At 33.5% G+C, this 122,674-nt stretch overlaps 1 protein-coding gene across 2 annotated transcripts; it reads right to left on the reverse strand.

Moving 5' to 3' along the window:
* Positions 1-2,142: 2,142 nt before the first annotated feature.
* On the reverse strand, positions 2,143-80,477 carry sav (scaffold protein salvador). 2 transcript variants are annotated; one of them, XM_035352179.2, is made up of 9 exons: positions 80,310-80,477; positions 79,692-79,784; positions 55,654-56,017; positions 55,331-55,509; positions 45,810-46,073; positions 43,137-43,593; positions 26,860-27,032; positions 21,911-21,972; positions 2,143-5,635 (listed from the first exon to the last, which is right to left on the reverse strand). In XM_035352179.2, the coding sequence occupies exons 2-9, from the start codon at positions 79,780-79,782 to the stop codon at positions 5,471-5,473; spliced, it is 1,755 nt and encodes a 584-aa protein (XP_035208070.1). In that variant the 5' UTR covers positions 79,783-79,784; positions 80,310-80,477; the 3' UTR covers positions 2,143-5,470. The 2 variants fall into 2 exon arrangements, with proteins under 2 accessions (XP_035208070.1, XP_035208069.1); XM_035352178.2 differs by having other exon boundaries at positions 80,249-80,477.
* Between the last annotated feature and the right edge of the window lie 42,197 nt (positions 80,478-122,674).

Raw genomic sequence — 122,674 nt, forward strand, 5'->3', positions numbered from 1 at the left:
CATTCTTACAATTCTTTGTTGACAATATTCAGTCTGATATAAACAATTGAGGCAAATAAATTATCAAAGAAAATACAAATTTAAAATCTGTCATTTTAATTTATTCTTCATGTTTACTTGTTAATTAAAACTATTGCAATCCATAATTCCGTATAGCACATCATAAATTTATCTAAATTATATCATAGATGTCAAATTTCTTCATTTTACTTTATAGCCTCAAAAAGAATTGCCTGAAGTTTCTTTCTTCCCTTTTTTTTGAGGGGGGGACCTCTTTGTTGACCTTTGGTGCATCACTTATTGCTCAGTTCTGAGTATGGGCACAGAATAAAAGAGTTATAGGATTTCCATTTTAATACAAATTTCGAGATTCATTTCTGCCCTCTTACATGATCTTTCCATTATCATATTCTTCACCCATTTTTAAAATGTTAAATTTCTTCTGAATTTTTACGCACCACTTAAAATAAATAAAAATCTCTAGAGTTGTCAGTTTGAAAAAACTCAAAAAAATTTCAATGATTTATTTATTCAATTTAAGGTTTCAAGATCAAAGACACTTAAAAGTTGCATGCATTAAATGAATCATTTAAGTTTTTTTCTTTGGATAGTGTTCAGTTGCTTATAAATATTTAAAATGATAAATAAATGAATAAGTAATTGAACTAAATAAATGGAAAAATACATGGAATGGCAATAACATTCATGACATTGTTGAATATGAAAACACTCAAAATATCCTGTTGTAGTATTATATGTACTGGAAAATTAAAATATTCATAAAAAAAGCATAAATATATTCTGCATTAAAAAATTTTATAAATTACATTGCACCTTTACTCGTATTACCAGCTTTCTTTTGATTTATGTCACATATATTTGCTCAGACCATAAGATTATACAAATTAGCTTATGTGCAAGAATGTTCAAAAGCTAAAAAAGATTAATTGCAATCAGGGCCTCTGCCTGGATTGGAAGGAATGCTGAAGTTGCCCATGATGTATGTGCATGTACACTGACACTATAATCATTTGCATATTCCATCGCAGTATACATAAGATGTAAGTTTCATGCTGTTTGAATGCTTCTTTCATGGTGTCGTATTTTAGATGGCCAGTAGTTTATATATTAAAAAAAAAATTGCCTAAAAATTTTAAAGAGATGTCATGCAAAAGATGAAATTAAACTGTTGATTTGTAACATATTTATTTTATAATTTTTTTTTAACATACAATTCTATACTATTGAATGTTAAAAATAAAAGCATACAAATTACTTGAATGTCATAGAACTGAATTTCTAATCTTATATTAAAAAAAGAAAAAAAAACCTTGCTGTAATTAATATTATAGTTATAATAATAAGCTTAACAGAACCATCATATTATTTTCATTTGCTTGTTGCTACTGTAAAGACATAATCAAATTAAAACACACATGGAATAATGCAGAACATATACTATGAGGAATTTCTCCAAAGTGCTAGGAATTTATTCATAATTATTTTAAAATTTCACAATGTTTCCTCAATATTAGAATGAAGTTCTTCAACATAATTCCCATTTAACTGAATATTATCACAACAAAAACTAATTTTTTATGCCATCCTCAAAGAACTTTTCTAGTGCCTCCTTAGTCCTTCTATGTATAGCATGGTTAAACTCTTAAATTGAACATCCCATCAAGCTTTTTCCAAATTTGGAAGCAGAATATTCCTCTCAGAAGTTGAACAAATTCTCAAGTTTTCACATTCTTTTTCCACAAAAAGATGATGATTGCTCTTTATATGTTCTATGGATGGAGAAACAGTGCTATAAAAATGCATCTGTATTAGTTAAACTACTGAAATGGACTAAATACTGCACAGGATAGCTGCATAAACATGTTAAGAATTGTCTCTGGCTGATAGCAAGGTATATAAATTCTAGGAAATGAACTAGAGCTCAATTTCCATAACTTTGGAACTTTGGAAACATTATACAAATTTTATAAAATGTATCCAAATACTTAAAATTTTAAATATATATAAATGTCTAACCTAACTAAATCTTTATGGATATTTAAAGTAACTTATTTGGCATGCTAATATAATGTCTGGTACAGAAATATGGTATATTAATGTCTGGCAAAGAAAACTACACACTGCCATTTTGATTATTTTATTTTTTCAATCATTCTGAAATTGTGTTTTAATAAATTACAGCTCAGAAATGAATTCTTACAAATATTTATAAAAATAATGACACAAAAATATTCAAACATTTGTTTTTCATTATCACTCATCCTTTACAAATTACCTCAGTCTTAATATGAAATATATACAAAGCAAAACTTCCATAATATAAAATAACAAACACTTCCACTGCAAGTTTTGACTGCTATAAGCAAAGTAATTACACATAAATGATACAATGAACTCACAATGGTACATATCAAAAAGAAGTTTTCCTTGCAGTAATCATATTGATTCATACATACACACACACATACGCACAAAAAAAAAAAAAAAAAAAAAAAAAAAAACTTTATGCATTTATATTAGATGAAATTCAATCTCCATACAACTAAATATTCCATTCCACATGAAATAAGACTGCAGTTACATTTGATAAAATCAATATCAAATATACTAACTCTCACGATACAAGATTAAGTTTTAGATTGAATACAAATATGTTTGAATTTACTTAAAATATTTTGCTGTCAAAATAAATTTACTAAATGGAAATGTTTAAAATGGAAATTACATAACTATAGAGAAGAAAATCTTATTCCAGCCAATGATACTTATCACATCTTTACATGTAACTGAAATTACTTTATATTTGTAATGTCTAAATAAATTTGCTAAATGGAAATATTTAAAATGGAAATTGAACAAATATAGAAAAGAAAATCTTATTCCAGACAATGAATCTTACAATATCATTACATGTAATTTCAATTACATGTTCCCAACTATGACTGTAGAATTATCTATTGAGCAAATTTACTTCTTTACATCTTTGGAAAAAGCTTGAAACTTCGAACAGAAGTTACTGTCACAAAACTTAATCACAGAAAAAAATGTAAGTAAATAAATGTCTCTTGCAGCACCAATATATTGAGTTAATTTTTTTTTTTATAAACTGTCAACAATTACATAAAGTTTTTTAAGAGAAGGAACAGAATACTTTCCACTAGGATTCTCCTCTAGATATTGAATTAAAATTTTTTCTTTAAATAGATATTAGCTATTTTTAAACAGCTTAAAAAGGATTAAGACTTTTGTGCATAAAAAAATAATAATCCATTTTAATAAATTCTGAAAAGAGTTTATTATCTACGTACAGATGATGGTTCTTATAACAATATGAGTTTTAAGCTCTAAATCAGTGGCTTTTTAGACTATGGGTATGCATACACCCAGAGGTATGTAAGTCTTCAAAAGATAATTAACAAAATTTAAAGACATCAAAAGCGGTAGAAATTTCTCTTTTGGTTGACTATAATATTTACACTTTTATAATTTTAGGTTATGAATATGCACTGTCTTTTTTTAATGATTTCAAAAATTCAGACAGTCTCAGCTTCAGGGTGAGGGTGAAAAGTTTTGTTAATTATGAAGATTTCTTTCTACATTTTTAAATAAATCTTTTAAACAAAACTTGAACTGTATTTCATACTCAGGTAAATAAATAAATTTTTTGCATACTTTGTTTATGTTAAACTAAATATAACACTTCTCAGTTAAAAATATTGCAAGTGTTTTAAAAATGGAATTCTTCAAATAATTTTCTTAAATAACTGATTCTATGGACATGATAGTCTTTAATTTTTTTTTAATAAATAACGAGAAATTTTAAACATATATCCTAGGCATAACAACTATGAAAGTATCCATATATTCTTGGGAATATACATGCACAATATGTTTATATATCCAGAAGTGTATGTATATTTCAAGAAGCAAATTACCTGGGATCAATGAAAAGGTCCTTTGAATTGCCTTTCAAATGTTTTTAGCACATGCAAAACTTCTATTTGTTTGGAAATCATAGCATATTTCACAAACGATCCAAGTTATTTCAATTACACAAAATTTTAATAGTTTAAAAATGGAGATTTTGTTTCTTAGCTGAAACAAAATCTCCATTGCAGCATTTGACTAAACTGTACTCTTAAAGCGAACTCTCCACTCATCAAGAATAATAATTTAAAGTAAGACTATGGCCTTGCTCACATCAAAAAAGGAAGTGAAGGCTGTGACTGTGGTCTAAATGTAGCCTGAAGAAAAATTAAAAGCTGCCATTGTTTAACTTGAAAACTATGTGATGAGGCTAGAATGATGACAGTTTTATATAAAGTTTCTTGTTGATGGAACATTTTCACCTTTGTTATTGAAATCATGTAACTTAATAAAGTTTATACATATTAAAAAAAAATTAAATAATTGGTAACAAAAACCACTCAATAAAATCAAATTTAGAAGTTCTCTAAAGATATTGGACTGAAAAGAACAAAATAATTTTAATAATTCTTCTACAAGTAAAAAAAAAAAAAAAAAAAAAAAAAAAAAAAAAATTCTAGTTTTTGAATTAAAATTAGAAACTAAATTCTCTTAGAAATATAATTAAATTTTGAAAATAATGTAAAGAATGTGTTCTCAAATTTAGCTTCAAACTTACATACTGCTGTTATTAGTAGAATGAGTTTGCAATTTTATAATAGCTAAGCGACTGTATTCATGTACTGCATATAAAGATTATATACATCTTTCTTTCATTTACCAGCTCTAAATGGTCACCTTATCATTTTACAAACCACTCAAATATTTAAAATTTTTAGTTATAGTTTACTTTAAAACCTCTACATGTTTCAATTTATTCCTCAAAAAGGACATTAAAATTCTGTCAACACATTTGTAAAACGTTTTATAGAGAATTTTAAAAGTAATTAAAAAATTAAAAAATCGTAAGCAATAAAAAAAGAGTATTTCTAAATGAAAAGACAATGGTACAAAACAAAAATAAGAATAATTGTCTTTCTGGAGGAAAGACATTTTAAACAAGGAAACTATCAAATTCAATTAGTTTAAGTTATTGTAAAAATGTTCCCTATAATTAAAAATTTTTTAAACCTTTGATAAAGAAATTTAATCAATTATGTATAAAATGCATAGTATTTAAAATATTTCAATTTTAGATGTATCACTGTTTGGAAATATAATTTCTACCTACCCATAATTCATACACTCACACATTGTTGCTCTAAAAATATTTTATAATTATTTATTACAAATTTATAAAACATTTTACTTCGCATACATCTTTACAAACTAAGCTCAAATCTTAAAAAAAAAAAAAAAAAAAAAAAAAAAAAAAAAGAGAGAGAGAGAGAGAGCTTTGCAGTTTTATCACAACCACATATCACTAAAGTTTCCTAGAAAAATATTCAACAAATTTGAATCTCTCACATAGCTTAAAAATACGTTAAGATTTTCTGCTCTCTTTCTCATGTAGGCATCTTTCCATTTCTTTGAGCAAAGCTAATCGATAAGCTTCATAACCCATGACAATACTTTCAAGTTCTTGCCTATATAATCGATTTAACATGGCTTGAAAACAGTCCAGTTCTGGTAGTCTGAAGAGTTCCCACTACAAGAAGAGAAAGTATTAAAATAAACGGTAATATGGAATTAGCTGTCAAATTCAGAAAGAAAATAAATAAAATAAAAAATACTGAATATCACATGAAAACTTTAAACTATAAAATGAGTTCTAACTATCTAAAATTTTATTTCAATATTGTAATTCACATATTTTGAACTCCACATAAAATAGCATATTTAAATTATATTGACATTTATATATATATATAAAGTAGACAGAACAAACGATAAAAGACATATATGGTCGAAAACTTTGCGCATTGTGCTGCAAAATTAAGAAAATTAAAAGATCTAATTGAAAAATCCTAGTTTGAAAGCTAAAAAGCCGCTGAAATACTGTGGTTCCATGAAAACTTTAACATAAGCAAAATAAGTAGCAATGAAATGTGTTACAAGAGAAAAATACAACATTTCACTATTTACAAGTAAAAATCAATCCTAATAGTAAGCAACATATTAATCTAATTTAGGTACATTTAAAACATTAGTAAAAGTATTAACTAGTTATTCGAGCTTAAAACATAAAAACTAAGAAGCAGTAAATGGCAGATTAGCCCAATTCGAAATTCATTAAGGCACATCACGGGAAATTTTTAATGAATTTCAAACTAAGCTAACTCCATAACGCGTTTCGCCAAAACAGACAATTGATACTGTACATACCACATTTTTCAATTAATTAAATAAACTTTGTCAGAATCTTGAGTCTCAGTTCTCTGTTCCAGTTTCCCAACGTGTCGGCTTGAAGAAACACATTAAGGTGTAATAAGGATAATAAATAATGGAATGGAAATGCCAATGTACAAAATAAAATAAATAGCAATATGCTATTAGTCAAGATATACAGGATCTTATGGGTGGACCTGCTAGCTTAAAGAGTTTACTACTTCCAATCGTCTATCCCAGATAGCATATTAGGCATCAGAAATCACAAATGATGCACAAATTGCTGTTTGCCCAGGAATCAAATATTGACCAAAATTCAGAGTTAAGTTCAGCACTTAGCTTAATGATCAAATGAATAGAGAATTCCACTAAGCAAATTGAACAATTGTCTCGAAAACAGGACAGTAAAAATCCAAGATGCCACGTTAACCACAATTGTTCAAAAAGTAGACAACGTAATTTACACACAAATCATGCCAACACTGGTTATTGTTATTATCACCAAAAGTTTAAACAGCTGATGCTCATAAATGTACTTCTCCATACTCATCTCTGGTGGAAAACTAAATTCCACTGCTATTCCAAAACAAGTCACGAATACCTGATTAGCAGCGAACACTTCCAATAGATTACACATGCATGACAAACATATAAACATGAGTTGACACATGTGGTGACATTTCTTGCCTTCTAGTGACAAAAGGAAAGCATTTCACTGCTACTACTCTACAGAAATTTGCTGCAAATAATATAAAAATTAAAACATATGGCATTAAGCAACTAAATTTAACTTTCAAGCTTAGGCAAAATTTTAAATGGGATTTCATAATAGCTGATGTTTCAATTCCCATAACGTGTGCCAATTTCCTCACCCATTTTGGATTACTAGTTAATTTACCTTCTCCCCAAAAAAATAATCGTTGATAAATTAACAACTCTTGCTAGTAGCAGCCGATTAGAGCACAATACTCAAATGAATGTTATGACTGTTTTAGAATGCTCTCAACATCACCAACTTCTTAGACAACTTCCAGAATTGATTAATCCTTTTATCCATAGCAAAGCAATCAAACATGGCACAGTTCATTATATTGAAATTAAAGGACTATTAGTCCACTCCAAAGCAAGACGGCTCCAACCCGAAGTTTATCAAGAAGCAAAAAAGGAATTTGAATTTATGATAGAACAAGGAATTTGTCAACCCTCCAAGAGTAACTGGTCTTTGCCTCTACACGTAGTACATAAAAAGTCTTACTGGCATTAGACCAGTTGGAGATTACAGAGCACTTAATTCAATTCCAATTTTTGATTCATATCATATTCCACATATACAAGATTTCCCCTATTTAAATTCCCTTATTTAAATTATGGACATAAAAATGTTGCTCAAATATTCCAGCATTTCATGCTGAAGTGTTACGAGGACTATATTTTTGTTACGCATACCTAGATGACATCCTAGTATTCTCAGAAAACGAAACACTTCATAAACAATTCCACAGTTTTACACAAACTAAACAAATATGGACTTAAGTACTTCAAATTCGGGATTCCTGAAATATTGAATTTGTAATTATTTATTCCTGAAATTCTTAGGCCATTAATAACCAAAGATAAACCTTTACCTGAATGGGTAGATGCAACTCTGAACTTAAAAAAACCATAACATATTAAAGACAAGGAAGTTTTTAGGTTTACTCAATTTTTATGCAGGTATTTGCCATGTACAGTACATAATCAAACACTACTCAGCAAATACTTAAAAGAATGATTAAGTGTAAAATTCCTAGGTCTGTTCAAACAAGTGAAGCTTTTGAAAATGCTAAACAACAGTTAGCAAATGCTACATTATTAGCACATTCTGCACCAAATGCATGTCTAATTCTTGAAGTCAATGCATCTCTAATTCTTGAAGTCAATGCATCTGACTATTCGCCAATATTTCCTATTGGCGAATCTCTAAATCAAGTTACTAAACAAGGACTCGAACCCCAAGCATTTTCTTATAGAAAGCTCAAAACCACCGATGCAAAATACAATACCTATGATAGAGAATTATTAGCAATATACAATCCATTCGCAAATTTATATAAATGCTAGAGAAACACAAATTTACAATATTTACTGACCACAAAGCATTAATATTTACTTTCAAACAAAAACTTGAAAAATGCTCCCCACATCAAACTCGTCAACTACATTTTATTTCCCAATTCACAACTGATATTCAGTACAATAAAGGAGACCCAGTAATTTATATTAAAATAAATATAAATATTTGGGTGTGATGTTTGACCGCAAATTAGCATGGAAGCCACATGTAGAGGACTTGTCCAACCATGCTACGAAGAGACTCAGTGTCCTTAAATACCTTGCTGGGCCAAGGTGGGGTTGCACTAGACGATCCCTGCTCCAAACTTATCATTCGTTTATCCTCCCCTTTCTGACTTACTTCTGTGAACCACTTGTTGTGGCCATGGAAAATGTACTCTAGAAAAAATCCAAAATCTGTGCTTATGTACTGTTTCTGGAGCAGAGAAGACCACCCTGATTGATGCCATGTTTATGTTATGTTAACTGGTGATAAACCCTTAAGTACCATAATTCATGAGAAGGCCTTAATTCTCTGAAAGAAGATCATTAGAGTTCCTGGATGTCTTTCACTCTGGAAAGAAGTCAATCAAGATTTGACTAGAAATCTAAAGACTCAGATGGTCTTTTTACAGAGAGTTTTTCAGTTAAAAAAATCCACTTGGTTTTATGAATGTACCAGAATTATTTGTTCCACTACAAAATCCAATAAATTTGAAATCTTTTTGGATTAATCTTGATCTGGGTCAAAAAGTAACCAAAAGTAATACAGATCCTTCCATATTAAGAGTCCTCACTTTCAAAGTATTAAACATTTTTTACTCTGAGCCAGAGTGGCTTCGGATCTTTACTGATGGATCCCTCCTGTTTGATGGCCCTAATGCAGGTGCCAGAATTTTCTCTTTCTACATCCCTGTCTGCGTTGGAAGGAGGTTTTGCATTTGACGGTGAAATTGCTGCGATTCGCACAGCTCTGTACCAGCTACCATGCGACTTGGAAAAATTCACAAGAGCTGTTATACTCAGTGATTCCCGAGCTGCTCTGTTGGCTATCGTTTCAGATAAAAAACCCATATCACAGGACATATTGGATTGTTGATATTATCTACAAAACCTGGCTTCACTTGAGAAAACTATAGTCCTCCAGTGGGTTCACCCACTGGGGGATTCCAGGTAACGAGAAAGCCAACTTCTTAGCAAAAAAGGTTGCTTTAATCATTCAGAATATTTGGTTGGACAGGTCCTCTACATGTGGCTTCCATGCTTATTCTTGTCCATACTGTTAGAGATCTTATTAAAAGATCTTTCAAAGTACATGCTCAGGAAGATCTCTATCATCATGTTTCTCACAAGTCTTGAAAGAATGCTATCTCAAATTTGTGTAATGGCCCAAGGTGCAGAGCAATTGCTGAATTCTGCCTTGCCACCGAACATGACTGCCTACAATATCATCTTCATAGATTGAAAATAATTCCTTTTCCAATATGCACTCTGTGCAGCTCTGGACAGGTGATGGATGCTGCACATCTACCCCACTGTCCAGCTCTGCGCAAGACTTTTCTCGCCCAGCATTACTGGGAGATAAGAGATATGTTAGATTAATGAACTCTGTTACAGCTGGTTTTTTTTTTTTTTTTTTTTTTTTTTTTCATTGTGTTGCTGTATTCTATTTTTTTGTTTTATGCTGTAACTGTTCCTAATCTGTCACTAGAAATTAAAATAAATAAATAAATAAATAAAATAAATAAATAAAAAAAATAAAGGAGCTGATAATATTATCGCTGACACATTATCTCTCATTCACAAAAATAAAATTATTGCTCTTATTGATTATGAAGAAATTGCTCAAGCACAATCAAGAGATGATGAGTTAAAAGAAATACTGAACACTAACAATTCTTTACAAATGAAAAAAGTTAAGCTCCCAAATTTAGAAATAGAATTATATTGTGATATATATCTACAGGCACGGCAAGACCTTATATTCCCAAGGCATTTCAAAAATTGTGTTTTAATTATGTACATAATTTAGCTTATCCAACCATTCGAACGACATCAAAATTAGTTTGTAGTCAATATGTGTGGCCAAATACCAACAAAGACGTTGCGAATTGGGCAAGACAGTATATTTCGTGCCAAAAATCTAAAATACACAAACACATTTCAGCCTACGACATTCTTAAAATGGATGGAAGTTTTACCAACTGTGCTACTTGGTTTGAGAACGGATCTCAAAGTAACCATCGGTTGCACTTCTGCTGAATTTGTGCACAGAACTACCATTAAACTCCAGGGTGTTTTTTTTTTTTTTTTTTTTTTTACATAGCGAATGTTGCCACTGATTACGTTGAGCACATTGAAGAACTTTGAAGTTGCATGCAGCAGCTTAAACTAAAACCAACTGGATCACATACAGCAAAAGCAGTGTTTATTCACAAAGATTTAAAAACATGGTCACATGTGTTTGTGAGACGTAATACGGTACGACGGCCACTACAACCACTGAAGGACTGCCCTTTTAAAGTTCTCGAATGTGGTGATAAAAAGTTCAAATTATCCATTCATGGAAAAATAGTTTCAGCTCAATTGACCAGGTGAAACCAGCATTTCTGTTGAATACCGACATGAATACTTGCTCTCCTGATACTTTGAAACCCAAATCTGCCCATCACGCCAAACCAAATATTCGTCAAACTCGTTCAGGCAGACATGTGCATTTTCCCGATTTTTACATATCACGATGATACTGGAGGAGGAATATGCGGCATACCACACAGAGATGAGAAAATCATGTGTGCAGTCTCTAAGTCACTGGGTTCTGACATCGTTTCAGTAACAGTAAAAGAGACATAACTTCACGACCAGTGAAAATAGAGTTTAGCATTCTGCACTGTGTCTATCATCAAAGGAGGGAATCAATCCTCCTGAAATCAATGACGAACCAATGATCTTGTTTTTTCTCTTGACTTGTGTTGAATGGAAAATCGTTCCAGATATAACAAATCAGAGGATGTAAAATACTACTGAAAAATTAAGGTGTGGCTAATTCAGTTTGAAGATTTTTTTCCACTGGAACAACAAGTCAGAATGCTCTTGATCTCTCAGTTAGAGAGACCCTTGTAGTAGGTTCTTCACGTCACGAGGACTATACTTCATTTCACTAACCGTTCTAGGCTATCCATGAATTATACATATTTGTGAACAAATTCTCGTAATTCTAATAAATATGTTCTGAGTTTAAAATGCAGAAAGTATTACACAACTTCACAAACGTACCAATCATTATATGGACCAGATGCGCTACCTACCACCAGTCTCCACAAACCCTTCGACTATGGGATCAATTAAAAGCATGTTCACCATTTATCCTAAATAGATATGTAGGTAATGTTTTTACCACACTAACAGAAAATGCAATTTTAATCAGTTTTGAAAGAAAAAAAAAAGGGGGGGGGGAATTTTATACTCATTGTCAGAGAACTAAACAATGCACAAATATGACATTACTTTCTGGTATCCCTTGTATATATTAGTGAAGGGTTGTCTAATAAATTCAAGGAACATACGAACTGTTCAGTATTTTCAGAAACTTTTCAAGGCGAAAGATAATTGTTTCTTGAATAACTTAGATAACTGTTATAGATTTCTATATCAAATTTAAATTTCTTTACTTGATTTTTCTAAAATTTTGTGATTTTTATCATTTGATAATAAAATGAATAACTTCATCTGTTTTATGCAACTTATCCTTTCCCTTGGCAGCAGCATGTGAGAAATGATATTATTCCTAAACACATAAGGCATTTTAGTAGTAGTTTTCAAATAGAATGAAATTGCTTCAGCATTGTAACAATGTATTAAAATGTTTTAGATTTCATATGCTTAAAGGATAAGAAAATCTGCTAGTTCCAAGTAACAAAGTTTTTAATAAATATATATAAAAATATTCTAAGATATGCACATATATATAATTATTTTAAAGGTAATAAAATAAGAACTAAAAGCATTAAACTATCAATAATTAGTTTGCATATTTTCATACGCGTTTTAAAATATTTCCAGGATAATTCTTAACCTTCTCGGATTCTTGAACTTTCCAGAATAGTATAAAGCTTATTGAGGTTGATCTTTACAATATGGTAACTGGTAGTTTGGCGACATTTTGGAGGCGATAAAGGTTACTACCTGGGACTTTGGTAATAATGTGAGCAGTACTTAGTTCTGATTACGCATTATTTTGTGTGAGGGAAATGAGAGATCATGGGATATGTCATGTGATATTAATGGACGAATTACGGTTCTTTAATCGGAAAAGGGGGGAAATCGGGAAAAAATCTGGAAATTTTGTATTTGGCTTTATCCTGTGTTGTGTGAAACAGCGTTCGTGAATTTTTGGATCCCATGGCCGTAACTAAAATGAATTCGAAATGGGTATTTAGTGGTATTGAAAAGGGTAGTAATAAATGTTTCTTTAAGGTTGTGTGAGATAGAAATAAGGATGTTTTATTAAGTTATTTATTTTACCTGGTACCTTGCTGTGAAATATAAGTATGATTTTAAATATCCTGAAACAGAAAGAAGAAAAGTTTATCGGACACGTAATCAAGATTCTGAAGAAGATTAGGTAAGTTAGTATTTTTAATTATTTGAGGATATTATTTTTATGCATTGTTCTAAATGTAAGGTGGAAGTAAAGGAATTTGGTATTATTGGGAAAATTGTTATTAGCAATGATTTAGTTTAAAGTAATTAGGATTGTAAGGTAATTTTTATTAATTTAATGTATGTGCTCATTTATATTTTAAGTAGTGTTTTTGAATTTAATTATATTTTAATTAAATGATAGTTATTTTGTGAATTTTATGTTTGTAGGAATTTGGTATACGTTTTAGTTGAAGTAAACGTGCATGGAAATAATTTAAATATCTGACACTAGGTATTTGTAATGGTTGCGGTATGAATTCGTTGGTGACGTTTATAATATAATAGATGATTTAGAGGTAAAAGTTTTTGGATATTTTATTTATTTTATATGTGGAAATGTTCATATTTGGAAAGGGTAAATACTTTTTCGCGATCAGGTAATTTCATATATGTTCTTTTTACCGGGTTTAAAGATTGAGAAAATTGTCATGTATTTTCGTGAAATTTTTCTACTTTATGAGAAAAAAGCAGTGTACATGGATATAGTGAAGAGTGTGCGCAATGCCATTTTTGTGCAATTCTGGGATGTTTTTTTAAGTAAAAATAAGTCGGCGTGTACATGGTTTATGTGTATGTGTTATTTTGAAAAACGCGTAAGGAGTATGGTATTGTGCACTTTTTCCCAATTTTGCAATGAATATTTGTCATGATTAAGCAGTTTTGTTAGATAAAATTTCTTGCATAAGTGTAATTCGGCTAGTAGATTGTTGGAAGAAGTGTTCAGTAGATAAAAAGAAAAGAAGCATGTCTTTACTTCGTGAAGACAAAATGGCGGCGGGGGAAAAAAATAGAAGGTTGCTGTAGGAGAGTTGGTCGCCAAATTTTCGCCAAAAAAACGCCAAGTTACCATAATGTAAAGATCAACCAAAGTTTTTAATAAATATATATAAAAATATTCTTAAGATATGCACATATATATAATTATTTTAAAGGTAATAAAATAAGAACTAAAAGCATTAAACTATCAGTAATTAGTTTGCAGATTTTCACACGCGTTTTAAAATATTTCCAGGATAATTCTTAACCTTCTCGGATTCTTGAACTTTCCAGAATAGTATAAAGCTTAGGTAAAAAATTATGTTTATATATACTGTAATATTTTATTATTTAACAAATAACTATATTTATTATTGAAGTGGCAATGCCATATTTGTATGATGTAACCGTTGCTCAGCAACATAAGAAATTGTTTAAAATTAGAATTCTGAAAATTTTACCAGCTAGTAGTTGCACGAAAAATTTTTAACTAAAAGACTGTATTCATATTATCCCTATAAACTAAAAATAAAATTTATGTTTCACTAAGAAGATCATCTGTTATTTTGTTAAATACTGCAAAATACGTTACAGTCTTATAAATTTGTAGGTTCCACTAAGATACTGGAAATTAGGAGTGCAATAATCAATTTTGATGGTGCTGGTCTCCTAATCCCAGAAAGTTGTCGAATTTTTTAGAACAAGTTTGCTAATACTAATTGCCGAGTTTGTTTATTTCAAAGAGAAATGTATGTCAGAAGTCTGCTGTTTTAAAGCCAGATTTTGAAGCGGTTCATTCAAAGGTTATCTTTTGTGCTTCTATAACTTGCGTTCGAGCAAAGAATTGTCAAAACAGGATACTGCTGATCTTCGAAGATAAGATTAACTTTTGGTTTCATAAAAAAGTGTTTATTGAAATTTAGTATTTCATTTCAGAATTATATTTAAATAGTAAAAGTTTCTGTGTAAAATAACTGATACTAAAAATATTAGGAGTACTTTATAATTGATATTTGTGGTAAAGAAGCATTTTAAAATAATTATTTAGGCTCTATTATTATTATTTGTTTTGAATTCTTTTCTTGATAATTGAAACAGGTATGTGTAAGCCATCCTGGCATTTATATATATATATATATAAAAAAAAAAAAAAGAACTGCTGAGTTTTTGAATTTGTTGCCAAGCAGGTACGTGGAAAATAAGTAGTAATGTCAAACTGACGTAATGTCAATGCCAGTGATTTGAATCTACTGCAGAATTGGCAAAAGTCTTTTCTTAGTTCTTGCCATCCAGGCGTGTGGTAGATAGTAACATCATCCCGATGTATTACAGATTGTATATTGCAAAAATTGTTTTTACTATCGCCAACCACACGTGGAGATAGATAGTAAAATTGTCAAACTGACATGTGTAAAATTCCATTGTATTGCCTAACTGTCAAAGGTGTTTATACAGTTATAGCTAACGAGAGTTGTGAATAGTGAGTTAAAATGTCAACCCAGCACAGTGTTATTTTATTTTGTGCCAAAATGGCAAAGTTGTTTAAATAATTCTCTCCAATTGGTTAGTGTGAATTTTGACAAATTAAGTCTCACAAAAAATTATACATTTTTAATACAAGTACGATCTTTTAGATTCAATTTTAAAAGAAAGCCTATTAAAAATTTGTTCAACATTTCATTCTCAGCTAGGAGTAAAAAACAGGATTTAAAAGTACTGGCAGAAGAGTTAGATTAAACTGAGAGACCTGAATCTAAGATTGCTCAGTTGCATAAACTGATTACTGAAAGTCCTGGTTATGATGAGGAGTTTACTCAAGAACTACTGGCTGCAATTAGAGAAGAAAGGGAAAGAAAAGAAGAACGTGAAAGAGAAGAAAGAGAAAAAGGAATGCGAAAGAGAAAGAAAAGAAGAGTGTGAAAGAGAAGAGCAAATTAGAACCTTTGAGTTACAGAAACCTCAGTTGGAAGCAATGGCTGCAACAGCAGAGGCGGGAGAAACTACACAGTTACCTCAGCAGCCTTTAAAAATCAGAATTCATGATGTCATGCCATGTTTCAACCCTAAAGAAGATGAAATAAGTTTATTTCTGGTGTTATTTGAGCATCAAACTAAAATGATGAATATACCTGTTGAAAATCAAGTGACTCAACTTATTTCCTTGCTGCCTCCTGATAATGTTCAGCTTATTGCTTGAGAACCAGAAGAGGACACAAAAATGTATGAATATGCAAAAACTTTACTGTTACCACGATTGAAAAATTGAGAGCAGAAAAATTTTAACAACTATTTAATAAACATCATACTGAAAGTACTTGGTATGATTTCTACTATGAATTAAAGAACTATTTAGAAGGATGGCTTAACGGATTAAACATTAAAACTTTTGAACAGCTAAAAGATCTCATGCTGGTTGATCAAATTAAAAAGCGTACTTCTCCTGATTTCAAAGAACATTTTATGGATGAATGGACTACCATAATTTCACCCACTGAGATGGTTAAGAAAACTGAAGATTTTGAAGATGTGAGAAAAACAATAAAACCGAAATTTTCTGCGAATCAGACTGAGAAAATTAACAAAGGATCATTTAAACCTCATTATGATAATTTTGTGAAAAAAAGAGAGCATCCACCTCATTATAAGCATTCTGATAAATGGAACGATTCAAAATACCAGAAAGATCACTGACAAAGAAGTCAATTTCAAAACAAGAGCCAAGAAAATTTATATGACAAAAGATATCGACCACATTGTTTCAAGTGTGGGTCATACAAACATTTTAAGTCTTAATGCCCTCACTTAAAACCAAATGAAAAGGTAAATTGTGTATTTTCGAATGATGATTTGTTAGAGACATATACAATTAACGGTTTTAGTTAATGGGTATGAAATGCCTATTCTTCGAGACACAGGAGCCACTGTTGATATTATTTCTCGAAAATAACGCAAAAATGACTAGAGAACACGTCTGGGTACAATATCTTTTAAATGACCATTTAGTGTGTATACTGTTAGTGGAAGTTGAAATTAATTGCGGACTTGGTCACATAAAGACAAAGGCAGCTGTTGTTACAAATGATCATGGCAGATATGTATTGGGTAACAAAACTGCCCAATTGTTAAAAAATAAATCATTCTTAAATTTAGAAAAAATAAATGCAGTTTTGACATGATCTCAAGTAAAATGATATCATGAAGAAGATCGAAGTAGAGAAACCGAAATGGAGAAACTAGAACTACTGACGTTTATTGAGACTGACGAAGATATTTTACCGCAAGCTGATGAGGAAGACAAGGAAATTAAGAAAGTGATTAATGTTAATTCTAAAGAATTAATTGAATCTCAGCATTAAAGCAGAGATCTAACCTCATTGCTTAGCGAAGCTAAAAATGAAAATTCCACCAAGATTTCAAAGTAAAGGAGAACGAGTTGTCGTGAAAAAGAAATAAGATAAAAATGGAAATGAAAGGAAATTAATTGTTATCCCTAAAAAATATAGAGATCAAATAAAGTCATTATGTCATGATAGCACATCTGGACATTTAGACGTCATCAAAACTAAAGATAGATTAACAAGACACTTTTACTGGCTTAATTGCTATAAAGAAATAGAAGAGTATGTTAAAACTTGAGATCCATGTCAAAGAGTGGGAAAAACTAATGATAAAGCCAAAGCACCTTTGACTTTAGTACCAATTATAGCAGAAGTATTTTCAAAAATTAACTTTGACGCATGCGGCCCTTTACCAATAACACTGAATGACAACAGATATTTAATTACAGCTATTTGTTTAGCTTCAAAATGTCCGGATGCTGTACCTGTCTCTAATATTGGCACAACATCAATAATTGAAGCCATGTTACAAATATTTAGTAGAATGGGTTTCTCGAAAGAAATACGAACTGATCAAAGTACCTCCTTTATGAGCAATGTAGCCATTGAATTTGTAAAACATTTGGAATAAAAATAACTAGAAGCTCAGTACATCATCTGCAGAGCAACCCTGTTGAAAGATTTCACCGAACAATCAAACAAATTTTAAAAGTCTTATAGATCGAAGCAGCCCCTGAGTGAGAGAAACAAGTTCCTGCAGCTCTATTTGCTTTAAGAACAATAATGCACGAGAGTACAGGATTTAAACCTGCAGAATTAGTATATAACCGAAATCTTAGATCACTTGTAACATTATTATATGAACAATGGATGAATCCTGAAGATGAAGGAAATAATGTTGTTGAATACGTTTTTCAATTCATAAATCGGTTAAAAAGATGCTACAGATAAAATTCTGGAAATGCAAACCAAAAGAAAAGTGTAGTACCATCGCAAAGCTATTAAAAGAGAATTCTCTGAAGGAGATTTAGTATTAGTTGTATCAACAAATAAACCAGACTAGCAGTTGAATGGAAAGGTACTGGGAAGGTTGAGAAGAAATTATCTGAAACTAACTATGTTGCGAGTTTCAAAGAAAAAAAAAGACTTTAATCAAGTCTATCATGTTAACCTTATCATAGGCGAGCAGAATCGGTTAATCTTATGATTACAGAAGATCAATCTGAAATTGATGATATGGAGAAAAATTTTCGAACAACTGACTCTGAATCAACATTGTTTGATTTTGAGTATATTAAAGAAAACAGTTCCTTAAGTGATAAGCTAAATAAAAAATAGATTCAAGAATTGCATGATATACTGCTGAAGTTTTCAAAAATCTTTTCTAAGAAACCTGGAAAATCTCATTTAATAACGCATGATATTCAATTGACAGGAAACACCCCAATCCACCGTAAACCATACAGAATGTCTCCTAGACAAACAGATATATTAAAAACAGAAACTGATAAAATGCTTAAGCATAATATAATTGAAATAGGAGATTCAGATTACAGTCAAAAGTCGTTAATTCGGACACCCATAATCCGGAATGATCTATAATCCGGACCTCAAAGCTAAAATCTTTCTGCACATGCGCCACATTGACGCATGCGCATAGGCGTTTTACTCGTGCGCCCAAGACATTTACGACTGCGCATATGTGTCTGCGCAAGTGCAGAATACGTTGTCGTGTGCGCGTTTAATGTATAACGGACGGTATAAGCTAAAATTATCTAATTATCTATTTCAGTTAATGTTGATGATTGCGTTGTTCCTTAATCTTCGAATTGGATCCGGCTTATTATTTTTTGCAAACTGTAAGAGCAATTTTCTAAAAGTAAGTTTGAACTTTTGATTATGTCAAATAGAATTTCCGATGCTGGAGCTCCCAAAGGATCTAGAAAACGAAAGTATGTTTCGATGTCCATCAAACAAAAAACGAATTGCTACAAAAAATGGATAAAGGCATATTCTTTGTTTATCTAACCATTCGGAAATCTGTTTATCAATTTCACCCTGCTCTGCGCGGGGGGGGGGGGAAGATGTCCAGGTGCGCAATGAACTGGAAGTTGATTTGTCAACACTATCATTATCTTCAGAGCAGATGTTTTTATTTTATTCGGCTTATAATTCCTTACTAAATGTAGTATTTAATTTCGATGTACTCCGTGTTTGATATGATTTAAATCAAATTCCTCGTCATTATAAATACCACAAATACAAATCAAATAGTTTTCTGGTTGCAATTTTCTAATTTCGGCTATGCGTAAGGTATGCTTTACGCATCCGCGTGTTGAAAGAAATGTTTAATAAAGTAAACAAATAAATATTAGGCTTCTTTTTTAGTAAATTTTGATACCCTTTAGATCATAATTGCTCATTATTTTATAAATTACGGTTTCATATTTTTAATTTTATAATTTCTGCATGCCATCTTACCAGATTTAAACTGATGATCTATAATCCGGAATCGCCGAAGTCCCACTTTTGACTGTATACTTCTATGATTTTAGTGGAAGTAGCAGGGTGGGATCCAAGACTTTGTATCAACTATAGAAAATTGAATAAGTTGACAAAAACACAATTCTTTCCCTTGCCTAACATCGAACAAAGAGTAGAAAGAGTAGCAGGCATAAAATATATAACTCTTTTGGATTTAACAAAGGAATACTGGCAAATACCTTTAACACCTCAGGCTCAAAGATTAGCCACTTTTGTTACAAGTTTTGGCACATTTAGACCTGTATGGATACCTTTCGGACTTAAAAATGCACCATTTTCATTTAGTAAAATGATGGCTGAAATCCTTCACGGTTGTGAAAAACTTTGCTGTTCCATATTTAGATGACGTGGCAATCTTTTCAAACACATGGGAAGAACATCTAAGTCACCTGAAAGCCGTTTTAACCAAAATAAAGGATGCTGGTTTAACTATTAAACCTATAAAATGTAAATTTGCTCAAGATAGAGTAAAATATCTAGGAGATATTGTAGGTCGTGGTATAAGAATGCCAAGTGAAGTGAAAGTAAAAGCTATTCTTGATTTTTCAGTGCCATCCACAAAAAGTCAAGTCAGAGCATTTTTAGGATTAGCGGTATATTATAATCATTACATTCCCATGTTCTCATCTATAGCAGCAACTTTAATCAAAACTTTGAAAAGAAACTTAAAGAAAGGGAAAATACATTGGACAGAAGAGTGCACAAAAGCATTTGAAGAGCTAAAGGAGAAACTGTCTCAAAGGCCACATGCACCTGATTTCAATAAGGAGTTTATTTTGCAAACTGATGCTTCAAACTCTGGTATGAGTGTCATTTTAACTAAAAAAGATGAACGAGACAATAAACATCCAATATTATACCTTAGTAAGAAGTTTACAGAAACTGAAAAAAGTACTCTACCACAGAAAAGGAATGTGCTGCCATAATGTTTGCTGTAAAGAAATGTCAATGTTATTTACACAGGCATACTAAATTCCTCATCATGACCGATCATAATCTCCTAGTTTGGCTCAAAAATAATGTGAGTCTAAATCCACGCCTTACGAGATGGGCACTAGTACTACAACCCTACAATTACACGGTCGTTCATCAAAGTGGTAAAAACCATAAAAATGTAGACGCATTAAGTCGTACTCCCTGGCCTGATTAAATAATTTATTTCCCCTATATAGATTATTATTATTATTATTTTTTTTTTTTTTTGTTTTTTCCTCTCTTCCTTACTACATATTATTATATTATATACTAGGTGTACCCGCCCGGCATTGCCCGTGCATTTAGAAAATGCAGATAAGTGAATAGCGCAGGAATAGTAGTGTAGGACATGTAGACTGTCTCTCTCTCTTCCCCCCCCACAAGCTACAAAAAAGAAATGAATTGTAATTAATCGATTTAATGTATCGTCAAAACAGCAAACTAACGCTAGAATAAAGAAATCAATTGTTACAATCGAACGTTATTTGAAAACAAATAATAATATCAGTGAGTCAAAAAAACCGTGATTAATTAATTATAAATAATTTTTTTTAAATTTTTCTAATTCAAAAATCGAAAATCGGGCTTCGAGGTCTGGTGGCCAGCCCCTTTGTGCTTCCGTATACAAAATTCCAGGTCCCTGCGTGCGATAGATTTGGCTGGAGAGCTCAGTCAGACAGACAGACAGACACATTACACTTGCTTTTATTATTATAGATAATATTTCTATTATGTATTGTGTTGATATTCTGTTGTTACGAAAAAAATTTGTAAATTTTAATTTATAAAAATAGAAATTAAAGTTTATCTGGAGGGGGGAGAGGTAGTAATATTTTGTTATTTAACAAATAACTATATTGAAGTGGTAACACCATATTTGTATATGTAACTGCTGCTCAGCAATGTAAGAAATTTTTTTAAATTAGAATTCTGAAAGTGAAGATCATTTGTTATTTTGTTAAATACTGCAAAATACGTTACAATACATATATTTGTATATTTTTTTAGGTTGTTTTTGTTATATTGGAGCAACAGCACTTTTAGTAAGAATTAAAATATTATTTAAATAGCAGCTAATATAGTTCATGTATAATAAAGCTACATAATTTTGACTATTATCTTTATATTACAAAACATCAGGTGACATAAATACTGAGACACTAGTTAAATGTGAAAGAAAAATTTACCTTTAATTTATGATCCAGTTCAGGAGGAGCTTTAGAATACACATAAAGCCAATGAGGAATTTCTGGAATATTAATCAAATAATTAAATAATTACCAAATTTTGAGTAAAATGAATATTTTAACATTAATACAGCAAATGACATACATAGACAATCAACATAAAATACATCTAATTATTCAAATTATTAGGATAACATTCAAATATTCTTTTTGGATTAATTTTAAAATGGAAAGTAATTCCACCACCGATATTTCCTAGATAATATTATAATAGTCTTCTTACTGAATATGATGAATTATTTTTTGTTTCTGCAACTTAAGAGATCATTAGCATTTGTAATAAAATATATATTTATTATCATAATAACAGATAACAAAAACAAAGAATATAATGAATTTAAATAAAAAACAATTATAAAAAATGATATAAATATAAATAATTATAAAAATTTATTGAAGTACAATTTAATTTTACTTACCTTCTGCCGTAAATACGGTAATATGTAAAATAATTTGAAAAAAGATTACCTCTAACATAAATGAAACAAAGTGGAAGGTATTCTTACTGTACTATTATCATAATTTCCTTCCACTTAACGAGTCACTGGTAGCTATTTTGAGCAAAGTACTGCAAACAATTTGTTCATTTTTGTAGCATGAAGATCTAATATCCTCAGGATCAGACAGACAATTTATATCCAGATTATTTCTAGAAAGAATACCCACAATCTTGAGATTGCTAGTAAGACACTTAGTTTCATTAACTACCTGTTAAATGAAGGGAACCTTGCCAAAGAAGGTGAGCGATTATATAGTATTGGAATTATTTTTACAAAGTTTCTGGATTTAATATCAGGCAGTTTCATGAAGAAAAAGAAAATCAGATTGAATACCCAGATGAAAAAAATCTTGCAGGCAATACTGACTCCAATCCTACTAGTGATAAAATTCCTGGTAATATGAAGATTGGGAAAAACCAAGAAAAGTCGAAAGTTGATGGAAAGTGAAATTCAAAATCTTCATGTGATTCTGAATACTAATTTTATGCTGTTCAAGGAAGGAGAAGCTAATAATGCAATTTATGTATGTCAACCACGAGACAGAAGAGAAGAACGTCTACTGTTGATTTATGATCCAGGCCAAATATAATCTGAAAAGACATAAAGAACCTTTTCACTCAACATCAGATTATGGAATTCTAAATCTTTAGAAATTCAAAAGAAGTGTTCAGATTATGGAATTCTACATCTTTAGAAATTCAAAAGAAGTGTTTATTATAGTAAGAATGCCACGACTATCCTGGAAACTGATATCAAAACTAACTGTTGAACCTGAACATTCTTGTGATTAAGGTGACACAACTTGTAAAGAAAAATGAAAGAACTGCTGAGAAACTTCTGATCTTTTTTGTAAAAACAACTCACAATGAAGAATTTCGATGTACAAATGATTCTTCCTTGCAAATGAGCTTTAGGTCTTACAAATGAAAACAGTCAGTTTGGATGTTTTAACCACCCATTTTGTTCAAATGTCTAAAATCAAACAACAAAAATCAGCGTTATATTCGCAAATTTTCCGGGACTAGTTTCGATGGCAGACTAATAAAATTTCAGGACTAGTTTTGTGTACAAGATACTTAATGTACACTTGCTGACTAATGAAAGAGCAGAAAATTTAAATAGACTGAAGAAGAAGGACCCTTTCTATACTCAGACACCTTCCAAATACTTCTCAAGTAATCTCAATCTAACTCTGATTGCAAGAACTATATACCAATTATGAAAAGTCACTGCTCGCAATTCCTGGTTCTTTCCTCTGTCCTTAATATATCAAACTCTGCTTAGAAAAATCACTGAACTTGTAGCAAGCAGCAAGAAAACCAAGAGTCCAATACAGAAGTCGAAATTAGGGAAGCCATTAAATTACTTAAAAAATAGATTTCAGCATTATCCTTATTTTTTCTCTTGCAGGTTATTTATGATGAAATCCAAGCAATTTATTTTTTGCACAGATGACACTCCTGACTGGACCACCCCTTTTAATAATCTATCCATCAAACTGATGATACTCAGTTACATGATTTTTCCAGTCAGCTCAACTTTCGGCATCTAGTGCAGTTGGTGCTTTTCTGGGGCAAGTGTCTCTCTTTTTGCATTACTAATGCTCTTCTCCCTAATAAAACAGAACCTAAATATATATGACATCTTGCATGATATTCCTCTTTTTACAGGATTAATTTAACTACTTAAAACAGAAAACTTGGAAATAACTAGCCTGCACCAAGATATCCAGTATACCATTTTATAGTTGCAATGGTTTTGAGTTTCTAATTGTTAAATTATGACACACAATTTTCTTATATTTAGTCAAACCTTTTACTGATTTCTTACCAGATTTAAACTGATGATCTATAATCCGGAATCGCCAAAGTCCCAACGAGTCTGGATTAAAGACTTTTGACTGTATACATTTTTAATACTGGTGCTCTACTGAGGGTACCTTGCCAATAGATAGCAGCACTAGGCTTCTCCTTCTCTACTCTGTGAGGTAACAGCATTTCTTTACATTGTAATAGTTTATGATATAATAATTTATTTATGATTACCTTACAAGTTGTTTAGATTTCAGTATTATGTTCATGAAGGGATGGGCAGTTTAGTGACCCTGCACTAAGACTGAATACAAGTATATTTGTTTCTTTTTATTCTTTTTTTTACTCCGCTTGAGTTTCATTCTTCTCTATTTAGCTAAAATTTTAACTTCAGCACTTCACCCTTTCCCAAGAGAAAGACTCATTGAATTCAAAATTTAAAATTCTGGGGTCAAAATTTTACACAATTGTAGGGGTTAAATGTTGCATGTTAGCCCTCAAAAGACACCCATTGCTTCGTGTTTTCCAAAATCCTAGAATTCAACGAAAATGAAAGGAGGTGATTGGCAACTGATTTGTCATTTGGGAGTCACGCCTTCTTCCCTTTGTGTGGTGTGATAAGATCACACAAAGAGAAAGCTTACTTAAAAATTAGGGAAATAGAAGTGCACTTAAGTGCACCATCTCTTAGTGTAATCACAAAAACTGTTGATTTCAAAGCATGCTTTTATTCTTATCATCTTTGTTAATTTTAGATGAAAGACGGGAACGCAAGAGAAATTTAGGGTTAGGCTAAAAATAGGTTGTTTCTGAAATAAATTTCACAGTTGGTGAAATGATGGAAAATATTTCTAAGGCCCGTTTTAGATGCAAACTAGAATTTATCCAAAAGTTTAAAAGGAGCCCCTAGGAGGCCAAAGGGGTTGAAAATCGAAATAAAAGCTTTGAGGTGTATAAAATAATAAAGTTGTTTAACGGCATTTCTTCCTGAACAAAAAGATACACTACAACTTATATTTACAAAAAATAAAAAAGTGGCCCTTATGGTCCTCGATATTCGAAAGTGTGTGTGCGTGGGGGGGATTCTTGGTATCATAGCATGAACCAAGGTTTTTTTACATATTATCTAAGGTGTAAAATATGACTTCAAAAATGCAACATACTTTCTCATCTGAGTCGCAGTGTTTCATTTTTCAATTTTTTTATTTTTCGGCTGTTATATCTCCTTGTAATATTATACTAGTTCAGTTATAGCAAAATACAATTTACGCATGCAGTGTCATATTTGCTAATTTTTTAAAAATAATAATATTGAATTTAAATCAAGTTCAAAAGCTTTTTACCCTTATTTTACATAAATAAGTTCAGCTGGCTTGCATTATCAAAGTGCATAAAAACAAAAATTTTTTTATTTTTCTATTGAAATTTTAAAAGTTCTTGTCTTCAGACTTACATAGCTATATTCAAGCACCCATCTCTACAGATGCACATTAAAAGTATGCAAAATTAATTTAAAAAACAAAACAAAAAATTAACAATTGGCAGCAACCTGGAAAAAATGTCTTAGAGGGGTGCCGGTATAAAATATATACCGGTTCTCAAAATTTAGGATTTCGCTCTAGATTTTTTTTAAGTCTCAATTTTGTGTCCTTAGGGTTCATAAGTTCATGCACAATTTTACCACAATTTAAATTATTTTATATACCGCCCTCAAAGGGTTAAAAAGGAAGTAACAGTAAATATTATTAGTTCATGCAAAATTTTACCACAATTTAAATTATTTTATATACCGCTCCTCAAAGGGTTAAAAAGGAAGTAACAGCAAATATTATAAAATCCTAACGGTAACAAAATAATTAGTCAAAAAGTGCAATAAAACAGAAGATTTATTTACCTTCAGTTTTTACGTAAAATTATAATAATGACAATTATTAAATTATAAATATAATACATGTCGCCCAGATGGTATAATAGTTAGGGAGCCTGCTATGGTACCGAAAGGCCCGTTTTTGAATCCCGAGAAGACATGGATATTTTTAAATGTGTAGCGTCGGTGCAGCAAGGCAGCATTCTAAATATGCAGCAAGCCGAAAGTCCTCTTGTGTGGATTGGTGGAAGATCCCCGGATTGTCCAACCTCTCTTTGGAGTTTGCTCTGGCAAGCATTGTCCCATGTAATACGGACACGACGACGACAACAACAACAACACATATAATGCACAATTCAGTTAAATATATAGTATACAAACTTGAACTCATTCACCATGCATTTATTACTCAAAGAAGATTTTGAACCTATTAATAGCTTTAATGTAATAAATTCAGTATAGAATATGCTGCATAATAATCACTAGCAGAGGGAAAAAATGCAAATTCTTTTAACATTGACCCATACTTTAACTGCTGCTTTTTAATCATTACTTCATAAACTTATTTCCTTATATTAGCACCTTTTAGCATATTAAGAGCATCAATACATGGTTTAATTTAGAAAATTCTTATTTGATGTTTAGCCCTATACCATTACTACCAAATTTTAACTTTAGAGACTAGAAATTTTAAATGATATAAAATCTCACCTTCAGTAAGATAAGGATTTGCAGGAACTAGAACATTATGCTGGTGAAAGTTTGTGTGCCTTGGAGGAGGCTGGCGATTTTGGCTAAGAAGAGATGCTTGATACATCACAGCACTTGTCTGACCATACTGAGGAGCACAAGGGTGTTCATACTGAGCTAGTTTTGTAATATGACTAAGGGAAAAATATTTAAATATATACATATACACATACATATGTACATAATACATATACACACATACACATTCTAAAGTCACTGATTATATATACAGTACAAAGTCCGAGATCCGGATGTCCAATATCCGGAATGATCTAAAATCCGGACCTTAAAGCCATCAACAAAATTTTCTTAGGAATTTTTTTTAATGCTTTACGCATGCGCATTTGATTTTTTGCCCCATAAAAAAGCATGTGGAAAATCCCGATTCTTTATTTCACTTCGGTACTGAATAAAATATCTCGTTATTGAAGAAATAATCATTTTAGCATAAATTTGTGTGATCAGTAATTTGGCTCTGTAGCTGAGTATATGCTTTTCCAATTAATGGATTTTGTAAAGAAATGTGGAGAAGCAGTAATAAATAAAGGTATAACAGAAGTTTTTCATTGCAATGGCACGTTGCAATCATCAATCAATTAACGGATGGCGAAATCTGTAGTATGGTTCTAGATCCAGAAAATACCGCTACGGATAGTGAAGAAAGTGATGACAGGTTATTGAAAACAAAAAAATTTTGATTGACAAATTAGTCAGAATTCTCGATGCAACAACCGCAGGACTTGAACAGTGGAACTTTGTAACTGAACAAGAAATTATGTCTGTTTATAGAATTAAAGAGAAAAAATAAGCACAAAAAACGAAGCAACTTAAACAACTTACATTCAGAGAAATGTTTAATAAACAGATAACTATTAAGCTTGATTTTTTGTAAATTTTGATACCCTTTAGATCATAGATGCTTCATTATTTCCTAAATCATGATTTCATGTTTTTAATTTTATAATTTCTGCATGCCATCTCACTAGATTTAAACTGATGATCTAATATCCGGAAAAATCCCAAATCCGGAATCACCGAAATCTGGACGAGTCCGGATCTTGGACTTTGTTCTGTATATATAAAAGAGAAGAAATAAATGAAAATTATCTCCTATGAAATATGAAGTAAAATTTAGATCTAAATGTGTACTCTTGGGAAAATTACTAATTGGAAAATCTAAATAATTAAACTGAAATTGCTCATTAAAATGCATTAAATTAATAAAGAGAATTGTTGCTGATTCTCTCTCTCTCTCTATATATACATACTTGTATATCTATACAATATAGGTATGTATGTATACATGAAGGTACACACATATATAAAACAAATAAACCAAAATACTACCTTTAATTCGTAACACACCCTTAGCTCTCTATTTTAAATCTTTCTGAATGGTTGTCCCATTTACGAATTCCCTATGAACATTTCTTACAGCTGGGTGCCCACCCATGCATCACTGGAGAGTAAATTCAGGGAACGGGAGGTGCATAACAGCATTTTAAGGCGGAATGTTTTTTAAAGACCACTACATGGCCTCTTATGTCCATTACTTTTGAACTGAACAATGGTTTAGCATCCTGCCTTCAGTTTGTATACATTCTGTGTGACTTTAGTATTTAACTCATCAGCTGTTGGGGAGATTGAAAGCGTATTGTAAACACAGCTCCGCTCTTTAACTCACATGATATAAACATTTGCATTTCTGATATACCTCCGAATCTTTTTTTAATTTTTTTTTTTTTTCTCTACTGTGTAGGGTCTTTAAGGGTCACTATTTGAGGTTCTGTTACACTTTGCATTGCTTTCACATACAGTTTGGATAATTTACTTTTTCATTTTGGAAAGTCTTTACTCCAGTTTATTATTTTATTATTCCAGTTATGAGAGGAAGAATATACTCATGGTAAATGAGCCAATTACTAACATAGATGAGAGTGTTGATTCATTTTCTAAAGAGTTGAAAAGTGAGATTTCTAGTGATTTTGATACGGACATTTTATCACGAGAAATTGCATCCCCATACAGTAATTGGAACACCAAGAATAAAATCTATAATAAATGCTGAAAAGAAATTTACTTCTTTAATATTTTCATTGATGATGATCTACTAAATTTGATTATTGAAGAAACAAACAGTTCTGCTCAAAATGCTCAAAGAAGCACTTAGTCAACAAGTCAGCCAGATTTTCAAAGGTAACTGAGAATATAAAAGTGTTTTCTGCAATGATAACACTGATAAGCATTATCAAAAAGCCTAATTTGAAAATGTTTTTCACTACAAATGAAATATTTGCTACATTGTTTTTCAATAGAGTTATGCCTAGAGATATGTTCTTTAACATTTTAAAATATTTGCATTTCACCTCAGACAAGAGTGCTAAAAAGTTGGGAAAATTAGAACTAATTGTAGAAAACCTAAAAAGTAAATTAAAAAAAAAATACATAGAGGAAAATATTTGCATGGATGAATAACTTTTTGCTTGAACTGTGTTATGGGATACAAATATATACAGTACAAAGTCTTTAATCCGGACTGGTCAGGACTTTGGCAATTCCGGATTAAGTGTTTTTCCGGATTATAGATCATCAATTTAAATTTTGTAAAATGGCATGCAGAAATTATAAAATTAAAAATATGAAACCATAACTTATGAAATAAAGAGCAATTATGATCTAAAGAGTATCAAAATTTACAAAAAAAAAAAAAAAAAAAAAAAAAAAAAGCTTAATATTTGTTTACTTTATTAAACATTTCTTTCAATGTAAGTTGTTTAAGTTGCTTTGTTTTTTGTGCTAATACTTTCTCTTTAATTCTATAAACAGACATAATTTCTTGTTCAATTTCACTGTTCAAGTCCTGTAATTGCTGCGTCGAGAATACCAACTAACTTGTCAATCAAAATTTTTTTGTTTTCAATAACCTTTCTGTCACATTCTTCACTATCGGAAGCGGTTCATCAAAACATGCTTTTGCTTTGTAGATCCTTTGGCAGCTCCAGAATCGGAAACTCTTTTTGACATCATCAAAAGTTCAAGCTTGAAGCTGATTGAACAAAATTTTGAGAACTATGGAAATTATCGAAAAGAAAAGCAGTTTACTGTCAGATCTGTACTAGCATCTATCCGATTACCTGATTTTCCTACCCTCTGTATGAACAACAACAACAAAAAAAAAAAAAAAAAAAAAAAAAAAAAAAAAGACGGAGCACAGTTTGTCTACAAACCATATTAAAACACTCTGTGCTATGAGATTTACCACAGTCTTCATTTTAAATTTTGTTACTTCTTCTTGTAAATAGTCTATTGTATTTTTCATTAATTTTAAAGTTTATTAATGAATTTTGTAAATTAAAACTTTGGAAAAGTTTGCATAGTGCTTCCGAAATTTATTTTCCGAGGTAAGCAATTTTTTTAAATATATTTCTCGTGTAAAGGAAAAGATTATTAAATGATAATTTATTGTATATGACAGTTTAATAATAATGATAAAAAATTATGACGTTAGAACTCCGACTCCCCTCCACCTTGAGGGAAAGTCTAAAACAAAAGTGTGCTGTCTCGAAAGGGTTAATTTGGTTATTTTCCCTTTCTGTCTTAAAAAACAGTAACTGTCTGTAATAAATCCCTCTAAACTGCTTCTTTTCAAAATTAATCCATGCCGTATTATTTTCTTAACAATAATGAAGAAGGTACTTACATAACTGTTCAGCAAATAAGATTTCAAATTTGTAAGCCAAAACTTATTATTAACCAAGTAGGATTAAACAGGAACTGAAATCAATTAATTTAGAAGACAACCTCCATTTCTGATACAGTTCTGCTCTTATTTACTGTACTAACATGTTGTCACTTACCTCTCTTTCACCAATCATATTGTTATAATGATCTAAAAAGGGTATAAATGTGATCAAAAGCATGCAAACAGATTGTACACATCACACTTCGTAATTCAACTAAATGCATTTCTAAAGAAAAAAAAAAAATTTTTAGCTGGCCTCAACAACTGCTATTGCAACTACGCATCATGCTATTTTATGTTCTTGCTTATCATTAACATGTACATCATCACACAGAAATAATTCTTTTCTGAGATGAATTTTAAAATATTCCATTAAATGTCAAGCATCATGTATATGCAGAGCAGCAATTGCTAAAATGCTATATTTTGTTACCTACGACACAAAACATGAATGTTTGAAAATTTCAGTTTCTTATGTTTAAAATGAATATATGAATGTGAGATATATTAGGAAATATACTTCAAAATTCCATTTCTTAATCATAAACAATATTTTGGCTCTGAACAGGGAAAAATATACAATAAATAAAAATTGAATGTATTTGTTTTAACAGATACATTCTGAAATTCACCGAGTGAAAATACAAAAAGACGGTAAAACATATTTGAGTGAGTGAGTGAGAGATTATGGTGCAAAACCAAAGATGATTATAGTGCGCCAAACACGAGATGGAGTGAGTACGATTGATGAAATTAAAATACAATAAATAAAAACAAGTAGACAAATGTATCAAATCCAGAGGATGAAGTCATATAAGAACAAGTTAAAACCACACATTTAAAATTTAAGATACAATCTTTAAAACAAATTACATTAGGTGATAAAAGCCAGTTTCTTTCAAATAATAAAATAAATTACAATTGACCTCTCTTCCGATTAAACGGTCGAGAGGTAAGTCACAGCTATTAAAATATTTCTGGCGAAGACTATTAAAAGATGGATACTCAATTAAAATATGACGAACAGATAAACAAACATTACAATTAAAACACACAGGCTCATTCTCAGCTTTTAAAAGGTAGTTATGTGTCACTCTAGTGTGACCAATTCTGAGGCGAGTCAAAAGAACTTCCTCCTTACGATTTTTGGTAGATTCCCAATGCTCAATTCTAGGTTTTACTTGTCTTAACTTGTTTTGAAGCTGAACATCCCAAATTTGTTGCCATTTTTTTCGGACCTTTCCCTTGATGACACAGCAGATATCTCTAAAAGGGATAAGGCGACTAGACAGTTGAACAGTAGATTTGGCTGCGATATCTGCAAGCTCATTTCCCTTTATTCCAGCATGTCCAGGAACCCAGCAGTACAGGACTTCATATCCTCGAATTGTTTATATGAATTTTGAGAACATCGACTACCACAGGATTCAGAGTGTTGGGAAAAGCTTCCAAAGATTTCAGAGCACTATACGAGTCTGTATAAACTATGAACTTTTTGTGGCAGAGCTTTGAGATGTACAAAAGACCATAATATATTGCAGTTAATTCAGATGTTATGACTGAGCAAGCATGGTGCAGGCATCTGCCCTCAATGTAATCTTCAAATACAAAAGCCATCCCGACATGATCATTTGACTTTGATCCATCTGTGTAAATCGGATAATAACTGCTATATTTCTGCCTGTGCTCAGCAAAGAGTTGTCTGTAAATGATCTCGTTAGTGCTCGCCTTCACGTGATGTTTGAAAACATCAAGAAGCTGAATCCGTGAATTTTCCCAAGGTGGAATTTCGAAATTCTGTACTGCTTGGGGGCGCATATCAGAGAGGGAATGTTCCTCAATGACAGGGCGAACTCTTAAAGGAAAGGTAGGAACGCAGGATGGACGCGTTTCAAATAAAACGTTACACGCATCATCGAGTAAGCACAGCTTATTGGGATGTTCAGGTTGGGATAGAATATTAAAATATTGCAAGAGGGACAATTGCTCATGCCTCAGATAAAGTGATGGTTCGTTACAGTCAACGTACAGGCTCTGGACAGGAGAAGTCCTGAAAGCTCCTGAACAAATCCGCAGAGCTTGATGGTGAACAGGATCCAGTTTTAACAATACTGATGGCCGAGCAGATCCATAAACAACTGAGCCATAGTCCAGTTTAGAGCAGACGAGCGCTCTGTAAATGCGAAGCATGGAGCAACGCTCTGCACCCCAGGAGGTATTCGCCAACACTTTTAAAATATTTAGTGTTTTTAGACACTTCTTTCTCAGGTTTAAAACATGAGGAAGGAAAGTCAATTTCTGGTCGAACGTCACTCCTAAAAATTTTACTTCGGGCACAACTGGAATAATTGAACCATTGAGATATAACTCAGGTTCAGGATGGAGACCTCGCTTCCTACAAAAGTGCACACACACAGTTTTTTGTTTGGAAAAAGTAAATCCCTGTTTGTTTGACCATTCTTGGATCTTATTCAGAGCTATCTGAAACTGCCTCTCTACGTATCTCATGTCTGCCCCTCGACAGCTAATCTGCAGATCATCAACATATAGAGATCCCAAGATGGTGGAAGGAAGTTCTTTTAGTACTGAGTTTATTTTTAAACTAAACAGGGTTACACTAAGCACACAGCCTTGAGGCACACCCTCTTCCTGTTGAAAAACATCCGAAAAAACAGAGCCAATTCTTACTTGAAAAGTTCTAGCGTTCAGGAAATTCTGAATAAAAATTGGTAGGTTGCCGCGCAAGCCACTCTCGTGAAGATCGCAAGTATACCGTATCTCCATGCCTTATCATAAGCTTTCTCTATATCGAAGAAAATTGAGACAAGGTGATTTTTTCTTACAAAAGCTTTTCGAATGGATGTCTCTAAGAGGAGCATGTTATCTACGGTTGTTCTCCCTTTTCGAAAACCGCTTTGATAAGGTGATATAATATTATTTTTTTCCAAGAAGTAGACTAGGCGGCTGTTTACCATCTTTTCAAACAGTTTGCAGAGACAACTCTAAAGGGCAATTGGCCGATAGTTGGAGGGATTCCTCGGATCTTTCCCTGGCTTAGCAATAGGGATGACAACAGCTCTCCTCCATGCACTGGGAAAGGTACGCTCCTTCCACACCCTATTGTAAAGAGTGAGAAGGGCATTCAGTGACTTATAGGACAGATGCTTTAGCATTTCGTAATTCACGCCATCAAGACCCGGAGAAGACCTATGTGTCTGCAATAAAGCTCTCTTTAATTCCACCATAGTAAATGCTCTATTGTAAGGCTCAGATTTGGAAGAGTTGAATGCGATGGGATTTATTTCAGAATGCTGCTTCATAGAGAGAAATGCAGGTGTATAGTTTCTGCTGGAAGAAACGGCAGCAAATGTCTCACCAATAGTATTCGCAATTTCTTCTATGGAGCTAATCACTCGGCCATCTTTTTCCAAAAAGGAAAGTGAGTGGTCTTTATATATGCCGCATGCTTTTCGAACTCTTTCCCAAACCCGCTTACTAGGAGTGGAGGATGTTATTGACGACACATATGAAATCCAGGAATCCCTCTGGCTCTGCCTTCTTACTTTTCGTGCTTTTGCTTTGGCTCTTTTAAAGGCTATGAGGTTTTGCAGAGTAGGATATCTACGAAAAATACCCCATGCTTTTTTCTGTTTTTTCAGTGCTTCATGACAGTCGCGATTCCACCATGGTTTTGAATATTTTAGTAGTGTTCCTGATGTTCTAGGAATGGAGAGCATAGCTGCCTGAATAATAGTATTAGTAACAGCTTCAACAGCGTCATCGATATGCCCATCTTCTACCATTTGATCTCTGAGCTCTGCAATGGAAGAGAAGAGTTCCCAGTCTGCCCTGTCCAGTATAAACCGAGGGAGTCTCGTCATGGGATTTGCTCCTCTTCGTGCAAGAGACACAAAAATGGGATAATGATCACTGTTGTAAAGATCTTTTCCCACATTAAAAGTGCAAAAAGGCAACAGAGATGGTGAACAGATGGCAAGGTCGAGAGCATGGAATGTCTTTGAAGGCTCATGGAAGTAAGTATCTTGCCCATTATTGAGGAGACAAAGGCTATGATCTTCGATCATCTGCTCAATTTGTCTTCCTCGGCAATTTGTATCTTTACTACCCCAGAGCGGACTATGGCCGTTAAAATCTCCTATTATGATGAAAGGCTCAGGCAGCTGCTCTAGAAGACCATTTAAATCTTGCTGATCAATATGCTCATTTGGAGGCAAATACAGAGAAACGACTGTAACAACAATATCAAAATTTGTTTGAGTAGCGACAACTTGGAGGGATGTCGTCAAAGAAAGCACATTTGAGGGATAATCCAGTGAGGCGAGGAGACCTACACCTCCACTGGCACGCTCACCTGCAATGTTATCTTTCCTGATGAAAGAAAACCTCCGAAGTTTTGCCTGTTGTTCTGGTTTTAGATTTGTTTCCTGTATTGCGAAGCATACAGGTTGATGAACATTGATTATAGCTTTGATGTCGAGCAGATTTCGGTGGAAACCGCGACTGTTCCATGATACGAGGGTGGCCATTATGAATAGTTTTTGTTCTTTCTGTGCTCGTGTTTGGTTTTTCGTGGAAGTAGATGCTTGGGAACTTCCAGACCCTCTTCTACTTCCATACCGTCTGAATCCGCAGATTCAGAAACCATTCCATCAAGAGAGCTATTGCTGGAACTTCTATTTTTATTTGTTTCTTTTCGTGTGGTAGTTTTGGGTTTGCTTTGAATTACTATTTCTTTATTTTGTACTGTATGGGTTGGGTTTTCTTTCTTCTTGTTTGTAGTCTGTTGAGTTTTGTTTGGTGGAGTCTGCATACTAACTGATGTTTGGGTGGCAACTGTGCGAGATCTTTTAAGAGCATTGGCGTAAGATGTATTTGGTCGTAGCTGTGTGCTTTGGACTAATCTTCTGGCTTCGGCATACGAGATGTTCCTCGTAACCTTTGCAGTCTGCACTTCTTTTTCCAATTTCCATTTTGGGCAGAGGCGTGAAAATGCTGGGTGCTCACCCTTGCAATTTATACAAAGAGGCGCAGCGGTACAATTTTCAGAATCGTGGCCAATCTGTGAGCATCGGGCGCATGTGAGGCTGCCACGACAAGACATCTTAGAATGGCCGAAACGCTGGCATTGGAAGCATCGCATAGGGTTGGGAATATAAGGTCTTACAGGACAATTTAAATATCCGGCCTTAATATTCTTAGGCAGATCAGGCGTGTTGAAGGTAAGGATCACGTGTTTCGTATCGATCAACTTACCTTCCTTACGCATCTTGATCCGCCTAGCACCGTAGACATTTTGGTCGGATAGCTCGGAAGCGATCTCTTCTTCAGGAACATACAGAAGGTCGAATTCCGATATTACGTCACGACAATAATTCAGTGTCTTATGTGCTGTTACAGTGACATTCGCTTGCCCAAGTTTAGTTATTTGAAGTAAAGAAGCAGACTGGGTGGCTGAGATTGTATCAATAAGCAAGTCTCCGGAGCGGAGGCGCTTTATATTTCTCGGCTCACCAATACAAGAATGAATATATTTATTTATTATGAAAGGAGACATCTTCTGCAGCTCGCCAGAAGGACTAGAAATGACTAGGAAACAGGGACTATTGTTATGATTTCTTTCATTTGTATCTGTGCGTAATTTTTTTGCAGTAGACTTTTCAGAAGTAGGTTGAGTAACTGGTTTAGAAGTAGACTTTTCAGGACTAGGTTGAGTGACTGGCTTAGCAGTAGACTTTTCAGAATTCGGTTGAGTGACTGGAGTAACTTCAAAAACCTTGATTAGAAAAATTTGAGGGTTAGCCGTAATGAGAAAAGAAAAGTTGCGGGTCCGACGGCCCCGCCCACCATGGAGCCCTACAAGGGAACACAGATTCCTGTGTTAGGGCTAGCCGGACCTATACGCAAACTGAAGCCCCACAGTCGGCTTTCCCGAAAGCAGGTACTCCCGAGAGCTTGACCCCAAGCCACTGACACAAGGACTAGTGACCAGCTGATTGACACCCGTGAGGACGACTAAGGTGCCTCCCGTTTAGCTGAAGCAGAGGCCAAAGCAGTGTGTTGGGGACAGTACCTCGCCCCTCAACTACCAGGACCCTCCTTTCCAGCGACACGGGTCTCCACGCACGGCAAACACGTGGGCAGTTTTCTCGCCACTCGAAAACTAGAAACAAGGTCTGTTCCAGCCTCTCGTGACGAGCCCCAAACTCCGTAGAGAGAAACCACAAGGGAGAAGGGAAGGGAAAAAGTTCCAGCTAAGAGGAGAGGAGACGGAAAAGAGGATAGATCTCTGGGGCTCCAGGATCGTGACACCCGTCTCATCAAGAAGATGATCCCCTGAAGGGCTAGGGTACCTCGGGATTGCCACACCCGTACTCACAAAAGTGAGCCCCCTGAGGGGGTAAAACATATTTGACTTAAATAAATGATCTGTGGCGATAATGAAAGATCATTCTTTTAATTAGTGTTTTCTAGATTAGAATGTTAGATATTAGAATCTTATGTAATATTATGCACTTGAAGCTCAAGTATATATTACTCCAGTTGCTAAAAATTATTGAACATATTGTAATGAATCACATGATTTAAAGCATTATGAAATTAAGAATGTAGGTGAGGAAAAGAACATATAAATTTGGAAAAAAAAGGGGGGAGAAAGAGAAACTGGCATGCTGCTTTCTGTGCTTCAAATCATAACAATACAGAATAAAAGAAAATAAGAGAGTGTGTGAAATTTATAACAACAGATAAAATATTGTTGAAATATAAATATCTGAAGGACTTTGTTTTTGCTTTGTGATTTTGCTTTGATCCACAACAAACCGCAAATCCCTTTTCAAACTGTTGCCACCAAATGTTAGAGTCCTGCATTATATTTGAAGAAATTAAATAATGAAAAATCTGCATAAATGTATGTATATTTCTCACATTGTGATAAAACAACAGTACACAATTCCATCAAATTTTGAATGATGTAATCCTCCTACGAATATATGGGCATGTGGAAGACCAAGTTTGAAATTTGGAATTTGTTTTATTATCAGTTTCATATTTTGTAAAACTTTAACGAATTTTTGATAACAAACTCAAAGCGAGCAATGGCAACATTTTATAGAAAAAAACATTTTTATCTCCAGCATGTGAGTCTCTGTATCGTAAATTCTAAAGATACACTCAATTTAAAATTATTTTAAAACTATTTTGCAACATTGCTGCTGAACTGAATTTTATGGTTTAAGTGTGAAGAACGTGATATTTAATAAATAAACGCAACACACAACATGTTTAAAAAATTCCCCTTTGGACGTAATTTAAAATCTGAAACCTTTCAGATTTTATTATTTTTATTTTATTTATTTATTTATTTTTTAAGAGTTAGTGTGGGAAGGCACTGCCAGTTCACCCATGGTACATCACTGGTGTCCCCCATACTTTTACTTGTACCTGTAAATATACATTTCAACATAGTTTCATGCAGCAAAATAAACATTCATAATTTCAATAAACAGCAACTACAGAATTCAGTAGGATATTTTAGAAGTTCATAAATACTTCACAACCATGTGTAATCAGCAAGAAACAATGGAATGGGAACCCTTTTTTTTTCCTTTTATCTAATTCCATCTTTCTTCTTTTTAATAACTCCCTGTACTGACAATGATGATCAAAATGCATCTTGAAAATCTCACAGGCAAAGCTTCAGCTGTGAACCTGTTGCTTAAGCATTTTATGTGATAATGAAGCATAATCATATTATATAGAAATTTAATTTACATTTAAGGACCATCAGTATGGTAAAAGTATAAATAAAACAGATACTCTCCCCTCCCAAATCATGAAAACAAATTGTGGGAAGTATTAATCATGCCTTTCCAAGCTTATTTATTTTTCGCTTGCCAGCTGCAACTTATTAGTTGCTAACAGTAAGCTGGCAATTGTAGATTCAAGCAAAGTATATTATATAAAAAAAGAAAGAAACATGAGTTTTAAAATTTACATTCATTTAAAAACAGATCAATGTACTTTATTATACAGTACAAAGTCCAGGATATGGACATCCAATATGCGGAATGATATAAAATCCAGACATCCAAAGCCAAAAACAATCTTTTTTTCTTTTTTGGTATGCTTATGCATGCGTGCTTGATTCCCACTCCTCATAATAAAACATGCAGAGAATCCCAATTCTTAATTTCACTGGACTAACCTATGCCGAGAAACCAAGACCCGAAAGGGCAGAGAAGCCACATCCCTACTTTGCCGAGACAATGGAATGGTTATATGATGAAAAAATTCAAAGTTTCCTAGGAAAAATCATGAAATCTATCCAAAATATTAGGAATGCAAAACTTCAGCACAAAAATTCACTGAAGGAGTCAAAGCTACCCAGATTTTGATTAACTTTGCTGAAGACTTAGACTAATTCTCGTGACCTGCTCCTGCTTCGTAAGTCCCCTCCCTGCTTTTTCTTCTTATTCTCTTTTCATGAACTTGGGCCTGACCAAGCTCAACCCATCTCCTCTTTCTCTTATAACTTAAGCCATTGACAATGATTCTTTCTCTCTTTATCCTCCTAACTATGATTTCTCTCAACTGCCTTCCTCTCTCGTTCCGAGGTATCTCTTGATTTCCCTAATTCATCTCCAGCCATGTTGGCTTTCATTCTCCTTTACCTTTCTTTTCTGTTTTCCTCCAACTCTGTTCATTTTTACTCTGCTGATGTAGAGGTGCGTAGTGTTATCATAGGAACTCCGTAAATCTTCCTCATTTGCATTGGCATTGTTAAATTCACTTCAATAAATAAAACACTTCCTCATTGAAGAAACAAACATTTTAGCATAAATTTGTGTGATCAATAATTTGGCTTCATCACTGCGTATCTGCTTGGCATACATCTCAAACTGAAATATTCTACATAAAATACACACTGAACATAAAATTCTACACTGAAACACTGACTTCTACATAGAATTCTACACTGAAATATTCTATATAGAAACATCGCTGATTTTACATCTGCACTGACTTCTACATAGAATTCTACACTGAAATATTCTATATAGAAATATCGCTGATTTTACATCTGCTAATATTTTATATCCCTGACGCCAACCTGGCAAATCACTATTTATTATATTTTGCTTTCATTATCACATGTTTATTAATCCATTTGAGTAATGACTCAAGCAGTGCTGCCTAAGCATTTTTTTATATTAGTAATTGAATAACAAAGAGTAAGTGGACATTACGCTTGGCAATGATTACAGATTTAAGTTAAATGCGCTATGAAATGTTGACTAGGGGAAATTTATAATATTTTTTTCCATATGTTAAAAACAGATTTTGTTAATGACACTCATAGGCCAAAAGATCACATTTAGTGCTATCTGAATTAAGAATAACTGATTATTTATTCAAGAAAACCCAGAACCGGCTCCAGAGCTCGTATGGCTGCACCGGCCGGCAGGATTTAGAGAAAAACACCGAGCAGCAAAATTAAGGAATGACAAAATTTTTAGAATTGAGAGAAAGCACTAGAACCCAAAATTTAGGGTCGGCAAAAATTTAGAACTTGGAGAGGCACTTGGTAGCAGAATTTAGGACCCCCAGAGACTGCATCAGGCGGTAAGATATCTAGCGCTGGCCCTCGATAAGCCATAAGTATATGTGGGAATTTATTTATTCAGGACTCGGATAAACCTTAAGCATGTGCAAGAAAGAGACATTAGTATAATAAATAAGTAAAATAATACTATTTATGCTTAACTGTCTCAGTGCACGACAGAAGCAAGACAAAATTTAGCGACAAGTATAACTTGCGACGATGACGAAGATGATAGCCGCGAATTTGAAGGTTTTTGGATATCGCAGACCAAAGGCGAAATTTTTCAAATAGTGGATTTTTGTAAAGAAATATGGAGAAGCGGTAGTAAATGAAGATGATATAATCACGTTTTTCATTGTGATGCCAATGCCCCAATCATGAATCAATTAAAGGATGGTGAAATATGTACAGGGTTCATAGCCACATTTTAGTTAAAAAAATAAGCACCTATACGCACTTTTCAAGCACATTTTAAGAAAAAAAATAAGCACCTGTCTAATTACATCATACACAACTGCATAACCTTAAAAATTAGACTTGTAATTTAAAATATGAGAAATGCAGTATTTATTAAGAGAGAATAAGCATTACCTCAACCATGGAAAATAATTACTTTTTTTTTTTTTAAATTTTAAATAACAGTTCAATTTACAGAAGTAGTTTACAATGAGAGGGGAAAAAAAAAAAAAAAAAAAAAAAAAAAAAAAAACTATTCAGAACTAAACCATATTACAAGATTTAATGATGAAATTTCAGTTCAAATATAGAGAAAATAAATAAGGCATATTTATTGTATTCGCTTGGAACCTAATAATAAATACAATTTATTTTTCCACTCATATTGATATTTAAATAATTTAAATCTAAATTCTGAACATTTTCTAAATTTTCATTGTATATCAGTTTTCCCTTAACAGATATTGCAAGCAAAGTAATTTAAGTAAAAAAGAGGAACATTTCTGAAATCAGAAGACAGAAATTTTCTTCATGCAGTCATCCTTTAAGAATAAAAGCTTAACTAACCCGCATACTTGGAAATTGGCGAATATTGGACAGTCGAGCGTAACTTGAAAAAGAGGAGCGGGGTAGCGGGGGTAGACTGTAGCCGCTCTTTAGATTTTCCCGCTAAAAAAATGCTTTTGACATTTCGATATGTGCATCATATAAACGGAACTAAAAAATATTCTGCTAGCAAGCACAGTAAAACTCTTTTAAGTGTTCATAAACAAATCTCGGACTGAAAATCAAAATTAATTATCTCTGCAAAATATCGCAAACGTTATTGTGCAATACGGTGGGTTCGTAGACCGCAGAACTCTTAGTCCTATTCACCAGATAGGAAAGTGGAAAAAAAAAAAAAAAAAAAAAAAGGTCTGTTGCTTGTTTTGCAACGAATATTCAAGATTTTACGGAGAAAGGAGAGAACCTCCCAACCTTCGTACTGTATAATGTATTGGCCAAAAAAATGAAATTATTTTGACTATTTGATTACTTTCCCTTTATTTAAGCCATTCCGAATATTATTCCTTAGAAAGCTAATCTGTGTTAAAAAACAACCATTTTTGGAAGTTTACTACACTTCAGCAGTTACTGCAACTATGTTATTATAAACATTCATACATATACTCATAATATAAGCATAACGATCATAATAAACACTATGAACTGACCAAGCAGAACGAGAATGCAAATTTTTAAGATCTTGACAGAAATTCAAACGTGTGTAGTATTTGGGTGGGAGGAAAAGAATACCGAATGTACCAGAATTTTATACTGCTTTCCCAATTCTTTGACCAATAGAAGGACGGGCACCTGCCTGTACTCTTCGTACACACCAAAGGTTATGTTAATGCAGAGAAAGGGGCAGAAGCTGTTTCCGGGAGTATGATTCACCATCTGACATTCCATATTAGGAAGAAGAGTTGTTTATTTAGTTTCGGCTTTGGTACAGGGAAAAATAGCGCGTTCATTAAAAAAAAGCACTAAAAGCAAAAAATAAGCACTAAAAACAAAATAATAAGGGCTTTAAAGAAAAAGTAAGTATCTATAAGGGCCTTTATATTTTATTTTCAAATATAAGCACTTATAAGCACCGCTACGAACCCTGATGTAGTGTGGTTCTAAATCCAGAAAATACCACTACCGATGGTGAAAAAAGTGACAAAGAGGTTACTGAAAATGACAAAATTTTGATTTACAAGTTAGACAGAATTCTCGACACAGCAAATAAAGGACTTGAACAATAGGAACTTTGTAACTGAATAAAAATTATGTCTGTCTATAGAATTAAAGAGAAAGTATTAGCACAAAAAAATGAAGCAACTTAAATGACTTACATTGAAAGAAATGTTTACTAAGTAAAAGTTTAATATTTATTTGTTTACTAAAGACAACCCTTTACTTTTTTTTTTTTTTTTTTTTTTGTAAATTTTGATTCTCTCTAGATCCTAAGTGCTTCATTATTTCATAAATCATGATTTCATAATTATTATTTTATAATTTCTATATACAATCTTACTAAATTTAAACTGATGATCTAATACCCGAAAAAATCCCAAATCCAGAATCACTGCAGTCCCGACGAGTCCAGATCTCGGACTTTGTACAAAGTATGATTTTGTGTATTTATTATTTATATATATAAGAAAATAAATTTTAAATTATTTTAATTTTCGAAAATATGCAAAAGCAGGTCATATAGCAACTGCAAAATTTTCCCCCTGCCAAATCACTTTTTATATCTACATATTGCAATGTAATTGTTCCTCATAAGATAACCAGCACTCCTGGGAATAATTTAAGTATTAACTGAGACATTAACTGATGTTCCTGGGCATTAAGATAAAAGCTAGAACTGCAACAAAAGTATCTTACTTGACATAATACACTCCATTGTCAGGAGATTCAATTCGCTCCCATCCAGTAGGCAAACCTTCTTTTTCTAGAGGATGACTCCAATGTGTGGTTTTAGTATTATGATCTACATAATATTTTCGTCCCCGCATTGTGAAATCAACAGACCAACCAGGTGGCAATGGAAGTTCATCTGTAGGAGGAAAATGTGCAGGTGATGCAGCTGGATTAAGAACAGAAGTAGATGAAGCTGGAGTTACAGAGCTGCCAACAGGTATTAATTGTTGATGGCTTTCCAGTGCTGTAGGACTTGGCACAGGAGGAAGAGCTGCTAACGGATTGATAACTTGATGCTGAATGTTACTGCTATTTGCTAAAGATTGCTGTACTCGTGTGGTAGTGACAAAAGCAGCTGAATAAGGCAACTGAGCTGAGTTTTCAGGCAGAATATTTTGATATGTATGTGGATGCATTTTAGCTGAAAAGTAAAATTATCAGTCAAGAGTAAATTTACAAACCACAGCATCATAAATGACAAACTCAATTTTCATAATAAACACCTATCAATAAAATATACAACTGAAAAATAAGAAAACAAAATTTTATAAAAATATGTCTTTAAAATTCAATAGTGGAATAATTGGAACTAACAAAATAACAATTAAAATTACGCCAAAAAAGGAACCTTATTTTGACATGGGTTTTGAATATAACTCTATTAATTTTAATTGTGACCAGATACAAGCAAGTCCTCCTTCAGCTGCAGTAAAAAAAAAATTTGCAAAATGGGATTAGTGAATACTGCTTTTGTACCAAAAGCAATGGATGGAGCAAAGTGAGCTTGAAGATAGAGTCACCTTTTGAGGAAAGCAGTAATTAAACATTAAATACTAAAATACAATATATAGTCAGAAATCCATTAACAAGAATGATCTATTATTTGGATCTTCAATACAACATTAAAAAAAATTTTTTTTTTTCCATCATACACTGTAAGAATGGCAAATGTGATATTTAAACAAACACAAGTGTGCTGTAAATACAGTCAAAAGTCATTAATCCAGACATCCATAATCCGGAATGATCTATAATCCGGACCTCAAAGCTACAAACTTTCTGCGTATGCGTCAATGCATAATGCGTTCACGTATGCGCATAAACGTTTATGCATGCGCATAATATCTTTGTGCATGCACATAATACCTTTACACATGCACGTTTAATATATAATGGACGGTATAAGCTAAGCTAAAATTATCTAATTATCTATTTCAGTTAATGTTGCAGATTGCGTTGTTCCTTAATCTTCTAATTGGATCCGGCTTATTATTTTTTGCAGACTGTTAGAGCAATTTTATAAAAGTAAGCTTGAACTTTTGATTATGTCAATTAGAATTTCCGATTCTGGAGCTGCCAAAGGATCTATCTACAAAGCGAAAGCATGTTTCAATGTCCATCAAACAAAAAGTGGAATTGCTGCAAAAAATGGATACTGGCATATCTTTTGTTTTTCTAACCATTGCGAAATCTGTTTATCAATTTCACGCTGCTCTGCGGGGGGGGGGGGAATAGCGGTGGGCGCGCAATGAACTGGAAGTTGATCTGTCAGCACTATCCTTATCTTCAGGGCAGATGTTTTTATTTTATTCGGCTTATATTTCCTTACTAAATGTAGTATTTCATCTCGATGTACTCCGCCTTTGATATGATTTGAATAAAATTCCTCATCATTATAAATATCACGAATACACATCAAATAGTTTTCTGGTTGCAATTTTCTAATTTCAACTATGCATAATATATGCTTTACGCATGCACACATTGAAAGAAATGTTTAATAAAGTAAACAAATAAATATTAAGCCTTTTTTTTTATTTGTAAATTTTGATACCCTTTAGATCATAATTGCTCATAATTTATTTCATAAATTACAGTTTCATATTTTTAATTTTATAATTTCTGCATGCCATCTTACCAGATTTAAACTGATGATCTATCATCCGGAAAAACTGATAATCCAGAATCGCCGAAGTCCCAACGAGTGCGGGTTAAAGACTTTTAACTGTATTACATTTCCATGCAGTACCTCAGACCTTGCCCACCTAATCAGAAATACCTTTTGACAATAAACATTCAATTCAGTTTTTGTATGCATTAATTTCACAGCAGTTCGTTATGATTTGTGTTACTTGTAATGTTTATTTTTTGTTGTTTTTTCATTGCGCACGTTGAAAGAAATGTTTAATGAAGTAAACAAATAAATATTATGCTTTTTTTTTTTTTTTTTGGTAATTTTGATACCCTTTAGATCATAACTGCTCTTTATTTCATAAATTACGGTTTCATATTTTTAATTTTATAATTTCTGCATGCTATCTTACTAGATTTAAATGTGATGATCTATAATCCGGAATCGCCGAACTCCTGACGAGTCTGGATTAAAGACTTTTGACTGTAGATGTTTCCTTCAATTAGATGAAATTCCCTGCCTCCTCCTCCCCAAAAAATAAAACCTTCAGTAATGGAGATAATATTGAATCATCCTGCACGTTAAAAGTGTGTGGCTGTAGTGAAAGTGGCTCAGTTTCAGTGGGCTTTTATCAGGGAACCAAAGAAATAATACAGTTTTTTACGGTTGGGACATGTTCAAAATAATATTGACCTTTTTTGGCATACTTAAATAAGACATCTTACCAGCAAAGTGGCCTATATTTGCTACTGTTGCAGGTGGCTGAAAATGTATTTGCTCCATGACATCTCTATGCATATCTGGGGAGTAATGCTGTCTAACTTGCCGATGATATAAGTGTATCTGGATGCTGTCATCTTGCTGATATGCAATTTCTGGAGGGTTTTCAGTTTCTAAAGTACTGTTCCCAGGTACTTCAATTATGGAAACGGCTGCAGGTACAGTTACACACCTCAAATTTTCAAGAGTTTCATCTTTGACAGGGACATCTACAATAATGACAAAATAAACTGCATTAATACACTTACATGTATCACAGCAAACTGAGACCACACACAGAAGAAACCAAGATATTCATATTACATGCAAACAAAATTTTGCTATGTCTTATAACCTTTCAATAAATATATAATGAATAAGAATGCATCTACTACATTTTAGGCAAGAAGTATCTTAATTAACTTAATATCTTATATCAAAGATAATAAATACAGTTAATAATTACAATGAAACACAAGCTACCTAATGAAACACAGTATTTTACTATGCTATAAAAAAGAAATATGAAGAAAACTTAATGATGCATTTTTACCTATCTGTTTTCCAGCATAGCAGTTAATATAGAGAATGCATGCTTAAACTGAAATCGTTCACCTAGAAGAGCCTATTGTAACTGGTAGCAGTTATGCAATTTATATACAATAAGACAGTACAAAATTTTAGAGAACAAAAGTATAATGAAAATAGGGAGGGGGGGTCGATATTTCAAGTAAATACAGTATGACAGTTTTTAGACAAGATTTTGTTTCTAACAGGTGACATTATTTTATGTTTTTTCTGCAGATTATACAGATATAAAGGATTGTATTATTTATGCTGAGTTTCAAGTTATTAAAGTCAATGTTTCTGAGATATATATAAAGAAATTTATTTCTTAAACTGACATTCTAATTTTCTAATAGTAATACTATAAAGAAAAATAAAGTTACAACAATATGCTAAATAATTACAGAACTTAAAGATAATGTTTTCATTTTCCAGTGTGTTTATATGTAATCATGATTTGCTTGAGAAAGTTGATCAAATTTTTAAGTGTGTTTATTTAACAAGAAGAAACATATATATTAACGTGCCAAGTCTTTAAATACCACATGACGTTTTTCCTGTTTTTCTTCTATGTGTAAATAAATATGAAGTTTTCCTTAGACAATTCTTTATGAAGGCATTACTTCACTTAGGCTTATAGTCCTTGCATATTTTATCTCAGTACTGAGGTGCTTCTTAAAACTCTGCACTCTTTAGATCTTTCAATCTATTTGCCATTAATGTCAATTTCTTCAGTTTGGAACATTTTAACTTTTTAAACTGCTTTTCTCAAATGCTGACACACAAAACACTTTCTCCACAGGCCTTCATGGATTTAATTTGTGCTATATCTGCAGAAGTCTTTTCTTCTCCTTCTTTCGTCCTTTCTTTTTGTTTAATATTAATAGTCTACTAATTTTATATCAGGTTTATTCCTAGCTGAAGGATGATTTTCTTATTCCTGAAACAAACAGATCTGTCCCCCTTCTCCCCATTGTAAATTAATTGCTTAAAAAGCTTCTGTAAATCAAAAAATGCACTATTTCATATAAAAAGTTATATTTTATCTCTGTTTACTGGAAAAGACTGCAGAAAATTTACATTACTGAAATGTTTATGAGGATAATATGATATCTAAACATTAGTACAGTCAAAAGTCTTTAATCCGGACCTCAAAGCTAAAAACTTTATGCACATGTGTAAACGCATAATGCATTAATGCACGTGCATATGCATTTATGCATGCGCATAATACGTTTATGCATGCATGTTTAATGTATAACGGACGTTATTAGCTAAGCTAAAATTATCTAATTACCTATTTCAGTTAATGTTGTAGATTGCGTTGTTCCTTAATCTTCGAATTGGATCCAGCTTATTATTTTTTGCAGACTGTTAGAGCAATTTTATAAAAGTAAGCTTGAACTTTCGATTATGTCAAAAAGAATTTCTGATTCTGGAGCTGCCAAAGGATCTATAAAGCGAAAGCATGTTTCAATGTCCATTAGATACAAAGTGGAATTGCTGCAAAAAATGGATAAAGGCATATCCTTTGTTTCTCTAGCCATTCCAAGATCTGTTTATCAATTTCATGCTGCTCTGCGGGGGTGGGGGGGGACATCGCAGTGGGCGCGCAGTGAACTGGAAGTTGATCTGTTAGCACTATCCTTATCTTCAGGGCAGATGTTTTTATTTTATTCGGCTTATGATTCCTTACTAAATGTAGTATTTCATCTCGATGTACTCCGTCTTTGATATGATTTAAATCAAATTCCTCGTCATTATAAATATTATGTGTGCACATCAAATAGTTTTCTGGTTGCAATTTTCTAATTTCGACTATGTGTAATGTACGCTTTACGCATGCGCGCATTGAAAGAAATGTTTAATAAAGTAAACAAATAAATATTTTATTTTATTTATTTTTTTTTTTGTAAAATTTGATACCCTTTAGATCAAAATTGCTTTTTATTTCATAAATTACAGTTTCATATTTTTAATTTTATAATTTCTGCATGCCATCTTACCAGATTTAAATTGATGATCTATAATCAGGAATCGCCAAAGTCCCGACGAGCCCGGATTAAAGACTTTTGACTGTATTAGTAATTATTATAGCAAACTAATAAAAAATGCAATGTCTAAAACATTTCATTTTGCTTTGTAAATTTCAATACATTTATTAATGACTATGTAAAAATAACTGTCAGGGTTTTAAAAGTAATATAAAATGCATCTTAATAGTTACCTTCATGATTGGCCAAAAAGGAATAAGTGTGAAAAAAGATTATAAGAAATGTTTGTTTTTGATCTCACAAATACTGGTCACTTTTAGAAATGGTCATCTAATGAATGTGGTCGCTATGTGAAGTTTTACTGCATTATAAATACAAAGACTAATACGAGAAAAAACAGATAATAAAGCTGTGAAAATCAAAGCAGAAGAAATGAAAGTGATTAATAATAAATAAATCATTTTGATGAATGTTATAAAAATTTAGTTATCTCAAAAAGAACACAAGGTAAGAAAAACTTTCAATTTGCATTATCATTAATAATTTTGAAAATGCTAATATTCAAATCTAGAATGACAGGTACATAGTGTTACATTTTTGTGCTAGTAAAAAACCACTGGGTAAATCTACATTTCATAATTATGAACTGCTTCTTTTGAAAATACTGAATCAAAAAGTAAGAGAAAAAGTCTAAGTTGTAAAACTAAAATACATTCGTACAAGACCTTACTAAGACCTATAGCGTTGTATGGAAGTGAGTGCTGGATAGTGAATAAAACAGATGAGGATACAGTAATGACAGATGAACAAAAGATTTTGATAAGCATTTTTCATTGATTGTGATTCATTCATTGAAATTTTGCATCAATAAATGGAGCTTCAGTTCTGTCAGAAATTCATAATAAAGTGTCACAGCATAGATTGCAAGGCAGCTAGAATTAATATGACAGCAGTTATTATATGAGAATGACCATCAATTAAGGCATGACATCCTGCACACCATCAAAGATGATTCAGCTGTAATTTCTGTTGCATGATATTGAATAACTTTATATGGGTAGTAATACTAGTTGACCCCTGTATGCCTGCAACTTAACGGTAGTCCCATAATAAAACATTAGTAGTTGCAAGACCCTGGTGACCATTCATACAGGAAAGAGCAAATATGGACACATTTATTATCAAATGATGACTGCAGCATGAGTTGGGTAGGACCAATCTGAAGGCACTCTTACTTGAAAAAACATTATTATCTGAAATGTTAATGGACTGATGGAGTCCTTCTAATCCACTGATAGCAGGTCACACATTTTAATTATTTAAGTGATTTTTAAGTGCAATTATAAAATTTCTTCAATGATTTGAATGTATTTCATGCTTCCCCCCCCATTATGATCAATGAATGGTAAGAGAAAATGGTAATTTTCATGGTAAATGGTAAAAGATTCATGTAACAAAATTTAATTTTCCTTTACAAAATAGTTTTCAATTATATTTTGCAAGAAACTTACTTTATTCACTTACTGTTTTATTTATTGTTTATTTATATTCTTTGGTTCATTTTCTTTCTGTTTGGTCTAACACACTTCAGTTAAAAGTTAAGCGACATAGCTGACAGATGTTTCCAAAGTTCTAGGGTTACAGGCATAATTTTTTTTTATTTCACCAATTTTCATCCATATTACAATACACTTTTCCAACATAATCTCCATTTCATCGAAAACACTAATTCCAATAAAAAATATTTCTTTAATGCCATTCTGAAAGAATTTTTTTGGTGTATCTTCAATCCACGACCTTACGGAAATGTTAAACTCTCAAATCGAATACCTAACAAAGGTTTTTTTAAATGATCGAACAGAATATTCCTAGCGGATGTCAAATAATTTCTGAAGTTTTTACAGCCTCTTTGCACAAAAAGAAAATGAATCCTCTTTGTATCCTCCATAATTGTATTAAAAAAAATGTTACAAAAATGTGCCTCTATTAGTCAAATAACTGAAAGAGACTACTTGCATGAGTTAGCTGCATAAACATGTAAAGACTTCTTCATGGCCATGGATATTGTTTATAGGTTCTAGGAATTGAGAAATGAGTTAGAGCTTCTAGAACTCTGGAAACACCCTGGAGAATTATTCATCTATTTTGCCCATGCAGGTGAAACCATTTCTATATATGTATATCACCCAGTTTTTAAGTTTCGAACAAGCTGCTTTATATGCATTGCAAAGAAAGAAAAGTACTATATTTTTAGAATGTAAAGCTGTATTTCAACCAGGAATGAAGAAGGGCTTCTTCTATTTCCTTTTTGTGAACAACTTGGCTCATTTGTGAGTCAAATGACTCATGTCACTCATTAAGTGTGAATTTCCATTTTTTGGAATTGCTCTAAATGGATACATGATTCCAAAGGTAATCACTATATAAAATTCAATTAAGGCAAAGCAGACAAGCACTATGTATCTTTGTAGAGGGCTTGCTAAAGGAAATTCACTCATATTACACATGAGAAATCCCATAAAGCATGAGTATGCTTGACAGGATTTGAACTGAAGTCAAAGAACCACTGTTCAGAGATATTATCAATTCAGCCAATGGCATGTACTATATGAGAAAACTAGTAGTCTTCTTTCCTTATATAACTCTCCAGAAATATAAGAAAACTGAAATAATGAAATATTCTAAAAAAAAAATCTAATCAAGCTTAAAAATAACTTCGAAAGTAGATTTTTTGATTTTCGCAAACTTTTGCTTCTTTTGCCATTGCCCATTGCTTCTTTCATTTCAAATACATCTGTTTATACTAATATTTCTAAAATATTACAACAGATTGCAAATATGTTAAACAAAAATTCTTCTAATTTAGAAATGAAAATAATTGATTTTCAGTATGACCTACAATTCAGTAAGTAATAAATTTCACAAATGAAAAAATTAAAAACCTTTTGCTACTTTATTCCTCTTCAGATTGTCCCTGTTCACTGCAGCAGAGTTTGCAAAAATGTACTGTCTTGCCCAGATGATTTTTGCAGGTAAAGCGGTCGAGCGGTAAAGTCGCTGAACACTGGTAGTTCGGTTCGAGGTTCGAATCCTGCGAATGGGCTGGCTGCATGGGTGTTTTCGTGGTTTTCCCCATGTGTAACGTCTATACGAGCCAGTTTCCCTTAGAAAGTCCTCTACGAAGGCATGCCTCCCCCTAGGCAGATAGACCTAGTGTGCTTTGCCATAATTAAATACACCACACCTTTTGCAGGTAAACTTAGGACACTCAGGACATTTTATGGTAGTGTAATTATTCTTCATTCTACTGCACTCAGCACAGCGTCCTTTGATCTTTTTTGCATTTTCGTCCCTTTCGGCCATCTTGTCCGCTTCTGTTGTTACCAGCTTTCTAATAATAGCTTTGGAATGCGACAGGAGAAATGGCATTTTCAGACGATTCTGAAGATATGGTTTCATCAAAAATGTAGCTAGATTTTTCAAAAAATATCTTCTAAACTTGATGGTTGCATCAGGTTTGGCAAAGTTCAAGAGCACTTGCAAATTTATGCCCGCTACGTGTAGCAGTGCAAAAAATATTGCCATTGTCCACCTCTTGGTTTTCAGGGCGACAAAAATTACTACAAAGTGGTCTACGGTGTCAACTTCACCTTTACATTTGTTATAATCCAGGATTATGTGTGGTTTATTTGTTTCCTGGTCAATTTTGTCATCATCGTGTAAAGTACTTAGCAGTATTATACACTTATTTTTTTCGTCGCATTTGAAACAATTGTCATATCCTTTTGAAAACCAAACAGTGAACTGCCGACTTCTCTTGTTTTTGATGGCTGGAATTCATTTGGAATTTTCTTTTTATTTTTTTTCAGTGTGCCCACAAGTGTTATCCTTTTGGTAAGAAGATATTGAGCTAGTAGGTAGCTTGTATACCAATTATCGGTCGTCAGGCTATGTACGCACCAATTCTTACGCCTTTTGACAATGACAATACTTGAATTAGAAGCCTTGTAACGTTCTTGGGGTTGATTGCCACAATAAATTTCAAACTTCAATGTATAAACCGTTCATGAGTCAACAGCTGCAAAAATTTTCAGACCGTACTTTGCAGGCTTGTTGGGGATGAATTGAATAAAACAGCATCTCCCGCGAAAGGGTTCCAACATCTTGTCGATTGTGAGTTTATCACCTGGTGTATAAAAGTTTAGACAGTTCTGATTGAAAGATTAAAAAAATTCTCTTAGTGCAGCAAGCTTACCAGTTTTTCTTCGCACATACCTAGTGACTTTATCGTTGAATCTAATAGCAGCACACAAGTTTCTGAATCGCTTGAGACCCATGACCCCTTGCAAAATTTCAATTCCAGTACCTCTTTTGCCCATGCTTCTTCTAAATTGAGTTTTGACATTTTTTTGCACCCTAATAAGAGCCAAATTCCTAAAAAGGACAACATTTCTGCTCTATTAGTATCATACATGCTTCTCTTTGAGATGTTTTGGAGATTATCTGCAGTCCTGTTACATTTGAGATAAATATTTGTATACAGTAAGACCCCGCTTAACGCTGTTTCGTTTAGCGCTGTTTTGGTTTAGCGCTCTTTTATTTCAACCCGGGGATTCCACGAAATCGCTCGCAGCATACGGGGATTCCCCGAAATATTATGCAGCGATAGGTTTCAAATACATATCCGAAAGAGTGTACTTGTATTTCTTGTTTGGTGCGGTATTGTACAGACATATTTTGAAGGGGTAAATGTGGAAGATGTCGAAGAAATAATTCAAGAAGCAGCGGCTAGTCTTTCTAATGATGAGCTCAAGGAATTAACTGAACAAGAAGAAAACAAAAATGCTGACAGCAGTGATTCAGAAGAAGAGCAAAAAGAACTTTCGATGGCGTTTGTAAAAAGGAGTTTGTCTACCATAACTGAAATAATGTATCAATTCATTGAAAATGATCTGAATTTTGACAGGAGCTCAAAAGTAAGGCGTGGTGTTAGAGATGCTCTATTCATTTATGAAGAACTTTTAAGAGAACAATGCAAAAGAAAAAGGCAAACAACATTAGATGCTTTTGTCACAAAAAGGCAGAACACTGAAAACGCGGAAGGCTAACTAAATATGACTGACTGAGAATTTTATTTGTTTTTTTTTTAAGAATATTCGTTTTGTTATTTATATTTTGTTTTTATTTTTGCAAGAAATAATAATGTGGTATTAATTTGGGCTTTAAGAAATAAATGTTTGGTTTTATTTTTATTAAAAAAACATACTTTATAAATTTAATACCTAACCAATTTCCTAGCCATCTTACCCTAACCCCAGTATTTACATGTAAAGATAGCCTCGTTTAGAGCTGTTTCGCATTACGCTCTACTTTGATGGAACGTATCCCCCGCGTTAAGCGGGGTCTTACTGTATTGTATGATAGCATCAATCATATTTGTATTTATGATTTTCTGGATAGCAGAAAGCTCATAATTTATATTGTCACAAGTTTTGGCACTTGGGGATATTTTTTTCATCATATTTTTTCTGGCGAATTTGCTCTTCAGGGGAACCTAATTCCACTTATAAGTTTCCTTTTCTTCTTTAAGAAACTTTCCTCCAACTTTTTTTTTGTAAATTGTTTTTACAAAAAAGGCCTCATATTTTAAATCCTTCATGTTATTTTCGCTAAAATCATTACTTGTTGGGGAAACATCATTTGAGGAAAGAAAATGAGGATGTTTAGAAACATTTCCCCCAATTTCTGAGTCATTTTCATGCTCAGAATCTTCAATGACTTCCGATTCATCGACATCAGATGTGTTATCCAAATTGTCGGAGTCTTCATCAACCGAGACTTCTTCTAAAATATGCAAATAATCTTCAGGGGGTACAATATTCTTTCAGTACATAATTGGAGGAGTGGCATACTGCGTTCACCTGTCCGACATGTTCACAATAACTGTTTTCGGAAGGAAGGCGAAAACCAGACTGACCAGAAAACCAAATACATTGCACTCATGGAAAGTTTCTAGGAGAGTAGAGGAAGGGAGGAAGCTCAGAAAGGGGTTGTCTAAAAATTACAGCCTAAAAGATGGCACTGGCGTACTCTGTACGTTGGCTCCTTCATTGCAGGGTTAAAAACAAGAATATTACAAATAGCCTCTTGGATAACTAGTGCGTGAGAAAAATATCCGCACTTAAAAGAAATTTTCAAAGGTTAAACTCTCACTTTGGATCAACTTACCAAGTGGTTTTTCAAGAATGAACTTGTTAAAATCAAAGTTCGGATTCAGGATAACAAATAAACATCCGAATGACTGTGAATTTAGTCATAACATCGTATGCATCAGAGTACAGTAAAACATAGAAGATGTACAATGTAAGTTTTCACTTATATATGCTTAAAATATGCTTTTCCTATATTTAATTCACATCTTATCAAATTTTTATAAATAATACCTAATTACACTTTATCCTTAACATATTATACCACATAATTTTATATTTTAGGTATTATATACATTTATTATTGAAATATGAAAATTTCAGTACAAAACTGTGGTTTGCCAAAAATTTTTTAATTCAAAATTGGCTTACACCGTCTTAAAGGCTGAGCACTACTGCAATACAACATATTTTAACAACTATGTAATAATAAACTATAAAAATATGTAAGTATAAGATTATGTTTTAGGACTCCAAATGCAGTGGCCAAGTGTAGAAAATGTTTTAAAATATAGCTTTAAAAATATTCCTAAAATTTAATAAACTCAGATTTTTTTCAACATATACTGAACTTTAATTTATTAAACTAGTCAAGGAAATTTTATATTTTGTCTTTTATTAAATCATGCAAATATGTGACATCAGAAGAAAAAGCTATGTCTCTTTAAAATTTCACATATTTACATATTTAGATATAATTTTTTAGAAAATAATTACCATTCTCAACCTCTGTAACTCGAGACTCAGGTTCAGATTTTGAATTTGTAACATAATGATTCACATATATATGAGACTGAAATCGAGGTAAGGCAGATGGTTGGAACTGAGATGATGCTTCATCAGATAACTGACCCAAGGAACTTACACGAAAATTCTCAGAGCTACTTGAACCCAACCTAAAATAATTATTTCAATAAATATATTAATGCTTTACAACACTGGAAAATTAAATTAAAATATTAAACTTCTCTGCTATTAGCTCTAAAATTTGCAACATTGGAAACATTCAATAGAAGTTAACAGCAGTAGAATACAATTACCTTACAGCACCATCTATTTTAGTTACAGGAGATATTTTCCCACTAAAAGGCTGTGACTTAAGAACTGGGCTACTTGGTGGGCTCTGCAAGCTTCTTTGTGCACCTATAGAAACACTTGGACTTGGCTGGACTGATGGTGACAGTCGCTGTAAAGGTCCAATATCAGGGCTTGAAGGGAGACTTTGGTGATTTACTTTAGAAATACTAGGCATCTGACTCTGTGAAGCTTTGGCACATTTTTGAGCTAGAGAAGTTGGCTGAGGAACAGGTTTTGTTTCTTTCACACTTTTGTCGGATCCTTTTCTTGTCAGGGAAACTATCTTTTTGGTAGGCTGCTGACTTACTGTAGTCCATACATTAACAACTAAAAATAAATAAAAATGATATATTTATCAGTAATTTATCTTTCTTAATATGTATGTATGTTACTTAGATATTATCCTCTTGACCATGAAACTGTCGGCAAAAGCATGATTAACCAAGGATATAAATTATCTGCTATTGCTGTATTTTGTCCCTGCATTTTGAAAAAAAGGGGGTTGAGGGCCACTGACATCGCATTTTAGACCAAACACCGGTTCATTTAGAACTGGTTGAAAGAATTAACCTCTGTTGCAAGGGGGGGGACAACCGAATATGGTAATAGACAGAACAAACACTTGAGGAAAATTTGTACACATAGTGCTCTAAACAAAACTTTCAGTAAAACTGTAGAGCCTAAAATAATAGAAACTGTCTAAAGCCTTTTTATGAAGTGCAGAAGCAGAATGGGTCAAATACTTGAACAATGGCTGTTGGTGGATTGTGCAAGACTCACGATGTTTTATTGAAAGAGTTGCAGATAAAAATACTACTCAGAATTCCACATGAATGAATGGCACAACTTTTTCCAGGATTTCTGCCAAATTTCTTGATTGATGGGAAAATGCCTAAATACTGTATTTATCAAAAGAATTATTTTGCACAGATTAAAATGTGTAAAATAATTCAAATGTTTTATCAAGAATTAAATTCTTGATTTATTTCATTTTCAAACATTTTATTAAAAAAAATTGCTCGTATAAAATTAGGATGAATGAATATAAAACAGCATCATGATTTCTTGGAAACATACATTTGGTAATGATATGCTGGATATTCATATTATTACAACAGATCTTTTGATCTGTTTTATATCCCATAAACTAAATTTATTAATTTTTATTAAAGTGTGTTTGTAAGTATTCATGTCACTTCTACCCTTTTCAATGGATTAATTTATTTTGTGGAATTCCAAATGAATTATTTTATACTGATTTTGCTTTCAATTAAAAAAATAGGGTCATTCAAATGAAAGTGGTAGTATAAATGGTTTGAAAAATGGTTTAATGATATTAATATAAATTAGTATACAAAAGAAAGAAGTAATACTGACATAACAAATAGACTAGACAAAGTCACCTTGTAGGTTGAAACAAGTGCCTCAGCGGTCAACGAAACGATGGTTATCCTAGATGAAGATGCTCTGAGGTTGGTTGCAGAACCAATTTTCAACAGTAGCTTGGACCTCATTATCCCCTTCAGATATTTCTTGCCTGGACCAAAATGGTAGCCAAACAGCGAGAGGCCCAGACTGTTCGAGAGCCTCCCAGCGGAATTGCCATAACAACGTTTGGCCCACCGCAGACACATGAGGACAAGCATTATGATGCAAGAGGATAACCCTGCATGACAGCATGCCATGTTGGCAGTTCTTAATATTCTGTCTCAGTTTTCGCAAGGTAGCAAAGTACATGGTAGCAGTGACAGGTGTGCCTGTAGGTAGCCATTCCAACAGTAGTGGGCCATCGATGTCAAAGAAGCACTTAACATTAATGTCGACTTGGATGCGCAAGCCTTCTTCGGGCGTGGGGATGAAAAGTGTTGGTATTCCATGCTCATGCTTTTGGTGGCTGGATCAACGTGTTGGCACCATGTTTCATCAGTGGCAATGGTCCTTGAAAGAATTGGTTCCCCATTTCATGCTACCACAAAAAATGTTGCATGGAAACAGACATGCAATGAATCTTCTGCTCCTATATAAAATGTTTGGCACCTACTGCACACAATCCTTGTGGTATCACAACCTTTCATGCAGCATTGTGTGCACACTTCCTAGGCTCATAGATCACATTTCTCCTCCACTATTCCTCGAGTGGTGATTCAGCGATTCATTTTCACAAGATAGTCCACATCTGCAACTGCTTCCTGGATGATCACCACATGTGCTTGACCAGGTCGCGGCCTGTTGTCAGTACTGCTTGTTCCACTATGAAAATCCCTACACCATCAGAATACTGATCTGTGTTTCATACACTCCATGCCATACACTTTTGCATTCGACGATAGATTTCAACACCACTCGCATTTTTTACTGTTAAAAATTGCATGATTGCATGTTGACATCATTTGGAGGCATCCATGATACGAAAGATGACTTTTCAAGTGCACCGTTGCTACCACACATGCATCTGGCATGATCTGAAAATATCGCATGCCCTCTCAGCACTCTACGCCCTCTATAGAGGCATGTACAGTCCTCTTTTCTTCAAATAGCAAAGTTATTACAGCAATGCCACTTTCATTTGAATGACCCTTATAAATTCTGTATTAATATAGTTGTTAAGTTTCTTCCACAATGAGAAAATATGGATATACTTTTTTAATATTTATATTATTGTAGGATAAATTATTCCCTTCAACCGTTTCAACCATTGCTCAATGGGTAAGATTTCAGTCCGATTTGGAAACCAAAGATCCCGAGTTTGAAACCCATCAAAGGGAAGTTACATAAAAATTGACTTTTGTTTAAATTTCCTTCCTGTTAATTTATTTCCTTTATGTTCCACAGAGAATGCTCTTCATTTTATAGAACCCTCCAAGATTAGAATTTTCTAGCTCATTTATCAGGTGCAGATAAGTGGTTACTTATTCAGTTCAAATAATAAAGTCGAGTTAAGACCTAACTATTTTCCTCTTCATTTGTCTTAATACAATCACTTCATCTATGACACATTGTAAGGATCTTAAGTTTTACTAACGTTTATTTTATTTTAAATCTTTACTATCACTTCTTATTTTCTACTTCCGGCCAGAATTATAAGCGTTAAGGATTTTATGCAAAGTTTGTCTGGCGAACGCCAAGTATTTAAGTGTGGCCTTTTTGCCAAGCGAAAGAGAGGAAGCAGTGAGTTCGAAGCAGGCCGCTTACCTTAGAAGTTACGCAGTTGCTATTTGCCTTCCAGGCCAGAGGTTTTAATCCTCTTGATAAATTAAACGTATTGTAGTGTTCACAGTCTCTGTGCTACATACGCTTCCTGTTATTATAAGGCCAATCTTATTCTAAAGTTAAATTAGAGTTTAGTTTTATTTTGATATCTTTTAAGTTAGACCCCGAGTGGAGGGTCATTGTATTCCGAAGTACGGAAGTCATTGTATATAAAGAAAAATAAAGGGGTTTGCATACCCTTCGTCTGTATCCTGTCTACTTACTACAATTAGTGAACATAGCTTTAGTAAGCTCTCTGTTCCTAGTCAGGTCCTTGTATGTTCCCGAAGAAGATTAGAAGAAACATTGAACCTGATAGTGGCGCCCAACGTAGACGAATAACCATGGCCGAGTTTCAAGAAGAACCTGTGCTGCCTGCAGAAATGGCTCAGAATCCAGAAATGCCAGCTGCCGCCCTGGAAGGATTTGGGTACATCGTCCAGACCATGCGCGCTTCGATGAAACCAGAAGCAACATTTAATGGAAACTCACCGGTAACCAGTTTTTTGGAAAAATTGGATGACCACTTCATGCTCTACCCTGTGCACGAGTTTCAAAAAGTTACCTTAGCTACCAGCGCTTTGAGGGGCCAAGCGCTTAACTGGTTCAAATGTATCGGCAGAAGTCTCTTGGGTCAAGCAGGAAGTCCCACCTATACTTATGAAAATTTCAAGACTGCCCTACTAAAAGCCTTCCCTGTTGTAAGGGATCGTGCGAAATTAGAAACGGAACTTTTTAGCATATATCAACAAAGAATCGAAAACCTGTCGAGCTTTATTTTAAGAAAAATTCACGTTTTCAAGCTCTTGTATGGAAACCGTCCGGATCCTGAAATAATTCAAGTGATTTTGCCGAGGTTACTACCCCAAGTGCAAGACTTTATTGAATTAAGAAATCCCACTACACTGGAAAAGTTATTTGAGCTAGCAATCCAGTTTGAAAGTAGAAGAACGGCGGACGTTGAAAGAAGACGCCAATATCAACAGCGAAACCAATTTGGTACGCCAAGACTACAACAAACTCAAGCATACGGCTACGGAGAAAAAGCGAATCAGTGGGCAAGGAAACCCGAGCATTCAAAAACAGCCGGCGAACGTCGACAGTTCAATAGCAACCCAGGAAAAAAGTCTCAAGGCCAGTGGAGAAAGAAGGAAAGCACGGAAAGGAAAAATAATTTAAACTAAAACGGATTTCTGCTGACGAGAGGGTGTGGAAATTCGAAGGCCACGAAAACCCCTCTTCCTACAAGTTAAATACAGTAATGGTGAAAAATTTGACTCTTCCGAAGATTGAAGTCTTGGTGAATAATATCCCAGCCACCGCACTCCTGGATATCGGCGCGCAGTGTTCCTGTGTGGCAGAAGTCTTTTTTAGAAAGTATTTTCGCAAATACCGCATATATAATGCGGATAATACGACAGTATTAGCGGCGCAAGGAAAAGAATGTCAGTGCGTAGGTAAAGTACCTTTATATATCCATATCAAGGACGAACAAGTAAAGGTGATGTTTTTTATAGTAAAGAATTTGCAAGCACATTTAATCCTAGGAATAGACTTTCTTTCAGACGCACAAGCTACACTGGATTTTAATGAAGCGTCCCTTAGGCTGACAATGAAACCAGTGCGTGTAGAAAAGGTTGAACCGCCAAGGTTAAATCTTGACCACCTGCCTAATGACGAGCAAGATAGAATCCGACAAGTGGTAAGTGAATTTGCTTCCTTATTTAGTGATATTCCAGGATTTACCCAGGTTACTAACCATAGTATTGACACAGGAGATGCATTGCCGGTTCGTCAAAAACCATACCGGTATGATAAGAATAAGGAAAAAATTATAGAATGGCATATTACCGATATGCTACGTAAAAAGATCATAACGCCTATCTCAAGTAGTTATGCTAGTCCGGTGGTTTTATGTAAGAAAAATAATGATTATCCTTTGGAGCATCCAAAAAGGTGGAGATTCGCTATTGATTACCGTAAATTAAATTCCATAACGAAATATCCGGTATATCCGTTACCGATTATAGAAGAAATTTTAAGGAACATAAAATCAACCAAATTTATGACGACTTTAGACTTAACGAATGGTTATTTTCAAATAGGGATCAGGCCTGAGGACGTGCCTAAGACTGCTTTTATAACCAAGTCTGGCACTTATGCATTTTTGCGAATGCCGTTTGGCCTTTCAGGCGCCCCAGCAACATTTCAGCGATGCATGGACATTGTGTTAAGACCTGTTCTCGGAAAGTCCACATTTATCTATTTAGACGATATCATTATTACTAGTGATAATCTAGACCAACATGTACAGGATTTAAGACAGGTGTTTTCTTTATTAAATGAGGCCGGTCTAAAAGTTAATGTCGAAAAATGCAAATTTGCAGCCCCTGAATTAAAATATTTAGGTTACAAAATATCGCAAAAAGGGATCGAGACAGATGAATCAAAAATAATCGCTGTACAAAAGTATCCGACTCCAAACACGGCAAAGAAGCTCTCTTCTTTTCTAGGAATTTGTTCATATTATAGGTCCTTTATAAAAGATTTTGCGGCTATCGCTGAGCCATTGTTAAAATTAAAAAGGAAAAAGGCAAGATTCTCGTGGACGGCCGAAGCCAATAGTGCTTTCGAAAAATTAAAACAAGCATTAACGCAAGCCCCTGTGTTGAAATTTCCTGAAAAGGATGAAAATTTAGAAATTTCAGCGGATGCTTCGGATTATGCGGTAGGAGCGGTACTTTCGCAAAATCAGCAACCCGTGGCATTTTTTAGCCGAACTTTAAATCAAACACAAAGAAACTATTCCGTGACCGAGAGAGAGGCACTTGCAGTTCTGTTAGCAGTGCAAAAGTTCCGAGTCTATTTTGGAAAGGCGCCGATAACAGTATATTCTGATCATGCGGCAGTAACTAGATTGTACTCAGGGAAAAATTTATCCCCAAGGTTAATAAGATGGGCACTCAAGCTGCAAGAATATAATCTGGTAATCAAGCATACCCCCGGAAAGGAAAATATCGTAGCAGATGCCCTGTCACGAATTAAATTAGAGGAACAGGGTAATACCGTAAAAGTTGCAATGCTGACAGCGTGTACAATAAATTCCCGAGAAACTGTAATAACTGAACTGGGTAAGGATCCTGAGTTTGGAAGTATTTATGAGTATTTGAAGGATCCTGAAAATTTTAGCCACCAAGATATTGTGGCGATAAGAAATAGGGCGGCCCATTACGAACTAATAGATGGTCTATTATTTTATACAAAAACTACGAATTCCAACAACGAATTTCGACCTGTTATCCCAGCTAGTCTTAGATTAAATATCCTGCAAGAGCTCCATGACAGCCCTTTAGCTTCTCATGCTGGTATTCGAAAAACTATCCAACGCATACGCGAGGCAGTCTACTTTCCTGAACTGCAAAAGTTAACAAGGGCGTATGTCCAGTCCTGCCCAACATGTCAAGCCGTTAATTATATTAATTTCCGCCCAGCCGGGTTTCTAAAAAGTATTAAATCCGAATTTCCAAATGAAATAATTGGCATCGATTTATTGGGCCCTTTCCCCAAAAGTCAGTTAAATAAAAGTCGCTATCTCCTTGTTATGGTTGATCATTTTAGTAAATGGACCGAAATTGTTCCCTTAAAACGAGCCTCCGCGAAATTAGTTACTGATTCTGTTTTAAATAAATATAATTTAAAATACGGGGCGCCCCTAAAAGTTATATCGGATAATGGTCCTCAATTTGTAAGTAATATATTTGAAGACATGTGCAAAAACTGGGCATACGTCATTTAAAAATGGTCCCGTATCGGCCGCAACCAAATATAGCGGAACGGGTCAACAGAAATATAGTGAAAATTATCCGTAGTTATGTTAAAAATTTTCATAAAAGCTGGGATAACTATGTCAATGAATTTGCTTTCGCCCTTAGGACCGCAAAACATGATACAATGGGAAAAACTCCTGCTGAGTTATTTCTAGGCAGAAAGATTATAACACCGTTAGATAAACTATTTTATGTGCAACAAAGAGCCCCAGAATTTAAAATGGGTGATATAGAAAAACTAATAAAAGAAGCAAAAAAGAATACGGAAGTAGCACAAAGAAAACAGAAATTATATTATGATTTGAAACGACGGGGAGTAACTTATAAAGTAGGGGATGAAGTTTTAAAAATTAAGCATTCACTTTCTTCAGCACCAGAAGATAAAACTGCCAAATTTTTTCCACGATTTGAAGGACCATATGTTATAGAAAAAATAACTCACGCTGTTGTAGTGTTAAAGGCCAGAAATGGTGAAACCTGTTCCGCAAATATTGATCAAATTAAGCCCTACTTCGATCGTAATAAAATGCAAATCTTTTCAGATCTTTTGCAAGATCCGGCACGGCAGACACCGCAGGTACAAGTTCCAGAGGTGGGAAAACGACAAGTACAAGGGCAAGCCAATGAGAGACAGAAGCAAGTGAAAAGAAAATTGCCCCGTGGAAAAATTGAAGGTAAAAAGAAAAAGAAGTCGTTCCACCGTCCAGAAAACAGAGTTCACGAACACCCCCAGAATGAAGAAGGGAGAAGGACGACGTATGTGAAGAGGACCGGGAGAAAGGACGGCAACTATAACCCGGCTGTGAAACGGAAGATTGACTCATCCGACAGAACTCTCCGCAGCAAAAGTCGCCGAACTGCGGAAGGGCCATCAGCGGCGGAGGAAAAAGTACAAGAAAAATTTGAACGGCCAACAACGAGGTCCAAGCAGGATCACGACAGAAGTTTCCCGGTTCCACCAAGACCACAAGCAGAGCACAAAAGGAAGATGTTCAAGGGTGGCCGTAGTGGTGAAAAACGGAAGCTTCCAAATGAAAGCACTGAAGGGCGAGCCCGTACAAGAAGGAGGATAAACCAGGCTAATATCTGCAGTACCTTTAAAGACTGGGCCCAGAAAAGGATGTCCGAATATTACAAAGATAAGTAAAATTTTATGTTACTTTGCAAACTTAAGTTAATCTTTCATTCTTACTGCAAGTGGCAGATTTCAAGAAGTTTTACCTCATGCGAGGTCTACCTTTATCGCCAAAAGGGCGAGAAATGAGTTGTGACCGATTTTCTTATTATGTTTTTAAATTACTCGTGCGTAAAACTAAAGTTCATGTATAATAGCGTTGTATAAAGACTTAAATATTGTAAAAAGTTATTGTATAAATTTTATTTAAAACATTCTAGCAAGAAAGAAGTTTTAGTCTGAAAGACTTTTTGAAATGTAGTATTATTTCAATGTAGAAAGAATTGGCACTTGCTTTGAAAAGAATAGAAGTTAACAATGTACTACTAATGTATGTTTTCAAATGTGTAAAATTAACGGCATGTTGATATGTTCTTATATACATGTGAACTGTTATTTTAAATGTTAAGAAATACCGTGATATGGTAAAAGTGAAAGTAATGTTAAAAATTTGTTATTCGTGTGACTGTAAAGATTAAATCATGGCGAATATGTGGTAAAGGTTGAATGATGTAGTTAGGCTCTCTGACGCTACACTTTAGAGTTAGCCACTTTTAGAATAGTACCTCAGGGTTAGAGTTGAAAGTAGGGTGTGTTAAGAGGTCTCGTTATGTTGAATTTTAACACGTTAGTGTTTTGATTGTAGGAGGAAGTGTGGCACACGTAGACAGAAACACATTCGTGTTTGGTGTTCTTTTACAACACATGTCAGAGAGCACGGGGAGAGATAATTAAAATAGTCACGAATGAAATAAGAATGTTAAGAGAAGTATATTCTATATGTTATTTGCAATGTCATTGTGTAACATTTCATTAAACTAGTTTTCCTTCCAGATCTCTGGAAGAAACCAGAATTGAATAAAGCTCCTGTTTAGATGCAGTACAGATAAAAAAAAAAAAGATTGTTGTAGATCCTGGGAGCTGCTATTGTAACAAATCTCTTTCTTTTAAATTTTCTAGTTTCTAACGAAGTTATGATTGTAAAAGGTTGGCCTCGCGTTATATTCTAGAGCTAAAAGTTTTCAACAAGGTCGTTTTAGACCTCAGTTTCAAACTAATTAACTCTGGCGGGAAGTATGTAAGGATCTTAAGTTTTACTAACGTTTATTTTATTTTAAATCTTTACTATCACTTCTTATTTTCTACTTCCGGCCAGAATTATAAGCGTTAAGGATTTTATGCAAAGTTTGTCTGGCGAACGCCAAGTATTTAAGTGTGGCCTTTTTGCCAAGCAGAAGAGAGAGGAAGCAGTGAGTTCGAAGCAGGCCGCTTACCTTAGAAGTTACGCAGTTGCTATTTGCCTTCCAGGCCAGAGGTTTTAATCCTCTTGATAAATTAAACGTATTGTAGTGTTCACAGTCTCTGTGCTACATACGCTTCCTGTTATTATAAGGCCAATCTTCCATGTGTATTATTCTAAAGTTAAATTAGAGTTTAGTTTTATTTTGATATCTTTTGCGTTAGACCCCGAGTGGAGGGTCATTGTATTCCGAAGTATGGAAGTCATTGTATATAAAGAAAAATAAAGGGGTTTGCATACCCTTCGTCTGTATCCTGTCTACTTACTACAATTAGTGAACATAGCTTTAGTAAGCTCTCTGTTCCTAGTCAGGTCCTTGTATGTTCCCGAAGAAGATTAGAAGAAACATTGAACCAGATAACATTACTACATATTTTATTTTATATGTAGCACTGTTATATTGCTAATTAAAATATTTCTCTTTCAATGCAATTTAATTAGCCTCATCTGTATGCTTGCAATTACTACTTGGGGGAGGCAATCAATATATATGTAAGAAAAATAAAGAATATGTAAAAGATTAAATTTGCAACGTACATTTCCCTTCTCAATTCTGAAAATAGTAACCTCTATTTGCCCTGCATCATTTCTAGATTAATCCATGTCATATAATTCTTACGTAATTCTGATGATGTAAATGGAACTAAAACTCTAACAGCCAATACGAATTTTATAGCATTATTAACTATCCAATCAAAATGCATTGAGAACCAAAACTAACGCAGTCTGAATTAAGATTTCACCCTGAACATAATTGCACTTGCCTAGCTGGACTGTTGTGTGTCTGCTCCTTCTATCTTACTGTATATTTATCTAAAATGTAAGTTTTCTGGAGTAGGCACAATTAATGCGCCAACTTGTTTGTGGCCACAACATGTTTACTGAAATTAAAAATCAAGATTTAATTTGCCTTCGCTACAAGAATACGTAAAGTAGCAATTTGCGTGCGCTTTTCAGAGCCCAAAGATGTCTGGCAGGAAGAGTTTCGCGAGTGATATAACCTATATTCCTGACGATATTTCTGACACTGATAGTAGTTCTGACTCTGATTTCAAGTATATTGAAAATAGTTATAGTGAAACTGATGAGAATTTCTTGGATTCCTCTGCAGATAGTGATGAATCTGAAAATTCAGTGTCTATTGAAAACGTTCGATAGTGGTGCAAAATTGATATGCAAAATATTTTCATTAGTATATATATTTCACTTTTGTATTTTATAAAGTAAATCATAATTTAACCAATATTAATTTTCGAAATTTTTCTTTTACATCATTATTTTTCAATTTCAGTATTCTGACAACCTTTTTCTATGATCTAATTCTATATCGAAAAAAAAAAAAAAAAAAAAGTCTTTTACAAAAAATTTTTGTATATTTTAACTCTAAAATATATGTAGATTTGAAGTATGTAATAAAAATATGCAATTTTTTAAAATACTTTGATAAAAAAAAGTACGCAGTGAGAGGGTTAAACATTGGAACCCACTTTTTAGAAATCGAATCCACAGCAACCCATTTTCTAGCCTATAGAATGAATTTTTTAAGAGATTAACAAATACATTCTTTCATTTATGAGACATTTTATTTGTAAAAACAGAAATTGTTATTTAAAAATATGTATTATATTTCTAATAAGACTTGTAAAATGGGTGAACTTGCTTTCAATTACTGTTGATGATGGCAATGAAATGCAAGTCAATTCGAATTATTTTAAGACACAAGAAAATCAACAACAGCTTGTTTTGATACTTAGTGTTTATTCCTGCTATTGCTGAAAATCTGACTTCACAAAGGTTTGAAGATGTAAAAGGGAGTAAATCTCAAATTTCTGTAGAAAGAATTAAATAAGATTGTTGGACAGGTAATCAGAATAATGTTAATTTAATGTGATAAAAAATAAGTTTTAGAAATGAATTTTTGGACAGGCCGATACATTCTTCAATAGCTTTCAATTATATGCCAACAATAACGTTGTCCTAGAAGAGATGTGCAATCCATTCTTCTTGTTAGCTTTCCATTTCTTCTCTACATTAAAAATTAAAATTTTCTTTCCAAGCATTCAAATATTCATCAGCTTTCAACTATATGCCAAAAGTAATGTTGTCCGGAAGGGATGTGCATTCCATTTCTTCCCTACATTAAAAATTAAAATTTATATGAAAGCATTCAAATATTTTGAGATCTTGGTAATTATGCTATCAGAAATGTTTACATTATTTTCGATTACAATATTTAAAATGTTTCAAAACTCTCATATTAGTGGTCTTCAGTGTTGTTTTTCCATAAAAGCAGTTTCTGATGACTCCTCAAATTTTATCCAGCACTGTAAATATATCTGCACCTTCCACGCTTTTTAAATATGAATTTGATTACGTTCAGTAAATATGTCTGCTAAATGGTGAACAATGAAAATATTGCAGACGGAAACATCCTGGAGAAAACAACACAAGGCAAAAATGTCATTACACAAAACATAATGGAATAAAAGAAAGCAAGGAGAAAACACCGTGCTATAAAATATCATTGTCAAAAATAAAATGGTTAAAAACTTCGCAGTGGAAAAATATCCTCGAAAGTATCTAGTAAAAAATACAGCAACTACAAATCATCGCATGATGATAACATCACAAATATGCATTTTTCAGGCTTTAAAAGTCATAAATGTATATTCACATAATGATTTGTGAGAGCTGGAATGAATGAGGAATATTTTTAAATTTAAGTCTTCCTAATGACTAAAGCGACCTAGTTTCCATTGATGTTCCCCTGCTGAAATGGATAGCAACACTGACTGAGTGGTAAAGTCACTGAATGTTGGTAGCTGATATGTTTCATCAAAACTAACAAATCAGCATCCAAATGATTAACTACATGCTATACATGAAAATTTTAGTTACATTTTGGATTGCAACAAAACAAGATTTAATTTTCACTAAATATCAGATTAACAAATGTGAAAGAAAATATTCTGAAATTAACTAAACAATTTTAATAGAGGTAACATGCAGTTATTCATCTTCCTTTTCCTTCTCTATTTTTAGATTCTATTTTTTATGAAAAAATACCAAAATTAATTACATTTATTAATTCATTATATAAGCTTAAAATGCAATTAATTCCTATAAGCAACATGAATTTTCTATTTGTTTTCAATTTTTAAATGCTTCAATTTCTTTTTTCAGCAAAAATTTATAACTCCAAAATATGAAATATTTCCCATTATCTTCATGCCATAATTTGTAGGTGCTTCATTTTCTTACTAAGATATTTTCAACAATGTTTCTAAACTGCAAAGTTTTTTACCACTTTATTTTCGATGACAATGTTTTGTACTTCAATATTTTAGAATTGTGGTGTTTTCTTCCACAATGTTTTGTCCGACAACATTTTCACCTGCGCTGTTTTATCCGTGACATTTTTACCCGTAACCCTGCTAAATATGTGAGCTTTCAAACAAATTTCAGATTGCATAACAATTTTACTAATTCGTTTCTATTGTTCAACAATACTTAGCTTCTTCACTAAATTCCACAAGTTTTGCTAGCACTTTCCCTCTCAATAGCCAACATATTCTTATATGCAGAAATGATTGGTGGTTGCTACCATCTCTTTGAAAAGCTTTTCAAATAAACATGATTATAATAGTCTTGATTTTATCAAATTCCTTATTTCAAAACAATGTTCAAATTATTTAAAAAATTATCTGGCACAGATTTTTGATACTAGTGCTTTCCTATAAATGTTACAGCAAGTCCACGGTCCATTTGAATTAACTGCAATCACTTTAAGTGACAACACTGCTCCTTTTAGTGCACATAGCTTGTGTACCATCTTATATCTCTCAATACATTTCATCCAATTTAAATCTTTCAGATTTTATATAAGTGCCAAGAGCATTGATCATTTCTTCACTAGTTTCTCAAACAATTGATTAACAAAATAACATATTACCATGAGATTTGCTGTTCCATTTGCAATGTATACACATAAGCAGCTGGAACAAATCTTTTATATTAGTACATTCATCCAGTTGCAGAGAGAAAAAATTACTCTAGGTAACTCTTTGGAGCAGCTGATTTTCTGCCTACTGAGAAATTTTATCAATTCGGTGAGTTACTGTGTTATTTGAAAGAGGTAATATTTCAACTTCCCATAACTTCTTTTAACTAAATAGAACTTCAAATGCATTCTTTATCAATGGCAGCATTAAAGTTTTGTTAACTGTATGTGTTTTATCAGGTTTCCTAATTTAATAACAAATCAGATGTAAAGCATGTATAGCATTTTCACGTATCTTGGTGAAATGCAAAAGGTTTGTTTCTGAAATTTTCAATAAATCTAGTTTTCTTTTGAAAAAATCAACAGACTGATTTTTTATGATGTCTTAATGTGCCAACATAATTTACTCGGGTGCATGCTTCACTCAGGTTTAGGATTATTTTCATGTTCAATCTATGAAAATCCTAATACTAAGCAGTCAGAGTCTTACTTCCTTAAAGCATTGCTCTGTTTCAGTCTCCTTGAATTTGAATTAAAATGTTTGCTTTCATTTGCAGTTAGGGCCTTCTTCATCAATCACTTATCCATAATGCATATGCAATAAAATAAATGAAAAAACAACAAAAATAAACATTACAAGTAACACAAATCATAACGAACTGCTGTGAAATTAATGCATACAAAAACTGAATTGAATGTTTATTGTCAAAAGGTATTTCTGATTAGGTGGGCAAGGTCTGAGGTACTGCATGGAACTGTAATACAGTTAAAAGTCTTTAACCCGCACTCGTTGGGACATTGGCGATTCCGGATTATCGGTTTTTCCGGATGATAGATCATCAGTTTAAATCTGGTAAGATGGCATGCAGAAATTATAAAATTAAAAATATGAAACTGTAATTTATGAAATAAAGAGCAATTATGATCTAAAGGGTATCAAAATTTACAAATAAAAAAAAAGGCTTAATATTTATTTGTTTACTTTATTAAACATTTCTTTCAATGTGTGCATGCGTAAAGCATATATTACGCATAGTCGAAATTAGAAAATTGCAACCAGAAAACTATTTGATGTGTATTCGTGATATTTATAATGATGAGGAATTTTATTCAAATCATATCAAAGACGGAGTACATCAAGATGAAATACTACATTTAGTAAGGAATTATAAGCCGAATAAAATAAAAACAACTGCCCTGAAGATAAGGATGGTGCTGACAGATCAACTTCCAGTTCATTGCACGCTGCGACGTTCCCCCCCCCCTCACTGCAAAGCAGCGTAAAATTGATAAATAGATTTAGGAATGGTTAGAGAAACAAAGGATATGCCTTTATCCATTTTTTGCAGCAATTCCACTTTTTGCTTGATGGAAATCGAAATATGCTTTCACTTTGTAGATCCTTTGGCAGCTCCAGAATTGGAAATTCTTTTTGACATAATCAATAGTTCATGCTTACTTTTATAAAATTGCTCTAACAGTCTGCAAAACACAGTAAGCCGGGTCCAATTAGAAGATTAAGGAACAACGCAATCTGCAACATTAACTGAAATAGATAATTAGATAATTTTAGCTTAGCTCATACTGTCCGTTATACATTAAACGTGCATGCGTAAAGGTGTTATGCGCATGCGCAGAAAGTTTGTAGCTTTGAGGTCCGGATTATAGATCATTCCGGATTAAAGATTTTTTAACTGTAACTTGTAGGCGAATCATTGGAAAACAACAGGACCTTACCAACCGGTCGTCGATTAATCGACTTTTGATCCCCAGCGCTTACCGACCGATCGTCAATTAATCGACTTGATCTTTCTGTTAGATTGACAAGTAGCAAGCACTTTGCATTCTTTATTCAGATAATCGGTGCTTTGTTCTAAGCTTTAGCCCTTAGAAATGAATGGAAAGGATAGTCTAGGCGAGTTTTATCTTGACAACCTGTCAGATTGTCTTGACTGCCGTTCAGCAAGTAGTACTGATGACGAAAGTGATAGCAGTAGTATAGCCATTCGAAAGCGATGTCCTGTACCGCTAATATACAGTGATTCAGAAGACGAAGAGATGAATAATAATGTTGAAGACAACAATGATACATGGTCAACGAACGACAAGAGTATAATTTTGGAACCTTTCAAAAGCAGCTCTGGCGTAAAGATTATGCCAAGTTCCTCCAAAACGTAATGGATATTGTGAATTTATTCATTGGAAGTGACCTGATTGAGCACTTCGTGAGGGTGTCTAATAGATATCATTATCAAATTCTGGAAAAATATAGAATTACATAAAAAACGAAAAAATGGAAAGACGTCACGGTGACTGAAATGAAGAAACTTTTGGGCCTGATCATTTTCATGGGACAATTAAAGAAGGACGTTCTCTACGATTATTGGTCTACAGACCCATCTATAGAAACGCCGTTCTTCTCGAAGGTTATGAGCAGGAACAGATTTTTACAAATAATGCAAAGCTGGCATTTTTGTAATAATAACGATATTTCTCCCAATTCGCACAGGCTGGTGAAGGTCCATGATTATTTCAAGGAAAAATTTAACAACATATATAAACCAGATCAACAATTGTCTCTAGATGAATGTTTAATTCCGTGGAGAGGTAGACTGTCAATCAAAACATATAATCCGGCAAAAATTACAAAATATGGAATACTGGTTAGAATGCTGTCTGAAGCTCGTACAGGATACATATCCAACTTTTGTGTGTATGCTGCTGATGGAAAAAAATTAGAAGAGACAGTATTATCGGTCATTGGACCGTATAAGAACATGTGGCACCATATATATCAAGATAATTATTATAATAGTGTCAACATAGCTAAAAAAATTTTTTTAAATGAATTGCGAGTGTGCGGGACAATTCGAAAGAACAGAGGTCTTCCTCAAATACTTCAAACGGTCAAGCTTTCAAGAGACCAACATCAATTTCTTAGAAATGGCCATATTTTATTACAAGTATAGAATAATGGCAAAAGGAATGTAAACATGATAACAACAATACATTTTGCACAAATGGCGGAATCTAGAAACAGAAGCAGAACATCAGATTGCCCCATACAAAAGCCTATTTCAATAATAGATTATAATAAATACACTGAAGTGACAAAAGTCATGGGATAGCAATATGCAAATATACAGATGGCAGTAGTATCACGTAGAAAATGTATAAATGCGAAGTGCTTTGGCAGGACTTTCATTTGTGTTCAAGTTATTCATGTGAAGAGGCTTTGACGTGATTATGGCCGCACGACGAGAATTAACAGACTTTGAACGCGGAATGGTAGTTGGAGCTAGACGCATGGGTCATTCCATTTCGGATATCGTTAGGAAATTCAACATTCTGAGATCCACAGTGTCAAGAGTGTGCCGAGAGTATCTAATTTTAGGCATAACATCCCACCATGGACAGCGCAGGGGCTGACCACCTGCACTTAACGACCGAGACCAGCGACGTCTGCGTAGAGTTGTCAATGTTCACAGACAAGCAACACTGCATCAAATAACCACAGAAATCAATGTGGGATGTACGAGGGATGTGTCCGATAGGACAGTGCGGCGAAATTTGTCTTCCTTGGGCTATGCCAGCAGAAGACCGACTCCAGTGCCTTTACTGACAGCACGACATCACCTGCAGTGACTCTCGTGGGCTCGTGAGCATATCGGTTGGTCCCTAAACGAATGGAAAACCGTGGCTTGGTCAGATGAGTCACGATTTCAGTTGGTAAGAGCTGATGGTAGGGTTCGAGTGTGGCGCAGATCCCACGAAGCCATGGACCCAAGTTGTCAACAAGGCACTGTTCAAGCTGGTGGTGGTTCCATAATGGTCTGGGCTGTTTTTACATGGCATGGACTCGGTCCTCTGGTGCAACTGAACCGATCAGTGACTGGAAATGGATACCTTCAGCTACTTGGAGACCACTTACAGCCATTCATGGACTTCATGTACTCAAACAACGATGGGATTTTTATGGATGACAATGCGCCATGTCACCGGGCCACAATTGTTCGCGATTGGTTAGAAGAACATTCTGGACAATTCCAGCGAATGATATGGCCACCTAGATCGCCTGACATGAATCCCATCGAACATTTATGGGACATCATCGAGAGGTCAGTTCGTGCCCAAAACCCTGCACCGTCAACAATTTCACAATTATGGACGTCTATCGAGGCAGCATGGCTCAATATTCCTGAAGGGGACTACCAATGACTTGTTGAGTCCATGCCACGTCGAGTTGCTGCACTTCGCTGGGCAAAAGGAGGACCGACAAAATATTAGGAGATATCCCATGACTTTTGTCACTTCAGTGTATATGAAGGGCGTAGATCAATATCTGTCCTATTACTCCATTTTTAGGAAGACAAAAAAATTAATGAAACGTGTCGTAATGCTCTTCATCAATAGTGCACTTTTTAACTCCTTTAAAGTATAAACAACTCTGAACGGACAGAAGATTACATATAAAAATTTTCTGCACAAAGTGGCACTTTCATTGATAGAAGACTGTGAAACTGAAGAACAAGATAAGGATTTACCTAATTCTGAACCCACAAGAACCACATCTCGATTTGATCATCCCAGAAGACTGGCAAATTTCGGAAAGCATAAACTAGTAAATATAGTGACCAGCGGTCAATGTAAAAAACCCCTACGACAATGCAGAATTTGTGCAAGTAAAAAAAACTAAGCAGAACAGGTTTCGCTTGTAAATACTGCAACGTCTCACTACACAAAGGTGACTGTTTCAAGCGCTATCATAGTTTAAAAAAATATTAAATAACTTTTTTTGACGAATATTGTTATATAGATTATGGTATATTTTATGTAAATAATAAACTGAAAACAATTGTAATAGATAAAATAAATATTGTTTAACACTAATATGATTAAAGTAAAAGATTTTATTAAATTTCGTTACCCTACAATAACACGAAGCGTACAATTTTACCAGAGTTTAAGAAAAGCACATATATTCCCGCGCGTCAGTCCAGGCCTAAACCGAGCCGGTGTCTCGGACGATCTGTGGCTGAGTGGGCGGTGAAAGGGCATAGTATGTTCGAAACGCTACCGGTTGGTATTGTGTTAAGTGACTTTACTGTTCGACCACTGGTGGCTTTCCACAATAAAGAACATCAGCTAAAGGAAATTAATTTTTTACTTACTTCTTATTCACAGAATTATAATTATATTTTATTCATCTATAACAGGGGTTGGCAAACTATGGGATGATATTTTTTTTACATGAAAAATAAATTACCTGGCTATTATGCAACAGCAAACTATGGGATGATTTTTTTTACAAGCAAAATAAATCCCATGCTATTCATTACATGAAAAATAAATTATGTGCTATTATGCAATGGCTGACAGTTGAGTTGAAATATTGTGAACAATGACCACAATTGGTGCTACTACTGCATTCTCTCACCTGTTGTTTTTAAAAGCACTTCCAACACGAAAATGTTTGTGCATTATGTGCTGCATGAGCATGTTGAGTTTTGCAATAGCAATGCAAGTCTGACAAGGTAGTCTAGGATATTTTGTTCTTTTCATTTTATTTTATTCACTAGTGGAAGTACCCGATGCCAGTTAAGTTAGATTGAGAGTAACACTTCTAACAACAGAGAGAACAATATCGTTCCAATCCTTCTCTAATAATGATGAAAAAAATACAATTCATAGTCACACATTTTTCAGTCTGATGCGATATGTAAACCCACATAAAAATTTTTAATAGAAAAATAAGCTAATTATCTCTCATTATATCAGCAACAATGGCACACAGTTTTGAATGATTTTTGTCTTTCTAATTAAATGGTCATAAAAGCTCAAGTTCCATCCGATATTTTACTTATATTGAATTTTAATCAATTAAATTGTTGCAAAAAATTTAATATAATTGATTAGAAATCAATAATGTGAAGAAACAAACAAAACACTAACAAACATTCTTCTTTATATGTATAAATTTTGTAAAACTCACAAATTTTATATTAACAGACTCTACGATTTGAAAGAGAGCAGTAGCAACAGTTTTCGAAATGAAGCATTTTTATCTCCAACGCGTGAGACTGTTGCCACTCAGAAAAATGAGTGCAAAAATTAGTGCTTTGAGAGTTTTTAATTAATATTTCAGCTAATTAAAGTCGTACAAAAATCGGAATAGTCGAAACGGTCGAATAGTCTTCCCACAAATTTTTGGAATTGGGAATAATGTATTTAATGTTTAGCAATGCTATTTTTATTTAATTGTAAAACTTTAAAATTTTTTATTAACGAACTCTAGAATTTGAAAGCGAGCAGTGGCAACAACTTTCGAAATAAAGCAAATTTTCATCTCCAGCTTGCGAGACTGTTGCCACTCGAAAAAACAAGGGAGAAAATTATCATTTTTCTAAATTTTTAATTAACAGCTCTAATTTTAGCTACTTTTTTTTTTTTTGCAAAAAAGTGGATTTTGACCTTTTCCAAGACCCAGAAAAGACTTGTAGAAAGTTTGGTAATGATAGCTATAGTAATGACTAACCTACCTGCTGTTACCATGACACTTTTGAAATCAAATAAAGTAGACCTTGAATGTTGTGCTTTTAAAGCAGAATGGAGTGCCAATTACTTTGTTATAGAATTAAATAACAAAGTTTTAGGTTTAATATGCAATGACATAATAGTTGTGTGAAAAGATTAACAATATACGTTGTCATTGCCAAACTAAGCACGCAAATGGTATTCAAACCTCACAGAAAATGAATGATCATTAAAATTTGAACATTTATAACAGAATGCATTATCACAATGCAATTTATTCACAAAAATAATTTAAAAAATTATAATGAAGTTGTAACTTGGCTTTCGAACAGCTCATTTATTACCCACAAAAGCAAAACCATTTACTGATTGTGAATTAAATTATGTTTGTTTGTGGCAGTTGAAATAGATATATTTTCATCCAGAAGTGTTTTTAAGAAAACAAATATTAGAAGACTTAAGGACATCAGGAAGCACATCAGAGTCAACTAAAAGACAAGGTAAAAAATTTCAAAGGGTTGTCAGTGGTTCTTGACGAGTTGACAGATATTGCCCAATTGTTGGTGTTTATTTGAGGGGTCAATGCCAAATTTGAGGTGATCGAAGAATTAGCTTCTATGACTAATCTGCATGGGAAAACTACAGGAGAAGATATATTCAAGGAAGTCAAGGAAATGCTAATACAATACAATTTGCAATGGAAATCGGTTAAAATTCATCGCAACTGGCGGTGGAAGACAAATTTTTAAGACTTCTGAAGATGGTAAATATTTAAAAATCTCTAGTAATTCTTTGTATTATTCACTAGAAAGCCCTTTGTGGGAAACATCTCAATCTGTCATGTGTTATTAAACTAGTTGTATGCGTAGTAAACTTCATTTGCTCTTATGTGGACCTAACCCTTGCCAGTTTCATGGATTTTTATTAAAGAGAGAAATATCCTGCTTTCCTTATCATATAGCTGTTTGATTGCTCAGCAATGCAAAAGTTTTCTTGAAATTCTTTGAAATGAGAAAAGTCATAGATATTTTTTTAATGAGAAAAACTGCCTATATTTTTTATTATTGATCAGCAAATAGCTATGGAAATTAGCATTTGTCACAGACGTTGTGGGATATCTCAACAAATTCAATTTAAAATTACAGGTGAAAACAACTATTCACATGTGAAACGTATTTTATGATAAAGGCATATCACCGAAAATTTGCATGGTTCAAAACACAAGTAACATTAAACAAATCTGACCATTTTCCGCACTGTTAAAAAATTTTAGATTAGAAAAATCCCTGTTCCCAAAAACATTTGTACGAAATGTATTTTTTGAACTTGTACTACAATTACAAAGCGTTTTGTGGATCCTGATGAAAGGGGAAAAGATATTTCCATGTTTCAAAATCCATTTAACTGTATAACTGAAGAGCTTCATCACAGCTTCAACTTGAAGTGATATATTTACAAAAGGATATGCTAAAAATGATGTTTTATGAAAAGGATCTAGCTCAATTTTATAAATATGCTGAATTAAAATCATATGCATGGGGATGGATATCCATATTTGGGGGTACTTACTAATGCGAAAAGACATTTTCAAAACTGAAGCACGTAAAATCGTAATTCAGATTATTATTTACACATGACCATTTGAAGCAACTTTAATAGTAGGAAGTATTCATTTTCAACTCCAGCATGACAAAATATTATCTCAGGAAAAACAATTATATTCTTCACATTAGCATTTTTAATCTATTTAATAAGAAAATTTTTTAATAAGTTAATGAATATCTTTTAATTTTTTGGTAGCTATAAGTGTGCATGTTTTCGTACGTGTGTAAGTGTTAGCAAAATGTGTTTAAATAATATGTAAAAATACCAATTCATAATTTAAATTTTTTTTTTTTTTTTTTTTTTTTTTTTTGCACTGTGAGAAAATTACCCATTCATATCTTTATGCTTGCTATTTGGCCTGCTGAACTTAAAATTTTCACAACGTGGCCCTTTATAAAAAATGTTTGGTAACCCTTGGCAAGGTATTACGAAGGCAGGCGCCAGATGTGGAAATTATTTTGATTAATTGATAGATGGCGCTAGCGTTGCACGTTAACGTGACGCAACGTGCCTTCTGAATTTCTATAGACTCTCCACCGGCAGCTCAATAGATAGATGTCTGATGGTTCACACACTATTTGATTAGGAACACTTCGGTTCCTATTTTTCGATTATGAAAGCATATAGATTTGTTTGTCAACTGAACCACCATATTTAGATCAATGATCTGTAAATATTGTACATATTAAAAGTTACATTTTAAAAGTGATTGATGTCGATTTATAGATATTAGAATATTTTGAAACACCAGAAAACCTCTGTGGCTGCACCAGGCAGTGGTAATTAATTTTAAAGTGGCAAAATGTTTAGTCTTTAGGGAATCATTGGGCGGCACAATATATGAACTGCAGAGATGCACCGGGTGGCAAAATGTCTAGCACCAACAACGAACACTACTATACTGTTCATTCCGAATCTAGAACTCTTTTGTGATTTTCAGACTACAGATGGCACTAATATGCTATAACTGATTAGGGCTAGTGTTCTGATGTAGGAAGTAAGTGTAGTGTACTGTCATAGAATTCTGTTATTTCCTCCTATTTATTGTGCTACATAAAGGATTAGCATTTAAATCAGGTTCATATACTTACTTTCTTGATAAACTCAGATCACAAAAACTAGAATTTCTTTTTATTGAATTGAACTTTTGATGACTGATTTTTAATTTTATGATTAGTCAATTAAATATCTTTATTATATGTATATTTAGCCTCATTTTCATACATGCAATAAATTTCTTTGATACTACAAATATGTACTTCTTATACTTGCTACAAGATCTGCTTTCACATCGTAAGTTTAAATAAATTTTAAAACTGAATTTCAGTTCATAATAATAACGGAAATAATAAAAAAAATAAAATAAAATAATAATAATAAAAAAAACATACATTTATCCAAAAAGAACAAAAAAAATTTAATTCATTATTACAGATTTGAATCTAAACCATCACTACCATATTGCAAAATATTAAAACAGAACATTTTTTGGCTGTTACATGCAATAAATTACTTTGTAATTTTGAAATACTATAGGGTATTATTTAAATAGAGAAATTTTGAAAAAATTAGTTCATATTCAAGAGAAAAAAATTCGGTGAATATTACATCAGTAAATGAATAAGAATTCTACCATACATTTCATTGGAATGTTTTGGGAAAATTATTTGATTACTTTGTATTTTACTGCAGAAATAATAAGCCATTTCCCAATAAGTTAAATAAATTTCAAACAACTTTTATTTTTTTAGCTGCCTCACCACAGATACACCACTGTTAATTTCTTCCAGTTTTATCTATTAGCCTGAACGAAACATAATTCTTTCAGAGGAAACTCAAACCTGCATATTACGCAATTTTTTACATAACTGATGATCAAGTAATTTTTAGGCAACATTCATACACCTTAATAGCTTGAACACTAGAAATGTGAAGTTCTTAGGAACTGAATATGCCACTTACTGTAGTATATTACTTTAAAACAGGCACGTCAAAGTCCTTTCAGACCCCCCGTCCCCAATTTACAATCGTAACTCATGTCATCACGGAGTAGTATTTATTTTCTGTATCTAATTTCAGATTGTAGTTCAAGTGAGCCTGCATTTGTGCACTTTTCATGAAGAAAATACACTTAATGGAAATAAAGTGAGATAAAATGTTAAGCAACTTGAGTTTTTTTCTACAGCTGCTGTTCCCAAGATTATGAGTCTAATCAGGTGCAAAAGCAGCCTAAAATTTCCAATTTTAAAGTAACATACTATAAAAACACTTCTTATAATTAATCAGATCAAGACAAGTAAAAGTTCTCTTACTAGGTAAATCAGGAGGTGTATCTTTCTTGACATATTTTCCAGCCACACCATCACTTAGATATTTTAAATCTTTTTTCTTTGATGATAACATGGCTAAATCAAAATGAATAAATATTTAGATACAATAAAACTACAAATCTAAAATACATTTTTATGCTTATTACTAATTATTAAAATACTTAACCGCAGAATTTCAAATATCGCGAGTATAAATTAATTCGCTTCAGCACTTGATGAATTATGTGAATTCTTTAAAAGTTCAGCAGTTCCATACTTTTGCAAAGTACTATTAAACCTTAACGCTGATATATAATATATTATTAAGAAATATATATGGTTTAAGTATGAACTAAAATACGTAAATACATAAATACACAATTTATGTTTTATAACACAAGTCAATACATAAATAAAATCCTTTTTTATATATAATTACAGTCATTTTTCAATATGTCTAATGAAAATGTACGACTCCATTAAAAACTGTAATAAATAACAATGACAAATTATTAAAATTTCTTGGGTTGCTGAAAATTACATGAACTATATTAACGTACCATTTGTTTTATGGGATTTAAATAGCTACACAAATAAAACATTTTTCATAAATATTCTTACAACAAAATGTTAATGTGACAGTTCAGTATAAATTTATGAATCAGACAGTTCAGTATAAATTTATGAAGACATCTTTACAGAAATTACAAAACATTGAAGCTGACAAGTATTTTCAAATCACTTGATTATCAACACATCACAAACCATAGTAGACAGAGAGATGTCTTGTTTTGCATCCACTAAGTCTTTCTGCCCGCAGGTCGAAGCAAATCAAGCTTAGGTGCGTAGGAAATATAAATAGAAAGCGGCAAATTTTGCTTAAGAGAACAGTAATTTCGTAGTGTTTGATACGAAATTGTTAAAGCCAGGTAAAAAAGTGGGTGAAAAAGTATGGTCCAGACTAAATAAAAATAATAATAAATAATAAAAATCTGAAAGCTTTCAGACTTTATATTACGCCTGAAGGAGCGTTTTTCAGCGTTTTATGTGTTACCTTTACTTATTAAAACAAGAAGTTTGTCTTGCTGCCTGTCTGAACAGAAAAGAACTTTTTCTTGCCCGCCCGTGGTCGACTCAGGTAAAACCTGGGGAGCTACTGATTAGGATCTGTACCTAGGCTGTATCGGCCACGGGTGTTTAAAATCAGTTTCCACAGGACTGGAGTCATCGCTAGCGATGGTGGTTTCAGGCTCGGCAGAGACCATAGGGCGTTTTCGTCCGTTCCGTTGGTTGTGGTTGAGCTATATTTCTATGGTTGCCCGGGGCGAAACATCCCCGTCTCTGGAGTTAGTGAATTCAGCGAGCAATTGAGGTTTCCAGTGGGCGCCTGAAGCCTCGAAACTACATATTCATAACGTTTCCTTGGTTTCCCCCTGAAAGCGCCTAAAGATGACATCTGTATACCATGACGTAGTGTTAGCAGGCTGGATTGGTGGCCCAGTCTGTCTGACAGTGTTTAAGTGACTTCGTTCTGCTGTCCGGGGTTGAGGCCCCTGTTGATGGCAGGTGTTTCTATCATCCCTCTAGAACGGGGACGTGGAATGTGAGTTGCTGAATATTCCTGTCGACCCAGTCTTAGCTCGTGGGCTCGACCGATAGGTTAGCGGCCCCTTGGAACGCCTCTACGGGTTGGGCGTTTAACTTTTAAGGCAGCCTCGAGATTGTCAGATCTAAGTGCCCCTTCCTCCTAGCCCGTTGTCTTATTTGACCGAAAGTTATCACCAGGGCAGGAGTTCGTCTTTGGTGGTCTCTTCTGTCTTATTTGAACGTGAAAATACGTAATGCCGATGCTTATGTAAGGGTAGACGCATTCGATAAATTACTTAATCCTTATTTTGTGTCTACTGCTGCAATAGTAGTAATTTGTTGTAACATTTATCTTTTTTTGTGATTGCTTGTTGTTATTGCTATTTTACATAAAAAGAGCTAAGTGCAGTTGCATATATATTAAACTTAGGTTAACTTTTTAATTCGGAAAAGCAACGATTTGACCATAATTACTCGAAAACTGTTTACCTCTGATATTTGAACCATTGTCATAATTCAGGCCGAGTAAATTTCTAACATCTAAACAATATATGTCTAAAGTGTGGCCCAAAAGTCTTTAAAATGCGGCCGAAACGCAAATTATGAAAGTATTTAAATTTACACATTTTATTAAAAAATAAATGTTTGAATTTGATTCATATATAATAGATTCGTTGGCATTTATTTTCAAATAAAAATGTAAATAAAAACATCTTAGTATGTCATGAAGTATTAACTGCAAAGTCACATTCAACTGAAAAAAAAAATTTGAAAATGTTTCTTTACTGGAGTTTTATAAATATTTGGTGGTCGTGTGTGCTTAATGCATGATCTAATTAAAGAAAATAAGAATAGACAATCTCCTATAACAAAAGAATATATTAAGTATTAAATTACAATTTAAATTACATTGAAGAGATCAACACAGAGCTCGGAACACAGTTCATGCTACCTTCGCGTACAGTTGTGTGACGAGAAGTCTAAGTGAGTAAAGATGTCGCTTTGCTGCTCCGATTAAGAACTGGATTTTACACGTGGCGCCATCTCATGAATAGAAGTTGAAGTATCTGTCGGAACGCCACAAAGATTATCTACCCCACGATAAATATCCTAATTTTCCCAATCATGCTTTATTAATGTCTCTTCAGCTTTTGGCTGTACTATATTTGTGAACAATTATTTTCAAGAATGAAGCATACAAAAAGCAAAATTAGGACACAGATCACTGACAAAAATCTTGAAAATGCATTAAGCATTGCAACCTCCTCTATTGAACCCGATATTGATTTGCTTGTTCAACACAAAAGCAAATTCATCCATCTCATTAATTTGAATTTTTTCCATCTTTATGAAGTCCAAACTAAATGAAATGAAACTTTTACAAATTAATAATAAATATCTACCTATGCATTATCTAATTCAAATTTTAAAAGTTAATAATGAAAAGAAGTTAATTAATTTTAATAAAACAACATGAGCTAATTTTTATTTCAATTTGTTAAAAAATATTGTATGTGTGACCCGCAATTTTTTTTTTCTTTGCAATGCGGCTCCGCATATTTTTGTCCTTTGCAATGCGGCTCTCAAACGGTTATAGACGCCCATGATCTAAACCATTTCCCTCTAAATTCTTTAATAAGAATGTTGTTCGTCCTTCACCGGCCGTATCTGTTGTAACACCAAAATACTAAAACCTTTCTTTAATACTCATGCCTGCATTTTCTAAATTAAGATACTTCATACAAATTAATATATGCGCTTGATGGCTGGCATCAGGGGTACAATCAAGTAAAATAGAAACATACTTTGCCTGTTTGACCTTACTTAAACTAATTTGATTTATATTATCCCCTAATAACCTAGTTGTTTCATTTTGAATTTTATCTTCAAGGTAATGACGCATATTTTTTTAGTCTGAATTTTATTAATATAAGACATGATAGAGTCAAATTTTGTGATCATTTCTATACACTTTAAAAAATTATTATTTCTTTCGAATAACTTGTTACCGAAACCACGGAAGGCTAAGTTTTGTTTGACTAAATACTGAATGGCGTAGATGATTCTTTCAATAACATCGCGCCAATGCTTAGTCTTTTTTTTTAATAAATTTTGAAATTCCGAATCAACAGGTTTATTCTTTCGTAATCGTTCTAAGAAATCGGACCAAAGAAGTAGATTCCGGAAATGCATTTAAATTTTTTCATGAGTTTTAAGTGCTCATTCGTTAAATTCAGAATTACTCAGTTTTGCGTTGCTGAAACTGTTAAAAATTTTGCAACAAAAACGATAAACATAATTTTTTCAGCAGAATTTAGCAACCTTTCTTTCGTTATTTGGTAAGATTCGACAAAAGTGCATCTAAAAAAAAATACGTCCATTTTTGTCTCTTGGGAAACCGAAACTCGAAACCAGGATATTCAGAACCATTTTCTATTAAGGCTTGAACTTGGGATGGCAATAATGGACTTGTGCTTAATCCGGAATCATCAAGCACAGGAAAATGAGTATCTACTGCAGAAAAAGTAGTTTCAATAGTATTTCTTCTGTATTTTCTACGATCCGTGAGTGTGTGTTGAAGTTAAAGGTAACTCCCGAGTGAAAACACTTTCTAACTGTTTCTGATTATTAGTTTCTTTTGGCAATTTCAATGGCAGCTTAGATGTTGATGCACAACTAGTACCAGTAGGGTCATCTTGGGTATTCTCTGGGTTTGGGAAAAACTAAGTAATTTTAAATTTGTGGTTTATTAAGTTTCTTCTCCCTTTCTTTTTCTTCATTGCATTCTGATCCTCAGACAGTTTTTTCTGTTTTTCTTCCGACATCTAAGGAAAAGTGAAAACAGAAAACCGGAAGTAAAATAAAGAAAATAACTATTATAAGAACTATTACGTAAAACACTTCTTAAGAACACTTGAAAAGTCACTGTTTTGAAATATTTGACCTTACTTCTGAAAACCTGAGTATATCTTAAACCATTGCTTGGAAAATTTATAAACTATTAGATCAATACCAAATAATTCAAGGAGGTGGTTGTACTCTTTTGTTTATTAAAGTAAATAAATCAAATTTAAAGTATGTATTTAAGTCGTAATGAAATAAGGGAACATTTTCCTTCTGTTTTCCATATAGCTAAAAATCGGAAAATGGCCAATTTTTGATTTTGGAATACCTTGTGTATTTTTACTTCTTCATATCTCAGATAGGTATATTTTAAGTCAGTGGTACTCCGTAAATATGTCCGTAAAATTTCTTCTCGAATGATAATAATTTTTAGTTTAATAAACAAATGGTTCATGTAAGAAAATATTTTTGAGTAATTATGGTCAAATCATCGCTTTTCTGAATTAAAAAGCTAACCTAAGTTAACATAATATGTAACTGCACTTACCTTTTTTATGTAGAAATAACAATAACAACAATCAATCGAAAAAAAAATCCGCCAAAAAGATAAATGTCGCACAGATTACTACGATTGCAACAGTAGACACAAAATAAGGTCTAAGCGATTTGTCGATCGCATCTACGGCGCCGGCTTCTACCCTTACATACACATCGGCATGACGTATTTTCTGTCACATATATTTACAAGATCGGCTCAATTTATGCCAAAAACTACAAAAAGCATTAACTGATGAAAATCATAGCGATATAAATACTACTATAGATCTTATGTATGAACTGCAGTTTTTGCAAACTTTTGGAGGAAATGTAGCATTGCCGGTTGAAACTCTAAGTTACATCGTTGTCAACAACACTGCGGTGTGCAAAAAAGAATTTTGGATATATTCCTAGATATCAGTCATAGAGCATTTTTTATGTCCTGCTGTAATCACGGTTTGAACCTGGTCATAAACCCCTCTGCGAACAACAATTTATTCAGAGCAAACCTATTAGATATCTAAATTAATTTGTTTTTAATTTTAAGATAAAAAATAGTGTTTAGCAATATATTTGGTATCCAATGCGTTTGCTTAGTGTATTATTCCGCTTCGTTTGCAGTGTTACGTTTTTATGTTGTTGTTGTGGTGTCTGATTAATGCTTACTTGTCCAACCTATAGTCAGCTCAAGCCCACGAATTTCATCGTGGCAATGAGCGCAAGATACGCCTGCCGTTGGCAACAACCTTGAGCACCTTACAGGTGACAGTGTGAATTAGCACAGTTTCATCCCCAATTTTGATGGAGAGCATTTCTGGGGCACGTGTCCGAGCGTCTCCCACCACCGACTTTTCGAGAGGACTTTTGCATCGCATATTTAGAGTGCCCCATGCCGCACGAACACGATACATTTACAAACATCCATGCCTTCTCCGAAATTTGAACACGGGTACATCGGCATGGCAGTCAGCAACGCTAACCACTATACCGGTTGGGCGGCTTTTTATAACATATATATATGTATAATTCTTCAATAAATATGCCTGAGTGTGGGTTTTAACAAAGCACAAAATGTTTCCATATTTTTACAAATTATAAGATAAAATGTAATTTTTTTTTTTTTTTGTTTTTCATTTTATTGTGCTAATAACGCTTCATTTTAAATGTTAACCATAAGCAATGTCCCTTCAATATCGTCACTGCATAAAGGCGCTCGCTAGACATTTGCACGACGGCACCGATTAGGCTTTGTGCGTGCCTGCTTAAACCATAAAATTCACTTCAAAAGCAATATCACAAAATATTTAAAATAGCATACCTTTAGAATTTCTGATACACAGTCTGTACATAATTATGCAAACTCCTTTTTTTAAAATACAGTGTTGCCATCGCTCGCTTTGAAATCGTTGAGTTGGTTAATCAAAAATTCTTTAATGTTTGACAAAATATGAAATGGATAAGAAAACAAATTCCAGATTTGGATTTCCAGATGCCCATGTTCGAAAGGAGGACTACGTTATTCAAAATTTGATGTCTTTAGGAATAGTTGTGTTTTCACAGTGCGAGAAACATACACACATTCATGCAGATTCTTCATTATTTAATTTCTTGAAATGTGAAATGTAATGCAGGGCTTTAATATTTGATGGCAACAATTTGCGAAGGGAACTGAAATTTATAGTGAACCGGTGTAAAATACCAAAACAAAATTAATAGCCCTTCTGGGCAAATTTCTCCTTTGGGCTATTATTTATGGGCTCAAGTAACGTAGAGAAGATGAAAAAGAAGCGTGAAGAAACTTAACCATGATTGTGTCCTAACATGCAATGAACGATGTGCCAAATAATGGAGAAATACATGTGACTAGGACCGTTACTAGCGAAGGTGCAGAGCGTAAATGTAGGCGGGCAGCCAAATCAGGGGCGGCTGGACTCTCGCGACACCATGCCTAAATATTTTAAATTCATTAAATTAATTGTAAGTACTTGTCACATGTAAGTAATTTTTATACAATTTGTAAGTACTCAATGAGTATGAAATAAAAAATTTTAATCACTGAGCATTTTTTTTTTTTTTTTTTAAATTTGGAGGCGGCTATCTTAGGAAAGTACGCGGGCGGCAGCCAATGGCCTAGGAACGGCTCTGCATGTGACTAATCTCCTAATCATGAAGGCCCTAATATGCTGTTGTAAATGCATAGTATGTTAAATGAAGTGTTAAAAATATTAACCTAATCAAAAAAAAAAAAAAAAAAAAAAAAAAGGGTACATCTTCAGAAGACGTTCAACAATAACATAGTTCTGATACGGTCGTAGCTTTTCAGAAATGCAATGGCGTGGGAGGGGGAGGGGTAGAACAAAGGGAGATAACTGATTATTTATTCGAGATCAAGCATATGAAAATTTTAATTTCCTACAATACCTTTCCCACGTTCATCAGGTTTTATAAATGCTTAATTATTTCCTTAGGAAAGGAAGCTCAAATACTGTAATTTGAAAAAATTGTCTACATCTAGGTTTAAGGAAAGATTTAAACAGATTAAATATTTCATTTAAACAGATATAGATTTAAATATTTCATTTTCTGGAATGTAAAAGAATAAGTAATATTTTAACACTGAAAAATATTAAAGCATTAATTACTGTCATTTATTATGGTTAATGCTTTAATTTTTTCCAGTTCTAGCTGACCGTTTCTGCCATAAACGAAAACCGGATGCTTGGCCAAGCAATTTATCTAATTTGGCTTTACTTGGGTACAGCTACAGGACGAGGGTTAAATATGAAAATAAAATAAAATTTTTAAAATAATATATGATATAAACGTGCTAAGTTTACAATTACTCTCTGGTAACAGAAATCATAGAAAATTGTGTTGTGGCAAGAGACGATCAATATGGCTACGATACTATTAGAAATATTTGACTTAAAGTCATATGACTAAGATTACACTGGGAATATTTCTCCGGTGAAGTTATCTTACACAGTATCATGGTTCGCGCTAAACATTTTGCCGCCTGGTGCTATCCTTGCGCGTCTAAATTCTACTATCTGGTGTCTCCCTGAATCGTAAAAATTTTGCAGCCTCTGATTTCGATTGCCTCTTCTAAATCCTATGCTTTTTTGTCATCTTAAAGTTTTGTTACTCGATAATTCTCTAGATTCTAAGAATTTTGTGATCCCTGAATTCTGCTGTCCGCTACGGACGCACCGGTTGCACCGGCTCTGGTACCAGAACAACAGAACATTTTGATCTTTCTACACTTTATATCAGAAAGCATTTTACACTCCATGAAACAGTTTTGCATCCCAATTTACAATAGCTATCATTATCTCAATGCTTAACTTATTTTTCTTGTTAGCCACACATAAAGCTGCAGCACACACTATTCGTAACAGAAAATATTCTAAACACTAGATGCTGTATTTCCTGAATTTTTGAAAGAATAACTTGGCAGTGTTGCAAAAAAGTCTGGAAAATCTAGGTATCTTCCCCTCAGTTCAAAAAAGTTACGTAAACAGCTTTCAAATACATAAATGTTCTCTCTCTCTTTTAATAATATCTCAATATGAAGGTTCTTAATTTTTATAATTTTTTGAATACCACAATATACTAATCGAAATGTTCAACTCTATGGTTATTTTGGCATTCATGACAATGATTATTGCAGGTTATAGATACTAATTTGTAATTGCTTAGTAAAAGTATAAGAGCTCTTTTTTTTAAGACGGGACAAGATTGTAATTTTTTTTAAAGTACTAGTCCCTCCAAAACGATACGTGTAATACACAGTCTATAGAAGAGAAGGTTGACTATGCTTAGAGTGTATAGCATCTCTTCCATAGATCTTGTGTATAATTAGCCGTATAATGTCTAAATTCTGAAATAACAGGCATCCTAAGAACAATACATGATTACTTGCGGAATTTTACAATCTTCATCACCATTACAGCCTGCTTCAAACACAAAAGACATATACAGACGCCTAGAGCGCCGATTTTCGGAGGGCGTTATTTAAGTTATTTCCGTAGCTAAACAAAAGGCTACTTCGCTTTGAAAGACTAATGTGTTTAATAATTAGGCTTTGGCAAAGGAAAAAGTGTTTGATTTGCAAGAGGTTGCAAACTGTACTAAGTGCTTATGGCACCGAAAACCTTGGAGCCGAGCCTAATAGGCACAGTAATAAAATTTGGAAATACAATTGAATTGTTTTTAATACTGAGGGCTTCGATCGTGAAATTTAAAAGCAAGCTTACTGGAAAAGTTTCAGAGTGTGTTTGGTTTCCTTTTTTCACGACTTCTGCTTCTAATTGGGAAGTTGTGCAAATCTGGAGTGAGGCAACAGTCTAGCCAGATACTTAAACGAGAGCAAGTACTTTCGAGACCTCCAGCAAGTGGGGATATGCGAACCCCTAACCAAATCCCATTGAAAGTTGTATTTTCTACGTACTCATAATTTATTACCACTAATCATTTCATTTTTTAAACCAAAAGTCGTAAGCCCTTATGTAATACTAGTAAGCTTCTGGTTCTTTAAAGAATCCAATAATGCTTTTAATTAAAACAACCAGCCAACGAAATAATTATGTCCTGTACAACGTTCAACCCTTGTTCTCTATCCCCAATGATCTGTCTCGAGTTATTTTTTTGGAGTGTTAATACTAATGTTAATTCTCGTTGAGCGCACGGTAAGAACTAAAGGTTTTTGACTACTCAATGCTGTCTCCCAGATTGTTTTTGCTTACTCTCACTCTCGAAAATATTACTTGTAAACACAAGCATTGATCAGCTAAGTGCACCTGTAGTGGTTTAAAATATCAAAATGTCAATTTATTTTCATTTTCTTACGTGCCTATACATATTTTTAAATATAACCTTTTCCTTATGTTTGCAATATTTTTTACAATCCCAACTAGTGTCGAGGTTACAATAATTTTTTCAGTAGTTCAGACTGCGAGTAAAACAACAGCTTAAGAATCTAAGTATTTAAAATAAAGGCATTATTAAAGTTATTTTGCTCGAGTGTTTCTTTTTACCAAATGAGAAGTACGTAATTATTATTTTTGAAACACCGCAGCTGTAGCTAAACGAGTACATCACTTAGAATTTTTTTTTGTCTTCGACTTTCTGAATCCTACTAGCCTTAGTGCTGATATCACTGATAGGAATAATGATTAAAATAAGAATAAATCATAACTAAAGTAACCAATAATCAAAGTAGGTAGCTCAAGCCAAACCTCCAAGGGATATGGACGTAAAACTCCATATCGAAGAATGGTTTTCCCATTCGATACACATGAAATTTTCCACCATATCCTGATCGATACGATTTCGAGTCGGATGTATATTGAAAGAAAAAGAGCAAGGTACAATGCGAGAGGGTCATTTTGGAATTACAATCAAGAAAATAGGTTTAATTCATGTCATTTTGGGGAACTTTGAATTTTTAAAGCCAAACCCGTAACGCTCGGAGGGTTAAAAGTCATTCATTTTGTAATATCTTAAAACTATCATCAAAACAATTTACAGAAAAGAAGATTATAACATTAGGTCACAACAATAAGGCTAATACTATCCTATGGATTGTATTATAGGAATCTTAAAATACACAATTTTAAATACATAAATATAACATGTTACCTCTTTTTTGGAATAAAAGCTTTAAAACTTAGGATTCCATTTTAATCTGCTTTGCAAACCATTGCCTACACCTTCGAAACAAAGAACAGTTCATTTAAACATCTAGCTACTTTTCAGTGTTTTCAGATGCTGAGTAAGTAATTTTGTGTATTAACAATGTTTGTGAGTTAGTTTTGTGTGTTATAAACTTTGTGAATAAACAAACCATAAAGAAAAAACAAATTAAACAAATGTCTGAAGCCTTTTTTACAGCTCCCAGCAATAACAATTTTTGCAGGTAAAAATATCTGGAGAAAATAAATCTGATGCTTATATCAGTTTAACTCCCAAATATAAATAGCGAATATTAAAAGAAGTATGGCAACACTCAATACTCTGTAAACATGCATATTTATCAGCTGACTTGCATTCATGGCACACACGTTTGTCTTTTCTAATATAAGATATTTTATATAGTATTAGCGCTTTTCATTAATATTCATTTCATTAATAGATTTTATAGCTCTCTTTGGCGTATTTCGAGAATCTGAAAACTGCAGTAAGCCGTAGCAAACTAACCCTCCTAGTTCTGACCCCCCCAATGGACCTTACTTATGCTACTCATAGCTAACGAAAAAAAAAAAAAAAAAAATTCTAGCCCTCAGTATACCCCATGACTAGCAACAGTCTGAGAAATAAAAGTAAAAGCAAAAAATATTTCGAATAATGATGATTTTTGCTACAGCTGAATTAGTTATTAAGTAATATTAAGACGTGTTAGAATAGCTGATGCTTTATGTGATTAAGTCGACAAAAAAGAAATATTGGTTTGACCGTCAAGGAAGAAAAAAATAAGTTCATGATAGTTACAAGCAGAAGACATAACCTGATACTGCTGAAAATGAATTACTATATTTATGAGAAGGTCGAACAATTTAACTGTTTGGGCTAAGTTGATATAACTACTGAAATCAAGAACCGAATTAACATGACTAACGTATGCTGTTATGGATTATTAAACCAGTTCAAATCAAAATATTTAAGCAGTAAAACTAAAATACAGTTGTATAAGACCTATAGTGTTGTATGGAAGTGAGCGCTGGACATCACACTATCCTCATTTGAATAAAGCAGATGAGGATAGTGTGATGACATTCTGAACGAAAGATTTTTGAGAAGAACTTTCGGAACAGAAAGGGAAAATGGAATGTGGAGAATAAGATATAATTTTGAACTACAGCAAAAATAATAAAATTATTAATGCCTCACAACTAAGACGGCTAGGCCACATGTACAGATACGAAGATGAAAATCCAGGGAAGAAATTGACATTCTAAAAGTCAGAGGAAAAGAGGAGAGGAAACCACAAACGAGTTGGCTAGACAATGGGAAAACTGCATTGATGTCAACAGATGGAGGATTGTGGCGTCGGATGGATCAAGATGGCAGGAACTGATTGAGACAGGCTTGGCCGGAATTCGGCTGTAGAGCGCAAGAAGAAGAAGAAACAAGGCTTTAGAGCTAAATACGACAAAAGGAACTTTTTTACAGGAAAAATTGAATTAGTCAGGACTAAGTCAGAATGTAATTTATTCCTTCCCCCCCCCTCTAATTTTATGTTAAGGATTCAGGTTAAGGAGGAGAAATCTAGGTTTCTGTTTTGATCTGAATTAAAGCATCAGGTGGTTTTGATTAATCTTTGCTTTTTTTTTTTAATCATCAGTCTGTGGAGACATTGTGCTTTTTCGGAGCAGAAAGTGCTTAAAATCAGTTATGTTGTTACTGGGATATGAATAACAAATCTCCCGATGCAAGTTGGACGTACCGTCAGATACACCCATAACAACGAGCTCAGGATATTGCAATACTTGCTTATCTCATTAGGGTTTTTATTGGCGATAAATATATAAGTGTGCATAGAAATGAAACATGCCATTTAAAGTACATTATTAGGTGGAAACACCTAAAATATAAAACTAACGAAAGGAGCCCTAGTTTGGTGGATATTTTGCAGAGTCATTAGATTTTTATCGAGCAAGAAATGTGGAAAATTAGCAGTGCCTAGAACTCCTTACTTTCCAGTGTTAGCCGGACGTACTTTCCAGTTACATTACGAAGGCAACCAGTAAGGTCGGAAAAAAACCTTACATTCTCCTCCACTTAAAAAGTGATTGGAGATGCTAGGACCTAATAGCCAAATTCTGGTGGTGATGAATTATCGTCCTCCTTCTTTTAACTCGGGCGCCAATGCAGAGTCATTTAGAATTTTTGAAGCCGGATAATATGAGAAATCAATGATATCTTCGCAGTGACTCGAAATCTGGGCTCTCAGCCTGCTAGCTGAGTATACTTTCTTATCATACCACTCGTGCCAAGAAAAGAGAAAAACCCATACAATTTAATATTAAAATGTATTTAGTTTTTATATGGAATATGCGCCTATTATTATTTATTAGTTTTAATAATAACTGGATAAGTTACTGATTAGCAGTCAGATATCGTAACAGATAATGTACAAAAATGAAACTATAATATGCCATGAGTTCCTTAGCTCACAAATACTAATTATTTAAAAATTAGCAAAAAATAACTAAGAATTTTCCCTATAATACGCATTTATAATCTTAATATATATATATTTATTTCGGAACGTCACACCGTAATCTTAAAACATACATTTAAACCAAATTTAATACAATTTTTATAAAAGATTATTTACATGCCGAAGTTGTTGCCTTCTGTTTTTAATTTCTTTTCTTTCTACTATATAAAAGAAATCTTTTATACATGTTCTTTAATCCACCCATTTTTTCAACCATCCGAACTTCAATGTATATTAATGACACGACTGAAGAACATTCAATGTACAGCATATTGAAATTAACACGCATGTCTGTTCAATTCTTTTAATTTATACACTAGAATAAATTCTTTTAATTTATTCATTAGCATAAGTATAAATTAAAGGCTGAGCAATTAAAGTTACTGGACTGTTCTAAAAATTCCTGGTTACAGAGCGAAAAAGTATTTGACTATATCACTATTTTTTCTCTTCATACGTAGCCAGTTTTCTGAACACTTTTCCCGCGGATTTCTCTTTTAAAGGTAGATTGGTTATAAATTTTTCCTTCATTAGAGAATTTCGTGAAATGATTTGAGAAGAAAAATTTTATTTTGATTTTTGTATTATACAGTGAAGAGTGTTCGAAAAAGGACTCGATTGACTTATTTTCTGAAACTCTGGTCACTGTAATATTTAATAATTTGTAAATGGCAACATTTAACATTTAATATATAGTAATAATTAGTAGTGTAATTGGCAAAACTTTGGATACAGAGATATATGAAAATAGAACTATACTGGTATTGCAGTTCTCTGTAATATAATACATTCTATGATTATAAATAAATGGTTTCTAAAAACTAAAAGTGCACCTTCATTATTCAATAGTCACAATACGTATTCAGTTAAAAAAATTCCCAAAAAATTATGTAATTTTATGAAAGCAACTTCTATACAATGAGTGTGATGGGTTGTATAAGCAATACAATATCTTATTTCATAAAACCATTGAGCAAAAGTTTTATATAATAAAACTAGGAAGCCGGCGGTCATACGAAACGCTGTTCTAGATATTATAAATTGATGATTATAAATTGGTTATAAACAGATCATTGCTAATGCAAACAAATGTTCATATTCCCCCTGACATGCTCAATTTGAGTTCAGTTGTAAACCATTTCAAAAACAGATGATCGCTAATGCAAACAAATATTTAAGTTCCCCCGATACGCTTAATTTGCGTTCAGCGGAAAATTCAGTTTAAAATACAATGTCGGAATAAAATAGGGCAAAATTTTAAACTCTTTACGCGAAAGGATATGTAGCATAGGAGTTTGGGTAAACCTACCTGATGAGATGTACTACACACAACTCGTTAGTTGGTTTCTTCTAATTTAATTTCTCAACGTTTGCAAGTTTCTAGGTAATTCATACGTAAATATAGTTAAATGCATAATAAGCAACAATTGTATGAATTAAAAATATTTAAATGTTCCTAAATATCATGATAATTTAATTAAAACAATGATAACTGCATGTATGGTATCAGTGTACACGGACTATTTGAATGCCGTGGCAACTTCGCCCCATTGGCTAGTACAGTTATGCAAGCAACCAATAAACTATCGGCGACAAACAGACACTTAAGCCGCATATAGTAAAGATACTCTTCAAACTTATTTAGTTAAATATGATTTTCCATAGCTCTGTGTGCAAAACTCGTGAAGTTGGAATATTACGGCATACTTATTTAGTTAAGCAGAGTTTTCAAGAGATTCCTTTTTTTAAGCACTTCTGGCAAAACAAAAGACGCATGGAAAATAAGTTATATACCAAGACTGGATGCACTCAGGTATTTTTTTAGAAAGCGGGAACAGTTCTTCTCCTTTTTAAAAGGGTTTTTCACCAGGAATGAGATAGCCTATTTAAATAAGATAGCTTCCACAACTACTATTCCAAAATTTCTTATTTAGAACTGATTTCTAGTTACGTGTACATATACTGTGACGGATTTTGTATTTAGTTTGCTATTTTTAGTTAAAATTATTTTATATTCTATTCCCGTGCAATGCAGCACGAGACTTATTTTAAGACAAAGTTGAGCCGGAAAAGTAAAAATACATGAGCACGTGAATTTAACATTTAATAAATACTCGTAGATATCTCGTAATTTACATTTAATTTGAATAAATGTCATTGACTACTGTGTTAGCTGTGACCGTAACTCTATTTTTTTTTCTTTCTTTCCAGAAATTGTTAGAGTTGTCTCGAGCGATCGATTTAAAAAGCTATAAAAAGCTGGAGAGAAACATCTAAGTTCAGCGTTCGGGCACTCACATAATAACTGCTTTAAAAAGGTCAGGTGCTGTAAGTACGGACAAAATCACAAATCCAATACCTGTAAATTAAAACCAGATGAAAAATCACCTTGCATTTACTGTCACGAAAATCACGTTTCTTCTTATCGTGTGTGTAAGGTATACAGAAAAAGATTCAATCCTTTAGAGAAGAATCATTTATTTCTAGTGTCTTTACAATTGAATAACTGAAAAATAAATATTCCTGATATAAAGCATTTTGAACTTTTAGTTTCAAATGCTTGAAATATTTTTCAGTGCTGTAATGCACCGATATAAAAATGAGAATGAATCATATTACTGAATTAAGACAAAAACCATGAGATTATCTGCCTGAAATTGAAGAGAATATTAAGTCTTTTGGAGAAATTCTCCACACATAAAATGCTGATTCTTTACAGTTGTCCTCTAAGCAGAGCAGACTGCGCTTTGGTTTTCCTTTTCATCTAGAAAAATTTTAGTTTTATTCTAAAAAAAAAAAAAATTATTACGTTACACTTGATACTCGTTCTCAGGAAGGCAGTTCCGCTAATTTCTTTAAATAAAGCAAAGTTAGTTGTTTAAATTGTCTGAAGATGATGCATTAAAACATTTGTTACGTCTCGTTGATCTCAGAGTTCTTCCAATTTGAACTGCCATTTAGTTTAACTTTAGGTTTCCTTAAGCAATGGATGTCGAAACTCAACTGTGCTTTCTCCAGTATTCCAGCCACGTATCTTCCAATTGCTAACCACTTACACTACGGAAGAATGTGATAATTCCTTACATTCTGGCACGATATCCAGTCACTAAAATACTTTTTGCAAACGGGAATATCATGTTGGTCTTTCCAGAAATAATATGTCAAGGAATGTGATCTAGTTTCTTTAGTGTTATTTGTGGGGCATCTTCTTTTTGCTGCTTTAATACAACCTGCTAAGAAAATTTTTTGTTTAAGCTGACTGTGTAAATTATAAAATGCCTTCATGGCAGCCTCTCTCTCATCCGAAATAATTTTTGATTGCGCTTCCGACGACATTTGCGTATTAAATCGATGATTGTTTTTCCAGGAATAAAATTTCCTCCTCTGTTCCTTAAACCCTTTGTTCTCTTATGCTTTTGTAAATTTCGAGCCCAATTATCAGGATTACCACGTCTTTTCGTCCCAATCAATGTGTTCGTTGCAATATTTTTGTCGTTGCAGTCAGAAGAATCCGAGGTAAAACATAACTATTTTCTTATAAGCCACACTTTTTATTAATCGTGTAAGGATCTTAAGTTTTACTAACGTTTATTTTATTTTAAATATTTACTATCACTTCTTATTTTCTACTTCCGGCCAGAATTATAAGCGTGAAGGAGTTTATGCAAAGTTGTCTGGCGAACGCCAAGTATTTAAGTGTGGCCTTTTTGCCAAGCAGAAGAGAGGAAGCCGTGAGTTCGAAGCAGGCCGCTTACCTTAGAAGTTACGCAGTTGCTACTTTGCCTTCCAGGCCAGAGGTTTTAATCCTCTTGATAAATTAAACGTATTGTAGTGTTCACAGTCTCTGTGCTACATACGCTTCCTGTTATTATAAGGCCAATCTTATTCTAAAGTTAAATTAGAGTTTAGTTTTATTTTGATATCTTTTAAGTTAGACCCCGAGTGGAGGGTCATTGTATTCCGAAGTACGGAAGTCATTGTATATAAAGAAAAAATAAAGGGTTTTGTATACCCTTCGTCTGTGTCCTGTCTACTTACTACAATTAGTGAACATAGCTTTAGTAAGCTCTCTGTTCTAGTCAGGTCATTGTATGTTTCCGAAGAAGGTTAGAAGAAACATTGAACCTGATAGTGGCGCCCAACGAAGAATAACCATGGCCGAGTTTCAAGAAGAACCTGTGCTGCCTGCAGAAACGGCTCAGAATCCAGAAATGCCAGCTGCCGCCCTGGAAGGATTTGGGTTCATCGTCCAGACCATGCGCGCTTCGATGAAACCAGAAGCAACGTTTAATGGAAACTCACAGGTAACCAGTTTTTTGGAAAAATTGGATGACCACTTCATGCTCTACCCCGTGCACGAGTTTCAAAAAGTTACCTTAGCTACCAGCGCTTTGAGGGGCCAAGCGCTTAACTGGTTCAAATGTATCGGCAGAAGTCTCTTGGGTCAAGCAGGAAGTCCCACCTATACTTACGAAAATTTCAAGACTGCCCTACTAAAAGCCTTCCCTGTTGTAAGCGATCGTGCCAAATTAGAAACAGAACTTTTCAGTATATATCAACAAAGAATGGAACACCTCTCGAGCTTTATTTTAAGAAAAATTCACGTTTTCAAGCTCTTGTATGGAAACCGTCCGGATCCTGAAATAATTCAAGTGATTTTGCCGAGGTTACTACCCCAAGTGCAAGACTTTATTGAATTACGAAATCCGACTACACTGGAAAAGTTATTTGAGCTAGCAATCCAGTTTGAAAGTAGAAGAACGGCGGACGTCGAAAGAAGACGCCAATATCAACAGCGAAACCAATTTGGTACGCCAAGACTACAGCAAACTCAAGCACATGGCTACGGAGAAAAAGCGAATCAGTGGGCAAGGAAACCCGAGCATTCAAAAACAGCCGGCGAACGTCGACAGTTCAATAGCAACCCAGGAAAAAAGTCTCAAGGCCAGTGGAGAAAGAAGGAAAGCACCGAAAGGAAAAATAATTTAAACTAAAACGGATTTCTGCTGACGAGAGGGTGCGGAAATCCGAAGGCCACGAAAACCCCTATTCCTACAAGTTAAATACAGTAATGGTGAAAAATTTAACTCTTCCGAAGATTGAAGTCTTGGTGAATAATATCCCGGCCACCGCACTCCTGGATACCGGCGCGCAGTGTTCCTGTGTGGCAGAAGTCTTTTTTAGAAAGTATTTTCGCAAATACCGCATATATAATGCGGATAATACAACAGTATTAGCGGCGCAAGGAGAACAATGTAAGTGCGTAGGTAAAGTACCTTTGTACATCCGTATCAAGGACGAACAAGTAAAGGTGATGTTTTTTATAGTAAAGAATTTGCAAGCACACTTAATACTAGGAATAGACTTTCTTTCAGACGCACAAGCTACACTGGATTTTAATGAAGCGTCTCTTAAGCTGACGATGAAACCAGTGCGTGTAGAAAAGGTTTAACCGCCAAGGTTAAATCTTGACCACCTGCCTAATGACGAGCAAGATAGAATCCGACAAGTGGTAAGTGAATTTGCTTCCTTATTTAGTGATATTCCAGGATTTACCCAGGTTACTAACCATAGTATTGACACAGGAGATGCATTGCCGGTTCGTCAAAAACCATACCGGTATGATAAGAATAAGGAAAAAATTATAGAATGGCATATTACCGATATGCTACGTAAAAAGATCATAACGCCTATCTCAAGTAGTTATGCTAGTCCGGTGGTTTTATGTAAGAAAAATAATGATTATCCTTTGGAGCATCCAAAAAGGTGGAGATTCGCTATTGATTACCGTAAATTAAATTCCATAACGAAATATCCGGTATATCCGTTACCGATTATAGAAGAAATTTTAAGGAACATAAAATCAACCAAATTTATGACGACTTTAGACTTAACGAATGGTTATTTTCAAATAGGGATCAGGCCTGAGGACGTGCCTAAGACTGCTTTTATAACCAAGTCTGGCACTTATGCATTTTTGCGAATGCCGTTTGGCCTTTCAGGCGCCCCAGCAACATTTCAGCGATGCATGGACATTGTGTTAAGACCTGTTCTCGGAAAGTCCACATTTATCTATTTAGACGATATCATTATTACTAGTGATAATCTAGACCAACATGTACAGGATTTAAGACAGGTGTTTTCTTTATTAAATGAGGCCGGTCTAAAAGTTAATGTCGAAAAATGCAAATTTGCAGCCCCTGAATTAAAATATTTAGGTTACAAAATATCGCAAAAAGGGATCGAGACAGATGAATCAAAAATAATCGCTGTACAAAAGTATCCGACTCCAAACACGGCAAAGAAGCTCTCTTCTTTTCTAGGAATTTGTTCATATTATAGGTCCTTTATAAAAGATTTTGCGGCTATCGCTGAGCCATTGTTAAAATTAAAAAGGAAAAAGGCAAGATTCTCGTGGACGGCCGAAGCCAATAGTGCTTTCGAAAAATTAAAACAAGCATTAACGCAAGCCCCTGTGTTGAAATTTCCTGAAAAGGATGAAAATTTAGAAATTTCAGCGGATGCTTCGGATTATGCGGTAGGAGCGGTACTTTCGCAAAATCAGCAGCCAGTGGCATTTTTTAACCGAACTTTAAATCAAACACAAAGAAACTATTCCGCGACCGAGAGAGAGGCACTTGCAGTTCTGTTAGCAGTGCAAAAGTTCCGAGTCTATTTTGGAAAGGCGCCGATAACAGTATATTCTGATCATGCGGCGGTAACTAGATTGTACTCTGGGAAAAATTTATCCCCAAGGTTAATAAGATGGGCACTCAAGCTGCAAGAATATAATCTGGTAATCAAGCATACCCCCGGAAAGGAAAATATCGTAGCAGATGCCCTGTCACGAATTAAATTAGACGAACAGGGTAATACCGTAAAAGTTGCAATGCTGACAGCGTGTACAATAAATTCCCGAGAAACTGTAATAACCGAACTGGGTAAGGATCCTGAGTTTGGAAGTATTTATGAGTATTTGAAGGATCCTGAAAATTTTAGCCACCAAGATATTGTGGCGGTAAGAAATAGGGCGGCCCATTACGAACTAATAGATGGTCTATTATTTTATACAAAAACTACGAATTCCAACAACGAATTTCGACCTGTTATCCCAGCTAGTCTTAGATTAAATATCCTGCAAGAGCTCCATGACAGCCCTTTAGCTTCTCATGCTGGTATTCGAAAAACTACTCAACGCGTACGCGAGGCAGTCTACTTTCCTGAACTGCAAAAGTTAACAAGGGCGTATGTCCAGTCCTGCCCAACATGTCAAGCCGTTAATTATATTAATTTCCGCCCGGCCGGGTTTCTAAATAGTATTAAATCCGAATTTCCAAATGAAATAATCGGCATCGATTTATTGGGCCCTTTCCCAAAAAGTCAGTTAAACAAAAGTCGCTATCTCCTTGTTATAGTTGATCATTTTAGTAAATGGACCGAAATTGTTCCCTTAAAACGAGCCTCCGCGAAATTAGTTACCGATTCTATTTTAAATAAATATATTTTAAAATACGGGGCGCCCCTAAAAGTTATATTGGATAATGGTCCTCAATTTGTAAGTAATATATTTGAAGACATGTGCCAAAAACTGGGCATACGTCATTTAAAAATGGTCCCGTATCGGCCGCAATCAAATATAGCGGAACGGGTCAACAGAAATATAGTGAAAATTATCCGTAGTTATGTTAAAAATTTTCATAAAAGCTGGGATAACTATGTCAATGAATTTGCTTTCGCCCTTAGGACCGCAAAACATGATACAACGGGCAAAACTCCTGCTGAGTTATTTCTAGGCAGAAAGGTTATAACACCGTTAGATAAACTATTTTATGTGCAACAAAGAGCCCCAGAATTTAAAATGGGTGATATAGAAAAACTAATAAAAGAAGCAAAAAAGAATACGGAAGTAGCACAAAGAAAACAGAAATTGTATTATGACTTGAAACGACGGGGAGTAACTTATAAAGTAGGGGATGAAGTACTAAAAATTAAGCATTCACTTTCTTCAGCACCAGAAGATAAAACTGCCAAATTTTTCCACGCTTTGAAGGACCATATGTTATAGAAAAAATAACTCACGCTGTTGTAGTGTTAAAGGCAAGAAATGGTGAAACCTGTTCCGCAAACATTGATCAAATCAAGCCCTACTTCGATCGTAATAAAGTGCAAATCTTTTCAGATCTTTTGCAGGATCTGGTACGGCAGACACCGCAGGTACAAGTTCCAGAGGTGGGAAAACGACAAGTACAAGGGCAAGCCAATGAGAGACAGAAGCAAGTGAAAAGAAAATTGCCCGGCGGAAAAACTGAAGGTAAAAAGAAAAAGAAGCCGTTCCACCGTCCAAAAAACAGAGTTCACGAACACCCCCAGAATGAAGAAGGGAGAAGGACGACGTATGTGGAAAAAACCGGGAGAAAGGACGGCAACTATAACCCGGCTGTGAAACGGAAGATTGACTCATCCGACAGAACTCTCCGCAGCAAAAGTCGCCGAACTGCGGAAGGGCCATCAGCGGCGGAGGAAAAAGTACAAGAAAAATTTGAACGGCCAACAACGAGGTCCAAGCAGGATCACGACAGAAGTTTCCCGGTTCCACCAAGACCAGCTGCCTTCAAACGGCCAAGACCACAAGCAGAGCACAAAAGGAAGATGTTCAAGGGTGGCCGTAGTGGTGAAAAACGGAAGCTTCCAAATGAAAGCACTGAAGGGCGAGCCCGTACAAGAAGGAGGATCAACCAAGCTACGGTCTGCAGCACCTTTAAAGACTGGGCCCAGAAAAGGATGTCTGAATATTACAAAGATAAGTAAAATTTTATGTTACTTTACAAACTTAAGTTAATCTTTCATTCTTACTGCAAGTGGCAGATTTCAAGAAGTTTTACCTCATGCGAGGTCTACCTTTATCGCCAAAAGGGCGAGAAATGAGTTGTGACCGATTTTCTTATTATGTTTTTCAATTACTCGCGCGTAAAACTAAAGTTCATGTATAATAGCGTTGTATAAAGACTTAAATATTGTAAAAAGTTATTGTATAAATTTTATTTAAAACATTCTAACAAGAAAGAAGTTTTAGTCTGAAAGACTTTTTGAAATGTAGTATTATTTCAATGTAGAAAGAATTGGCACTTGCTTTGAAAAGAATAGAAGTTAACAATGTACTACTAATGTATGTTTTCAAATGTGTAAAATTAACGGCATCTTGATATGTTCTTGTATACATGTGAACTGTTATTTTGAATGTTTAGAAATACCGTGATATGGTAAAAGTGAAAGTAATGTTAAAAATTTGTTATTCGTGTGACTGTAAAGATTAAATCATGGTGAATATGTGTTAAAGGTTGAATGATGTAGTTAGGCTCTCTGACGCTACACTTTAGAGTTAGCCACTTTCAGAATAGTACCTCAGGGTCTAGAGTTGAAATTAGGGTGTGTTAAGAGGTCTCGTATGTTGAATTTTAACACGTTAGTGTTTTGATTGTAGGAGGAAGTGTTGAACACATAAACAGAAACACATTCGTGTTTGGTGTTTTTACAACACATGTCAGAGAGCACGGGGAGAGATAATTAAAATAGTCATGAATGAAATAAGAATGTTAAGAAAAGTATATTCTATATGTTATTTGCAATGTCATTCTGTAACATTTCATTAAACTAGTTTTCCTTCCAGATCTCTGGAAGGAACCAGAATTGAATAAAGCTCCTGTTTAGATGCAGTACAGATGAAAAAGAAAAAAGATTGTTGTATATTCCGGGAGCTGCTATTGTAACAAATTTCTTTCTTTTAAAATTTTCTAGTTTCTAGCTAAGTTATGATTGTAAAAGGTTGGCCTCGCGTTAGTTTCTAGAGCTAAAAGTTTTCAACAAGGTCGTTTTAGACCTCAGTTTCAAACTAATTAACTCTGGCGGGAAGTATGTAAGGATCTTAAGTTTTACTAACGTTTATTTTATTTTAAATATTTACTATCACTTCTTATTTTCTACTTCCGGCCAGAATTATAAGCGTGAAGGAGTTTATGCAAAGTTGTCTGGCGAACGCCAAGTATTTAAGTGTGGCCTTTTTGCCAAGCAGAAGAAAGGAAGCCGTGAGTTCGAAGCAGGCCGCTTACCTTAGAAGTTACGCAGTTGCTACTTTGCCTTCCAGGCCAGAGGTTTTAATCCTCTTGATAAATTAAACGTATTGTAGTGTTCACAGTCTCTGTGCTACATACGCTTCCTGTTATTATAAGGCCAATCTTATTCTAAAGTTAAATTAGAGTTTAGTTTTATTTTGATATCTTTTAAGTTAGACCCCAAGTGGAGGGTCATTGTATTCCGAAGTACGGAAGTCATTGTATATAAAGAAAAAATAAAGGGTTTTGTATACCCTTCGTCTGTATCCTGTCTACTTACTACAATTAGTGAACATAGCTTTAGTAAGCTCTCTGTTCTAGTCAGGTCATTGTATGTTTCCGAAGAAGGTTAGAAGAAACATTGAACCTGATAATCGGACTGAAGAACCGTCAGATGGTACACTATTTTCCACATCCAAATTATTCCTTGTCTCATTCATCTTGATTATAACAGTATAAGATCTGTTTCCATAAAAAAGCTATCAAATTGAAATTATTCTTTATAATAATTTAATCACAATACTTGATTCTGCGACAACTAGACTATGACTGACTGATATAGTTTACTTTAATTATGATAAAAATGGCACTAAACGATTTACCATTATCATTCAGCACATGCTACTGAGTTTGAGTTTAATTATTGCGATGATTTACATTAGAGTATGGAATTAAGGAAAATGGCTTCTGAAATAAATTATTTATTATTCAATGGCCAAAACGATTTTTTCGTTTAATAGTGTTAATCTTTATTATTTTGGAAATGTATTATAAATATAAAAAGCTATGACACTTAAATTGAAAGATATTTCAAAAAGCGTAGTTAATCAGTTTGTGCAGTGAACAGCTCAATTACAGACGGAGATTTTATTTCGAAAATTAAATTACGTGTCCTTTTAAACTAGAATACTGATACTATTGCAATGCTAAAATGGATGCGAACTGCTTTTATTAATATAGCAATAGAATGCATACACAAGAGATACACAGAAAGAGATATTTCTGATCAAAATTATGTAAAAGGATAATTTTTTCCTTTTAATTTAAATAATAAAGAAACGTTTTCTTCGTTCTTTTTCTAAGGAAAAGTATTAAAGGTTTATGATTTTAATGTTTTTGCTAAAGGTATTTCTTGACCAAAACTGTCTTTCCGGGAAACCTATGTAATTTGACACATTTTTAAAGTTCGGAACCATATGGGTATGTGACCAACCATTCAAGAAAAAATTCATTTTGAAGTACCTTAAAATAAAATATATTGTACTGCATTTCTTTGAAAATGAAAGTTTCTTTAGTAACTTAAAAAAGCTTAGCTTTTCAAAGAAGTTTTCCACTGCTGGTGAAAACCCCATTTATCTACACGCTATCTTTCAAGAATTCAAACTAATAGGTAACGTGATTTCAAAGAAGAGTCATTGATTGATTTGGCTGAATCTCGTCTTATTGACTACGAGGAAATCCAGTCAGTCGGAAAGCAGTTATTTCGACGGGAAGATGGTGGTGGTAAGGTCAAGGGCAGCTTAGAAAAGATTGAATAGTTCAGTCTGCAAAAGTATAGGCAAGAATACTGTCGAGTGACCTTTGATCTTGACACCATAGAAAATTACTTAATAATTGATGAAATATTATGTTTCTTACGTGTAGCCGAAAATTTTACCGTAGATATACTCAGACAATTTTCGAATAGTTTTTTAACTAACAACTTTACTGAATTTTACTGCTGTGTTACGCGTGGTTTCGAGATGCTTATTTCGAGTTAATTTCTCCTCAAAATTGGAAGAATATGAATTAAATGAAATTCTGGCAATAACATTAATGTGGTTAAGCACAGGAATCTTGATAATCGGTGTTGAGAAAAACTTTATCTCATCATCGGTTATATGAAATACAGTGCTCTCAATTACATGAACTATTTAAATGTCAAAAATGATAATAATAAATGAAAGCATGTAACATCTAAAGAATTAAGCAATTGTTACAAATAAATTTTCAGTTAGAAAGAAGAATACATATTTAGACAATTGGCTTTGAGAAATAAATTTGCATACTCTGGTTGAAGTATTATACTTTTCTATTCGAACTGTTCCATTCAGACCCTTTCTTTTTTTTTCTCAAAAATAATTTGGATATTGTTATTTAAAAAGGATTACTTAATGATTTTATTATTGCTTAGCGTGTAGAGACATTAGGTATTTTGGGAGCAGGAAAGATGAAAAATGAGCAATGTTCTCGCCGGGAATCGAACCACGGACCTCTGGAATACGCGCCCAACGTGCTGATCTCTACACTACGAAGGTATGCTAAATAGGCGGGAGAAATACCTTATAAGCGTCAGTTTAAATATTTGAGTGCAAGATCATATAAACTTTTGTGTATATTGTCTCAGCTTTAAACTAATAGTTTGCTTAGAGTTTGTAATTTTTATCTCTGTTCTGTGGGTTTTTCTTAGTCAAAAAACATGCATACGTGGTAGACAAAAATATGTGCATGAAAATAAAATGAAGTAAATTATGACATCTGATTATCATTTTCAGATATAGTTTTACACAATTTAATATGCCCTATTCGCTCAGTTACCTTGAAGAAGCATTACAATTGTCTGAAAATCCGAAGCGAGAAAATTCAGTGATTCGATCTTCCGCTTCCTAGCAGGAGGGCTATCAGCACTAAACCTCGAGAGCATGAGAGGGAGGCCATAATTCCCTGTAACCTTTTGTTTAAAAAAATTATTTTAATTATAAAATATTAATATTATTAAAAATAAGATAAGCCTATCAATAAGTATAAATAACATCAAAAAGTAATGATATGTAATATTAATTTTGAAAAATGTGAAAAAATAGAAACAATTGCTTAAACTTTGCCTTTACAACAAATATTTATAGCCAATGATATAAAAATATGTATATAGGTTACTCTTAAAATATAAAATCCCCCATGAAATTTCATGAAATGCTAACCAAGTCGATTAAAGAGTGTAATAAATAATAATTCCACATTTATTTAGTTATTTTATGTAATAATGATACACACTTCGTTAGAGCGTAAAATAACCGATATGAGTCATCTCGCGTATTAGTGTTAGTTACTACATTGCAATATACAGGGTGATTTTAATTAAAGTTACGAATTCAGAAGGTTGCAAACTGAGAACACTGGTCAGAAATAGCATGTAATTTTCAATCCAAAATTATTATAGATTAATAATGATATTAACTTTTATGTTTCGTTCAAGAATATGGACAGTATTAAGACTTCTTCAAACAAAGAGAGAAGAAGAAGTTGTTACAAAAATGCTTGATACATTCCTATTTTTTGGAGTCCCATGTGTATTGCAACTGGACAATCGAAAAGAATTTTTGATAGAAAGTAGCACTGCCAGCGTTTGAGGCTCTTGTCAGTAAACCAAGACCAAGTTATTGTTGAGAGAGCAAATCAGAGCATAAAAAAAAACATGTTGATGACATGGATACAAGATAATTCATGGAAAACACAGCATTTAACTCTGGTATGAAAAGGTCCACTTACGAGGCTACGTTTGGCTGTACAGCTACACTCGGACTTATCAAAAACTTCTCTTCCGAAGAAATCATTTGATTCGTTGGATGACGAAGATCAGTTACAAGATGCATTGATTTAATGAGTCCATATTTGATAATCAGGTCTTGGTTGATTAGTAAAGTACGTGTAGTTTATTCACAAGAATATAATAAAATATAATGTACTCAAAATGTAATGAAACTGTCTTGTTTAGGAGATTATGTTTTGGATGAAATAGCTGTACAGAAGATCTGAAGATTTCGTTTTCATAAACTGAATTTTCATACGGAAAGAGAAAACTATTTGGAAATTCAAGCTAAGAAAACGAAATTAATGTCAGATGAATCATTCTGCAGCCTCTGTAGGACTTACAGTTCGTATCCAACTATCTGAACTAAGCACAGGAAGAGGTAATGCCAGATTTATTTCAGATGCTATAATGAAAATAATCGAAAAAGGATTTTTCTGTTGGGAACAAGAAACTGCCCAATAAAACAGCTTTCCAGTTCAACTTCTGTGAACCCAAACTAATTAAGATTGAAGAAATGGCAGATATAGAGAAATCTTTCCGGTGAGCTGTTATGGCTGGAAGTTCAGGATCAGATCAGGGATTTAAAAATTTTCAAGTAAAACTGTGTACACGAAAAGTGTATTTGTTTTAATAATGTTCAATGCAATTCCAAGTACCATTTTAGTATTACTTTTTGTAACAAATGATTTTATTGCTTTTTTGTATAAAAGTAATATTTTCTTTGTTGTCAATTCAATTATAAGAATCTAACTAAACTGAACTGGCTTTAAAGGCTAAATCTTTAACTGTGAAGCGACTATTTGCTAAGTTCAACTTATATCAGTAACAATACATAAAAAGCATGAAAAGCCCCTTTTATTCAATTCAAGAAAAATATAAACAGATGGCACTCTCTTTACCCTCAAACTCTCAAACAGAAATCTCTAAAACCCTCAAACAGAAATCTCTGAAACCCTCAAATAGAAAACACTAATTTGAGATCAGTAATGAAACTGAAACAGACATCGATACCCATCTGGTAGGAAATACTACCTTTTAGGCAGACAATGAAAATACAGAGCGTCCCGTAAATGTTGCGACAAACTTCTGGGAAAGATAGGGCACATCATAAGGATTAAGAATTGCATATGAACCCATGGCCCGGAAATGTCAGGGGTAAATGGTAGCAGAGGTAGAAGATGGGAAAGGAAACAAGAGAGTGATTAATTTGAAACATTTATTGGACATGAATATAAATGGTGTACGACAGCTTCAGTGTTACAACAGATGCTCGAAGTTTGCACCATCAGACGCCAAACATGCCTGCACCGACGGGCCATCGATTGCCGGACATATTCAAACACGCCGTGAGTTTTCTTTGATTGTAGCAGCTGCGCAGGAGAGTCTTGCCACGAGATCCATTTCAGACACAACAGGATCATGATACACGACACTTTTGATGGCTCCTCACAAAACGGAATCAAGGCTCGATAAATCTGGTGAGCGTGGGGGTCAGGGAATAGGTCCACCACGCCCAATTCATCGATGCGGGAATGATCTGTTCAAATAGCTACGAATAACCAGTCCAAAATGAGCAGGCGCTCACACATTAACTTTGAGGCGCTGTTGTGCCGCGTGGCGCTGCATACCATAGGGATTTTTTTGAGCGCACAAATGCAATTGTGGTGATTGAATACGCCATCCCCATTGAATATGGTCTCATCCGTGAACAACACATAAGCTGGGAAGTTAACATCATGGGCACTTTCTTGCTGAAACCACTGTGCGAAACTCACACGTTCAGGATGGTCATCTGGGACCAGTATCTGAACCCTTTGGAGACGAAAAGCGTGGAAGGACTCAACGTTCAAGGCACGCTGGGCACAGGTACGAGGTATTCTTAATTGAGAGGCAATGGCATGTATGCTCGTCCTTAGATTATTCTCCACCGTATCCAACACACTTTCTTCTCAAACGACTGAGCGAGTCGATTGTGGCCTGTTCTCACTTGTCCTGCCATTTTTTAATGACCGGCAATCGCGCAAATTTTGATGCAGACGTGCAAACAAACTGTGGTGAGGTTGATGTTTGTCGGAGAAACATTGCCGATAAATGCGTGCAGCGGCTCGTCCATTACCCTCAGCTATGCCGTACACTATGTGCATGTCTGCAAGCTGTACGTTCGTATCAGGCAATCATCACTTTTCACTAGCACTCCCCTGTACAGCACCCCCTGCTTACGTACAGTTAAGTTTCTGTTCAAGGGTTTCCTATGCAATTCTTAATCCCTGTGATGTGCCGTACCTTCTCCGGAAGTTTGTCGCAACATTTACGGGACACCGTGTATAGTGGGCTGTATAGAAGTCACTTTCCCCGAGAAATGGAGTTTCGTACCGCAAATGGGAAGTTGACGGTACAAAGAGTTTCAAATGATAATTAATTTTACGGAGATTTTGACCCACTAGTGTTCTTTTAAAATTGCAAAATAATCCTACAGAAGGTCACTTTATGTTACAAAAAACTTTTCATGAAGATTACAAATGTTCATTTGAAATAAAGTAGATTTGAAAAAATGACGCAGTCCCAAGACGCTTGCGCTACACACGCTATAAATATAAATTCAAAGAAAACTGTAGTGTTGTATGCAGGATCATAACTTGAAAGGATCACTTTGGAAATTCTCGGACTTTTACTTCAAGCAATAAGGATAATAAATACATTGTAATTTTCATAAACTGCTCTGGTAAGTCGAAGTTATGTCATTCCTAGCCCAGATCTTTGCCTGTCACAAAGATGTAGTACAGAATTGGATTTCCCGAAGTGCAGTGCTTCTCCTTTTTCATTCTGACCAAGGAGCATGTTTCACTTCTGCCACATTTACAGAGGGATATAAGTTTCTTGGCACAGAAAAGATTGTACTCAAATCATTCCAGTTTAGAAAGTATCAGATAGAGAGGTTTAGTATTACGTATGGCATTATGGTAGAGAGGTTTAGTATTAGAACAATACTGGAACATCTCTTATGGAGTCATCTCTATGCTGTAGCTAGCAGCACCCCTGGCAGCATGCATTCGCAAATTACACGAGAAAAATACGTGTAATTTACGAATGCCCCTTCATATGAAAAACGATCAAGTTGAACGTAAAATTATCATAAAAAGTGTCCAGTAAAAAATAGTAGATATATACGTATATTTTTGCCTTATAATATAACGTAAGTTTTACGTAAAATTTAGGTATATTTATGCGAAAGATTGCAGTTCATTCGTAACTTTTACGTATAATATACGTAAATTTCAGGAATTTAAGTATATTTTTCGCAAAAATTTAATTTAATTATTGCATATACTAGATATACGTAAATTTCTTCAATTTTTTGCTTCACATATGTGTATATGTTTAGTAAAAATTTACGTAAATCTTCCTGAATTTTTATTATACATAAACGAATATATTTGATAGAATTGTACGTAGATATTCTCCGTATTTTAAGGTACAAAAACGTATATATTTGATAGTAATTTACCTAAATCTTCCCTATGTTTTCTTTGCATATGTGAATGATTTTGTTAAAAATGTAGTTCTGTGTCCTCTCCTCTTTACTGTGTATAAATGCACATTTTTGGTAAAAAATTTGCGTAGATCTTCAATTACCCTTTTATTGTATTTTTCGTAAACTGTACATATTTTAATCTCTTCTTTGCATAAATATATCCAAAAGTTTTCTGCATGTTATGATTAAAAGTGAAAATGTCATTTTTATATCTAATTTTTACATATCCGCCTTTTAGGTATGCACAGCAAAGTGGAATATATATGTAACAGGAAAATTTAAATGCACTAGTAAATGAAAAAAAAAATTCTATTCAAAAACTACACTTAAAGGCTGAAAATCATTTTTAATATTTCATATTTCATTTCAAAGTGAAAACAAAATATGCAATAAATTTCGTTAACTGAAATTCTATATTTTAAATGAAATATGCTACCGTTCATTTACATGGCAAAAGAAAATGCCCTTCGGAAAAAGAAATAAATTATTTACAGTGTTATTTTGCAAAACTAAATTTAGTAAATAACAAGAGCAAACAGTTATTTACTAAACTACAATACAGTTTACCGAATACAGTACTCGTTTACCGAATTCAGTACATGATTGTAGCGCAAAACGAAAAACATTATACATTTAAATACATTTTTAGTCTCATATATGAATGCTAGAATAAAGGGTAAGTAATTTAAATTTATACAAAATATCAAGATTGTTTTCAAATTCGTAGATGTTTTTAACCAGAGGAAAGTTAATTTTAAACGTAAAGACAATTTAAATGCAGAAATAGTTTTGATAGTATATTAAAATGCTGTTGGAAAAAAAATATTTGCATACCCTTTTTTCATGTTCGTGGAAAAGGGAAACCAAAGTAAAATGCCAGAAATACACAATATTTTGAATTAATAAACTTCATTTTCAGTCTTTTTAGAATTCGATATAATATCCTTAAAACTGACGAATGAAATATACCATAAAGGTAGTAGTTTTTTTTTTTTTTTTTTTTTTTTTTTCCCAGTATCTACGTCTGCCATGTGACTTGTTCATAGATAGGTCGTTGAAAACCTTTGCCTAAGACGTAAAGACTTGCAGGAGTGTTTAGAAACCGTTCATCGGCTAGCCAAAGGAAGGATACATCACCAATACTGAGAGGATTACTACATGTTCTTGAAAGGAGATTAGCTGGTTTTAAAATTTCAAGCGTCTTCGAGGGATCTAGTCAGCATGGATTGAACGATGTGGTACTGCGTGTACGAAACTCCTACTATTAAACCTACAACGCATTTTATGATAGATCTGCTTTTCATTATGTTAATGAAAGTTAGTTCTTGAGGAATGAATTGCTAGGAAGTGCAGACCTTAAGGAGGGTGCAATGTTGTAAATTTAAATAAATACTTATGGCAGTTTTTATGTATTGTTATTTATTTATTTATTGTACATTTTATGTTGTAATTTTATATTTGCTGATTGTATATTTTATTTTATTTTGTTGTTTTGGCGACTTATTGTGCTTCTAAGTGTTTATTTCGTACATTATTATGTTACAAACCTTTTCATTCTGAGTTGAGATTTGAATTGCAAAGGTAGCTCAAATAGAACGAGAGATATGGGCGGGGAATTTATTAATGGGCTTTAGGCAACAGGTTTTATCGTCTAGTTGGTGAACGTTAACAATTTACTTAAATTTTCCCTTATTTTGAAAAATTTTCAGAAAATCCACTTTTTAAGTCCCAAGAGGAATTTTTCTCGAAGTTTTTAGAAGTGCTAACTCTTAAAGTAAACTTAGAATACCTTTCAGAAACTCCATACAAAGGAGCTTATAAGTAGACGTGAGTCAGTTGAATCGAGACACTCGGTCTAAACAGATAATTAGTATTTTTATGATCATTTTATAACCAGAAAAATTGGTAGCTGTCTCCAAATTAGAAATTTGCAAATAAAGCCTCATTATTATTATTATTCTCATTATTATTATTATTATTATTATTATTATTATTACATAGTGCTTGGTTCTCAAAAGTGTTGCATGGAAATTAAGTAATGCGCTCTATGTAAATGAGAAGTTACCTTGAGTCTGGGTTTCGTTAAGCGGAGTCGAGGTTATGGCATGTTTAAAAAATCAGTAATTTTGTTTTAATTACGATAGTTCAGAGATATAATTTTCTTAGCTAACATACAGTGTAACTAGATCTACTTAAAAGTTTAAATTTCGACTTCTCGCAAAGACTCGAAGATGAATACAAGAAAAGACAAAGAGAAAGCGTGTAAAAGACCCTTTTACGGAACACAGTAGTTTACAGGCGGCACGGACTTACGTGCTTACACAGTCACCAGGTACTTGAGGAAAGAAACTTAAAAAGATAATGTTATAAGGTATATCTTCGCTTTCCTAGCGTGCCTTCGTGGTGTAGTAGTTCTGCACGCTGAGCCGGCATTCCAAAGGTCCGTGGTTCGATTTCCGGCGAAGGCGTTGCTAATTTTTCATCTTTCCACCCTCAAAATATCCTAATGTCTCTACAGTGGCGCCCGAACTAAAAGGATTGTGGATGATGACTCTCCACACCAGGATTTGGCGACTGGGTCCCCTAAAATTCCCAGTCGTCCATTAAAAAGGGGAGTATATAAGGTATATCTCCCGTTTTCCTAGTGTGCCTTCGTGGTGTAGTAGTTCTGCACGCTGGGCCGGTATTCTGGAGGTCCGTGATTCGATTCCCGGCGAAGGCATAGATAATTTTCATCTCTCTGACCTCAAAATAAAATAATAAAATGTCTCTACAATGAAACAGCTAAATTCAAAGGAATATAGTAGTGCAAGACTACACAGTTCGATTTAACCTAACTGTTTGACTCAGAAATCTACACCGGCAGGATAATAATTTCGGCGGCAAGAATGCTAAGCTGAGATTCAGTGTTGAAAGCTGGCAAGGTCAACAACTTGCGCTTACAATTGCGAAAACACGGTCTATCTAAACTTTTCACTACTTCAGTTAAGTACACTCTCGTTTACCCTTACTGATTTACATACTGACGAAGAAGAGAAGACAGAAAAGGCTAGCAAATTAAAATGACTATTAGTAAAAATAGCAGAACCCTACATAATGTATGTAATAGAACTCTACATAATATATGTAGGGTTCTATTATTTTTACTAAATTTTCTAATAATGTATGTAATGTAATTATGCTAATTTTACAAATGTTACGGATGTCATTCATTAATTGAGGATAAGAGACTACTTGGCTAAGTACGCTGCAGTTAATATTAAAGAAAGAAATGGTGTGGCGGATAGAAAAAAGTTAAATTTAGTCATTTTCCCCCGCTTTTATCAGTTAAAAAGGTAAATAGCGAATTATTCTGAAAGGAAATGGGAGTTTACTTATTAATTAAATTGATTTTCATTGAAACTATCGTTTTGTTAGTTTTCAATACATCATAAACTTCTGCAATCAAAAAAAAAGTCTATAAGAAAACGCTTTTAACGTCTGTTTTGATCCGATAGTAAAAATTCATAGTTTTCCCCATTTCTTGATAATTTTGATAAGTTTTTAATTACCTGTAACTAGCTAACTCATGGTGCTTATTGCTATTGTCAAAAATTTCCTTCGATTTTTAAACAATTTTCTGATAAGCTACCCAGTTCCAATTTTGTACACACACTGTTTGTGAATAACAGTATAAAGCGAAAAAGCGACTTTTTCCAAATTTGATTTAGATTTTTTAAAATTTAGTGTTGAAATTGTCTTTCTTACATATCATCTTTGATTAATGAAAAAAAATAAAACTCTCAGAAATTTACAGTTTGTAGCATCGGATAGAGTGAAAAAATTCTTTTGAACGAAATTTGTATGAAACTTTTAATATAATTTCTGATGTTTGAAGAATCTTTTAAAAAAATTCTAGATTTGCTTTTTCGACTATTTTAAATTTATGATAATAAAATTCCGTAAGTCTAAAAACATATTAGTTACGAAGTTTCGAAATTTTTTCAGATTAAAGAACAAGCTCTTCGCCTTCTTTTAAAACAATAATATATTACTATTTGGGCTATTTTCCACATTTAAAAGAAAAATATGACACGACATGAAACAGAAGGAACGGTTTTTCAATTTCAAGGTTTTGATGTCATCATATTAGACGACTTTTATTCCTTCCATAAAAAATTCTTTAAAATTGATTTTTTTTATATATTTATTAATCTTACTCAGCTTCCTACAAAGAATTAGTTACAAAGAAATTACTCGTAAATTAATAATCTTTAATACTAATAACTAATAAGCATAAATTAATACCGTATCATTTATAAAATGATAGAAGACTTATATTTTATAATAGATATAGCTCACCATTTTTTATAGCTAAATTTTGCATTTACAATTCTTTTTATTTTATTAATCTCAAAAACAACAGAGCTGATCTGCGTTTAAAATTATTTGCAATGAAATCTACAGACTCATTAATTTTTTTTTTCTCATTTCGTAAGTTTTTTTTACAGTATTTCGTTTTAAAAGTTGGTTTTCTTAATTTTACTGTGATATGTAATATTCTAGCTCGTCAGACGGGCCGGACTGGTTCCTAAATAAAAAAATAAATGTAATATTCTATTCTATTATGGGACTTCAAATTCTAAAAATGTATCTGCTATCAAAATTCCAAATTTTCGAAAGTTATAAAACAAACTTTTATAAACATTCTTTTTAAACAAGAACGATAAAAAAATAATAATTAGACGATTAGTGGAATTTTTAAAACTAGCAGGGTTTTCATAAGTATTTTAACTCGCCATTGTGTTTGTCACCATAGTCAAAATTTTGCTATCAGTTTCAAACTACTCCCTGATAAGCTATCCAATTCAGATTTTTCACACGCACTTATTGTGGATAGCAGTACAACGCGCAGCAGGCATTTTTTCAAAATTTGATTTGCATTTTTACAGTATTGTAATTGCGAAAAATTTCGGGTATCATATTTAAACGGAAAGCTGCCCAAATGGTATGATGGTTATGGCAGCCGACTGCGATACTAGGGGACTTGGGTTCGAATCCCGGAGAAGGCATGGTTTTAACTGTCCCTCCTTTCATAGAAGGCAAAGGTGGACCTCCTATTAGGTTCCTTCATAATAAAGTGATCACCACTTCTGGCCTTAGTTGTGGTCCGGCTGAAGGCCCTCCATTAGGGGAAAAAAATTTCAACGAAATGCCCATTTTGACCATTCTTGAATCCATTTACACATTATAGTCTAAATGGATTTTGTGTGACGTCTGTACCTACGGACGGAATAAAGGACCATTTTTCCCCCTCAAATTGGATTTAAAATGGATTCAAAAGGCATTTTTCGTGACGCAGGTGTAGACGAGTTTCGCAAAGAGAATTATTTAATAATTATTTTCCACTTAACTATGTGATAAATTATATTCTCCTTTTAGTTCATTAACTATTTACTAGCTTTAAATAAAAGCTTATTAATTTTTTTATTGAAAACTTCTTTTTCGTTTTTTTTTTGGGAAGTATTATAGAAAGAAGGTGATACACATATTGTAGGTGATCGAAAAAAATTGTGGATGCAAGGATTTTTTTTTATTCCTTTAGGTAGCTGCTCAGATTTTTTAAAGTACAACTTTAAAATTCAATTCAAATTTCAGCAAATATCTGAAATCTACGCACAGTCTCTAAAATCAACTGCGTCTGGATATTTTATATAACACTGGTTTCGTAAACTATTTAGTTAACCAGCTTCACGAAAATAATGTGTAGTTTGGTAAAATTTTATTTAAATTTAAAATTCTTCTTCTCAATAGCATATTTAGAAAAAGGATCTCTCGGTGTTTTCTCATTTAATAAGTGATAATATATATGCAGAATGTATATGAAACTTGATACGTTTTGCATACAAATTTCGTGCCTAAAAATCGGATGGCCAGTATGTGGAGCGAGGTGATTAATAGGACGACTTCCCAAATCATTGGCACCAGAGTTTCCGTTAACTACCGGAAGAATGGAATTCGTTCTTACAAAAAAACCTTTACAGGGAATCGAAAAACAAGCGTGATAAACAACGGACAAATGACGCTTTTGGCCACCGCTTCGCCCTCAGGCCGAAAGGAAGCCAAGTCAGCCTCGGTAGCCATTATTGACCACATTTTACTATTTTTTGCGAAAATTTGTTTTCGGAAGTAATGGGAAAGTTTGATTCAGTATCTGTTGTTGATTTTACTTTGTGTTATACTTGCCTTTTATTGATTGACTTAAAGCTGAAATAGCGAAGAACAGGGTTCAGTTAAGACAGTTTGGTACTCTACGTATGGCAGATTTTTAAGGGTTTTCAGTGCCCAATTACTTTAAAAGGATCAAGTATGGAATGGTTTTCTTATGCCTGTATAAAGAATCCCTGAGAGAAGGTTACGCATGCCACTTGTATTAAATTAATAAGTAATATTTTTTATTAATATAATTATAGAAAATCAAAGTAATTATAACAAAGCAAAGCCTGAGCCTCCAGGTCCGGCGCTAGCATTTTTGTCCCCCTAGGTGATCAGCATAATTGGAGCTCTGTATAAATAAATTAAAAGACATTAATAATTAAAAGCGAAATGTGTTTTTATTTTTTTTCCACTTTGGAGAATCACTTAGTTGACGCTCTTCGAAAATCTAAGCTATAGGCGGCTGCTTATATCGCCTATGCTTGGAAACAGTCCTGTATACCACAGGCCTTTATTGCAAGCTTAAAGAGAAATGTGGATGATGAAACATTTACATGACTATGACAAGGAATGGGGCAGTGAGATCATGAGATCAGGGATAGGCTGAAAATGTACATTCTCCACAGAGAGACTTCGGAAGTTGATTGATTCCGGTGTCGTTAGATTCCGGTCGAAAGTCGAGATAGCAAGCTGGCTTTCTAACACTAAGTCATTTAATATAAATGTGAAGTAAACCAAGTTCAGCCAAGCGTCAGTTTTTGCAAAAAATTATAAGTGTCAATATTTTGAACTTAAAATATAAACTTAAGCTTTTAACTCAGAACATTACTTTATGTAAATATATCTATAAATTTATTTAATATATCTATGAATATTCTTTTCTTGTATGCAGAAAACTTTCTCGAGGCGATCCTGTCTTCAAGATGACCATCTCTGAAAGAGAACTGTATTTTTGAAAATAAATAAGTATCGGTATTGATAAATATGCTGTTGCCTATGATAACCACTTCGCAACTCGACTCAGACTATGAAATATGCAAAGAGACTATCAAAATGCATAATTTTATTATCAGAGAATAAAATATTTTGCGTACTAATCAAATTAAGGGATTACATTTCCAATTCTTATTCTAACAGAAATGTACTTTTACGGAAAGTTAGTAGTTTTCATTTCTGAATCATTAATTTTATCCTTCCTTAGCTTAGTGAAATTTAACAGGCATTGGTTCGCTCGTTATGATATACGTCTTATTATATCACTTTTACCATTAAAACAGTTTATATAATTTTCTTTCAGTGCAGCTATAGTAAAGTATAGTAAAGTATAGTAAGTAGAGCAAGGCAAGATGAGAGACAGTTTATTGCATGTTTGCATTGGGTTTTCTTTTTTCGTATAATTTAAGTGATTAATTTTTTATTAATTTATTTCAATAATCTTGATTAGGATGCTGATTTCAAATTGCTTCAGAAAAGTAATTAACCAAAGCAGAAAAGCAGCAAGCAGATTTCAGTGGATGAATATCCAAACAAACAGCCAGTAATTTTGTTACATTTAAAGAATTATAAGAGTAAATAAACGTGTAAATACGTAAATATTGGCTGCCGTTGTTTTAAAATTAATTTAAAATCTAGAATTAAAATTAAAATGTTTAAATATTAAAGAGTAATTTATGATAAAATGCTTTTTTTTTTTTTTTTTTTTTTTTTTGTTAGTGCCTACACACAGAAAATGCAAATACTATTTGCTCTGAAATTAATGACAAACTCAGCAAATTTTATTAAAACATCTTTCTTCCAATAATCCACACATAAAGTTACATGTCACAGAAAGTCACATGAAGGCATCAAAATCACTACACGTTCTGTCTTAACCTAGTATTCCTTGATTGAATATAAATTTTAAACATTATTAAAATCAATAATTCGCATATACCAAGATACCACATACACCACAGAAGAATTAACCCATGAAAAATCAGTCATCACTTCTCTAAAACAAATAAATTTAACTTAGAAAGAGCTTCTGGCAGCTACGTCTTGTTACTTATTTTCGTTAGCTATATTTATTTTCCGGCTTTGGTATCTTGCTAGCCGATGCTTACGGGCCTGTAAAATTCTGGACAGTTTAAGTTAGTATAGAGTCTCTAACTGCTTTATTACTCGTACATTGAAATTTTAGTTCTGATTTGCTAATTTAACTACCCGAAAGGTAGCAGAAATTAATTGTAGCAGAAGCTGTGCCGGTTCTATTCACTTTAAGACTAAACAAAAAGATTATAAGACTGAGCGATAACTCGCTAGCAATATACTAGGGTCTCCAAGACTTAAATGCAAATTTCTAATTACAGTAGAGCCTACAAGTGATTTAATACATTACAAAAACTCAAGTGCAAAGTTTACCATGCAACAATATATTTATTATATACAATCTGAATTAAACACTCTTTAGATCATTAGCAACACTACCCTTTTATATAGAATCAATTAATTGAAATTACTACCAATAAAATTATAATTTAGACGAAATCAATTCTTAATATCAGTATTATTGTAATGAATGAAATAGATATTTTTTCTATCATATGACATTTATAATTCAATTAATTATTAATTTTAATTACTACCACTAAAATTAGTTTAGTTTTACTTTTAAGCATACCCAAGTAGACTGCCATAACAATGAAAAATCTTCTAACTGAGAGCAATGATTTCATTCTTAACAAAATATTAAAACTGAAATCAAACAATAATAGATCAAATTACCTTACACGCGAATAAGCTGTCAATTATACCAACACATTTGAGACGCACAGTCGATGATCTTTCTTTATGAGGAACATTTTCTCTCCAAAAAAGTTTCAGATATATCTCGCTAATACCACCACATGATCAATCCTAGACAAGGGAATACAAGTTTAAATTTGTTCTTCACATAGCCTAATACTATAACCTGTGACATCCTGATGAGGAGTCATCTCCAATAAGCTTTATGTTCAACCCAACCATGCAGCTTTGAACTGCAATTTACAGGATAAATTCACATTAAAACATATTCCTGGGCATCCCTGATTAACATTTTAAGCTGTCCGGAAAGAAAAGTAAAACTTCACTAGAATAGCACAAAATCTGACTCTGTGTCTTTCCAACTCTGTTTGATTTAGGAATTTTCTCACGCTCATTACTAGAAAGTACCTCGTCTCTGCTGTACATGCAAGAATCCTTCTTGTCTTTTGAGCAACGAAAAAGAACGCCAATCTTAACTAAAGTCTTTAGTCTGAAAACTTTTCTCAGGACCCTTCTCACGAATAAAAATTAAAACCTCAGACAGACTTCCGCAGGCAATACCCCCATATCATATCTTCCTGTCAGTTAGAGACGAGAGAAATAACTATATATTCCCCCTTTTAAAGAGCGATTGGGAATTAGGGGACCCAATCGTCAAATCCTTGTGGTTGAGAATCATCATCCACCACTTTTTTTTTTTTTTTTTTTAAAGTTTGGGAGCTGCTGCAGAGACATTATTCAGGGCACCCACTGACATGACGGACTCGGATAAGGACTTGGACAAATCGTTCAGATCTTCAAAATCATTACTCTTATGAAAAGAAGACTTCATAAAATCGCCGAAGAAGACAAGTAGGAAAAAGAAAAAGATGTCAGAATCTGAAACAGAGGAAACAACCCCAAATTATTCCAGTAAGGAGTTCTCTATCACCGAATTTATAGAAAGCATGGGAGGACCGGACAAGACAGCAAAAAGAGTAATGGATATTGTGAAAAGGACAACATTTACCGAAGAAGAAATAGAGGCAAAAAGAAAAGAAATGGAAAGGAGTAGAGCGCAGAATGAAGAGCTGGAAAAAGTAAAATGGATTTCACCACGAAAAGTAGCAAAAATTCCTCAGAACAACGAACCGATGGAAATTGCTCAGACAAACAGATATGAAAAATTAGAAGTCGATCAGACGAAGGATGATGCAGAACCTAACAAAGATGAAACACCACCACCAATAGTTTTCCAACAGGAAAAGGTCGAATGGATGAGTATCGAAGAAGATCTAAGAAAAATATGCGAGGAAGAATTCGATGCGCAGATGAAATCAAAAGCGATCTTCGTTTACGTAAAGACGACTAATGATTTCAGAAAAGCAACAGAATTATTGAAGAAAAGAGGAATCCCGTTCCACACATATCTGATGCAACACGAAAAAGTAATACTAAAAGATCTGCCAAAAGAAGAAGCGATTCTTAACGATCTGGAGAGAAGAAAATACCCGATTCTGAAAGTGAAACAATTCCGTAGAAGTTCAAAAAAACAACTTTGAGAAACTGCCCATTTGGCTTCTGGAACTTAAGAAAAATGCAAGCGGTTACGCAATTCATGCTCTGAACAACATGTTCAGCTTCAACATAAAAATTGAAAAATATAACCCGAAGAAGAGACCCACACAGTGCTTTAGATGCCAAGAGGGGGGGACACTCGCAACATCTATGCACTAACAAAGAACGATGCTGCAAATGTGGAGAAGAACACCGGAGCAATTTATGCCCATTAAAAAAGGAAGAAAATCCAACATGTCTATTTTGTAAAGAGAAACACGTAAGTAGTTACCGTGGATGCAGAGAATATAAAAAGAAGTTCGAAAAGACAGAAAGGAAAAATATTCACCCTAAACCTAAAGCTTATAAAGAACGCTCTGATGCTTTCCAAAGCTAACGGCAGAAAGTAAAAAAGAAAATAGAAGGACAAAAACACCGCTTTATAGCGAAAAAGTTAAAGGTAAAATTAAGAAAATACCGGAAGAAATAAACGAAGCAATGCAATGGTTACAAGATGGAAATATCCAAGACTTTATCAGTAACATCATAAAACATATGGAAAATATAAGGAAAGCAAAAAACACAAGCGAAACACTTGCAGCCGGTTTCCGTGCTGCAATGTATATTATGAAGATTGCCGAGGATGAAAATTAGTTGAGAATTAATCGAAAAACGTTCAAAATAGAAGGAAAAATGAACTTGATCTCACTTTGCTTAACAAGGCAAATTTTTCTTTCTTTTAAAGCAGCTCTCGAGGTCAGTACTTGGGAGGGTGACCTCCATGTGACAAGCCTCGATGAACCACGTTAAGACTTCTAGAGAGGAGGAGCCTAATTGCTGATGTGAAAACAGCTTGACCGAGGCTTTCGCCACCTGACCACTCTTCGTCTTCGGACGCGGTGCATTAAGCTGCACCTTTGAAATACTAAAAACCCGTGAACGGCCAAATGGCTACTTGATCTATTGGTAAAACTCGTAGTAGTTGAGACCATAAGTGAAATTGACGATTCAAGATTAAGGATTCAGAGACATTAGGTATTTTATGAAAGCAGGAATACATGAAAAATGAGCAAGGAATAAGGGACTCAAGCTTCTTACCTCTCGAATACGCGCCGAGTGTGCTGACCATTACACCACGAAGGCATGCTAAGAAGGCGGGAGAAATACATTATGTGCTAAATTCTTGAACGAAGAGAACGTGACAAGAGAGAAACTGGGATTAGAAGAATTAAAGATTTAAATAATTCATTATTAATTTAAATTCTTTAATAATTAACAGTTTGAACACTAACCATAATTGCTATCAATTATAAGTCGTATATGATTACTAAGTGAAATCTCAGAGAAAAATATAAAGTTTACGTATTTCTTTTTCTAATGAAGAATAAATTCTATAAAGAAGCTAATGACTATAATTGGTTTTTAATTTAGGAAACAATAAGACGCTAGTTTACTTAATGAAATTTTAGAAAAATAACTAATTAACCGGAAGAGGGAGGGAGAAAGCAAAGCAGATTTCGTTGAATGAATGTTTGGAAATTTTTAAACAGAATTTATAATATAAGTTTTCTGTAATATATCTTTTATTTTAAATTTATTCGGTTTTCGTATTTTAAAATATTGGCCATTTACAACATTTTAGAAAATTAAGTATGAGATAAAGTTTCCGATGTTTTTGTTGTATCAGTCGTTACTTATCTTTGAAACAAATTAATAATTTAATAATACAAAGTTTTTAATAAATTAATATATCGCCTTTTTTTATCTGAATATTTTTCTTGAACAGACTTCAAGAACGTCGTGTGGAGCAAACCCAAAGTGTAGATCGCAACCCCTGGCAATCAGATTCTTTAAGATGACCCCTCCACAGAGGGCCAAAATTATATGAAAAATGAGTGACAAAATTATATGAAAAAGTCTTAAAGAGCTGGCTGACTTTCTCCATAGCGTTTCGCCTCAAAGAGAATTCATTATATATGTAATTCTACGCTGTTTTAGAGAATTGCAAGTCTTATTATAATAATTAGATAGCTTTACTATAACCACAAACTTCACGTATTGCAACATGGC

This window comes from Stegodyphus dumicola, chromosome 7 (genome assembly GCF_044657685.1).
Source record: "Stegodyphus dumicola isolate Sdum_Otavi_A_Nest chromosome 7, ASM4465768v1".
Classification (NCBI taxonomy): domain Eukaryota; kingdom Metazoa; phylum Arthropoda; class Arachnida; order Araneae; family Eresidae; genus Stegodyphus; species Stegodyphus dumicola.

Bases quoted from the DNA above. Each gene is read 5' to 3' on its own strand.
- sav (XM_035352179.2), bottom strand. From the start codon at position 79,782: ATGTTATCATCAAAGAAAAAAGATTTAAAATATCTAAGTGATGGTGTG. The intron at 56,018-79,691 runs GTAAGAGAACTT...ATTTATTTTTAG, and splicing joins TACACCTCCTGATTTACCTA to TTGTTAATGTATGGACTACA. The intron at 5,636-21,910 runs GTAAATTTTTCT...CTCTTCTTGTAG, and splicing joins AACTGGATCATAAATTAAAG to TGGGAACTCTTCAGACTACC.